This window comes from Mesoplodon bidens (assembly GCF_964165515.1).
Source record: "Mesoplodon bidens genome assembly, chromosome: 7".
Taxonomy (NCBI): Eukaryota; Metazoa; Chordata; class Mammalia; order Artiodactyla; family Ziphiidae; genus Mesoplodon; species Mesoplodon bidens.
Window position 1 is genome coordinate 87,304,852 of NC_138164.1, and position 144,179 is coordinate 87,449,030.

A 144,179-nucleotide genomic window follows, 5' to 3' on the forward strand; every position below is an offset into this window, starting at 1 on the left:
TTGTAATTATGGTTCTGGATGGGAATTAGATTCTACTAGTTATATATGCTTGACTGAAATGTGGAACGTGTTAGTAAGACGGGGGCTATATTTTTCAGTTACAATTCTAGAAGCAAAATTAAAGAGACACGAATCTTGGAAGGCAGTTCTAGCAGCTACGATTGCCATGTGCTTCATGGGTGATGAGAGTTGATGGTGGCTCTGGATAGCAGCCAGGGCTGTGTGTATTTGCTATCACAGTCCAATAGCTATTCCTGAACTCCTTCTCCTCCAACATTTCTAACAATTTTGTGAACACCCCATTCTCTCCACAAAATCACTTTCTGCAGGAAATACCTAGAGTTCTTTCTTTTCCTTGAATTGCATTTTGATTGATAGACTATGTAATCTTCAGGAGGACATGTACGTTGATTTTCTTATTTCCTAGATAGGAGAAAGAGCAGAACAAAAAGTGAAGTAGATCATTTTAGGGTCTATTCCAGCTTTAAAATGGCTGTGACCTTGGTGGCCATTTCCATTCCCCCAAAACTGACATCAGTTTGATTTTGAGGTTTTATCATTGTGCTACATATTTTGTTTTCCCTGCCAAATCTATTCCTCACCAATTTTCAACCCTGATTCCTGTCCCCAAAAGCTCATGTTTATGGAATGTACAAGCTCCCTGTCGCCTGCCTGCTGGTTCAGCTCAGCAAGATTGATGAGGGAGAGAGAGAGGGCTGGGGTTGGATTATTTGTTCCCTCAGCTCTCTCCCTTCCAGGCAGTCCTCTCCTCAACTACAGGAATTTGCACCGGGTTCTGGTAACATTCGTTCCTCTTGATTATTTAGGCCCAGACATAGCGCATGCTTCCTGTTGTAGCTAAGCCTAGGCTGCTGCACAATTCCTTGCTAATGTCCCTTAACCCTGCCCATACCTTAATAAATAGTCCTTTTATTAAATTCTCCTCTATTGTTCATTTTACTATGCCATCTATATAGTATGGAACCCTAACTAATACAAGTGAGAAAGAAAATAAAAAAGCGAAACAAAACAAAAACAAAGAAAGAAAGTAAAACCATATCAGAGGCCTTCAAACTAAGCCTTGGGAAATTCACACTCTTTAGTCTGTCTGTACTACCCTCCTTCTATCCACATAGACATCTATCTGATTCCAGACTCATACTCATTACATGCTGTCATGCATTAATCTTCTTAGATTATCCCTGTGTTATGTCAAGTCCTATTCAAACTTCAGTGGCTCCCTATTGCATCAGAGTCATCTAAATCTCTTGGTGTTCCAGGTCATCTATTTTTCCCTGAAATATATTCTTATCCTTATGTTTTATGCCATTATTTTACCGGAGAACTTGCTGTGATTTTGCACCCTTGAGCCTAGATCATTCTTTTTCCTTCCTTATAATGACCACCTTGCCTTGCTTTTCAAAATTCAATTCGATTCTTAAAGAAGCTCAAGTTCTATCACTTTCTTGTGTGCTACTATGAGCAGTGTAATCTCGTTCTCAACTAGCTTCAGTATAGTTGGAACGAGAGTGTATAGCACATTTGCATTATTGTATCACATTATAATTTGCCAATTTATTCTATTCAATAGTAATCAAAATTATAGTTAATATTTATTGAATGCTTACCACATATTGAACATTTCCCTTCATCACATTTAAATTTCACAATAAATCCATGAAGTAGTTACTAAAATCCTGGTTCTATCTCATGCTAGCTGTGTCATACATCCTGGTTAATTAATCAGTCTGTACCTCAGTGTCCCCATTTTAAAATAAAAATAATTCTAATCATATAGGCTGTTGTGAGGATAAAATAAATTAATAAATAAAAAACATTTAGAAGAGAACTTAGCACATTGTAAGTACTCTATAAATTTTAGATCTTAGTAGTAGTAGTATCCCATTTTACAGAGGAGAAACTTGAGGTTTTAAAACATTCATTTACCACAGATCACTGAGCTACAAACTGTAGAGCTAGACTTTGACCCTCATGGAGTGGTTTGAGTAGAGCCTGTACTCTTAGCTCCCTTGCAGTCTAGCTACTATTTTATTTCCGCTTTGAGCACAGAGAATTTTTTGTTGTTGTTCTTATTTAAAGGGCCACACACAGTAAAATCTTTTAAGAACTAATTATCATAGAAAAGCTGATATCTACTGAAAAACTTGTGTTTTTTCATCATGTTGGGGAATAATATTATCCTCTCTGTTTCACTGTTTCCCTTAGATGTGCCAAAAAGGTCATGGTAAATTTAATGTTCGAAAGCAATAGTTACATTTGCTGAGATATTGGTAAAATGATTCCCTTTCTTTCAATATAATTTGGCTAATATATTTCTATTTTATTAAGGAAACAGTATACTTGTATTCACTGCAAAATAAATTTAAAAGCAGGTAAAGTAAAATTTATAAATAAATAATGGATCCACCTTTATTCCACCAGGTTGCCTAAACAGTGTATCTTATGTAGTGCACATAAAACCCTTACTGTTTGATTAAGTCAAACTAATATTTAGGTTTCTTGATATAATACAAATAACATACAAATGAGCAAAATGCAGTTAATTAAAATTCAACTGCACTTTCTTGGATTTTCAAATGGGAAAAGTCTCAAGAAGTTAAATGAACTTCCCGTAAGAATGTGGAGTTTCAATTCACATTTTATCTAGTATCTCTCTTCAAATTTTCCTGCCAAAACTATTGTATTATACTACAATTATCCAGAGGTGCTATTTTACAGTTGGACTATTATTTCGGAAGCTCTGCTTCCGATGTCTAATAAGGTTTCCACACATAGCTCCCACACCCCGGAGCTACCTTCAAAGGTCATTTCTTCATCCCATTCTTTGCCGGCATAATTGCACCTGCTAGGTGAACTACAAAAGAAGTCCCAGGCGCACAGGGTGAGTCAGTCACTGTCATCGAAGCTGCTTTCCTATTTATGCTCATCCCAAGCATTATGGGCTGGGAAGGTTCTGGGACCATTTGTAGCTTCTCTTTTTGATAACTAGAATTTTCCATACATTGGTTCTCAATTCCCAATTTCCCAAAATAGGAAGTCAAAACAGGCTTGATATCAGAGGAGAGTTTCCAATGAGCTCAAAGGAGAAAGAGAGAGAGGGACCCCTGATGTTTCCAAAACATCACAGTTTTAAGAGGGAAATATGTCATGTTCCTAAAATGGTTTAAAAGAGCTTGCAACTGATGGGCACATCTTTTGCTGGCATTTCCCTGTCATGTTTACCTTTCTTGTAGTCTCCCAGGGGCTCTTTCAGTTGAAATTCACATTTCCGTATTGCCGGTTGCAGTATCATAGCAAAGTCAAGTATTTCTCTGTGAACAAATAGATGTGCTTATTTTTTTCCAGTTATCTCTGCACTTGGAGGAAAAAAAATGAGTATTTTAAAAATCCAGTTCCACCATTGAAATATGACTTGATGATGTGGCCTCCTGAAGAGAGTGTCCCTTCTCCTATAAATGAAGAATGATGTGAAAGACATAATCCTATAGCCAATGACACCACCTGTTTTCAGTCAACAATTGCATTTCTAAATATACAAACTGTTTGTGAAGCCTTGACAAAAGTGAAGGTAAAGAAGACTGTTCATGAAATAGTTTCCTGTTGTTGTTTAAATCTTGAAAATATCTGGGAGTGAGTTATTCAAATACAAAGTAATGTCTAGCATAGCATAAAATACTGTGGTAATTCAGGTGCTTTATTTTCCTATCATTCAACATAGTGCTTCCAATATTTTTAAAAATTCCTCTGGAGAAAGGTTTCGGGTAAAAGACCATACGAAAGACTAAAGTACTAACGTACTAAGGTATTATGCTAAGCTCCTCAGTAGACCTGCCCATCATTCCCCTGAAATACATATTCCTGTTCTCATTCCACAAGTGAAAAATAGACTCTGTGGCATTGGCTGCATAAAATCACATAGCTAAATGAAAAAAATCAGTATGTACTAAACCTCAGGTAAATCTGATTCTAAACCTTGAGGTTTTTCATCTATACCAGAACTGCCTAACCCAAAACATGGTATCACTAAAATATTATATATCATTATAACAATTATTATAATAATCTAGTAGAGTATTATATAGAATTGTAACAACTTGATATGATAATTACAATGTCAATATAGTGACCCTGAGTAGGGTTATGAGTAGTGGGAGAAGAGTATGAGAGTGAAGTCTAATTGGTAGGAGACCAGCTCAGGGCCCTCTGAGGATGACTGCATAAGTAGTAGAGGATGACAGATACTTCAACAGGTAGCAACAAATTTCAAGGGTGAGGCAAGAAATATAGAGTTGCCTACTAGGAAAGTTGATTCAGGACAGAAAGTAGCATGAGGTCTTTCAGAAACTAGTCTGCATAGGCAATACCATTTTTAGGTACTTTCCAAAAGCTGATGGTATGGTGAATTTCTTGTTTAAAGGTCCCACATCAGGATAAATGAGTTATAGGTCAGATGACCATAGTCATGGGTTAGATGATCACAGACCAACTTTTGAACTGCAATACTTTGGCTCCTTGATAGAGTCCTTACAGTGGAACTCCATTCATACTCCATTGGCTACTTTTTCTGCTTGTTCAGTTTTGTTTCCAAGCCCAACAAAGGATCATTAGGTGATTTTTACTTTTCTCTTGTCACCCACATTTTAAAAATACAAACAGTGAAAAAAAAAAGGGTTATTATTTATTTAAATCTAAGTACAAATAAGGACATATGGAGATGCAATTTGGGCAGAGATTCATTACTCATAATCCATTACTTTTTTTCTCAATTCATACTTTGCTTCAAAAGCTCTCTCCTAATTTAAACTCCTCTATGAAGAACCATGACTGTTCTCACCTGGTATATTTTAACAGCCATATAACTGGTATTCCTACTTAGAGTCTCTACCCCATTCAAGCCGTTCTCTACTCTGGCTTAACTATGATCTTTCTAAACCGGAAATATAACATCAATCCTATGCTTAAAAACCACCCAATGGACATTACACTATTATGGAATAAAATTCAAGTCTTTTAGTATTGCAGGCAAAGTCTTTCATAACCTGGACCTCTATTTTCTCTCCAAATCCTGTCTCTTTATATTTTAGCAATACCAAAATATATGTGACTCTATGAAAATAGCATTTTGTTTTATCCATTGCAGGAATTTAGACTTATTATTACATTGGTTTCTATTGACTTTCTTTTCTTCTGTCCAACATATGAACCACTTTAGGATCAATCGTTCTTTTTTGGTGCCCCCTTTGTAGCTTCTGCATACTTATTATTGCATTTATTAAATCAACTATAATCATTTGCTGCCCTTTGGCCTCATACTTTAGACTGGTGGGTTCTTTAGAGTCAATTCCACATCTTACTTATCTTTGTTTCCCCAGAGCTATTCTTGAAACATGGAAGAAATGCAATTAAGTTGGTTATATTGCTCTGAATTTAATTGTGTCCCTAGTAAAGTCTTTCCACAGGATTCTAGCCCACTTTCCAGATCATCAGGGTCATTGGGACACACATAGGGAAGTCAGGAAACTTCTTTGGGTTAGTGAATCTTTGCCTTGACTGGTGGGAAGGGAGGGTCTTTTTAGAAGGATGATGCCTTTCTGTTAAGCTCAAAGATCTCCAAATAGAGCCTATTTATAACTTGGGCCATACGATGTCTTGCATAATGTGCTGATTTGCATAGATAGAGTCAAGGAAATATATTTCAGAGCAATTTCTTTTTTAGTACCCTTAGTGTACTTGCTATCTATGTCAATAATGGCTAATACATGACGCAAATGTCACCACTCACCTCCTGCAGAAAAGAGCACCAACTGAATCTATTGGATAATTCTTTAAAAGGGAAATGATACCTCCACTGTGCAATTATGTAATATATTTTAGATAAAAGATAAGCAGAATTGTCTGGATTAATAATCATAACTTATACTAATGTTAATTACAGTATAACTCCTAGTAAAGTTGGGGATTTTTCCACACTCAGAAAATCAGGATAACATCAAAAATTAAAGATAGATGCCAGAGTATCATGTTCACTACTGATAAAGGCTGAGTTTGAGTATGTGGCTTTACTCTGATAGCAAGTAGGCTTGTTAATACTCAACCCAAGAATCAGACACCTCTGTACCCAGTCCCAGTTAGCACTGTATTGGGGTAGGCATGTCCAATTTTCCCAGGTAGAATTCACAGCACGAAGTAGAGTACTCATGTTCTTTGTGAACATTCATTCCAAAGACTAAGGGCAGAGCTAACCTGACCAGACCAATTTATTCCCCCCCACATTTATGAGTAACTTCAACTTCTCAGTGGAGGAGATAACAAAGTAGTAAAAAGAGGCAAAGACTAGATTTAAAGAAAATGATTCCTCATAAGGTTGCAGTTTGGGGAAAGGGAATTACCTTCTATCAGTAGTTCCTAAAAATGGCAGTGTTTTAAAATGTATAAAGAACTTGCTCATATGTAATCTTACGTGAAAGTGATATATTCTCATGTTCAGGCAGGCCAAATATCTTTATATGTATTGTCTAAATAAGAAAACTGAGGAATATTTATAAACAGCCTCATGATTGATAAGTGCCAAAACAAAACCCCATTTTATCTTATTCTTAGTCCAAAGTGCTTTCATTATGATATATAGTATATGTCTTGGTTTTTATCCTCAAATTTATCTCACCTCTTTTAAAGAATTCTTTTTTACTTGTGTCTATATTTCTTAAATGCCTACAGAAATGCTGGGGGCAGAGTAGTTGTTCGATCAAGATTCATTCAGTGATGCCAGTAGTTTCTGAAGGAAGCAAGTTTAATGTAGAAGTTGGCTTTGTAGTAACGTTGTTGGTCTCTCTCAACATGCATTTTTACTTCTTATAGCCCTTGAACAATTTCAGGCAACAGTTAGGTGCTCAAGAAGTTGTGTTGTCTTTTTTAATGCATTGAATGAACTCTTAAGGTAATTACCTGTAAGTTCCTTTAGTTTACCAAAACAGTGACTTAAGATTATGATAGATCTAAGAGTATGTCACTTTCTTTCAGTTTCATAATTAATCCAGCTAAAAAATTGGAGGGTTAGTTAAGTGGACTCTAGGTTTTTCTAAATTTTTGAAATTATTTTTGCAGAGAATCATTGCTCAAAATTGCAAACATGCAAGAGCTGGCTTGTTTTTATTTTCATCACAAGTTAATTTCAAGTCTCAGTGCACAAACTTCTTGTTTAGCAAGTAATTCACTTTTATTCCTTTTTGGGTTCAAGAACTCTTCAAAAGTCCCAAGTATTTATTTGCTCCCAAGGCATTGAAGATATTTCTCTATCCATTACTTATTAGTTCCTACTGGTTAAAAAGAGGACCTACATCATCCAGCCCACTTTGTCTCTCCAAGTCCAAGTCCTGAAGCTTTGCAATCACTGTATTCATCACCTTCCTCATTTTCATCGTCATCAGCCATTGATGTCACCTTCACTTGTCTCTATCGTTACTTAATCACCTCATCAGTAGCATTATAATCACAATCATCCTTGCTGTATCACCAGTATCATCCGTCAGCAGCACCTCATCATTGTTCACATTGCTATGCAATTGGTATTAATTTTAGCACTAGCACCACACTAATATCACATCATCATTGTTGCCATCACCTGCTTTATAGTCCCTGCCATGAGCACCATCCCAGTAACCATCTTTATAATTAGCAATGGCAGAAGCATCAAGTCTTTTATCTAAATGTGATGCTTAGATCTCATATATCAAAGACAATTGTTTCATATATTTTCTATTTTTCCCACCATAATAATGATTAAAACCTTCACATTAAGATTAACATTTTAAAATAACAAAGGTGAGATATTTAATCCATTTTTTCAAGATTTTTAGCTCATGTTAGTTGGTGTGTTTACCCACAGGCTTTATAAGAGGACCTCTAATGCTGTAGGAATGATCTCCTTTGGAAAGTCACCTTATGCTATGGGATCAGTAAATCCATAAGCAGATACCTAATATGCAATCCCGTTCTGCCTAACCCTTTGCTAGTTTGGAAAAACTAAAATTATTAACATAAAATCAATCCTCTTGCCCTAAAAGAACTGACATGAGTTCCTCAAACAAAAACAAATAGACAAAATTCTGCCACTATTTATAGAAGAACAGTTATGTTCCAGAAACTGCACAAATGGTTGTATGGGATATGGGATGAGTACAGTTGTTGCATGGGATATTATACGTGCAATTTGAGAGTCATACACTGTCCTGTACTGTTATGCTTGTACTACCTTCTTTGATAGGCTTTGATCTCCTGAAGGGAGATCTCTGTGTCTCTAAAGCACTTAGCACAGAAGTTCTCTGATAGTAACAACTCATTGTTTTTTGTTGAATGAATGCTGCTGGGATGAATTATTTAACAAAACCAACAAGAGGGCTTCTACAACCTAACTTATGACCCCTGAGAGTTATAACAACTTACATAATAGATATTTAACTTTAGCTATTGGGGAGATTATAAAATTAATTTTAAATCTTGTCCGTAGATTTTAAGGTATGATGTCTATTGTGAAGCACTCTAAGCTGAGGAAAAAATATTCAGGGCAAAGTGCATTGATTATCAATTAATGAAATGTTTCCTTGAAATGAAAATTGAAGTGCCACCTTATCTGAAATTCCTGGAAACAGCAGTCCACAGGAGACTCTCTAGATCCCCAAATATCAATCCCACACCCACCCTTTTTTGAATATGACCTAATCTTCTTCTTTCCTGATATAGTTGAGGAAACCAGGAACAAAGAGCTCTGCTCCAACTCAGGAAACTTGATTTTGGAAAAACCTTGGAAGAATCCACAACCTCTTTCACCTTTCATGGTCCTTCATTATTCCAGAAACTATGGGACTTCCGTTCCATTTTCCCTTCTTTCATTTCATGCTTTTCACTCATACTTAAACAGAATGACTTCCTTGAAAAGAGATTTTGAAAATCTCCACACCACTGCTAAACTCTTAAAAGTTAATCTATAGATTCAGAGATTTCCAAGTTATTGGTCTTTCTTCTTTCTTCACCTTTATTCCAGTTTCTTTGTATCTGTACTCCAACTTCTGTTACTATCATTTTAGTCTGTTAGGTCGATATCCCAGGTTGGAATATATTGTGTTGTAAGAAATGATGGTAGCACTGAGATACAAGGGAAGGACATAGTTTGAAAAATATTTACTGCAGAAAGCATATATGTTTAAATGCTTCGGCTATATGTTATGAACAAAAACAACAAAATTTGAATAAAAGAATGAAGAACTTGGGCTTCCCTGGTGGCGCAGTGGTTTAGAGTCTGCCTGCCGATGCAAGGGACATGGGTTCATGCCCCGGTCCGGGAAGATCCCACATGGCGTGGAGTGGCTGGGCCTGTGAGCCATGGCCGCTGGGCCTGTGCGTCCGGAGCCTGTGCTCCACAACGGGAGAGGCCACAACAGTGAGAGGCCCACGTACAGCAAAAAAAAAAAAAAAGAAAAAAAAATAGAATGAAGAACTGGACAATATGATATGTTTAAAGGACCTAGATTAAGCACAGGAGATAATAAAATAGGAGACTTATGGAAAGGAAATATAAAGAAGCTAAAACTTCACTAACAGGATTAAAATGAGCATTAGAAATGGGAGGTCCAGAATCAATCAAGGAAAATAAATGATGCAAATGGCAAGCTTCTGATACTCCCATAAAATAAAAGAGAAAAATACTAAATAAACAAATAGTAAGAAAATGGCACTGATACAATAAAGAGGTGTAGTAATGGAGTAACAGGGAGCAGAACCTCAGTAGATGAAAAATATGTGTTTCAAAAGGAGAATATGGATGTTCCTGGTGGTCCAGTGGTAAAGAATCCCCTGGTGGCGCAGTGGTTGAGAGTCTGCCTGCCGATTCAGGGGACACGGGTTCGTGCCCCACTCCGGGAAGATCCCGCATGCCGTGGAGCTGCTGGGCCCGTGAGCCATGGCCACTGAGCCTGCGCGTCCGGAGCCTGTGCTCCACAATGGGAGAGGCCACAACAGTGAGAGGCCCGCGTACTGCAAAAAAAAAAAAAAAAAAAAAAAAAAAAAAGAATCACCTTGCAATGCAGGGGACGTGGGTTTGATCCCTAGTCAGGAAACTAATCTCGTGTACTACAACTATTGAGCTTGTGAGCCTCAAGGTGAAAGCCCGTGGGCCACAGCTACAGAGCCCATGCCCCTGGAGCCCGTGCGTTACAACTAGAGAGAAACCTGACCACCGCAATGAAGAGACGGTGTGCCACAACAAAAAGATCCTACATGCCGCAACAAAGATCCCATGTGCCACAACAAAGACCCGACGCAGCCAAATAAGTAAATAAATAAAATAAATAAGGAAAATAAATAAATAAAATAAATAAATATTTTTTTAAAAAACCTGGATTGTATTATTTTTAAAAAAGAGGAGAATATATGATATTCACAAAATTTTAGAAAATGAGAATTAGAGTAAAGTAGAATGAAACTTCTGAGCTGAAAAGGACTGTCTCTAAATCACAGGTACCCTTTTGAGAGATTAATGTAAAATAAGCAACATGGTTATAGACTGAATGTCTGTGCCCCTTCCCCCCAGTTAGTATGTTAAAATCCTAACCCCCAATGTTATTTAGGAGATGAGGTTTTGGGAAGGTAATTAGGTCATGAGGACAGAGCCCTCACGAGTGGGATTGGTGCCCCGATAAAAGAGATGCCAGAGAGCTCCCTTGTCCCTTCCACCATGTGAGGACACAGCAAGAAGTTGGCTATCTGTGAACCAGGAAGCCGGCCCTCACCAGACACTAAAGATCTGCTGGCATCTTGATCTTGGACTTCCCAGCCTCTAGAACTGTGAGAAATAAAATTGTATTGTTTATTAGTCACCCAGTCTTATATAGTATTCTGTTGCAACAGCCCAAACTGACTAAGACAAACACCTAGGAATAGCCTAAAGAAGATTATTTTGAAGATTAAGAATAAAAAAAATCACCTGCAATCACTCAGACCAGGGAATGGAGTGAGAATGGGGAGGATTATACACTGTGGAAGAAAAACTAAGTTTGCTAAAGAGCAAAGCCTTTGTCTCCATAAATTTAAACTCCAGAAGACAATGGAACAACCCTGAGTGAGTTTTTATACCTAACTAAGCTTTACTTCATTTGGGAAAAAAAATTTTTTTAAATACAAGGAATAAAAAAGATGAAAAACATATTCTTCCTTGAAAACAACTCAAGGCAAGTTCAAGGCAAAACAGAAATAGCAACAAAATACTACCACAACATCCAAAACAAAAAAAGGAATGGAGATTTGTGGTATAAATTGATGTCTGAGTACTAAATCTAAAAATCATGAATGAATTATAAATTATCATTTTAAATATGACCCAACATAACTACTTGGTTTCATTTATTCTGCAAACATTAAGTACCCACTATTCTGGTAGCTAGGACCCTGCCCTTAAGGAATTTATCTCATAGCTTGGAGGTGTATTGAACAAACTGTAAAACAAATATGAAAAAAATCAAGGTATGATAAGCCTGTAACAGAGAAACATGTGAAGAATGACTCGATATACTTTAGTTTGGGCTGGCAGTGAAGGCCATCTTTAAAGGTGACTTTAAGCTGAGGCATAAATGTCAAAAACTTCTTTCAATGAATGGAACTGTTGCTGCAAGGACCCAAGATAGGAATGAATATATGTCTGAAGAATCAGAAGAAAGCAAGTGTGGCTGAAACATAGTAACCAAAGCAGAGCATAACCAGGGGATCATACTTATATACTCATTTCCCAAGATAGTCCCATTTTGTACATGTTGTCTTAATTTTAATAGCACCCTTGTTTATATTCAGTAGTGACCTACTTTAGACAATATATGATATTGATACCCTGAAAAGGGTATGCAATGGAATCTGAAAGGTATACAAGCTCATAAATAAAATTGTTGACTCCCTCCTTACTTTTTCCCGAGGTTTAATTTCATTACAGCAATAGATCAAAGAGGAATGGAATTGTAACAGAGATGCTCAAAAAATTTAGCTTATTTATAGTACCTATGACTAAGGTCAGTGGGAGTGCTGTTAAAGCCCCAGTTAACCTATAAATTACATTATTTTCCTCTTTATCTTTTTTTTTTTCTGGTGCAGAACCTCTATCAACTTTTCTTATACCTTCCTCTAAAGTATAGATAAATAGGCCATGTTTTGATCCACCTTGAATTTGTATGTGGCTTTTCTACTTATTGCAGAAATATCATTATTCAGGCACTCCATCACCAAGGCAACGAGATGTGGAGCATGAGCAGTTCAACCTTTGCAGATAACCGAGATTTAATTGGTCAGTCTCCACTCTGTGGTGAGAAGAATGTAAACATTCTGCAATTCGTTATTATATTTTAGCTCTTTTACAGTATGTTGCAGAAGAGTACATTTCCCCATGAATCTACTTTTTAGTTTTTTCTAACAACTCATGTTGATGTGTTTTTCCTGTCCAAAACAGTAATGTTCCTTTCTGATCGATACCGTGTACCTAACAGAAATGCTGTCAGTATATGTAAACCTGGGTAAGGGATTTGGATTTCATTCTGAGTCTTGTAGGAAGATGATGGCAAGTTGAAAACACAGAAATGATGTGACCTGATGATGAGTCTGTCTTCAGTCAGAGTCATCATCAGAGGGAACAATTACAGGGTTGTAGCAATATTCCATTTGAAAGATAACTGTGGTTTTGAGTAGGATGGGGCATTAGAGTTGGATAGAAATGGATGAATTCTAGATATACTTTGAACATATAGGAAACAAGACTTGCTAATGCATTGGTTGTGGGAAGAAAGGTCATGTAAAGTAAAAACCAAGGATATATCCTTCATTTTGCCTAGCTATTTGGGTGGAAAGTGTAACCACTTATTTATATGGGGAGGAAAAAATGATGAAAAAAGGGTGCTAGGTATCTCAAGAGTACAATTTTGGACCCATGTTTAGGATGCCCATAAAATAACCAATAGAGTTAAAAGATACACCAGCATGACATAAAAAGACAGGTAAAAAGTTTTGGGGTCAGCAATGTCAAGACTTTATTACAAAACCCTCAAACTGACTGGAATTACATATGGAAAGAATGCAGCTGGAGATGAGAGGGGATCCCAGGACTGAGCCATGGGGTATTCCAGTGTTTAGAGGGTTTAGTAAAATAGATGAGCTAGCAAAATCTCCAAGGCCACAACAAGTAGTTGAGAGATACACACATGACTATAGACACTACAGAGAAATAGAGGCATAAACCTTGTTCTCCTGACTACAGTGTTTGGTTTAAGAGAGAGAGAAGAAATAGTCATGACCCTAGCAAGATTATTAAAAGATTTTTTTAAAGATATTTTTCTTACTGGAATTTTCAGAAAAGATTATTCTCTCTAGTCTATAAAGCTGTGAGGATATAAACCCAGATTTCCAGAAATAATCAAGGTTCCAGCTTCATGGAGTAAGCTGGAAATAAAACTATTTATATTTATGTTAATTATTCATTTAACTAATCATTGTATACCACTCAACAACACCTAGAAAATTACAATTTTATTTCCTGTCTGTCTTTACTAAAATAGAAGCCTCTGGGGACAAAGACTTTGATTTGCTCCTGTATTTCTAGCACCTAGAATGGTGCCTGGCACACAGTGGATGCTCAATAAGTATTGTGAACAAATGTGATATTCATATACTGTCCAGAATAAAGAAAGTTCTCCAAAAATATTTTTAATTAAATGAACCAACCTACCATTAAGATTCCTTATGCATTACCATCTGTATGACCAGAGAGCATTTCTTCTGTCCAAAATACTCTCCCTATTAGTTTTCCATCTCTGTTTGAATTTCCCTTTCCAAATCCAAGATTAAATTCACATCTGCATCCCAGAGGATATCATCTGTTATTTAGCAATTAGCATAAATTGCCTTTTTGTCTCATCTAAACATAAACTTTCCAAGGATAAGTACAATAGACATATTCAATGGTCTGCCTTATCCAAATATCTTCTAAAAAACCTATCCCCTCCATAGTACGGAGAAGGATCAAGCACACATATCATATATGGGCATACTCGCAACTAAGGCCTTGCTCTCTGGAGAAGAGACACCTAGACCAAAGTCCTTCAGTCTATTTTTTGTCCAGCAACCATCAGATTTTCTCTGAAGAGAGAATTTAAACTGAGAGACTGTGATGCATTCTCCTCTGACCTAACATTTATGTGAAGCCAAGGCTGGAATCAGTACCATTATAAGGCAAAGTTACGTGCCATCCAGTGTTATAGGAGAACAAAGACTATAGTCTAAGTGCATAGAGAGAGACTGAGGCTATATAGAGAGCTGTTTATTTTATTCTGAGTAATTTTCCTGTTCTTGGAAGGCTGATTTATACATTTTTCTGCCCTTGGGTTATATAGGATTCTTCTGTATTCCGTTCAATGTATCCCCCACCCTTTGTTTGAACTGAAACCATAGAAACTAAATTCTCTACTAAATTATTTCCTTCTAATCTGTCCAGGAGGTTTGCACATAGTAAGTAGGGGTTCAATAAATCTGTGGCAGTGTGTCTATCTTCTTTGGTCTACATTTCACCCTCCCGAATAATTAGTTCAGTGTTAGCTCACAAATTTCATTATTATCTGTTTGTTTCTAACTGCATTCACTTCACACAACCAACAGAAGTAATCCCTATCCATGTTTGAGTCACCAGATTGATGATGTTCAGCTTCAACCTGTTGTTTCAGTGGTTGATGATGAAGCATGAATACTAGATTCTACAAGAGCAGATTAAAAATATTTATTTAAAATGTCAATGGAAAAAGACACTTTGAAATGTTCTCTTCATACAATATGCATCTCCAGATTCCTGCAGTGATGGTGCCGCCTTTACTTACACACAAAAGGATTATTTTTAGTCAAGTTGTTTTCCGCAACTTGGGTAAAATATTGCCATCAATATTCACTAGATTTATTTGCCCAATGAAGGTTGTTTTTTTTTTTTTTTTTTTTTATGTTCTTCATCAAAACATCTCTTGTCCTTGCTGGACTGATGGTCGAGGATCAGAAAGCAATATTCCAGCTGTTCTTAAAATCAGCATTTCTTAGCAAGGTTAAGCAGTGCTTTTTCAAACTCCCCGTGCTATATGCGTCATCTCCTGGTGAGTCAAACCTGTTATGTTAGTGCATCGCACAGAGAAAGGCCAGCAAACTTTAAAACTCTGAAAAAGCAGCTTCTCTTCTTGGTCTACCTAAGTTGGCTTGAGATGTGTTTATCTGGACTCCACCTGCAGCTTTAAACTCAATAAGCCTTTTCTTTAAACAGCTGATGCCACTTTCCTTTTATCTACGGGCTCCTGAACTGCCACTACTTCCCTAACTGAGAAGATTAAAGGAATGAGGGTTTAGAATCAAATCTTTTTTTTTGGAAGAAATCTGTTTGGGTGGGTTCCCCTCTTTAAGGGTTTGCCTTTGACAGAAAGCCCTGAACAGCTGGACAATGACCTTTTTCCACCCTCACACCTGAGCCCAGACTCTGCCTCTCAGCATTTCTGATGACCACGATTCTAAACCTTAGATATGCTCTCCACTGCACTGGGCTAGCACAAGTCCGAGTGTGATCGTTTATGGAATGCAAATAAATAGAGAGTATTCCAAGGCTGAATAACTGGGGAAATGCTGAGCTAAACAACATTGATGGTTTTCTCACTGCAGAAATTCTTTGTCTTTAAAATGTTAAAGTACATTCTGCATTTTCAGGAGTGAGATAATGAATGCCTGTTTCCCAGGTTTATTTGACCATAAAACTCTTTATTTGGTGTGAAATATCTTGGGAGGCTTCTCTTTAGTGCAGTTCCCTGCCTTGATGTCTTGGACTCCTGACCATGGATTGGTATGGAAATTTGGGTACCTATTTAAGTCTTTAGCATCTTTAGTGTTCCAAGTCCCAAGACCCTCACATCTCCATTCATCTCACACTCATCCTTTATTTAGGTTCAATCATCCAGTCCCACTGACTCTCACCTACATATCATAATTTATGTATTGTTGCTTACATTCTCTCAACCTAATCCTTCTGCATTCAAAATTATTGTATCCCTTTTCTTTCTGATGAAATTTAATTTCTCTTTCAAGGGACAACTCTAATGTTATTGCTTCTGTCCTGGACTCAGGGGATGACAGATTAGAAGAGATCTCAGTAATTATTTTGGTTCAAATATCTTTTAGATGAGAAATATTTAGTAGGGGTACTCTGACTCTAGGTCACAAAGGAAGTGTGTGCTAGAACTAGCATCCTAACTGGACCACATAAAGGGTAAGGCTTCTATGAGCTGTCCAGACTAGGTATGGAATTGTACAGCAGGGAAGAAAGAGGCAGAGTTTGGGCTTTGTCCCCCAAGAATGAAATGGAATCACATGTTAAGTTCAGCTGAACAACAAATATAAAAAACAGAGTTGAATAAGAAAAGCAGCAATGCCCGTGGTCAAATCATAGATTGAACAAGTAGAATTCGTGGCATGAGAAGAAGATAAGTTTTAGGTTTTTAGATTAAATCATTCAATCAAGCAAGAGTTGTTCATTGAAGACCCAGCAGTACAGCATTCCTCACCATACCACACTCTCTTCCTAGTAGGGAATTGCTAGAGCTTTAGGGGAAAATTCATCAGTTCTCAGAGAGATAAATCAGGATATAAGATGACAGCCTTTCTTCAGCAACAGCAGGGACTGCAGTGTGAATTTTGCTTTGCTAGTTATGGGGATAAACTTCCCTGAGTCATCCTTGTCCTATCATCTGGTCCCTTGTGAACAGAATTAAAAAAATAATCTGCAAGTTTCTTTGTTAGTTGTAGTTGAGATCTGCCTTCTCGCCAACAATGACAATATACCACACATTTCAAATAACTGCTTTCTACTCACTCCACAGCCATTTTGACAGAGATGCTGGACTTGTAATACTGAAGACCTATTATTTCATTATGTCTTTGAAATATTTAATAAACTCCACAGTTTTTGAGGTCAACATCCCTTTGGTATGCTTTGCACATTAGGCCACTTGTCTGTCTTCCTCATTCTTGTATTTAGGTGCTATTACACATTTCCACTTCAGATCTCACTGATGCTTAAAAATCAACACTTCCAAAGGAGAACTTCTCTTTTCCCATAAACAGGCTTTTCTTCCTATATTTCTATTTTAGGAAATAGTATGGCTATCACCAATAATCCAACATCTGGCTTTCATCCTAAATTTAGCCTTTTAAAAAAAATCTCCAACTCTAATTAATTAGCATTTCAGATGTATTGCTTCCTTATCTTAAACCTTTCTTGAATCCTTGGCTCCTTTCTTGAATCCATTGCCTCCTTTCTATACCCATGACCGTTATCCAAGCCTTCATTGTTCTATCCTAAAATACTGTCATGTCCTCTTGAATGATCTCCTTGTTTCAAGCATTTGTTCCCCACTGCTGCTAGGAATAATCTATCAAAAATGCAATAGCACTATGCCACTTCCATTCTTAGTGTCATATAATAGCTTCCTATCAGCTATGTGGCAAAAGATGTCAAGGATCTTACGATTGCCATCTCTTATTCTTGAATCATCTCTTCCTATACATCATATCAATTTACTAATTATATAGGACCACTTGAAAAGCCCCAATTTTCCATGCCCTTCCACCACATCGATTTTGACTCTTTTTTTCTCCTACCTGGAATAAGTTTTCCCCTTTTTTACTCATATTTAAGATTCACTTTATACTTTTGTTCTAATAAATTTCCCTCGGACCACACAGAATAGATTATGTGCCCTTCCTCTAGACCCTACAGCATGTATCTTTTGCTTTATTAATAACTGCCCTGTAGTCAGCCGTTTATGTTTGTTCTGAGAGTTCAGTCAGTCTCCAAAACCACCCTCAAGTTCAATGATTTTCTAAAAGGATTCACAGAACTCAGGAAGGTCATTATACTCAGAGTGATGGTTTATTGCAACAAAAGGATACAGATTAAAATAAGCAATGGGAAAAAGCACATGGCACATTGTACAGAAGAGTTCCAGGCGTGAGCTTCCAGTTTTCCTTTCCCAGTGGAGTCATGTAGACAGCACTTACTTCTCCCAGCACAGAATATTGCCAGAGAAGATTATCCAAACCTTGAAGTCCAGGGTTTTTATTGGAGGTCAGCCACGTAGACACAGGTAACCACCTGCATGGCTGACTTTTGTCTCTCTCGCCTTCAAAGGTGGAGCTGATACCTATAAATCACAGTGTTAACATAGGCTATCTGTCACAGCCAAAGGTCTCCATGTAAACAAACAGACTCTTATTGGGCAGAATATTACGAGGGCCTAGAAGTTAACTCCCAGGAGCCAGGGACAGACTCCCACACCTTTCTTCAGGTAAGGTTGATCTTTACTGCACATCTTTCCACTAAAGTACAATCCCCATAGGAGTAAGGACTATGTCACGTTCATCTCTGAATCCTCATTGTCTACGCATGTTCACCCCAGAGTAAAAGCACCGTATATAACTGCAGAATGAATGAATGAGTCAATTAATTTTAAAATGAATGAAACCTTGAACAACTCTTCAAATCTTTCCACAATTTACTCATCACCACCTTCTAAGACTTAAACTGAACTTACTGAAACTAAATAGGTCCCTTTACTCTTATCTCAATAGTCATCCAATTTCTGTCTTTTTCTTCTCTCTCTTTACATAAATGAAGTATACACTGTTAACAGAGGAAGGGAAACACAATAGTCAAAGGAAGAGACCTAGTTTGCTACCTTCTCCCATGTATCCCAGGTGGACCAACTCCCTTGGGACAGCTGTGTGATGGAACTCTGTAATGGAAGATGGAGAAGAACACCTTCCCTAGAGGTGAGCAGTGAGGTCTCAGGAAAGGAAACATTTCTGCATCTTCCTTGTGTAGGGCTCTCCAAGTAGTGGGCTCAGGAGAGCATTGCCTATCTCATACTGAAACGGAGCATGGCTGTATGGTTCTTCCCCACTGTGTCCTCAGCCTGCCTTCTGTCTGTGGAAAAACTTTAGCCAAATTATAAGTGTAATCAGAGAAGTGAGAAAGTGCAGAAACAAAGGAAAACAGTCCAACAAGACTAAATAATAGTTTAGTCATTAAGTATAGTCAAGGACCTTTAGTTCCTCCTTAAGGGTCATAGGTAGTATTCTGAGCCATATCATTTGAGCTGTCATAGATACTGAAACCCACGCCAGGCAGAAGAAGTTAACTACATGATGACCAGACTGTAGCCATGACATAAGCTGCCACCATTCCGAGAGCTGGCCTCAAAGAAATGGGAACAAACCGACCCTGGACCTGATGATTAGCTGTACTTAAAGCAATCAAGATGACGCTGGTTAGACCACTGCATGACCAATTTCAATCTGACTGTGATGTTTCTTCATGTAGCCCCCTCGCTTCACCTATGAAAGCTCCTGCCCACTGATTGTCAGTGGGGGGGAACTGGCCTCTGGACAGGGATCTGTACTCCATTCCCACCCCCACCCGCCCCCCGGTTGCCGGCCTCAGAAAGAAAGCAAACTTTCCTTTCCACCAAACTTGCCTCTTTATTGGCTTTTGAGTGGCGAGCAGCTGGACACCCACTTTCGGTAACAGTACTATTCCTGGGTCTCTAAGAAGGCTGTGTTGTTTCCAAATGTTTACTCCATAGATATCTCACTCTATCATATATATCACCATTAGGAAATGTATTTCTCTGAGTTAATATGCTTTTTTTAAAAATTGCCCTTCTTGTTGTTATACATAATGCTACTCTCAGTGTGCCGTATAGTTACTCCTCCGGTGATCTTTTTTTTTTCTTTTTTTCACATCTTTATGGGCGTATAATTGCTTTACATCAGGTGATCTTTTAAAAATGCAAATCAGTTTACATCAGTACTCTACTTATACCCTACAGTGGATTTCTGTGTCATTTAGAATATAATCAATATTCTTGCTATGGAATACAAGACCATAAATCCTAGTCTCTGACCATCTCTCAATCTCACCTACTCGTTCTACTATTTTATTTCTTAGTAGCAACTTATCAACTCTCTAGAATTATCTCATTCATTTATTTGTCTATATTCTACTTTCCTTTGACTAGAATGAAAGCCCCATGAGGTCAGGAACCTTAATGACCTTGCTCATTGATTCAGCCCCAGTACTTAGAATAGTGGTGGATACATGATATTTATTATCTGTCAACTGTCAATCATTCATATAGAATCATTAATAGGTTTTATCAGGAGGTGAGAGAACAACTCACTGAATGGCAACTTCTGTAGGAGGGGTCATACTCACTGCCATGGGTAAAGCTAAGCATGATGGAACTTTGAGTACCCAGTTTGTACACTACTACACCAGACTCCTGTAACCAGGGGAACCTGCAAAAGAATATGAGGGGAGGAAATATAACGACAAACTAATGCTACTTTCACCTTTCCAGCTACCTCTCACTTCAGTGCCCTTCCAGCCATCCTTGGCCACCACTCCTGATGCTTCTAATATCCAGGAATAGAAGAAAATCACATGAAGAATCTTATTCTCTCTCCAATGTTAATGTCTCATTGGTACTCAAAAATATTTAGTTTTTAGGACTTCCCTGGTGGTGCAGTGTTTGAGAGTCCACCTGCCGATGCAGGGGACAAGGGTTAGTGCCCCGGTCCATGAAGATCCCACATGCCACGGAGCGGCTGGGCCCGTGAGCCATGGCCACTGGGCCTGTGCATCCGGAGCCTGTGCTCCGCAATGGGAGAGGCCACAACAGTGAGAGGCCCGCATACCACAAAAAAAAAAAAAAAGAAATATTTAGTTTTTAAACACCTTTAGTAACTGCATATTACCTACAAGATAAAGCAAGGCACCTGCAACACTTAATAATATGATTCTAAACTATTATTCCTGGCTCAAATGTTGTCACTATTCCCAGTGATCTTATTTACCCAAGGGTTCTTTCAACTACTAAATGGTACTGGTAGCAATTAGGGCATAGAATCAAGTTTCTACCTCTCAAGGAGGAAGAAACAGATAGAATGACAAAGAAGGCCATTCCTCCACCTCACTGTGATGGGAAAAGGAACAGAATGGACAGTCAGTAGAAATCTACCTCATACTCAAGACATCCTTTTTAACAAATGAGGAGAGTGAGATTTTAGCTAGAAAAAAATTAGAGGAAATAATAATTCTAGTTAAGTGACAAAGCTGAGTTCTGAATCTGTGTCTACTAGTCCCCAAGGCCCATACTCTTTCAGGTACAGCAGGATGCCACTTCAAGTGTGAATCCGAATGGAAGAAAGTGCATTAGGAGGAATTTTGTGGCTCTGCTAATTAATATTGATATTTAGCAGATCTGTCTTCAGGCCCAGAATATGCATATATAGGACTATGGTAGCTGGGACGCTAGAAAACCTTGTGCTATGTGTTTTACTTATTCTTCATTCAAAGAAGCAGAGCAGAAAGAGGCACCTGACCTTGCACACTGAGAAGGAAACATGCTTGGTTGGTTTCCTGTTTCCAACCTGTAAGGAAAGGGTTGGGAGAGAGCCCGTGGCTCTGGATAGAGAAGCAGCTGTCTCTCTGGGGGAGACAAGCTCTAGTTCAGCCAGGCAGGCAGGCAAGTGGCCCAGAGCTGAACAAGAGAATCATCCTCCTCCAACTTGCTGTTATGGGGCCCTCAAGGGGTTAAGGATGGCAGGTTTTTTGGTTACTATGTGCAGCCAGAGAACAAGCAAGCAGGTCGTTGCTGACAATTCCAGGAACATCCCCCTTTCATAGGTGAAGAGTGGACTCTACCACAATGCACTCACTGACGTGCAGCTGATCCCCAGAGTCCAGGCTCTTTCTGTGTGTGATCAATGTAATATTCCACTGCTAAATTTAGGGACCCTGTCTCCTATGACAATGGCACCTCACCATGACTAATTAACAATAAAACTGTGGATGGTGTGACAGGTTTAATTATTTAGTCTCCAAGGTTTTGATTAAATTAAAACTCTTTACCACAGGACGAAAAATTAATAATACTCAAGTTAAGATTATAAACAATGAGGTCAATACCACAAATCACAAGAGGAAAGGGTCTCATGACCCAGCTTCTCTGTGTGTATATGAGATTAGTCATCTGTGTGTGTGTGTGTGTGTGTGTGTCTGTAAAACCCTGAAGATGTCTGTGTACATATATAATGGTAGACATTAGTGTGAGTATGCAAATAATGTGAGAGATGTATATGCACATGAATTTCTAAAACTGTAAGACCACGTAGAGATATATGTGTACATGACTATTTACATGCATATATGTTTATATATGTGTGAACAACTCTGAAGATTTCTATGTGCATATCCAGCATTGAAGAAGTATGCAAGTATGTGTGTACCACACTGGAGATGCATGCATCTATATAACTCTGGAAATGTAGCTCTGTGGGTACAAAACTGTATTTTATGTATGTCACAGTTGAGATGCACGTGGGTGCATGCAAGTCTGTGTGTGCATGTGTCCACTTTTGAAGAAGGACTATGCTGATCCTGGGGATGTTTTTATATATTTTTTGTGGACATAAAAACTTGGTATAGAAGTATGCAAATAGTGTGTGTATATATGTTACATGCAATTTTTATATATTATGTATATATTTGATATATCATAATATACAATGTTTTATATATATATACAATGAAAATAGATTATATAATATATATTACAATATAGGTGTGAATATACCACCAGGTATACAGGAATATGCATAAAACATTGTAAGTCCTATACGTTAACCTTGCAAGATCTTTCCCATGTGAATTTATATTCAACATTAGAAGTGTGTGGTATATATGATACTGAAGATATGTGTGACCATGTTCATTATACTAGAGATACATGTATAAACATTTACTACACAGGAAGTGTGCAGAACACTAAAAATACATTGTGTTTGCATATAATATTTTTCAATTGTGTGATATATACATAACAAAATTTACCATTTTAATCATTTTAAGTTCAGTGTCATTAAGTACATTGACATTGTTGTGCAACCATCACTATCATCCATCTCCAGAGCTTTTTCCTCTTGCAAAACTGAAACACTCTATCATAAAACAATAACTCCCCATTCCCTTCTGCTCTCAGTCCCTGGAGTCAACCATGCTACTTTCTGTCTCTATGACACTCTCAGTACCTCATATGGGTAGAAACATACAATATTCTCCTTTTCTGACTATCTCATGACACTGAGTTCACCCATGTTGTAGCATATGTCACAATTTCCTTCCTTTTTAAAGCTGAATAATGTTCTATTGTATGTATATACCACATTTTGTCCATTTATTTGTCAATGGACAGTTGGGTTTCTTTGACCTTTTGATTATTGGGAGTATGAATGTACAAATATCTATTCATGCCCCTTATTTCAATTCTTTTGGGTACTTATGCAGAAATGGAGTTGCTGGGTCAAACAGTAATTCTATTTTTAATTTTTTGAGGAACTGCCGTACTATTTTCCATAGTGGCTGTACCATTTTGTTTATAAGCTTTTTATGTATGTGTTATCACTGTATAAGAAATACATACAACTAACTATGCATTTATATTTTTATTAATGCTCCTAGTTAATGTTGTCACCTTATGCAGAGTTCCAAAACTAGAACTTGTTAAAATTATCATCTATGCAAGTGGTTTTCAAACATTTTCTAAAGGAGATTTTTCTCAAACAATGTAATATTTACCAAGCTAGTAAAGATATAAAAATAAAACATTTCTTTAGGGCTTTGGAGATCAAAGTCTCATTATTTTAGCCTCCTATTTTCTCTCCAGTTACTGTCAGTATTAGTCAGGGTTCTCCAGAGAAATAGAACTCCATAGAATAGATAGAGTTCTGAATAGAACTGCAGGCTTGGAAGTCCCACAGTCTGCCCTCTTCAAGCTGGAGAAACCAAGAAAAGCTGGTGGTGTAATTTAGTCCGTGTCCAAAGGCTAAGAATTGGGTGGCTGATGGTGTAAGTCCTGGTCTGAGACCAAAAGCTCAAGAATCAGGAGCTCCAGTGTCCCAGGAGCTCCTGGGAGAAAATGAATGTTCCAGCTCAAGCAGAGTGAATTCTCCCTTCCTCTGCCTTTCTGTTCTATTCAGGCTGTCAACAAATTGGATTCGATGATGTTCACCCACATTGGTGAGGGTGATCTTCTTTGCTTAGTCTACTGATTCAAATGCTAATCTCTTCCAGAGACACCCTCACAAACACATCCAGAAATAATGTTTTTCCAGCTATCTGGGCATCCCTTAGCCCAGTCAAGTTGACACACAAAATTAATAATTATTAATAATAATGGTTATCTCCATGGAACACTAAATAATTTGCAAATTACTTCTCTACAACATCCTCTGCACATCCAGTCAGTCACCAAAGCCTGTGATTTTACCTTAGAACAAATACCCGAACCCAACAATTCTTCTTCATCTCTACTCACCCTGCCTGTCTTTCATCTGGACCATTGTGATAGATATAATTATTTTCCTTCCATCCAAATTTTTCCCCTCTGAGGCCCACTACCAATAGCTTTCTTTTAAAAATGAAGTCCACCATGTCACATCACTCTTTCTTTAAAGCTCTAGTTGATTTTACACTTTTGATGGGATTATGGTCAAACTTCAAGTCTTGGTACAACGACTCTTCATATCTATTTTTTACCTTATTCTCTAGATTCATTCACTGCCACTCTTTCATATCACAGAATCATCTCATCAACCCTTATGATTTAAAATGCCATGGAAAGGCTGAAAGCCCTACAAATTCATTTCTCAAGCCAAGAACTCTCTCTGAATTCTAGTATCTTACATCCAACTGTTTGCTCAGGATCTTAACTTGGGTCTCTAGTAGATACTGAAAACCTCTATAGTCCAAAACAAAACTCTTGATCATCTTCTATTCCAAACTGGTTTCTCCTAAAGTACTCCCAACTTAGAGAATGGTAATTCCATCTTTCCAATTGCTTAGGCCCAACTTTTTGACTCATCCTTGAGTTATCCTCCTTCCCTTCTAAAATGTTCTCCATAGAGCTTTTCACCATCTGATGTCCTCAGCATTTTTAAGAATTATTTTTCTCCTCTAGTTAGAATATAGGCTCCAAAGGAACAGGCCATTTTTTTCCTATTTTGTTCACTATCATACCTTCAGTGACTAGAATTGTGCCTGAGACACAGCAGTTGCTCAATAAATATTAGTTCAATAAATGAATGACTGTTTTAACCTGAGCTCTAGCCACATAAGTTTCCATTATTATCCAAACACACTAGATACTTTTCTAATTAGTTATTTGCACACAAGTTGTTTCTTCTGCTTGCTGAGCCATCCCTACCACCTCGGGCTCTAAGGCCTTGGGCTGTTACATGCTTTTGAAATCTTCAGCTGCCTCAGGCAGTTGTGGATTAGCTGTTGTATTCCAATAGCTTTTTGTTTATTAACATTCTGACATGAGAAGTATCTATTAGAATAGTGTAACGTTGTCTCAAAATTATTTATTTCCATGTCTATCTTCCTTACTATAATAAAATGTTCTTAGAGGTCAGAACTGGGTCTTATTTATTTTTGAATATACAGCATAGAGCATAGAATGTCAATACATATTTCTCAAATGCAGGAATCAATAATTCAACAGTTCCTATCTGTATATCAATCTGTGACTTTCCAGGAATGCTGACTGAGAACAAAAGTCAAAAACAACAAGAAGTGCAAGAAAGAATACAGACGACATTTCTTCCCAAGAGTGGAAAGTGTTTGTTTTGTGAATTTTATTTACATAAAGTGATAGGAAATGGAGATTAAAGTAAAAACCAACTACTGGAATTTGAAAAAGCAAGTCAGGGTCAGATTTGGGTCCTACTTTTTCTTTCCCACAAAGATTCTGACTGGTTGGACCAAGACAGGAGAAATGGCTATTAGAAGATGCTTATGTAGCTCTACTAGTGAGATCTGGGTCATAGGTGGAAGCAATTTTCCTAATGTAACACAAACTTTTCTCTTTTGTCTTGGAAATGTGACAATAAGTTTTTATGAGACTTATTCAGTGACTCTGATCATGCTCAAAAATCTTACCCAGGCAGACCTAACATAGATGTGATTGATCTTAGAAATGGCCCCTTTTAATAGACTGCAGGTGTGAGTGTGAAAGTGCATGTTGGGGTTTTTCTAAGTCTCTGCCATTCACAAGATAAATAAAGGAAGCAGGTTGAGGCTGAAAACTCCAGAGCTACCTCTGGTAGTAGGAGACATTTCTACTACCTCTGGTAGTAGAAAACATCTCCACTTCATTGGAGATGGTGTAGTACCCAAATAACCATATTACATATTTACCCAGGGTAGACTCTGAGGAAGAATTTCCTGTTGATCCCTCTGTGTGTTCTGAGACAAAACTTTAGTTCTGGGAATAATTTAAAGTTTAAATAATTTAAAGTTCTCTAATGATTGGGGGATGTGGGCGATATGTTAATGATATATCTTTGCCTTTATCAGGGGTTGATATGTGACATATGAAGAATATTTATGTAAAATGTACAATCACCAGGAAAGTTTTTAAAAACTCATGTGATACCTTCCTTTCATAACCTATGATGAGTCAGATACAGTTTCATAATGGACATTAGGTAATAACATATTTTGCTTTTCTTTTTACTTTAAGTGCTTGGAAGCTTAGAGATAAATTTTATGTTCAGTCATTTTTTTCAATCAACATAAGGCAGTGGTTAATATTATTTTCTTTTTCATTCTCCTTGATGTTTTTAAGATAACTTCATAAAAGTATGATTTGTATACAATAATGTTCACTAATTTCATGTATATAAAACAATAAATTTGAACAAGTATTTACAGACATACAACCATAGTCAAGATATAGAATACTTCTATAACTCCAAAGAGTTCCCTCACTGTACCCCTGCAGTCAATTATTTTCCTAGACCCAACTCCTAGCTACCCCTGATCTGCTTTCTGTCCTTAGTGGTTTGGCATTTCTAAAACGATATTATAGATGCAATCATACAATATGTTACCTTTTATACCTGGCTTCACTTAGCATGACCATTTTGAGATTTTTACATTTTGGTTTGTGTTTTGGTTGTTAATAAATTTTTAATGCTGAGTAGTATTCCACTGTGTGTATATATCACAATCTGTTTACCCTATCACCATTTGAATTATATTTAGGTTGTTTTGGCAGTTATAAATAAGATTCTACAAACATTTGAGTACATATCTTCATGTGGACAAATATTTTCACTTCCCTTGGGTAAATGCCAAAGAGTGGAATTGCTAGGTCATGTAGTGGATATTTGTTTAATTGTATGGGAAAGAAACTGTTATATTGTTTTTCCCAAAGTGACTCTAACACTTTGTAGGCCACCAGCAATATGTGAAAGTTTCAGCTGCTCCAAATCTTTTGTCAGTGCTTGGTTTTGTCAGTTTTTCTAATTTTAAAAAATTTGAGTCATTCTAGTGAGTGTGTAGTGATATCTCATGTTTTCATTTAAAAAAATGAATTTTTGTAATGATTAACACTGTTAAGCTTTTTTTCATCATTTACACATCCTCTTTGGTGAAATGTCTGTTAGAATCTTTTGCCCATTTTTTAAATTGGGTGTTTATTTTCTTATCACTGAATTTAGAGAATTCTTTACATATTTTGGATATAGTACCTTTGTCAAATATTTGCTTTGCAAAGATTTATCCCCATTATAACCATTTATCTTATAACCTTGTTAAACCCACTTATTAGTTCTAGAAGCATTTTTGTAGTTTCCTTAGTTTATTCTAGGTAGGTGATCATCACCTCTGCAAATAAAAATATGTTTATTCCTTGTTTCTAATCTTATATCTCTATTTCTTGATTTATTGCATTAGTTAGGACCTCCAAAACAAGCTTTGGTTGTTGTTGTTGTTTTAATTTTGCCATATATGTGATCTTATAGAAAATTATTCCACTTATCCCTTTATGGCATTAGGTATAGATTTTTCTTAGATGACTTTTACCAATTTGAGAATATTCCCTATTATTCCTAGTTTGAAGTGTTTTTTATTATGGTTATTATGAATAGGTGTTGCATTTTATCAAATGCTTTTTCTGCATTTTTTGAAATTACCGTATAGTTTTTCTCCTTTATTTTGTCAATATAGTGTTGTATTGCTTGAGTCAGTTTGTTAAGTATTTCTGTGTCTGTGTTCATGACAGATATCATTCCGTAGATTTACTTTCCTGTAATGTCTTTGTGTAGTTTATGTATCAGGGAAATGCTGGCTTTATAAGTTAAGTGGAAATTTTATCTTCTATTTTCTGGAACAATTTGTATAGAATTAGATTTATTTCTTTCTTAAAATTTTGGGAGAAGTCACCAATGAAACCATCTGCACTTGGAGGTTTCTTGATATGAAAGTTTTTAACTATAAATTCATTATTTAATATGTATAGAGCTATTTTGATTCTCTTTCTTCTTCAGTGAGATTTGATAGTTTGTATCTTTCAAAAATTTGTCTATTTCATATATATTTACAGAAAGGTGCTGATTATAATTCCTAACATTGTACTTTTAACAACTGTAGGATCTGTTGTAAAGCTCTCTTTCATTCCTGGTATTAATAAATTATTTATTTGTTTGTTTATTTATTTATATTTTCTTATTTTTTCACCACTATGGCTAAAAATTTATCTGTTTCAAAGAACCCGCTCTTTTTTCATTGATTTTCTCTGTTTTGTTTTTGTTTTCAAAACTAAAACCAGTCTCAATTACTCCATTATCTCTAGAAGTTGAAGTCCTATGTATTATATTTTGATAATTCTGTATTTAACAGCCTTACTATAATTGTAAATTGTTTTTCAGAAGTTGGTGAAGTTTATGTTTTCAATTAAACTAATACTGAAGGGATACTAAAAATAAATCAGGAAAGCAAAATATTGAGCTTTTAGATGGAGTAGATCTGCTAATGACTCTTAAAGGAAGAGATATAGAAGCCCAACTATATTTATACTTCTTTGACTATGAATTTTCTTCTCCTGTCCTGGATTTCTATTAATTTAATGAGAATTCTATTGACTGCAGAACACTGTCATGGATAGTCATGAAGACCTGACCACTGTGCTAGAGTTCTTTACAGTCAAGCAAGAAGATGAAATTTAAGGAAAATATCAACAATGTGAGGTGGAATGGGATGTGTCATAGAATATATGGATAAAATATTACAGCATTTTATTTTACTATATTTGAAAGCACTTTTCATGACTCATGGCTAGAATCAGTCTGAGAATCAAGACAAAGCTAAATATTTCCATTAGAAGTTCTAACATTTATTTCCTATAATAGATGAAAAACTATGGAGAGTCCAGAAATACTCCTAATTGTTTACTTACAAAAAGCAGAGGCTGAGCACAGGATGGAGCAAAGTATTAGAGTGAGGTAGGGAAAGTCAATGTAACTTATAAATTGTCTTGATAATGGCTACTCCATTTTGGACGTCTCAGAGAATGTGATGTAACAAATAATTATCTAATAAAAACTAGACAGAATACAATTATAAAAATATCTTTAGGTCCTTATTTGAAAGTAACTTCATAGTACCAAATTTGGTCGATAAACTATTTTCTGACTACCAAATTATAAAATATTTCAAAGATATCATGAACATAAAAATTATTGCCCATCATTTAATTGTTTCCATATTTCAGGGGAATTGTGAGTAGAAATTAATATTTCTGAGAAGAAAGAGCACTTGCTAAGACAGAAAAAATCTGACAATTAGATTACCAAAAAAAAGTTTAAATAGAAAAGTAGATCTGTCCTACAGTGTCATATTATTATCATATTATAAGTGGCAATATCATGTGGCTCTTAGAAATTGCTTGAGAGTGGTTTTACCAATTCAGAACAAGTTCTGTGACGTTGAGAATCTAACAATAGCTCTAAAAAAGAGACAAATTGGAAAACTTAAACAATTAAAATAATTTTCAAATTTTCTTTGTTTGGGAAAATGATCAAAATGTAATTTTTTAAGTTAACAAAACAAATGTAAAGTATGATGGAAACTTCTTTGAAAAGAAAAATATATTGTAAAGTAGATTTAAAATACTCTAAAATATTACCAATTCTTATTGCTGAGATGGTAAGATAATAGATGGTTATAATTTTTTCATTTAACTTTTCTGGATATTTAGGATTTTCTAAAATTAAAAAAAAAACTATGATGAAATTAGAATTTTAAAAATCCAGAATTAAAGATTAGCAACAAATATGATTTAGCAGATCATCATGTTTTAGAAAAAGAATTTCCAACAAATTCTAAATTTGGGGAGGATTGCAGAATTGTAAATTTTACTTGCTAGGTTATTATTCTGGGATAAAGAGTTCACTTCTGAGTTTGTAAATTTTCCCTCATATGTTTTGTTTATTTTCAAAATTCTGCCCCTAAAATTTAGGCAAGCTGCCCCTAGAAGATACTTAAGATTCAAAAAGTGAGCTCTCCTCTCAAAACTGAATTTTATGATTTATGATTTCTCATACATTTAATAATAAGAAAGTTAAGCATTTACTAAAGCAGTTAAATGTAAACAATTGGTCAGTAATTTCTAAATTGAAAGGTAATGCTTTAAAACTTTTTTTTAAATGAAGAGGTATTTTTCTATTTTCTCCACTCATAAATCACATTTCTTTTTCATGTATTCTAATGCTAATTTTACATACTGACCTGGATCAGAAAGTCCACCTAAATTCACTGAATTTACGGTCTCTTTTCAAATCATTATGGAATATATGCAGCATTGTGAGTGTCAGACTGGTTGGTACAATGGAAAATGTTGATCATCTAATCCCTTCTGTCTTCCTAAAAGAAGCCTAATTTTGTTCTAGGGGTGGTCCCATTTAATTTTTGAATGTAACAATCCTTTCTCCTAGTTCAGAAAATGCCCCAGCTGTCATCAACCAGAACCTAGATTTTGCTGAGATTTTGTGGAAACATTCTTTTTTTTTATTTTTATTTTTATTTTTTTAATTAGTTTCTGCTTTATAACAAAGTGAATCAGTCATACATATACATCTGTTCCCACATCCCTTCCCTCATGCATCTCCCTCCCTCCCACCCTCCCCATCCCACCCCTCCAGTAGGTCACAAAGTACCGATCTGATCTCCCTGAGCCCTGTGGCTACTTCCCACTATCTATCTACCTTACGTTTGGTAGTGTATATATGTCCATGCCTCTCTTTCGCTTTGTCACAGCCCACCCTTCCCCTCAAGTCCATTCTCAGGTAGGTCTGTGTCTTTACTCCCGTTTTACCCCTAGGTTCTTCATGACATTTTTTTTTAATTCCATATATATGTGTTAGCATACGGTATTTGTCTTTCTCTTTGAGTTACTTCACTCTGTAGGACAAACTCTAGGTCTATCCACCTCATTACAAATAGCTCAGTTTCATTTCTTTTTATGGCTGAGTAATATTCCATTGTATATATGGGCCACATCTTCTTTATCCATTCATCCGATGATGGACACTTAGGTTGTTTCCAGCTCTGGGCTATTGTGAATAGAGCTGCAATGAACATTTTGGTACATGTCTCTTTTTGAATTATGGTTTTCTCAGGGTATATGCCTAGTAGTGGGATTGCTGGGTCATAGGGTAGTTCTATTTTTAGTTTTTTAAGGAACCTCCATACTGTTCTCCATAGTGGCTGTACCAATTCACATTCCCACCAGCAGTGCAAGAGTGTTCCCTTTTCTCCACACCCTCTCCAGCATTTATTGTTTCTAGATTTCTTGATGATGGCCATTCTGACTGGTGTGAGATGATATCTCATTGTAGTTTTGATTTGCATTTCTCTAATGATTAATGATGTTGAACATTCTTTCATGTGTTTGTTGGCAGTCTGTATATCTTCTTTGGAGAAATGCCTATTTAAGTCTTCTGCCCATTTTTGGATTGGGTTGTTTGTTTTTTTGCTATTGAGCTGCATGAGCTGTTTATAAATTTTGGAGATTAATCCTTTGTCAGTTGCTTCATTTGCAAATATTTTCTCCCATTCTGAGGGTTGTCTTTTGGTCTTGTTTATGGTTTCCTTTGCTGTGCAAAAGCTTTGAAGTTTCATTAGGTCCCATGTGTTTATTTTTGTTTTTATTTCCATTTCTCTAGGAGGTGGGTCCAAAAGGATCTTGCTGTGATGTATGTCATAGAGTGTTCTGCCTATGTTTTCCTCTAAGAGTTTGATAGTTTCGGGGCTTACATTTAGGTCTTTAATCCATTTTGAGCTTATTTTTGTGTATGGTGTTAAGGAGTGATCTAATCTCATACTTTTACGTGTCCCTATCCAGTTTTCCCAGCACCACTTATTGAAGAGGCTGTCCTTTCTCCACTGTACATTCCTGCCTCCTTTATCAAAGATAAGTTGGTGATATGTGCGTGGGTTTATCTCTGGGCTTTCTATCCTGATCCACTGATCTATCTTTCTGTTTTTATGCCAGTACCACACTGTCTTGATTACTGTAGCTTTGTAGTATAGTCTGAAGTCAGGGAGCCTGATTCCTCCAGCTCCGTTTTTCGTTCTCAAGATTGCTTTGGCTATTCGGGGTCTTTTGTTTTTCCAAACAAATTTTGAAATTTTTTGTTCTAGTTCTGTGAAAAATGCCAGTGGTAGTTTGATAGGGATTGCATTGAATCTGTAGATTGCTTTGGGTAGTAGAGTCATTTTCACAATATTGATTCTTCCAATCCAGGAGCATGGTATATCTCTCCATCTATTTATATCATCTTTAATTTCTTTCATCAGTGTCTTATAATTTTCTGCATACAGGTCTTTTGTCTCCTTAGGTAGGTTTATTCCTAGATATTTTATTCTTTTTGTTGCAATAGTAAATGGGAGTGTTTTCTTGATTTCATTTTCAGATTTTTCATCATTAGTGTACAGGAATGCCAGAGATTTCTGTGCATTAATTTTGTATCCTGCTACTTTACCAAATTCATTGATTAGCTCTAGTAGTTTTCTGGTAGCATCTTTAAGATTCTCTATGTAGAGTATCATGTCATCTGCAAACAGTGACAGCTTTACTTCTTCTTTTCCATTTTGGATTCCTTTTATTTCCTTTACTTCTCTGATTGCTGTGGCTAAAACTTCCAAAACTAAGTTGAATAAGAGTGGTGAGAGTGGGCAGCCTTGTCTTGTTCCTGATCTTAGTGGAAATGGTTTCAGTTTTTCACCATTGAGGACAATGTTCGCTGTGGGTTTGTCATGTATGGCCTTTATTATGTTGAGGAAAGTTCCCTCTATGCCTACTTCCTGCAGAGTTTTTATCACAAATGGGTGTTGAATTTTGTCGAAAGCTTTGTCTGCATCGATTGAGATGATCATATGGTTTTTCTCCTTCAATTTGTTAATATGGTGTATCACATTGATTGATTTGCGTATATTGAAGAATCCTTGCATTCCTGGAATAAACCCCACTTGATCATGGTGTATGATCCTTTTAATGTGCTGTTGGATTCTGTTTGCTAGTATTTTGTTGAGGATTTTTGCATCTATGTTCATCAGTAATATTGGCCTGTAGTTTTCTTTCTTTGTGACATCCTTGCCTCGTTTTGGTATCAAGGTGATGGTGGCCTCGTAGAATGAGTTTGGGAGTGTTCCTTCCTCTGAAATTGTTTGGAAGAGTTTGAGAAGGATGGATGTTAGGTCTTCTCTAAATGTTTGATAGAATTTGCCTGTGAAGCCATCTGCTCCTGGGTTTTGTTTGTTGGAACATTTTTAATCACAGTTTCAATTTCAGTGCTTGTGATTGGTCTATTCATATTTTCTATTTCTTCCTGATTCAGTCTTGGCAGGTTGTGCATTTCTAAGAATTTGTCCATTTCTTCCAGGTTGTCCATTTTATTGGCATAGAGTTGCTTGTAGTAATCTCTCATGATCTTTTGTATTTCTGCAGTGTCAGTTGTTACTTCTCCTTTTTCATTTCTAAATCTATTGATTTGAGTCTTCTCCCTTTTTTCCTTGATGAGTCTGGCTAATGGTTTGTCAATTTTGTTTATCTTCTCAAAGAACCAGCTTTTAGTATTATTGATCTTTGCTATCATTTCCTTCATTTCTTTTTCATTTATTTCTGATCTGATCTTTATGATTTCTTTCCTTCTGCTAACTTTGGGGGTTTTTTGTTCTTCATTCTCTAATTGCTTTAGGTGCAGGGTCAGGTTGTTTACTCGAGATGTTTCCTGTTTCTTAAGGTGGGATTGTATTGCTATAAACTTCCCCCTTAGAACTGCTTTTGCTGCGTCCCATAGGTTTTGGGTCGTCGTGTCTCCATTGTGACATCTTTCTAGGTATTTTTTAATTTCCTCTTTGATTTCTTCAGTGATCACTTCGTTATTGAGTAGTGTATTGTTTAGCCTCCATGTGTTTGTATTTTTTACAGCTCTTTTCCTGTAATTGATGTCTAGTCTCATAGCATTGTGGTCGGAAAAGATACTTGATACAATTTCAATTTTCTTAAATTTACCAAGGCTTGATTTGTGACCAAAGATATGATCTATCCTGGAGAATGTTCCATGAGCACTTGAGAAAAATGTGTATTCTGTTGTTTTTGGATGGAATGTCCTATAAATATCAATTAAGTCCATCTTGTTTAATGTATCATTTAAAGCTTGTGTTTCCTTATTTATTTTCATTTTGGATGGTCTGTCCATTGGTGAAAGTGGGGTGTTAAAGTCCCCTACTGTGAGTGTGTTACTGTCGATTTCCCCTTTTATGTCTGTTAGTATTTGCCTTATGTATTGAGGTGCTCCTGTGTTGGGTGCATAAATATTTACAATTGTTATATCTTCTTCTTGGATCGATCCCTTTATCATTATGTAGTGTCCTTCTTTGTCTCTTCTAATAGTCTTTATTTTAAAGTCTATTTTGTCTGATATAAGAATTGCTACTCCAGCTTTCTTTTGGTTTCCATTTGCATGGAATATCTTTTTCCATCCCCTTACTTTCAATCTGAATGTGTCTCTAGGTCTGAAGTGGGTCTCTTGTAGACAGCATATATATGGGTCTTGTTTTTGTATCCATTCAGCCTATCTGTGTCTTTTGGTGGGAGCATTTAGTCCATTTACATTTAAGGTAATTATTGATATGTATGTTCCTATTCCCATTTCCTTAATTGCTTTGGGTTCGTTATTGTAGGTATATTCCTTCTGTTGTGTTTCTTGCCTAGAGAAGTTCCTTTAGCATTTGTTGTAAAGCTGTTTTGGTGGTGCTGAACTCTCTCAGCTTTTGCTCGACTGTAAAGGTTTTAATTTCTCCATCAAATCTGAATGAGATCCTTGCTGGGTAGAGTAATCTTGGTTGCAGGTTTCTCTCCTTCATCACTTTAATTAAGTCCTGCCACTCCCTTCTGGCTTGTAGAGTTTCTGCTGAGAGATCAGCTGATAACCTGATGGGGATTCTCTTGTGTGTTATTTGTTGTTTTTCCCTTGCTGCTTTTAATATGATTTCTTTGTGTTTAATTTTTGACAGTTTGATTAATATGTGTCTTGGTGTATTTCTCCTTGGATTTATTCTGTATGGGACTCTCTGTGCCTCCTGGACTTGATTAACTATTTCCTTTCCCATATTAGGGAAGTTTTCAACTATAATCTCTTCAAATATTTTCTCAGTCCCTTTTTCTCTTCTTCTTCTGGAACTCCTATAATTCGAATGTTGGTGCGTTTAGTGTTGTCTCAGAGGTCTCTGAGACTGTCCTCTGTTCTTTTCATTCTTTTTTCTTTATTTTGCTCTGCATCAGTTATTTCCACTATTTTATCTTCCACCTCACTTATCCGTTCTTCTGCCTCAGTTATTCTGCTATTGATCCCATCTAGAGTATTTTTCATTTCATTTATTGTGTTTTTAATCGATGCTTGATTCATCTTTAGTTCTTCTAGGTCCTTGTTAACTGTTTCTTGCATTTTGTCTATTCTATTTCCAAGGTTTTGGATCTTGGAAATAGAATCTTGGGTCATCTTTACTATCACTATTCTGAATTCTTTTTCAGGTAGACTGCCTATTACCTCTTCATTTGTTAGGTCTGGTAGGTTTTTATCTTGCTCCTTCACCTGCTGTGTGTCTTTCTGTCTTCTCATTTTGCTTATGTTACTGTGTTTGGGGTCTCCTTTTTGCAGGCTTCAGATTCGTAGTTCCCGTTGTTTTTGGTGTCTGTCCCCAGTGGCTAAGGTTGTTTCAGTAGGTTGTGTAGGCTTCCTGGTGGGGGGTACTAGTGCCTGTGTTCTGGTGGTTGAGGCTCGATCTTGTCTTTCTGGTGGACAGGTCCACGTCTGGTGGTGTGTTTTGGGGTGCCTGTGGCCTTATTATATTTTTAGGCAGCCTCTCTGCTAATGGGTGGGGTTGTGTTCCTGCCTTGCTTGTTGCTTGGCATAGGGTGACCAGCACTGTAGCTTGCTGGTCGTTGACTGAAGCTGGGTGCTGGTGTTGAGATGGGGATCTCTGGGAGATTTTCGCCGCTTGATATTATGTGGAGCTGGGAGGTCTCTTGTGGACCCGTGTCCTGAAGTTGGCTCTCCCACTTCAGAGGCACAGCACTGACTCCTGGCTGCAGCACCAAGAGCCTTTCATCTACCCGGCTCAGAATAATAGGGAGAAAAAGTAGAAAGAAAGAATTAGTAGAAGAAAGAAAGAGAGAGAGAAAGAAAGGAAGAAGGAAAGAAAGGAAGGAAGGAAGGAAGAAAGAAAGAAAGAAAGAAAGGAGGGAGGGAGGAAGGACGGAAAGAAAGAAAGGAGGGAGGGAGGAAAGAAAGAAAGAAAGAAAGGAGGGAGGGAGGGAGGAAGGAAAGAAAGAGTGAAAGGAAGAAGTGAGGGAGGGATGGATGAAGGAAAGAAAGAGAGAAAGAAGGAAAGAAGGGGCGGAGGGAGAGAGGGAGTAAGGGAAGGTAGGAAAAAAAGAAAGAGCAGGTAAAGTAAAATAGAATAAATTATAAAATATAGTGGCATTATTACAATTAAAAATTAATTATTGAAAAAAAAAACGGACAGATAGAACCCTGGGACATATGGTGGAAGCAAAGCTACACAGAGAAAATCTCACACAGAAGCATACATATACACATTCACAAAAAGAGAGCAGGGGGAAAAATCGAAAATCTTGCTCTCAAAGTCCACCTCCTCAATTTGGGATAATTCGTTGTAAAAAGAGGAAAAGGGGGAAAAGTCTGAAATCTTGCTCTCAAAGTCCACCTCCTTAATTTGGGATGATTCGCTGTCCATTCATGCACTCCACAGACGCAGGGCACATCAAGTGGACCGTGGAGCTTTAATCCGCTGCCTCCGAGGCTGCACAGAGAGATTTCCCTGTCTCCTCTCTGCTCTCACAGCTCCCGGGTCTCAGCCTTGGACCTGGCCCCACCTCTGCGCGTAGGTCGCCGGAGGGCGTCCGTTCTTCGCTCAGACAGGACGGGTTTAAAGGAGCCGCTGATTCGGGGGCTCTGATTCACTCAGGCAGAGGGGAGGGAGGGGCGCGCAGTGTGGGGCGGGCCTGCGGCGGTAGAGGCCGGCGTGACGTTGCACCAGCCCGAGGCGCTCCGTGCGCTTTCCCGGGAAAGCCGTCCCTGGGTCCCGGGACCCCGGCAGTGGCGGGGCGCACAGGCTCCCCGGAAGGCGGGGTGGACAGTGACCTGCGCTCGCACACAGGCCTTGTGGCGGCGGCAGCAGCAGCCCCAGCGTCCCACGCCCGTCTCCGGGGTCCGCGCCTTTAGCCGCAGCTCGCGCCCGTCTCTGGTGCTTCTTTAAGCAGCTCTCTTAATGCCCTCTCATCGCGCACCAGGAAACAAAAGGGAAGAAAAAGTCTCTTGTCTCTTCGGCAGCTCCAGACTTTTTCCCCAGACTCCCTCCGGGCTAGCCGTGGTGCACGTTATAACCCCTTCAGGCTCTCTTCCTGCCGCCAGCCCCAGTCCTCTCCCTGCAGCTCCGACTGAAACCCGATACCCGAGCCTCAGCTCCCAGCCCCGCCCGCCCCGGCAGCCGAGCAGACAAGTCTCTCGGGCTGGTGTGTGCCTGAGGGCACCGATCCTCTGTGCCGGAATCTCTCCGCTTTGCCCTCCACACCCCTGTTGCTGTGCTCTCCTCCGCTACTCCGAAGCTTTCCCCCTCCGCTACCTGCAGTCTCCGCCCGCGATGGGGCTTCTAGTGTGTGGAAACCTTTCCTCCTTCACGGCTCCCTCCCACTGGTGCAGGTCCCGTCCCTATCCTTTTGTCTCCGTTTATTCTTTTTTCTTTTGTCCTACCGAGGTATGTGGGGAGTTTCTTGCCTTTTGGGGGGTCCGAGGTCTTCTGTCAGCGTTCAGTAGGTGTTCTGTAGGAGTTGTTCCACGTGTAGATGAATTTCTGATGTATCTGTGGGGAGGAAGGTGATCTCCGCGTCTTACTCTTCCGCCATCTTCCTCCGGCCCCCCTGTGGAAACATTCTTAAGGACACAAGAAGAGAGAGCCGTTCTTCTGCTTATTGTGAGGAGTGGATGTGAATTGCAAAGTCACCTCTCCCCTTCTGAGGATGAAGTCATCACACTGAGGAGAGCTGAGCCAAGGAATTCAAAGGCAATAGAGCCAGAGCCTCTTGATTTAGTCTCTTGTAACATCAGATCTACTTTTCAACTTTCCGTTAGTTAGTCAAAACAGTTCCAATTTTTTGAGCCAATTTGATTTGGATTTTCTGTCACTTGGTAGCCAAAAGCCTCCTGATGGAGTAGACAGTCATATCCTCAGGGCATTCTCTTTATAGGGCTGGCACCTGGATCTCCTCAGGGCCAATCATGTCCACTGGTTTTCTTTCTCAGAGGTTATTCTCTAAAGTTTACCTTTTTCCAATCACCATGTCTCTGAGCCAGATTGATAAAACGGATGTCCAAAGGGAGTTTTGAAAATAAACTTTTCTTCTAGTCATATAAATTTGCCAATTGAACAACATTTACTGATACGTGTGTATATGTGCCTGTGTGATATACATATATATGTATATAGTTTATGTGTAAATGTGTGTTTGTGCATATAAGTATATATGGGTATGAATATATATAGTTTCACCATGTTTCCAAATGAAATTTTGGAAGACCAAATTGGCATTTTTCAAGGTTTTTCTCGGGGAGATTGGGCTGCATGGACCCTGGATGTAAGGTATTTTCTTTTCTTTTTTTTAATGGAAAGAGTTTATGAAGTAAAATAAACTCAAGTTAATCCCAACTATGTCATTCCCAAACTATGTGCCAAGGGCAAGTTATTTCATCTTTCTATTTTTAGAAATATCCTTTTTCTTAGTGGTAATAGTACCTACCTCACATGGTTGTTTACATGTTTAAATGAGATAACATTAACTTTCCCATCTTAGATCTCAGCACAGGCAATCAACTAAATGTTTATTCCCTTCTTTTTTTGTTCACAAGAAAAGCCCATGTGAATCTCATCATCTAGTTATTCTTCTACCTACCTGCATCTGCAAAGTATAAAGATATTTACATTTTTCCATTTTATTTTCAAGAAACTGAACTCACCAAATACTTTGTTTTTTGAGAACATTTTGCGTATTTATGTACAAGTCCTAAAGTTTCCATGACCTTGCAGTTTGCTATTAAAATTTTGTGTAGTCTTTTGTCCTAGCTAAAGATATATGAACACATTTTACACAGAGCCCAAAGCTGACCAGACCTTCCTTATGTGTAAAAGACAGATCTTTCCCTTGGAACTAATTTTCCACTAAGATATATTACAGAATATGTTATATCTTTCCTGGCCAGCAAGAAAACCACATTCAATATCAAATATGTGAGTTGATACAGTCAGAATTTTCAATAATCAATAATCTTGGGTTTCTAGACTAGTAAGGATATGGAACCATTTTCAATTTCTAAAAATCTACTTATATTACTATTACCAAATTAACAAAAACAGCAACAACAGCCAATATTTTAGTATCTATTATGTGTCAAGTGTTTTGCTCTTTTGTGTGCATTTTCTCAATCTTCAGAATATTTTTTCACATAGGTACTATTAGATATGACTGTTTCACAGAAGACAAAAATGAAGCTTAGTGAGGTTAAGAAATATTACCAAGTTTACCGGGTGGAATAAGGAAGAAGAAATTTAAGGTATTATGTCTAAAAATATGTCTAAATCTAAACTTAGTGTTGCTAATTTGGATAAACTATACCCTTCAAAAAATAGATTGGGTTTATACTTTGGTTTTAAGACATGATCAAATTATTAGTCCAGTTTGAAATGCACAAAATTTATGCTGAGGAAATTTCAAATATATGCCTATTTAATGTATAAGAATACGTGACTTTTCTCTTAGTCATGGACATTTGCTCACTTGAACAGCCTTTACAGACACTTCTCTACAACAGCAAGTATTTATTTCTCAATGAATTCATGTTTCCTAATGAAACTTCCCAGTGAAGAAGTAAGAACAAATTGACACATATCAAATTGCAATTGACTTACTTTATTAATTGCATAGGCATTTAGCTAAGATTTTCCAAAAGTTAATCCATATTTTATCTAAAAGAATTCATCACTGAACATTCAGTTTTGAGCTGTCTTCAAGCTTGACTTATACAAACTTGTGTAATATAACCACTTAGCAAGAGATAGTGTAGAAGGCTCAAATACTAGAATAATTATTGCATTATATTTCTATGATAGAGCTTTTAATCTTAGTATATTACAATCAAGGAATATCTCTACATCCATAATCAGCTGTTACCCAATCTTTTAAAGAGACAATTAAACTTTCAGTTAAAAAGGAAAGACTTATATTCTGGTTTGGTGTCACCAATGCTGTTTTTCTTAATTGAAAACTATTTGCCAAAAATCTGCACATAAACCAGTAAAAATCAATTTGAGTGCTTTTCAATGCATCTATTTTAGTCAGAGAATTAGTATCAGACTTGATTATAGAATTAAATTTGTGTAACCCATGCAAAATCTATCTTTACCAGCCAATTTTTTAGGAAGGATTACTATGAATTCCTAAAAAAAACCTGGACTATCTTTTTCACCCTTTTTCTGATATTATCTAATGTTTTGCTACTGGCTTCATAATGTAATAATCAAATTGGATTATGATACAGTCGAATAAATTTCATCTGGCATGTTTGAAGAATATCTGTGTTAAGCCAAGATATAACTCTCACCAATAAATGTCTTCAACTAACCATTTTGTCCTGAATAACACACACAAAAAACAAATGTTCTCAGGAATTCTCCATCCTCAGATTCTGCATGGATCCTATGATAACACTCAGCCTTGTGTCCTTCTTCTCTGATAGCTTTAGCGTGGCATATGGACTCATATTAAATAAATGTATAGAGATTGATCAAAAGCCATACAATCTTAATGCTAGATGGTCTTGAGAATTTCAATCCTACTCTTAAATTCTACACTTAAGAAAATGAGACTTCCGAAATGTTAACTGGTCATGCTTTATTCTTAAGGCCACACAAATAAATAGTGACAGAGAATGGATTCTGACATTATGGGTCAGTAATTTATAAGTTTATTAGATAGCTTTCCAATGAAACAGCTAGATGAAGGCAAGGTTTTGAGACAAGAGTACATACATTTTGATACAGGAAGTAAATCTTTATTGCATAAATGAATTACAAAATACCATGAGAGGAATGTAGCCATCCCATGGTAAATAAACAAAGGAAATTTCATTGGAAATAATTACCCCAACAACATGTTATCCACCTCTATAATCCCATGACTGACTATGCTTCCCATTGACTGATCTCAACCAGAAGCCGGGGGACAAATGAGTCCACTGAAGCAGTCCATAAAGGTCAATCTGCTAGGGCAGCCCTTCCTGGGGCATAGAGCATGGTGAGGAAGTATGGAGTATAGAAATGAAAGATCAAAATGGAATAGGTCAACATAATACCACACTGGATCCTCTGTGGTTGTAGAATTGTCTAATTCTCTTACACAAACGTATTTCTATCCTTTGATTTTTCACCTTGGATTTAATACCTAATGCAGTACAGTTATGTTTCTACATGCCAGTTTCTTTCCTATTAAAAAATAAATAAACTTAAAGATACAGGTTTATGTAGAGTAGACCTGATAGAATTCTAAGGATTCTATTAGAATCTGTTTGGGCAGTGTAGAAAAGGAAAACATTGCAGTGTAGAAAAGGAAAGCATGAAGATGTACTAGCTCTCTTTTCCCCTCCTTCCAATGGAGAGTATGGGAATCTACCTTACACAAAAGATTGCTAAATAAAGAGTAGATTTCTGATGTTCTTACCATTGGTTTGGAAAGGAGGTGAGCTAATGGTTAATATTTGGCGTATATTCTGAACCATTGTGTCAAAGCTGGAATGAGTGGGATGAAAACAGCATCTGTTGCTGCTGATTTGTCCTCCCCCAGAGGCTGGGCAGCATTTGAACTTGTGACTAAGAGGCAACAGGTTTATCACACATGATAAATTCCCCAATCTCTCTGTTAGTCTTTAGGAAAATTCCCAGCAAAAATAACAGAAAGAACCATGAGTGAACTATATGCACAGTTTGTGAAATACAGGCTCTCAGGTAGAAATGAGCTCCCACATAAATGATTAATAATGGGTTGAAAGTCATCAGGGAAATAACAAGATATGTGAGTCTTGAGTTCATTTATGAACCCAGAAAAAAGGAAATAATACATTTCTATTTTAAAGTATTAACTCTTGCAATGCACTGAAATAGAATATGCTTTTCTGTGTGTAACTGAAGACTCTGTGAGGCCAAGATGTTAGGAAAGATAGAAGTCAACTTGCTCACATGCAAACCACTATAGATTTTGGCTTGAGTACACCCTCTTTCCTACGAAGTCTTAACTTACACAAAATTGGAAAATCAGCCAGGCTTGCCCTAGGCATCCTTTCTGGTTCCTTTCACCCATTTTCTCCACTTTTTAGAGCCCCTCAACTAAAATATTCATTATCCTCATGATGTTTGCCCTCTCTACTTGAGTGTTACTTTACTCAAGACCAACATGCTTTGAGCTAAATCAGTCCCTCTTCTTTGTGGTCCATTAACTTATACCCTGCCAATCATTAAAAATGGCTCAACTATCTCTTAGGATATTTACATTGGACAAAAGTCTTCTAAAGCCTAAAATCATAAGGAATATATTTCTAAAGGTGTCATTCTAAGTAGCCAGGAAGGAATTTACCATTGTATGACCTATATTATGTACATATCAGACAACTATGCCTTTCCACAATAGTACTTTGGATATTTCCTTTGCTAATCTTGCCTTAAATCACAGGGTCCATCAACAAGGATATTATATATTCTTGACTTTTGAGATTTTCTTTTTTATGCTGAACTTTCGCCAGCAAATTTTGATATGTGTATCATACTCACCCATCTTTACTATTAACTAGAATTTCTTCTCAAAAATTATGTGAGATAGTTCGGTCCCTCTCATAGCTGTGAATTATTAAGCTGGTACTATAGAGACAGCAGACCCTCTCAACCTTTCAGAATCTGCACACACACAAAAAAAAAAGCCATCAAATCTAAGCCATATATTGAAATCCAATGATGATGAAACCTATCACAATCTCCTCACATTGCTGAAGATTAGGAAATCAAGAGTGAAATGTGAGGGACAAACTTTTAAAGTCAAAATACCTAGACTAATTGCCACTGTAGCCAGCCCAAACAGCGAATAGCAAGGGATATCCTAAAAGTTTTTTAGGTGTTTATCAATTTGTTTGTTTACTTATTAATTAAAAATATATATTGAACTCTGCTAGATATTTAGATACACAAAGGCAACCAGCAAATTTCTCTGAAGGAACTTATAGTGTAGACTCATAATTTTAGATTTGCATTCAAACCCAAACTATCACTTAAGATTATGAGCATTTGGGCAAAAAAATGGCTTCTCTGAAATGGGTATTTTATAGCTTCACAGAAGATCAAATTAGGTAATATATATAAATCAGTGTTTTCTGGCACATGTTAAGCTTTGTGAATAAGAATTATCTGGTGGTAATGAGTAGAGAATCTGGAGTCAGATCACGAGGGTCTGAATCTACCTCTTGACCGTAGATAAGATAATTATCCTCTCACAAAAATTAGCTTAAAATAGATTAAAAACTTAAATATAAGACCTTAAACTGTAAAACTTCTAGAAGAAAACGTAGAGGAAAATCTCCTTGATATTGTCTTGGCAGTGGTTTTTTTTGGATATGACACCAAAAGCTCAAGCATCAGAAGAAAAAATAAGTGGAACTACATCAAACTGAGAAGCTTCTGCACAGAAAAAGAAAGAACAAAATGAAAAGCCAAACTACAGAATGGCAGAAAATATTTACACACCATATATCCAATAAAACATTACTAGCCAATTATATAAGGAACTTGTACAATTCAATAGCAAAAAAAAAACATACCCCACAAATAATCCAATTAAAAATGGGAAAGAGACCTGAATAGACTTTTATTTTCCAAAGATCACATACAAATGGCAAACAGGTACATGAAAATGTACTCAACACCACTAATCATTAGGGAAATGCAAATAAAAACCACAATGAGAGCAAGCTAAGTGTCCATCAACAAATGAATGGATAAAGAAGATGTGATATATATATATATATATATATATATATATATATATATATATATATGCAATGCAATACTAGTCAGCCATAAAAAAGAATGAAATTGTGACACTTGCAACATAATGGACTTGGAGATTGTTATGTTAAGTGAAATGTCAGTTAGAGAAAGACAAATGCCATCTGATATCCCTTACATGTGGAATCTAAAAAATACAACAAACTAGTGAATAATGCCATTTTCATTATTGTTATTTAATATGATCTTGACATAAATGACTATAATACAACACAGATAATGGTGGGCTCTATTAGATATTTAAAGATACATTACTATAGGATCTAGTAAAAATAGAATGTTTTATGCTGAGAGATGAGGAGAGATCTCAAGGAAGTAGAATAGAATTGAGACAGGCCAAGTTGAGAGGTAAAAATAAGATTTATGGGCAGATGAAAGAATATGAGCAAAAGTATGCATAAACTATGGGTAGTTACAACATTGGCATATGGGAAGGCATAGTGAATGTGTAGTCTTAGGAATTTAAGGCAGATCATGAAGGAACTTGAATAGCAAGTCATCAATTATAAACTTTATTAAGTCAGCAATGGGGAGTCTCTCAGGGTCTGTGGGAAGATAGATCTTGTAGAATTGATTGTAGAAGGAGGAAACAGGAAATAGAAACAACAGCTGGGAGATTTCTGCATAACTCAAGCTAAATGTACAGGAGAACTTCACGAGGATAGAAACAATGGGAGACGTAATGAATGTATATGTCAAAATTAAGTAAACAAAATAGTTCCAATAGTGTTGGATTGGATTTTTTTAATGGATACTGCAAAATCAAAAATGCCTTTCCTTTCCTTTCTTCCTTTCTCCACTAACACTTCACCTTTTTATGAAAGATATACATCTTTTACCTAAGGCATTGGCAAACCCAGATGCCTCTATGAAACAGCCAGGTAACCTAGAAAAATAATGAGTGCTTGCCAGAATGAGACTGTGAAGAACTTGGGGTTTCATGGCCTGTCTTAAGTGGTAGTCATGGCATTCTTGGCAATTATTGCTATGCAGAAATGTAGCCCATAAGGACCAAGTGTTCTCATTTTTTCAAGAGAAGTAGAAAATGTGGATCTTTAAAATGTGAAAACTACCAACGTTCATATGTTGGCAACTACTTTGAAAATTTTAAAAACCCTCTGTAGGCCAAACAGAACATGTCTGTAGGCCAAATGTGGCATGTGGGTCACCAGTTTGTGAAATCTGTCTAACTGTTATCTGGCAAGGTAATGGAGCATTCTGGTTAGTCAACATTCTGACTGAGTTGCCACATATGTTATATAAGGCTTCACAACCTTCCAAGAATATGAGTACATCAGCTATACTAAACACTCTTTAACATTACTGAAAATTTCCCTCTTGACTCAAACATATATTCAAGCAACATATATGTATTATTTAGCTATATTTCATACACAACGATAGTTATTTGAGGATATAGAAATGTGAATGACCTGTTCTCAAGGAATTCACAATTGATAAAGGTAGAAACAGAAGCCACAGGGAGTATCAACACAAATCAATTTGACAACTTGGAATCCTTCAGTATTTCAAGAACATCAATGATCAACAAATAGAAAACATGGAGAATGGAAGGTACTGGCATATTTCAAGTGATAGATATTCTAAAAGTCCTGTTTTAGAACTTCAACTTTGAATACTGATAATTTCTCAGTAACACTGCATCAAACTCTCAAGCCAGATTCTGTACTAGGTCCTGTCTTTTTTCAAAATACTTTTTCTTAAGACATTTATTTTAAAAATTATGGACAGGCAGAAACTAACACACCATTGTAAAGCAATTATACTCCAATAAAGGTGTTAAAAAAAATTATGGACAGGATCTGCCTTTAAAATACTAAAAAATTCCATTCTAAGATTTCTGGGCTTGTAAATTAAGTTCCATGGGTGGGAAATAGGAAGTAAGAAGAGGAATGAGTCTGGGGAATACTCTATTCCTTTTCAATTCACAACAATGACTTCTCTTCTAAAACTGTTCTTCCTTGCTACCCTCAAGAGCATGGTACACAGTATGTCCCTCTTCTCTGGTTAGCACTGTTCAGCAATTTGAGAAACTATTAAAGAAGTAACTATAAAAATGAGTACAATATTATTCTGCCTCTCTTCCCTAACACAGGATTTCCCTGGCTACATACCCATTTTTTGTGGGGGTCAAATTAGTTTTTAAATTCATTTCCTCCTTGGATATCACAAGTGGGAGAAGAGGAGAGCATGCATTTTCACATGCAATTTTGGATAAATATTTAGGGTAAAAATATTTTCTTTCTTTCTCTTTTAATGTAAAATCAATGAATCTCACCCACCCTCCCAAATTCTCATCATTTGGTATTACTAAAAGACTATTCCAAAAGTTCAAGTTGAAATAAATCACTATTTTATTCTTATAGTTGATATATCCTAAGAGATGAGCAGGACCATTACAAAGAAAACCACAAATCAAGAAAATAGAATTAAAAATGTAAAGTTCTTGGCTCAATTGTATATAAAATAACTATTTTTCCTTTGTAGTAGTAAGTATAACATCATGTACTACAAGTTGTGTAGAAAACAGGAACTGAATGATGCAAGATTAATTACTATGCTATTGTCATCTCTAGCTAATAACAACATAGAGATCATCCCTGCTGGTAAAGTCTCTCTGGACATATTTGTTTGCCTTTGGCATAAATTAGGGAAGCATACAAGTAGAAAGAAGATAACACAAAATAAAGTTTGTGTGTTGGGAGGAACAGAATTTGTTATTACTTTGTCACTGCAGGCAACAGGGTGTGAAACCAGTAAGAAATCAAGCCAGTTCTTGACGTCAGTTATTTCTAATTTGGAGCAATTGAGTGCATCTTTGACTTATGTGCAAAGGCTGATCATTGATTAAGCTACAGGGGTGTTTCCTATGGTGTTCCTTTGGCCTTATTACTGTAAATCGCAGTGCATTGTCAGGTTACTTTTTGTTTTGTGTTTTTGTTTTGTTGTTTTCTTTCTCCAGAAGACCTTGAATTAAAATCTTCCTGAAGTTGGTTACAACCAAATTTAATAATTTCCAGAGTATTAGCCACGTATTTTCCCTTGATTTTGACCTTCAAATTTGGGAAAGCAAATGTAACATTTTGGAGGCTTCATAGGTACAGAGAAACATTTTAATCTCATGTTTTCAAATTTGGACAAACGGTACCGAGAACAATCATTTTGACACGCAAAATAAATACTTCAACTATTGCATATTCATAATAGACTGTTTCAATTTAAATGAAATATTGCTTCAAAGAAAACACAACTGATATAGATATTTGCTCAGAGTACAGGGAAGTTAAAGGGGATTTTTTTTTTTTTTTTTTTTTTTTTTTTGCGGTACGCGGGCCTCTCACTGTTGTGGCCTCTCCCGTTGCGGAGCACAGGCTCCGGACGCGCAGGCTCAGCGGCCATGGCTCACGGGCCCAGCCGCTCCACGGCATGTGGGATTTTCCTGGACCGGGACACGAACCCGTGTCCCCTGCATCGGCAGGCGGACTCTCAACCACTGCGCCACCAGGGAAGCCCTAAAGGAGATTTTAATATTTGATAAAAATTAACAGCCATTATGAAACCTAAAAAAAATTGACCAACATCTTGGAGTTGCCAGGAAGAAAAATTGAAAGAATCTGGGTCTCCAGTAACTTTACAGAGCTGTTGAATTACCCAGCTCCACCACTACAGCCTCTAATTGTGTTTGTTGTTTGAGTCTCCCATGTCCTAAAGATTTCATTTTCTACTTCTAGAATTTTTCAAGATATTTTCTAAATATGTACAGGTTCTTTCCTAAGATGGGTTTGGATATCATTTGTTAAGATACAACTAAAAATAATCATCTCTTCTAAAATGAAAATTTACTAAACTTTTACTGTGTGCCAGGTAGTACACTAAACATTTCTCACAAATGATCTTGTGTATAGTCCTAGATTTATGCATTATAATCATTCTCATTTGAAAATGTGGAATGGTATTTCCCTTGGAAGAAGAGATTTTAGACTCAGTAAATTTTAAGGAACTTGCCCACATTCAAAGTCTCTGACTCAGTACTGAATTACTTCTTTATGGGAAAAAAAAATGATTTCTCTTAGATTAGTGGTTTTTAATGTTGAAGATATACAAGATTTTTCCACTGTAAATGTTTTCATCTGAATTGGAGTGGATCATTCCACTCTCCATGGGTTACCATCTTCCCAAGAATTGTGTCTGTATTCTGCATTCCAGCTAAGGTTTCAAATTAAAATAACCTGAATCCCTATTTCACTTCCTCTGCAAAGTCTAGTGCCCTCTCTAAGATTTCTCATGGTATTGCCTGTCTTTCAATTACTGATTCCACTAGATTCTTTCACTTCTTGAGTTATCTCTTACTTCTTTTTGGTGAATGCCAACTCAGAAGTAGAAATTGGACCCTTTATGGTATTTGTGCAAATCTCTGACAAAAGGCATGTGGTGCATAGAAGATTTTGCTGAGGTTTTGGAATAATTGAAATGGTTTTCCTTAAGCTATCAAGAAAAAGTAAAATTAAATATTGGGATATTTTTAATGAAAGTTCTTCCATCAATCTCCCACCAGAAATTTCTTAGGGACCATCTGGCTTTGCAGGATCATCCACCTGTTTTATGGTTGGTTTCTGCTGTACTCTCTCCCATCCCTTCTCCTCCTTTACCTTCTTCTCTCTGAATTTTATGTGTATTTATTAGACAGAGTACTTTAAGTATACTATTTAAAGTACTTTATAAAACTGTGGTCCTAGAACATCAATTCCACATTCAAGCTCACTTAGTCAGACACTCTTCCTGCCAAAGATGCTTCCCTCCCCCAGAGGTAATCTGTGCCAATTAATAAAATAATTAATCTTTAAAAATCTGCTATATGTACCTGGAAATTTCTCTCTAATGTTTATGGGAGGAGTGGTGTGCAGAATTAAAAGAGAGAGTAATATTTGCTCTCCTCTTTGGGCAAATAACTAAACCAATATGGATAGTAAAATGTTAAAATACATAACATAACCTGAAAATAAATGTGTCTGGGTTATTAATTCCTTAACTTTTACACACCTAGATGACGATTGCCATTATCTTTTCAACTCCTCAGTGACCAGAGCCACTATCCATTGCATTATAAATATTTTTGGATTTATTTAAAGATAAAGATGAAAATATTTTGGCTATTTATTATCAGATAAAAATTATATTAAGCCTCTGATTTATCATAAGTACAAAGCCAGACTATTTACAGTCACTTTTTAAAATTTTTTATTTTATATTGGAGCATAGTTGATTAACACTCTTGAGTTAGCATCAGGTGTACAGCAAAGTGACTCAGTTATACATATACATGTATCTATTCTTTTTCAAGTTCTTTTCCCATTTAGGTTATTACAAAATATTGAGCAGAGTTCCCTGTGCTATACAGTAGGTCCTTGTTGGTTATCTATTTTATTTTATTTTTTAAGATTTTTTTGATGTGGACTATTTTTTTAAAGTCTTTATTGAATTTGTTACAATATTGCTTCCGTTTTATGTTTTGGTTTTTTGGCCACGAGGCATATGGGATCTTAGCTCCCTGACCAGGGATTGAACCTGCTCCCCATGCATTAGAAGGCAAAGTCTTAACCACTGGACCACTAGGGAAGTCCTCTGGTTATCTATTTTAAATATAGCAGTGTGTATATGCCAATCCCAAATGGTTACCAGGGGGTAATGAAGGAAGGATAGATTGGGAGTTTGGGATTTACATTCACTTTTATTCTTTATAATAAAACCGAGATATAGGAACTATTACCACCAGTCAACCAGTAAGGAAACCAAAGCTCTGGCTGGTCAAGAAAGTTACTTGAATTTCAGAACTCTTAAGTGATGAAGCCAGGATTTTCCACGAGATCTATTATATGACTTTAAGTGCATGTAATTCCATTTGGTGATTCTGAGCACAGCCATCCTTATGCCATCTCATTTCCAATGAGTCTTAATAAGAGAAAAGAGATAGATAGGAAGTAAAGACATCTTGCCGAGGGTCTGTTCTTTAACATAAATGGAGTGGGTTAATAAGAATGAATTATTTCCAGTATTGAGAAAGGATGTAAAAATGACTTTACATCTCACAAGGTTAGAGGAAAACAGAAAAACAATGAACAAAGGGGAGGTGGAGTGTCAAATGCTGGGACAGATTGTATACCTTCTCCCCAACCTCAAACGAGAAAAGAAAAGTGGAGGGAGGGAGAAAAAAGAAAGAGACAGAGATACAAAACCATTTACACATGGGGCATTTTAGTTGATGCCTCTGGCATAGTTGATGCCTACCCGCCAAAAAATATACATTGCAAATGTTCCATCATCTGCTTTACGCCTCTCCTATTGGCCAGAGTAGACAACTCGCTCCTTGCAGGCTGTCTCACGTTTCTAATGGTGCAATATTTCAGTGTTTGGTTGCAATTGTCTAAAACAAATCTCATGATTTCTTCTGTCTCTGAGTGAACTGGGCTTGTTAAGATGCTCAGGAAATATAATGTAAACATATAAAAGCTTCCCCCCATATTTTCATTTCCTTATATGTGAGGCATTTTGAATTCTTTCATGTCCTCTTGCTGGTTTATATGTGGTTTTACTTACTTATCTGCTTTATTTAGTTGTGTGGGGCTTTTTGTTATTGTTGTTTTTACAAGTCTCAAAAAGAAAAAAATTACAATTATTCTGGTATTATAGAGTAAATAAAAAGCTAACAAAAAATGATTTTAAACAAAACTGAACACACGCTGCTGAGTCAATAGGATGCAAAATCATCTGGTGACAATGTGAAAAGTTTAGTCAATTGATAGCCCTTTCGTTTTAGATTTGTTTTGTCTTATCTCTGGATTCACCAAATCTCTAAGTTGGCCACATTGGCACAGTATAAACACAGCTATAGATTGATTTTCATCTTGTAGAGTACTTAACAATATATAGAGTAACTAGAACACACTTTAAATAACATCTAGAGATGGGAGGTAGGAAGGAATTGATACTTATTGAACCCGTACCTTGTATCGGGTGTTATTTCAGAAGTTATGAGTATGCATTATTACTTTTTTTTTTGGCTTGGCTGGTACAGTGATGTATTTTTTTTAATTGGAGTATAGTTGCTTTACAATGTTGTGTTAGTTTCTGATGTACAGCAAAGTGAATCAGTTATAGATGTACATATATCCACCCTTTTTTGGATTTCCTTCCCATTTAGGTCACCACAGAACACTGAGTAGAGTTCCTTGTGCTAAACAGTAGGTTCTCATTAGTTATCTATTTTATAAATAGTAGTGTATATATGTCAATCCCAATCTTCCAATCCACCCCCCACCTTGGTAACCATTAGTTTGTTCTCTACATCTGTGACTCTATTTCTGCTTTGCCAATAAGTTCATCTGTACGATTTTTTCTATTTTCCACATATAAGTGATATTATACAATATTTGTTTTTCTCTTTCTACAAGATACCCACTTCCAACCTAGGGACACATACAGACTGAAAGTGAATATACATTATTTGTTTGTGTGTTTCACAACAATCAATGAGAGAAAGCAAGTTAATTTAAGCATTTGTGCTTACTACTGTATAAAACACTCCCAATACCTTATCTAATGTAATATCTTAAATTACAATATGAAGTAGGTGTTATCCACAATAAAACATTAAGAGAACATAAAGAAGTTGACCTACAGTCGGAGTTAATTAAATGTGAAGCTGGATTTGAAATTTCACCTCTCGAATTTCAACACCTATGCATTTTCCACTATGCCAATACAATGCTGTAAGATCATGTTCCTGAGCCTTCACAGAACAGAATTTAGAAAACATCTATATTTCAATTATTTATTAAGGATCTTTTCAATACATAGTAGGTGAGCAAGGTACACATACTCCTCAATAGACGAAATAAGAAAAAACTATTGAATGACAATATTGCAGCGCACCCCTTATTCTGGCATAATTTCGAAGGATTTACTCAGATCTGAAATTCTTAAATTAATAATTTGAGACGTAGTGGAACAAGATTTCTAAGAGAGAGGGGTGGAATTAACATTGATCAAGTGCCTGATAAGTGTGATATGGTATTGTTTACTTAACTCTTTTTTTTATGAGTGAGGAACATGGGAAGTGCTAAGCATTCTACATTTATTACATCCTTTGATATTTACAATGACCTTGTATGGTTATGACACATGACTGACCTCATTTTACAATGGAAAAAAGAAGTTGGTCAGTAGTGAAACCGGAAATCAAACCCAGGTCCTTTGTCCTTAGACATCCTGCTGGAAGATACATACAGCGAGTAGCCATACCAAGCAAGTTCTACTTAGGGTAACTCCATGGTTGCTTCCTAAACCAGCAAATGAACAGAGGATTTTCATCACTTTAAAGATTCATTACTCAGGATTGCCCTTCATCCATTTAATTGTCATTCCTCAGCTAGTGCTAGTATTTGGCCAGCCTTCCACAGTCTCTCAGCCTCTTTGTGTTTATGGACAGGTCAACCAGCAGAATAATTTTCATCTGGCAAGCACCAATTACACTTGTTTCTCCGGATCATTAAGCACATTGGCGTTTACATTTACAACCATTTTCTGCCTTGTTGGTTTTCATCTACTTCATTCACAAATTAATAAGAACATAAAGAAGACTCAGTTAACACCTCTTTGAACACCACCACTAGCCTTCTTAGTGGCAGAGAGTGAAGCTTCAATGTGAAAAGAGAAAACCTGGAAACAAGCTGAACTCAAACTGGAATTGAGATTCATTCAGCTTTTGGACTTAGAAACTATGCCAAGAAGAATGAGTCACAGATTTGTAAATTCAACTTTGCTTTGGATGTTGTCAATATTCCCCATCAAAAGCCCTCTAACCAGGGTTTCTCAGCGTCAGCACTATTGACATTTAGGGCTGGAGAATTCTTTGTTGTGGGGACTGCCCTGTGCATTGTAGGCTGTTTAGCAGCATCCTTGTCCTCTGTCCACTAGATGTCAGTAGCATTCCTCATCCTCTCCCCACCTTTTGTTGTGACAGTTGTCAAAAGTGTCTTCAGATATTGGCAAATGTCTTCCTAAGGCAAATGTCTCAACTTCCCACCCCAGTTGAGACCCACTGGTCTATCCTCATCAAGATTTACTTCTCTGTCCTATTCTCCTAGACCTCTGGAACCAGCACAAGTCTTAGAGATAGCATTCTCTCGTTTCACAGATAACGAAACTAAAGACTGAAAAAAAGAAGTGAGACACATACATGGGCAATATTTGATGAATATATACTGTGTGCCAGAATCTTTTCCATATGCTACAGGGATTCTCATGGGAGAACCCTCACTATTCTTATTTTATAAATGAAGAACTGAGGACCAGATCTTGCCCAAAAACTCCAGACTAAGTTGTCTTGCTAAGACTCATGTGTGAGAAACCCAACTTTTAATCCAGTACAGATAACCTACAATATTTTTTAAGTCACCATAAAGACTTGCAAAATTGTATGACTATTTACTATCTGAAATGAAAATCAGCTCTAATGGATTCACATGGTCACAATAGAAAAAATATTTCAGTTGCCCTCAAGTTCAGGCAAGAGGATATTGAGTCCTCTGCAGTCATAACACAGTTGTTGCTTTCCCATCTCCTGATATATTTTTTTAACATGTTTGCATTATTGCTATCATCTTCCCCACATTTTCCATTAAGATGTAACTCTTCGTGCATCCCAAGTTTTTCCCTCTGCCAGGCCTGGGGACACCACCAATTAGTTCCAATTTATATAATACCTTTCATATCTTTAATATCATTTCATTGTTTGTTTACTTAAACATTCCTTAATTCCTGAAATATCCTTGAAGGGTAGGGGGAAAAAGTACCTGGTACTCTGTGGTATTGTAACATTGTATAGATGTGTGAGTTCATTAAATGTCAAATAACTTGATAATTGACTTTGTAAATGCTACATTTTATGTTGAAATCCTAGTGTTTAAGAGTGGTTTAGTATTATTTGGGGAACTTATTTAGGGTTTTTGGATGGGTCTAACAGCATCCAGTATCCTCATGTTTTTAGAGTCACTCAACAACCTCTTTCTCCTGCAAATTTGCTCAACCTATACTCTGACCTTGAACTTAATGCCAATGAAAATACATGTGGAAGTTTTAAATCATGGATCAAAATTCTTTGATTGTCTTCCCATCAAGATTGAGGTGTATGTCCTTTCCCCTTGAATCTGGGTGGGCTTGTGACTGTTTTAACTGATAGATTTGGCAGAAGTGATGCCATATGACTTATGAGGCTAAGTCATAGGCTGTGCAGCTTCTGCCTTGGTCTCTTGGAATGCTAATTTCTGGATGTTCCCTCTCAAGATGTTCCATCTAAGAACCCACTGTCTATGTCTTGAGAATCCCAAGCCACATGAAGAGGTCTTGTGTACTTGCTCTGGTCAACAGATTACCCAGCTGAGGATTACAGCATTGGATAATCCTATCACATAAGGCATGTACATATTGAGTGCAGAAGCCAACTTGGACATAGATCTTCCATGATATTTCAATCCATAGCCATGTTAGTCACACCTAGCCCTTAGACTTTAAAACTGCTGTCCTAGACACTGTGGAGCAGAAACAAAACATCCCTACTCTGATGAGTCTGAATTCTGGACCACAGAGTCTGTGGGTATAATAATTTATTTATTTTATGCCACCAAGTTTTTGAGTGGTTTGTTATCAGCAATTGATAACTGGGACATTGCGTTTATCCTGGTCCGTTCCCTCTAGGTCCTACTCTATAACAGTTAATGGAAAATATCTGGGATCATCAGAAATGTCTCATCAGTTTTAACCTAGTTAAATATGAAAAACCTTTTGTAGGAAAGGGCCTACTCACTAAAGATTTCAGGCTGACCACTTAGAAAATTACTTGGTCATAGGAGAGTTCATGTCAGGCCATTTTTCAAAATAGACATACTCACTCCCTATAGAAACTTCCAAGGAGGTAGGAGGAAATGTGAAGTTGAGATATGAATAAAAGACAAATGAGAATATAAATATAGGGATATAAATAAAAGACAAATGAGAATATAAATATAGAGAAATATTTTGAAGTTAACAAGGAAACTAAAAACTTTCTAATGCAAGTGTTTACCTGAACAGGTGAAACTGACTTTTGCAATGTGTGTAATGGGTTTGAATTATATTTTTCAAATTATGCTCTACAAAATAATTCATCCCATTAAATAGACATATATTATGTATACATTTCTATATACTGTGATAGTTAACTGTTTATCTAGATGTTGCTGTGAAGGTATCGGTTGATTTGATTAAGACCCACAATCAGTTTATTGTAAGTAAAGAAGATTACGCTCAATAATGTGGGAGAGTCTCATCTAGTTAGTTGAAAGGTCTTAAGAGCAAAAACTATTTTCCCGAATTAGAAGGAATTCTGCATCAAGACTATAACATAGAAATTCTGCCTGAGTTTCCTGCCTGCCATCCTGCCCTGCAGATTTTGGACTTGCCAGCTCCCACAACTGAGTGAGCTAATTTCTAAAAATCTCTCTCTTTCTCTCTCTCTCTCCACACACACACACACACACACACATACACACACATACCCTATTGGTTCTATTTCTCTGGAGAACCCTGACTGATACACACACTTAAATATATACATGCATATTTATACACATATATACATAGGCATGTACATACATATATAAGCACTGAAATTAAATGTTTGAAAAACATTGGGATAAGCCAATATTTACAACAGAAGAATGCCTGCAAAAGTTACCATATTTCATTGTGTTTATAGTGTTTCTCAAACTGAATGTACCATAGAACGCTTTGGTTGCAAAGCATTCTATGAAACATGTTATATGGCAAACATTTTGAGAAATTTTGGGTTAGCAACTTGAGACAAGCAGGGAAAGTTTGAAGCAGCTACTATAGGACAGTGAATGAGGTGAGGCAAATGCTTTTTGGAAGGCACTGATATTTCAAGTATTTTGTGCAGCACAAATATTGTGCAATAGTTTATGATGTTCTCCATGAATGAAGTAGATAGTGGAATTTAAACACCTCTTGGTATGAGCAAAAGGTACAGTAGAAAATCAAGAGGATATGTAACCCTAACAATGTTACTTATGAAACTGTTGAACTGTGGGAAAATTTCCTATCTACCCGAGCTATTTACCTAAGCCAGAAAGCTGGCAATCATTACTGGTCGTCTCCTTCATCACCTTACATCAGAAGGATGCAAAAGCAAATCATTATACTTTCTAATTTCTCTTAAAGCTGTATCCTTTCCTCAATCCATATTACCTTAAATGGGTCCCATCATTTCTATGCTATATTTATCTATTTAATAGCCTTATAGGTTTTCCTCAGTTCGGTCATCAAAGGATCCTCCTTGCTGTAACTAGAATGATCTTCCTAGAACATAAATATGATCTTACTACTCTGAGACTTTAAACCAATCATTACCTTCATAAGACCTAAACTCAGAAAAATCATGGTTTGCTGGTAGCTACATCATGTCACCCATCCTGATCCTCCTTCAGTCACCTCCCTCACCACATCCCATAGCAATCGTAAATCAAACGTACAAAATGAGATACAGTTTCCTAACTCATTTGTTCCCATCATACTTCATGTCGTACATATGATTTCCCCATTGCTTGGGATGCTAACCACTAATCCTTCGAGAAGCAAAGCAGGAGCCATGTCTTAAAAGCATGCTCACAGTTACATGAGTGAAAAGAAATTAGATCTAGGAAATCAGAAACCTGTTCAGTCACTTCTTTTAGAGGACAGGGGACTTAGAAATGTATTTCCAATATTGAAAAACATACATAAATATATGTAATACTTGGGGAGCACCTGTAATATTCAGTTAATTAGGGTCAAGTTCTAATAATTGACGCCATAGCTTCATTTTCTCCTTTATTGTTTTTTGTTTGTTTGTTTGTTTGTTTTGCAGTACACGGGCCTCTCACTGTTGTGGCCTCTCCCACTGCGGAGCACAGGCTCCGGATGCGCAGGCTCAGCGGCCATGGCTCACGGGTCCAGCTGCTCCGTGGTATGTGGGAACCCGTGTCCCCTACATTGGCAGGCAGACTCTCAACCACTGCGCCACCAGGGAAGCCCTGTCCTTTATTGTTTTAACATTACATTTTAAAATGTATGTTGATATATTGTGAAGCTAGATGACGAAGTGTACAATTACTGCAATTAAAATAATTACATGTGTACTTACGATGAAAAAAGTGACAAATGTGTTATACTAACAAATAATTATGTCTTAAAAAGCTAAAGCTATAAGCCATTTTTCTAGTTAACTAGTTCTTTTTCAAAAAATAACATTTTCTTAAATTCTTTATTTACACATTTTAAACTATAGATACACCTAAAGAAAAAAAAATTTTAATTTTGTCTATACATGTATTATTGAAAATAGCCATTATTAACATTTTGTTTGGGTTTATATCATTCTGTTACATTCTTTATGCAAATGAAATATTTTGAATTAACAAAATTGGATTAAACAGTAATATTCTGTCATGAACTGTTTTTCTTAAATAAGGTATACTGTGTTTATCTCTCTACATCATCACATATTTTTCATGGAATAATTTTCAAAGACCTCATAATGTTACATGATATGGAACTGCCATAATTTAAATAATCAATTTCCTTTGACTGGATATTGAGTTTGTTTTCATTGTTTCATTATTATAAGATTAAACTACTGTAGGATACTTATAGGCATACCTTTGTACACCGAAAGGCCCCTTTCCCATTTAAGCTTGATTCCTGGGGGAGAATTGCTGACTCAAGGGATATGCAAGTTCAAATACAATGCTACTATATTGCCACATTTTTCTTCAGAAATGCTGTAACAATTTTCATTCGCATTAACAAGGCATGAGACTGACCATACACCATTGCCAGATTTAGCTGGTTAACTGTTTCTGAAATGATTTTTAAGTTTTCTTCTAACCTTTTATTGGTAGCAACTTTCCCTAAGTCCTTGTCTTTGAAATCCTGGTTTTCTTTTCTTTAAATAAAGGACACTTTGATATGGAAAATTTGATTAGTAAGAAACACAGCTCACCTCTTCATAAGCATAGAAGACAGGAGCAATGAGGGGAGGAGGGGGCTTTTGAAAGTTTTCTAGGAAGACAACAGCCACAAAAAGATGCTAAACTCGGGCTTCCCTGGTGGCGCAGTGGTTGAGAGTCCGCCTGCCGATGCAAGGGACAAGGTTCGTGCCCCTGTCTGCGAAGATCCCACATGCCGCGGAGCGGCTGGGCCCGTGAGCCACGGCCGCTGAGCCTGCGTGTCCGGATCCTGTGCTCCGCAACGGCAAAGGCCACAACAGTGAGAGGCCCGCTGAGTGATTTTACAATGTCCATGACTGTTATTTTTTCACCAGTTAAAGAGCATGGCAAAATCAGGGACGTGTGTGTTTGTTAATTCTGGCTAGCATAAACCACCTCTGTTAGATGAGAATTAGGTTCACAATCAGATACTAAAGAAAATGCTGTGGTAAGATGTTACAACAGAAAATTAGAAAATTCTACACTACATTCAGGTTGAACTAATAATCAAGTGGATGAAGCACTTAAAAAAAGAAGGAAAAAAGATACATTGAATTATCTGATTATAAAAAAAATAGTCATAAAAATAATGATACATCCACATAAGCTTATAAGCAAGACCTATTTAGCTAAGCAAGCTGACCTTGACATTCAGCTGATACTGGGGGAGGGGGGAAACAACAGCAACAAAGCCTGACCATAATGCACAGAGGCTTGTAAAACATGACTGTGCATGTGTCTGTTTTTACACTGATACACTCTCACTTTACACATTCTTAATATACACATCTTAATTCTACCTGTTACCCTTACATTTACATTTTGGTTTTCTCTAGGTCACTGCAAAAAAGCCCTTTAATCCAATATAATTACGACATTCAGATCTTATCACTGTCTTCATTTTCCTCCCAAGGAAATATGATTGTTTCATTTCAACAAAACCTTCTGTGTGAAATGAAGAGAAAACTGCTGAATTCTCAATACCAAGGAAATAAATATTACATAGGAGATTTTCCTTTCCCCTGGGAGTTGCCCGGAGCCAAGGAGAGCATCTACCCTGTCCGATCAGCTCAGAGCAGTGCTTGTCAGTGGAGCGAAAGTGAGACATTTAATTATTTCAACAGGAGATGGTAGCGGCAATGGGTAAAAAGGAAATATTATTATTAGCTGAGAAGGCAGCATACCTCCTCCAGCAAAAACTGGTCACCCTAATAAAAATATAAATAAATGAATCAGGTAAGAAGCACCAGCAGGACTGAAAAGGTGCAGACATGTGACTCTCCATCATCTGTTTAGAGAAGGATAGTCTTTTCTAGTAAAGTGAGTGGTCAGGGTAAAGGGGCCGGGATAAGTGGGAAGAGAAATCCAGTCAAGACAAAGCCTTAGGTTCTTAAACAGGAGATCTGTGCCGTGTGTGCTTGAGTCCTAACAAGTTCTTCCATTGTGGAAGCTGTGCTGGAGAGAGACAGAGAAAGATGGTTTGCTCTAGATTTGTATTAAAGAAACCCACCCTGGTTGCACATTAATTAGCAGCTGGTATTTTCCAGGGCTAGGTAAAAGTGTAACTGTTTACCCCTTTCTTTTTTTTTTTTTAACATCTTTGTTGTAGTATAATTACTTTACAGTATTGTGTTAGTTTCTCCTGTATAACAAAGTGAATCAGCTATATGTATACATATCCCCACCCTCTTGCGTATCCCTCCCACCCTCCCTTTCCCACCCCTCTAGGTGGTCAAAAAGCACAGAGCTGATCTCCCCGTGCAAGGCAACTGCTTCCCACTAGCTTTCTATTTTACATTTGGTAGTGTATATATGTCCATGCTACTCTCTCACTTCGTCCCAGGTTACCCTTCACCCTCCCCGTGTCCTCAAGTCCATTTTCTACGTCTGTCTTTATTCCTGTCCTGCCCCTAGGTTCGTCAGAACCATTTTTTTCTTTTCTTTTTTTCCTTTAGATTCCACATATATGTGTTATCATACAGTATTTGTTTTTCTCTTTCTGACTTACTTCACTCTGTATGACAGACTCTAGGTCCATCCACCTCACTACAAATAATTCAATTTCATTTATTTTTATGGCTGAGTAATATTCCATTGTATAAATGTGCCACATCTTTTTTTTAACATCTTTATTGGAGTATAATTGCTTTACAATGGTCTGTTAGTTTCTGCTTTATAACAAAGTGAATCAGTTATACACATACATATGTCATAGAGTGTTCTGCATGTGTTTTCCTCTAAGGGTTTTATAGTGTCTGGTCTTACATTGAGGTCCTTAACCCATTTTAATTTTATTTTTGTGTATGGTGTTTGGAAGTGTTCTAATTTCATTCTTTTACATGTAGCTGTCCAGTTTTCCCAGCACCATTTATTGAAGAGGCTGTCTTTTCTCCATTGTATATTCTTGCCTCCTTTATCAAAGATAAGGTGACCATATATGCATGGGTTTACCTCCGGGCTTTCTGTCCTCTTCCATTGCTCTATATTTCTGTTTTTGTGCCAGTACCAACTCTCTTGATTACTGTAGCTTTGTAGTATAGTCTGAAGTCAGGGAGCCTGATTCCTCCAGCTCCGTTTTTCTTTCTCAAGATTGCTTTGGCTATTCATGGTCTTTTGTGTTTCCATAAAAGTTGTGTAACTTTTTGTTCTAGCTCTGTGAAAAATGTCATTGGTACTTTGATAGGGATTGAAATGAATCTGAAGATTGCTTTGGGTAGTATAATCATTTTCACAGTGTTGATTCTTCCTGTCCAAGAACATGGCACATCTCTCCATCTGTTTGTCTCATCTTGAATTTCTTTCATCAGTGTCTTATAGTTTTCTGCATACAGATCTTTTGTCTCCTTAGGTAGGGTTATTCCTGGTATTTAATCTTTTTGTTGCAATGGTAAATGAGAGTGTTTCCTTAAATTCTCTTTCAGATATTTCATCATTAGTGTATAGGATTTCTGTGCATTAACTTTGTATCCTGCTACTTTACCGAATTCATTGAATAAGAGTGGTGAGAGTGGGCAACCTTGTCTTGTTCCTGATCTTAGTTGAAATGGTTTCAGTTTTTTACCATTGAGAATGATGTTGGCTGTGGGTTTGTCATATATGGGCTTTATTATGTTGAGGAAAGTTCCTTCTATGCCTACTTTCTGGAGAGTTTCTATCATAAATAGATGTTGAATTTTGTCGAAAGCTTTTTCTGCATCTATTGAGATTATCATATGGTTTTTGTCCTTCAGTTTGTTAATATAGTGTATCACATCAATTGATTTGCATATATTGAAGAATCCTTGCATTCCTGGGATACACGCCACTTGATCATGGTGTATGAACCTTTTAATGTGCTTTTGGATTCTGTTTGCTAGTATTTTGTTGAGGATTTTTACATCTATGTTCATCAGTGATATTGGTCTGTAGTTTTCTTTTTTATGTGTGACATCTTTGTCTGGTTTTTCTTTACTAAGAATTTGTCCATTTCTTCCAGGTTGTCCATTTTATTGGCATACAGTTACTTGTAGTAATCTCTCATGATCCTTTGTATTTCTGCAGTGTCAGTTGTTACTTCTCCTTTTTCATTTCTAATTCTGTCGATTTGAGTCATCTCCCTTTTTTCTTGATGAGTCTGGCTAATGGTTTATCAATTTTATTTATCTTCTCAATGAACCAGCTTTTAGTTTTATTGATCTTTGCTATCGTTTCCTTCATTTCTTTTTCATTTATTTCTGATCTGATCTTTATGATTTCTTTCCTTCTGCTAACTTTAGAATTTTTTGTTCTTCTTTCTCTAATTGCTTTAGTTGTAAGGTTAGGTTGTTTATTTGAGATATTTCTTGTTTTTTGAAGTAGGATTGTATTGCTATAAACGTCCCTCTCAGAACCGCTTTTGTGGCATCCCATAGATTTTGGGCCGTCGTGTTTTCATTGTCATTTGTTTCTAGGTATTTTTCTCTTTCCTCTTTGATTTCTTCAGTGATCTCTTGGTTATTTAGTAGCATATTGTTTAGCGTCCATGTGTTTGTATTTTTTACAGTTTTTTTTTCTGTAATTGATATCTAGTCTCATAGTGTTGTGGTCAGAAAATATACTTGATATGAATTCAATTTTATTAAATTTACCAAGGCTTGATTTGTGACCCAATATATGATCTATCCTGGAGAATGTTCCATGAGCACTTGAGAAGACAGTGTATTCTGTTGTTTTGGATGGAATGTCCTATAAATATCAATTAAGTCTATCTTGTTTAATGTGTCATTTAAAACTTGTGTTTCCTTATTTATTTTCATTTTGGTTGATCTGTCCATTGGTGAAAGTGGGGTGTTAAAGTGCCCTACTATGATTATGTTACTGTTGATTTCACCTTTTATGGCTGTTAACATTTGCCTTATGTATTGAGGTGCTCCTATGTTGGGTGCATAAATATTTACAATTGTTATATCTTCTTCTTGGATCGATCCGTTGATCATTATGTAGTGTCCTTCTTTGTCTCTTGTAATAGTCTTTATTTTAAAGTCTATTTTGTCTGATATGAGAATTGCTACTCCAACTTTCTTTTGATTTCCATTTGCATGGAATGTCTTTTTCCATCCCTTCACTTTCAGTCTGTATGTGTCTCTAGGTCTGATGTGGGTCTCCTGTAGACACCATATATAGGGGTCTTATTTTTGTATCCATTCAGCCAGTCTGTGTCTTTTAGTCGGAGCATTTAATGCATTTACATTTAGGGTAATTATCAATATGTATGTTCCTATTTCCATTTTCTTAATTGTTTTGAGTTGGTTTTTGTAGGTCGTTTCCTTACTTGTGTTACCTGCCTAGAGAAGTTCCTTTAGCATTTGTTGTAAAGGTGATTTGGTGGTGCTGAATTCTCTTAACTTTTGCTTCTCTGCAAAAGTTTAATTTCTCAATCGAATCTGAATTTGATCCTTGCTGGGTAGTGTAATCTTGGTTGTAGGTTTTTCCCTTTCATCACTTTAAATATGTCCTGTCACTCCCTTCCGGCTTGCAGAGTTTCTGCTGAAAGATCAACTGTTAACCTTATGGGGATTCCCTTGTATATTTTTTGTTGCTTTTCCCTTGCTGCTTTTAATATTTTTTCTTTGTATTTCTTTTTTGATAGTTTGATTAATATGTGTCTTGGTGTGTTTCTGCTTGGATTTATCCTGTATGGGACTCTCTCTGCTTCTTGGACTTGATTGACTATTTCTTTTCCCATGTTAGGGAAGTTTTCAACTATAATCTCTTCTAATATTTTCTCAGACCCTTTCTTTTTCTCTTCTTCTTCTGGGACCCCTATGATTCAAAGGTTGGTGCATTTAATGTTGTCCTAGTAGTCTCTGAGACTGTCCTCAATTCTTTTCATCCTTTTTTCTTTATTCTGCTCTGCAGTAGTTATTTCCACTATTTTTCTTCCAGGTCAGTTTTCCATTCTTCTGCATCAGGTATTCTGCTATTGATTCCTTTAGAGAATTTTTAATTTCATTTCTTGTGTTGTTCATCATTGTTTGTTTGCTCTTTAGTTTTACTATGTCTTGTGAAACATTTCTTGTTTTTCTCCATTCTATTTCCAAGATTTTGGATCATCTTTACTATCATTACTCTGAATTCTTTTTCAGGTAGACTGCCTATTTCCTCTCCATTTGTTTGGTCTGGTGGGTTTTCACCTTGCCCCTTCATCTGCTGCATATTTCTCTGTCTTCCCAGTTTGTTTAACTTACTGTGTTTGCAGTCTCATTTTTGAAGGCTGCAGGTTCATAGTTCCTGTTGTTTTTGGTGTCTGCCCCAGTGGGTACGGTTGGTTCAATGGGCTGTGTAGGATTCCTGGTGGAGGGGACTGGTGCCTGTGTTCTGGTGGGTGGGGCTGGATCTTGTCTTTCTGGTGGGCATGACTGTGTCCGGTGGTATGTTTTGGGGTGTCTGTGAGCTTAGTATGATTGTAGCCAGCCTCTCTGCTAATGGGTTATGTTGTGTTCCTGTCTTGCTAGTTGTTTGGCATGGGGCGTCCAGTAACTGAGCTTGCTGGCCGTTGGGTAGAACTGGGTCTTAGCGTTGAGACGGAGATCTCTGGGAGAGCTCTTGTCGATTGATATTATGTTGGGCCAGGAAGTCTGGTGGTCCAGTGTCCTGAACTCAGCTCTCCCACCTCAGAGACTCAGACCTGACACCACGCCGGAGCACCAAGACCCTGTCAGCCACATGGCTCAGAAGAAAAGGGAGAAAAAGTGAAAGAAAAAAAAATTAATGAATAAATAAATTGAATTAAATAATTAAAATTTAAAAATTTAAAAATTATTATAATAAAAAAATTAAAAAGTTTATAATAAAAGAAGATAGTATCAAAACCAATAAACAAATCCACCAGTGATAACAAGAGCTAAAATCTATACTAATATAAACATAAAAATCAGAAACAAGTCAGTCACTGACAGCCAACCCCAAGTCTACAGTTGCTCCCGAAGTCCACTGCCTCAATTTTGGGTTGATTTGTTGTCTATTTAGTTATTTCACAGATGCAGGGTACCTCAAGTTGCTTGTGGGGATTTAATCCGCTGCTCCTGAGACTGCACGGAGAAATTTCCCTTTCTCTTCTTTGTTTGCACAGCTCCTGGAGTTCAGCTTTGGTTTTGACCCCACCTCTGCGTGTAGATTTCCCTCAGGCATCTGTTCCCGCCCAGACAGGAGAGGCTTAAAGCAGCAGCTGATTAGGGGGCTCTGGCTCACTCATGCCATGCGGAGGGAGGGGTGCGGATGCGGGGCGAGCCTGCGGCGGCAGAGGCTGCCATAACTTTACAACAGCCTGAGGTGTGCCGTGTGTTCTCCTGGGAAATTTGTCCCTGGATCACGGGACCCTGGCAGTGGTGGGCTGCACAGGCTCCCAGGAGGGGCAGTGTGGATAGTAACCCGTGCTTGCACACAGGCTTCTTGGTGGCCTCAGCAGGAGCATTAGTGTCTCATGCCCGTCTCTGAAGCTCATTTAGGCCGTGCTCTGCCTTCTGTGGGCATACAGGGAATGAATCCCCTCCTCGCACACCCAGAAACAATGGTCTCTTCCCTCTTAGACAGGTCCAGACTTTTTCTCGGACTCCCTCCCGGCTAGTTGTGGCGCACTAGCCCCTTCAGGCTGTGTTCACACAGCCAAACCCAGTCTTCTCCTTGGGATCTGACCTCCGAAGCTCGAGGCTTAGCTCCCAGCCCCGCCCGCCCCAGCGGGTGAGCAGACAAGCCTCTCCGGCTGGTGAGTGCTGCTCGGCACCGATCCTCTGTGCGGGAATCTCTCTGCTTTGCCCTCCGCACCCCTGTTGCTGCGCTCTCCTCCGTGGCTCCGAAGCTTCCACCCTCCGCCACCCGCAGTCTCCGCCCGCGAAGGGGCTTCTAGTGTGTGGAAACCTTTCCTCCTTCACGTTCCCTCCCAGAGGGGCAGGTCCCATCCCTATTCTTTTGTTTCTGTTTTTTCTTTTTCTTTTGCCCTACCCAGGTATGTAGGGAGTTTCTTGCCTTTTGGGAGGTCTGAGGTCTTCTGCCAGCATTCAGTAGGTGTTCTGTAGGAGTTGTTACTCATGTAGATGTATTTCTGTTGTATTTGTGGGTAGGAAGGTGATCTCTACGTCTTACTCCTCCACCATCTTAAAGGTCTCCTGCTTCTTTTTTTTTTTTTTTTTTTTTTTTTTTTTTTTGCTGTACGCGGGCCTCTCACCGCTGTGGCCTCTCCCGTTGCGGAGCGAGCACAGGCTCTGGACACGCAGGCCCAGCGGCCATGGCCCACGGGCCCAGCCGCTCCGCGAGATGTGGGATCCCCCTGGCCCGGGGCACGAACCCGTGTCCCCTGCATCGGCAGGCGGACTCCCAACCACTGCGCCACCAGGGAAGCCCTCCTAACTGTTTCTTAATCGGTCCAATCTGCTTTAAGTCAGTTTTGCCTTAAAGTCACATGTACTGTGTCCAGATCATCTCAACATCAGAGTGCTCTCTCAGAGCTGCCTCCTTGAAGTAGTTCCCACTGTGGAAACTGGGCAAAATGCACATCCCAAAGATGAAGGAGGAGGTGAGGAACCTCTGACTGCAGAATCTAGCTTCCTCCCTTTCTTTTTTATTTTGTAACCCTTTAAAGTACACCAGCCAGCATCCTAGCAATTGCCAAATCTGTATATATGTAAGTGTGTGTGTGGTTTACCTGCATGTGAATACCCTGACAGTGACATCATACTTAACCATTACTATCCTCCATGAGCTATATTTACAGAGAAAATTAAGCAGAAACCTGATTTGTATAAATAATCTATTTTTCTTTTCTTTCAGTGCAGGGGTTTTTGAGAGTTGCCATTGATCACACACTTGTAGCTTTATTCCTCAGATTGTAATGCTGAAACCACGCTGTCCTTAACGCTTGCACTGTCTTATTCAGAAAGAGCATTTTAATTAAAGGGCCACTGGTGGCAATGGTGGAGTGGGGCCTGGGGAGGAGAGTGGATTTTAGAATGTCCCATAGCCACAAACACATCATGCTATTTAAGTTGTATCTTTAACCATTGCAGTTTGCAATCATCAAAATGAAAAAGAAGCCAGAAGAGGGGAAAATGAGATCTTCTAAAACAGAGTGAAGGGATTGATTTTTACATCAGTCACTTGAATGAGTGATTCTCTCCAGAAGGTGCAGGGAGGAGGCTCCTCTCTAAATGCTAGGGGTGTCTATGGATTTGAATAATGGATTAGGAAGTGCACACACATCACGATTTTCAGATTTCTCCTGTTGAATCAGGACAGCTTGTCCAAAGCACCAGGAAGAAAGCTGTTCTTTACCTTGGAAACACTGTGACAGGGGACCCAAATAATGACATTGCAATAGGGAGGAAGTCCCCAAAGACCCGTGTGTATGAGGCTGAGCTAGAATGATCAGAGGCAGTTAGCTATAGGTGGATGGGTCTCTGAGCTCTTTACTGATTGTCATTTTCTTTCCATTATGGCGGGCATGTGTGGGGAAAAGGGACTGAAAATTCCGAATGCTTTAGGGAGAACAGGTTGTCGAGTGTGGGGAGGGCATAGAGATCCTAAATATTTTCTGACTAGAGTGTCTGATGGTACTGTCCTTTGAGACCCCCATGCTGACAGCCTATTACTTATTTCCAGAGTGAATTATAACTTTTGTAAACGTCCAAAGTTTATATGACATCTGAATTGAAGCCTAAGAATCACTTGTAAAAAAATGATGCTGTTCAGACTAAAGAATTGGAAATTGTGTTAAAATCCACCCCTATATCTTAGGAAAGGATTATATATTAAAAAGCATGCTACAGGAGCTAATGTAAACAATTCAGACCTTCAACACTTTCTCTGAAGGGAAATTTTTTTTTAACCTTGAGAGATTAGGGGGAAAGCTGTAAGAAAGGGTCGGCTGCTTGGAAAGAAGAGGGTACACCTTTGAGTGGAAAGGGGAGTATAACGAGTCATTTTTCTGGTCAGTGAACACCAACAAACAGTTGCAGGGATGGAGGCAACCATCTTCCATCTCTTTCAGAACAAAAAACTGAGCAAACAGCCACATGTGAGGCTATGTAAACAGGACACTTCTGATCCCAGGATTTAACAAAGACAGTGCCAGAAAAATGAGTCACTCAAGCATCACCACAAAAGCCAAGGCTGAGGTTGGGGCTGAGTCATTTGAGAATCAGATCTAAATTCACATCCCTGCCTCCTTGTCCAGCTCCCCTGTAGGCACAGGTGAAATGGACTCCCAGCTGCATCTCCTGTGAACATTGGCTGTGTGGATAAATAAGCCAGAAAATCTAGGGTTTTTGAAAAGAGTTTTCTTAACTGTAGTTTTTCTCACTGAATTAGCCAAGTCAGCCTCTCCGCCCTCCTTTTCTTTCTCCAGAGCTATCCAGACTGGTGTTTAGATTGGGGAGAAACTAAACCCAAAACGATGGTTAACACACTCTGAGGAGTCCTCAATAATTAATGCATAGAATTATCCACATGCCCATCTGGCCAAATCACTACTATTGGGTAAATAACAATTTGTGTACAGAGAACATCTTTCCTCTGCCTCCTAAAGCAAGTCCTTGGTTTCCGGAAGAGCTCTCTGACTGCCATGTTTAATGCTGGCATAGTGGGCCAACAGGCCTAAAACAAGTCACTGCCTAAGACATAATCACTGCTCTCAGAGAAATAATCATCTTTTCAGTAAGATAAATTATGTAAACATATAACTTTCAAAGATAACGCAACAATAAAATAAAAGAATTTTGAGAGGATCAGGGTAAGTATATAGACAAAGTTATAGGAATCTCAACAATAAGTTTTTAAAATTATGTATCTATATTGTTGGTCAAAGAGTACAAACATCCAGTTACAAGATGAATAAGTTTTGGGGACCTAGTGTACAGCATAGTGATTGTAATTTTCACCTTTGTCTCAATTTTACTAAGTTAAGGAAACCTGCTTTTTTATCACTGGCCTCAAGTTCATCCTTCTTTTTTTATTTTATATTTTTAATTTAAGGGAAAGACATAAATAAAGCATTGAAATAGTTGTAAGCACTGTTGACAAAGATGATGGCACTGATCAAAGTATTTTGTTGGCCAGAAAAAAAACACCTGCCTCTAAGGTATCAAATGTTCACTTGGGAGTTGAACTGTGGAAATCCCAAATCCTAGGGCAGAAAGAAGCTTCAGGTTGTCAAATAATGTACATGTGAAAAAGGAGGAATTGTAAAGAGCCAGTTCTAAGCATGCCAGTGTTACTTATCATAAAATGGGGTCCATGCATTTTTAACAATCTGGAAATGTGGAGAATACTCTTTTCTCTTTTAAAGTACAATAATTTTGTATTAATTTACTCATATACATAAGGCGTTCTGTTGAGAATATAATCATAAACACACAAAAAAAAACCTTTAAGTCCTCCTTTAAACCAAAGTTTGAAAAACATATTTATGTTATGTTTGACATATGACATTTGATGCATATATCATCAACAGAATTATTATATTTTTGTAGATTTGGTGTGACATTTAAATTCTAATATCTTGGTAGCCTATAGGGGACATATCTCTCCTAGAGCAATAAAATTATAGGAGCAAGTTCCCTTGAGATGGTTGAGTTGGAATAAGTAGAATTTCTTACAGTCTATAGAAATGAATCTAAAGAAATACATATCTTTAGTTTTGTTATGGATAAAATGAACTAGCATTCACAATATGAAAAATGATCAAATTTATCAGCTGGAATGCATTTTCATTTATATTCTGAAGAATATTTACTATCAATAATGATTACTTAAGGTCAGGAATACCTATCTATTTACCTCTCTACCTCTTTATCATATTTCCAGAGGGGTATAGTTTTAGATGTATGTGTGTATATATATATATATATATATATATATATATATATATATATATATGCATACACATCTATACATACATATTTATCAGCTATGAATTTTAGTTCACAATCAGAAGATACAAGAGATTATCATGCTTCTTTTTTCTCTAAATCAGATTTAATTGCCTCAGAGTTTTCACCAGTGAAACACAGGAATTTCAATTTGAGTAATTTGGGGGCTCTCTATCTACCTACAGGGATTGAAATATGGAGAAGGCTGCAGTCTTCCATGGAGGTTGTCATTGTTAAAATTGCTCCTATGGCCACATGATGCTGTTCTCAATGGCCAGTCCTAGCCATCTGGCTTGTTAAAACTACTGCTCTACGCTGGCTCTGATATGACCCTTAAAGAAACGCCCCTATCCATTTGATGTCCCACAGCTGTTCCCTTATCTGGGGTCTCAGACATGCCACCAGTCTCAGCCACCCTATCATCTGTCTCCCCCCAATCTAGGGAGGAGTTAAAATTTTCTTGATACGATGGAAGCTTCCACCTCCCCTATTCAAAGTGCGTCCTTCTATCTGTCACCCCTAATCTTCCCCCTCCTTAGCCTTTTGAAACATAACAACATTCTTGTTATTAACTTCCTCTGTTATATATGGAACTTTCATGGTGTATAATTTGAAGGTTTATTTCTCACTCACCTATTCTGAAAAATGTTGGAAGCTGTTTACTCCATTCAACAATGTCATGCTAGTTATGAATATGCATTAGGTCACCGTGCATCTGAACAGGCTTAAAGGTCTGACGTCCAAATTTTATTTTAAACTATGTTTAAGCAGGCAAATAATTTGACTCCAACCATTTGCCTTTCGTCTTTCCCTTCCCTCAACTCCCTGGACAAAGAAACCAGGAGCTAGACAAGCTGACCTGATATGTTATTAAAATGACTGCCTCTGCCATTGAGTTGTCCAGATAATTAATTAAAAAATCAAACTGCATGGTGTCAGGTAGACATATCCTTTTTCAAAGATCGTTTGATCCTGGATAGTGGGCATCTCAAAAACTTACGGTAGAAAAAAAGAACCCTAGTTGTTAAAATAGCCTTGTATAGTCGCTATAAACAGAATTGTCTAACACGCAAACTGTACAGTGAGTACAGTGTTTAAATCCACAAAGAAGCTTTAAATAGAGTATTTCGGTAATGCAACATCTTGTGTTTTCATATTTCCCATCATATTCAAAAATATTCTTCAACATAAAGAAAAAGTACAATATATTTGCATAGAAGGAATTGAATTGAAAACACCAGAGACTATAAAGAAACTGGAATAATAAAATACAGTACTTTCTGTATATTCTAAAACTGAGTATTTATACTTATAACATTATATACAGAATTACTATCAAATTCATGATTTAAAAAAAATAAAGTAGCAATGAGCAATGTTTTGTTTAAATCTGGAGTCACAAGGATTAAGCTATGATTATATTCTTGAAGACATGTAGATGTCAAAGTGATGCATAGCCTTATAGATTATTCTTTCCAGAGAGGAAAAAAATCTAAGCAAAGTAATATAAAGTAAAATAAATCTCATAATCACTGAAAAATTAAGGCCTTGTTTATACATCTAAATATAAGGAAATCTACTCAGTTTTTACAAAAATATCCTGCTTTCTTTAGAACTACTTATCACATGAAAATGATTAGGCATTTTTATTTTTATAATAAAGCTTGCAATTCATCCATGTTACACTTCCTTGAAGAAAAGGAGAGAGAAAAGTGGTTTGTGGGTTGCTTCAGGCAGCATATTCCTTATTCACTCAATAAATATGTATTGTGTTAGTTACTAAGCATATAGCTGAGAATAAGACAGACACAGTCTAAGCCCTCATACAGTCAAACCCCAGCCATTATTAAATTAATAATGATTATGCTTCAAATTGCATATAGACACAGTTTTTTGATTTTGAATTAACCAATTGTTTTTCCTAGATATGCCTACTAGGAATATACGAGTACAGAAACATTTTATTTCTAGTAGCAGACCTGGCTTCACCACACATTACATGCACCCTGTTGTCTCTATGGTTTCATTTTTTCCAAGAAAGCTAGAAGGTCCTTTCAAAGATAACTATATAATTCAAATGAGAAAATTTAACAATTGAAAAGGAATATTTTACAGTTAATGATGGGCCTTGGTTTATTTATGATCTACTCCTAGATGTTGGTACAGAAGAGTAATTCTCTTCTTACACACTCCAATAATATTATTTTGGAAAAATCATCAATTTGAAATTTTTTGAAGATAGAATAGAATTGGAAGTTGTTACAGTAAACTATTACGGCATAACAAACAAAGCCAAACTTAATTGAATAAAACAAAAATTATTTTATTATGTTCATATATTCTGTGGGTCAGGAATTTGGAAAAGGCACAGCATAGATGGCTTATTATCTGCTCAACAATTTCTGAGATCTCGGCTGAGAAGACTCAAAAACTTGAAGTAACTCGAAGGCTAGGACTGGAATCATCTGAGATCTCACTTAATCACAGGTTTAGACATTGATGCCAGCTATGGCTGGACCTCACTGAGGGCTGTCACCCAGATCACTTACATATGGCCTTTCTATGTCATCTTTCTTTCTCGTCACAGCCTGGTGCCTAGGGACTAAAAGTGAGCTTCCAGGAAGAAACCGTATCACCCTATATGACTAGTCATGTAGTGTCACTCTCACCATAGACATAGACCTACACAGATTCAAAGGGCCAGAGATGCCATACCTTAATAGGAGAAACATCAGTATCACCATGTAAGAGAAGGAGCTATCTTTTTATGGCCATATTGGAAAACTCTGTCCACCACAGAGGCAACTAAAAATTTAAAACTTGTATTTCTCATCACGTGTTTTGTTTATGAGCATTATGGCATGCTGGATTCTTTTGCAAGACTGAAGGACTTTAATAATAATAATAACAATAATAATAAACATTTACTGTATATTAATATAATGATATATAAATATAACAAAATAAAAACAGTAATAACTTTTTTGTATCATGACTGAAAATTTCTCTAAACATGTAAATTTTATGACTCGCTAGTGTATCATAAACCAATTTAGTAGATGATAGAAATTTAAGGTCTAATGTTTTTAAATAATTGAAATATATGTTAGAATAAAATGGGAAGTATGAGAATGCATTACACATAATCAGATAAGTATTGCTTCAAGAAACTTTTATTTTAATTGTGTGTGTGTGTGTGCATGTGTGTGTACCTGGCTGTGAATTAAACGTGTGTCTCTCCAATTTTTAGTCAAAAAAGTTTGAAAGCCATTTCCCGAAGCTATAGTAAGGAACTTCTAGAAAATATTGCAAATTGTGAACAAGAAAAACTAAACAAGATACTTAATTACGTAAGATTGTTGCTTATAAACTGGTTAAATTAGGTTATTTGTCAGTGAAAATTATTTTACTCTTAAAATAGGGTAAGATCCTTGCTTATGCATAGACAACTGAATGTGTCCATTGTTTGTTCAGGATGGCTTAAGTTTAAATGATAAAACCAAATTTCTGCATACAAAGCCAGAATCTTTGTATTCTTTGTATAAGGAAAAGGGCTGGGGGAAGGATAAAAGCAGATCTTTGAAAGTAACTAAAAGTCATTAAAAAAACAAGGTTCAAAAGACGGAGAACATAGCTCCTGTTTTATTTTTCTGAAAAGCCATTCCTACCAGATCTCCCATTTTCTGAAATAGTATAGAACATGCTCTATATGAGCATTTATAAATGAGTATCTTATGGTAAATTTTGGCACCTTGGGCCATAAATGAACCCTGTCCAGAGAGTTAAAGGTGAGGAATGTTGGTGAATGCTACATATAGTTGATAATGTTCCCAATGGACTTTTCCACATGAGAAAAAGTTTTAAAAGTGTGGCCTGAGTATCCTAGGTTGAAATGTTCCAGTTAAGTAGCTGTCCTACAATTAGAAGAGATGTCCAATAAACTGGAAATGCATGACTTTGAAAGATTGGAGAGTTGGTCTTTCCAAATATGAGATCAATTCTGCACTAGATCTAACTGACACAGTGATATCTGTAAAAGGTAAATATGAATTAGCTAATGAGGATGATCCTCATCATGCCTTTATGTTTATCAGATATATACTGACTGCCTATGACATGCCAGTCACCATGCCAGACCTAGGGATTGCAATAATAAGCACAACAGGAAAGTTCCTTGCTCTCATGAAGTTTGCACTGAAAGTTCAATTGTAGAGAATGACTGTGAGAAGTGATTCACCTATAGTATTTCACATGTTTTTTTTTTCTTTATCTCTTTGTGCAAATAAATTTTCCTATCCCCATATATTTTCTATCAAGGCAGTCACCAAAAGTTACCACGAGGGACACTGCAGATATATTATAACAAGTTAAGAAGTTTTAAAAGTACCTTTTTGCTTCATTTTCATGTTAAAAAGTATGAAATAGTTTAAGTGAAATCAATCATTCTCAACAAAATAATGGCTAACCCTATGGACCAGAAATCTTAGCCAAAGCAGTTTTCCATAGTCTTTGACTCTAAGTCACTATTATAAAACCACAAACATTAAAAGTCTCTAGGCCTTATTTTCTTCACTAAGGTCAAGTATCTTTTATTACCATTTAAAATAGTTGGCCTTGTTTTGTTTTGTTTTCTCTTTGAAAGAGGAAGTGTGGGGAAATGATCAAGTCTCTCTTAGCCATGTTTAAGCTGATTATATAATTTGTCTCAGGGGTATTCTTTGATAGAATTTGGTTAAAGAGAAAGTAGTCCTTTTCCTTATTAAGAATGAATTGCTTTTAGAGTTTGTGTCCAAAATGTGTGTGTGTGTGTGGGGGGGGGTATGGGTGCACACATAGCATGTATGTGAGCAGGTAGGGGGGCGGGGCAGGAGGGGAGAGGAGAGAGATAAATTCATTTATTCTTCTTGTGCTTTAATTTTGAATCTGATCTTGGTAATATTACCATTCTTTCGGAGAAAAAAAAAAGACAATTAGTACCAATCCTTAAATACTTATGACTGAAAGTCATGTTCAGTTAATGAATAGTTCACTCTCACTGAGCTCAAACATATCGATAGGATGGTTAATGAACAGGGTGATCTCACTTCCCAGTTTGCCTAGAAGAACTCCAATTTACACATCAGTATTCCCAGAGTAATTATCAATTGTGTTTCTTTTAGCTCTCAAAACTCTCCTCATTTGGGCAATAAATTCTGTGGTTGCCTTACTAGAGAGGGGCTGTAAAAAAAATAAGTTCTATTTGATTTTAGCTTTTGTATAAGATAGAAGAAATTGCTGATGATCCACAGAATAATCGTTGGTACCTGAATCTTAATCTGGAAAAGTATTTCCTAAGTAGAAAACCTAGATTGAAGCCTCAACCTGCATGATAACGAGGTACGTTTATTTTGGTGAAAGCCAGTAACTTTGAGAGGAGAATCATTTGAAGCCATACTTTGGGGACTGTTAGTGCCATGTGGATCAATCTGATAATACAGTTCATATACCATGCCTACCCCCAGACAAAGTAAAACAAAACCAAAAGTGGCACTGCTGAATCGGAAAATCTTGCCAGTCACATTATGGGGCAGAATGATGAGATGGTGATGGTCGAGGTTTCAGGACCGGGATTTAGTCCTTACATCGCCCCTGACCGGAAGTGGGGGTGGGTAACCTTGGAAAATTACTCATCCCTTTGGGCTTCAAATTCATCATCTATTAACTGAAGAGGTTGGAGTCCATCTGGAGTTTTAAAACTTTAGCGTTTGTGGGTTTGTGTGCGTGGGGAGGGGGGGCCGTAGGGAGAGATGTCAGTCAGAATATCCAGAAGCTGTTTCTTTTCATTGTATCTCAGGGGTAAAAAAAAAATAAGAAAAAAAAATGTAGATACAAGTGAACTACTTAGGTTGAAAGGGAAACAGAGGGCCCTGAGGCTCTGTCAATTGGACATCCTCTTACCTCCTGTAGTAACTTGTGAAAGCTCTGAGGAACATGTTTGTTTTTTTAAAAAAATGCTAGAAAAGATCATGGCTAAGGTGCTTTCTTCATCAAAAATTCATAAGCATGGAGATTTCTTTCCATGTTGGCACCTCTAATGTCTCTTGCTGTGTTATTCAGGTATCATAGAGACCTCAATAGCTACTCATAATTTCAAAACAGTGGTGAGAAATTAGCAACTCTACAGTGATTAGTAATAATGAGGCATTGTGTTTATCTAGCACTGGAAGCAATTTCTTATATGGAATCTCTTTTTTGCAACCCAGAGCAACCATGGATGGTTGACAGAGAAAAAATGATTATTTCTGCTTTACTAACATGGAAAATGAACCTCAAAAATATTAAGAAGTATGTGCAAAGACAGACAACTTTTAAGAGATGAATGTAATTCATATTGCTTCTCTATCAAACGTGCCCCATTTCACATTCAAAATGATAAAAGAATGAATGTGATTATTTTATTTATGGACCTTAAAGATGGGGACTTAAATATCTTATTGTTTAGAAACAGGATGAGCTTCCTAAACCACAAAATTGGTGGCAAAGAAGAAAATTCACTAAGACGATTTTACGAAAGATAAAGTAACAAGTAACAGTAGTAATGGCAAGTGGTTACTCACTGTGTTTGTTGCATCTTCAAAGTTCCTGCCTCTATGGAAATAGAATTCAGCAAAGGAACTGCTGTCATACTCCTTTGATAGGCAGGTGAATATGGAAGAAAACAGAGGCAGAATTATTGCTAAAGTGGAAAAAACAATGCATTTGAGGTCAGAAAGCCTAGGTATGTTTTGAACAAAGTAGCCTTATACTTTGGAGGAAATATTTCTCCATTTATTTAAGTCTTAATTTCCTTATCCAAACCCAGAGAGTGTTGGACTTAATTATTTTTAATTGCCTTTTAGCACAAATATTTTCTCATTTTAGAGTCCCCTTTAAGTTGATATGACCATTGATATAACTTGGGAGATCCAGGAGGAAAGCCAAGAAGTTTCACCCATACTATAAACTCACCTATTTGGGGTGGGGCGGGGTAAGAAAGAATCCATTTCCTTGCTAGTAATGTCAGTTATCTCCATGGCAAGATTGAGATGCATGTTTTATCTGTCAGGAAATCCTGCCCACCCTTCATTATACTTATGCCTGTCAGGACTCTTGGAGGCAAATGACAGAAAGCCCAACTCAAACCAAAGTAATGAATAAAGGAAACCTATTGGCTTAAACAAGCAAAAATGCCAAAGGTAGATAAGACTTGAGGTGGAAACTCAAAAGGTGTCATAAGAACATAGTCTCCAGTTTTTACTCTGCTTGCATTTCTTTGCAGGTTCCACAAGGTGTTTACATGGCTACCAAAATCTTCAGGCATGAGTCATGCCACATCCAGATTCTCCAGAATCTTTCCAGTATCTCCAATACAGTTCCCCGGATTCACCTAGATTGGAGCATTTTGGCTTTATCTGCTCATCCTTTTAATCAACCATTCTCACCTATGGGATGAAGCACCCTAACTGGCTAGGCTGACTAAGGAAGCAAATATTAATTCCCATGGACTTGACTGTTACTTACCTAGCATGTGTCAGTTTCTCAAACTGACTTAAAATCACCACAGCCACCTGCATGACACTCTCCATAAATAAAGCACTTTTCTGCTTTATTTTTCTCCATAGCACCTATCACCACCTGATGTACTTATTTTTACATTCTTATCTGTTTATTTTCTACTCCGCTTCAAATAGAACGTAAGCTGCATGAGAGGAGGGATTTTTTTTTATCCCCTTACTTAGAAAAGAGCATGACATTTAAAATGGGCTTATTAATGAATATCCCTGTAAGAAACATATGTTATTACTCACCTCATGTAGATAAGGAAAGGAAACTAAGGCACAGAAATGTAAAAGTGTCCAAAACCATATCTCTATTAAGTAGCTGAGCTGGAATTCACACCATGAAGTCTGTCTTAAGAGATCACACACTTAGTCATTATACCAGTTGACAGGAGACCTTTTTTTATGTTATAACCACCATTTGGTAGCATTCTGAAATTATCAGTTACTTATGGACTGTTGACCTCATGTTTCCACACTAAAATGAGGTCCTAACATGGAGGGTTATATCGTTTTGATAAAAGAACAATCCAACTTCCCTGAAAATTTGTTCAAGTACTAACTCCATTTGCACATCCAAGTTCGAAGTGAATATTTAAGCCAAATCAGTATCATTAACTTTCACTTGATTGAGCTCAAACACCCCTAGGTAACTTTCTCAAACTTCTACCATTCATAGATGACACAGCTGGGTACAAATTAGTCTCTAAAAATACTTTCACACAGCCCGCTTGTTTTCTAGTCACTGTCTGCTTATGTGATGCTCATTCCATCTGTCAATAGATGTGAGTCACACATTTGACCTTTCAGCTTCACTTGCGCACATAAATTTCTTCCAATTTCCTGTGAAACAAACACTTTTAACTCTTTAGGGTATTTTAATTTGTACACAGGTCATGCAGGGATGATTCAAACAACAAAATAAGCCCTCCACTTTGTGACAAATTTACCTTGAGCCCTTTTTTGCAGGAATAGATTTTTCTTTTACTGTTTGACTAATAAATGTAGGTCTCTGTATAGAGACAGATATATGTATATAACTGTATTTGTATACATTTCTATATACTTGTAACCAAAGGTTCCAGTGGCTTTCCATGATGTAGGATAACTAAACGCAAAACAGTTTTAAAGGAGGCACGTGTCCCCACTCACAAATTCCTGCTAACCCTCCCTTGGTCTATGTAGTCTTTTCTCTCATAATTCATGCTAAAGAAGACTTGAACATTCAATGAGAAAGCAAATTTTTTCCCTCTCAAATGTTTACCTGTGATCATGACTGTTTTATCAAATCTGTCTAATCTTCCTTTTATTCTGACAACATACAATAAATAATCTAAGTTAGAAAGATATGTTGGCAGAAACACATCTCAATTTTGAGAAATTTTATTTGACTGAGTTTAAATGAAAACTAGTTCCATGATGTAACAAAACCCACAAAACTCTCCCCAAACCCTTTTGTGATAAACAACACAAAATAACCGAATAACAAAAAGATGGAATTGATAACAGTAGCAAAAAAACAAAAACAAAAAAACAAAAAAAGTGTTCTTATCTAAAAAGCTATTCTTACCCTGGACAAAAGAATAACAGGGGCTTCCCTAGTGGTGCAGTGGTTAAGAATCCACCTGCCAATGCAGGGGTACATGGGTTCGAGCCCTGGTCCGGGAAGATCCCCCATGCCACGGAGCAACTAAGCCTGTGAGCCACAACTACTGAGCCTGCATGCCACAACTACTGAGCCCACACACCTAGAGCCCGTGCTCCACAAGACAAGCCTGTGCTCTCACCACAATGAGAAGCCCACGCACCGCAACCAGAGAAAGCCTGCGCGCAGCAATGAAGACACAACGCAGCCGAAAATAAATAAATACATTTATTTTTTAAAAAAAGAGGAATAACAAAACCTTTTTCTTCTGTTTCCTCCTTAGTTACCAATCCCAGAGTGGCTGTAGCCATAGCGGGCTGTAGAAGGGAGCCTGCAAAGCTCCAAGAAAATGGAAAGGAGATATTCATTCTAGTTTTGTGCCAAAATTTTAAAGATCATCCCTCCGTGTCCATTTCTGTTTTACTTTGTGTCTTCCCTTCCCTGTTCCTTGACAAATCTATTATCCTCAATAAAATTTTCCAACTGTACTTCCTATATTGTGGACACAAGTCTAGGACCATAGTTACTCAGAAGAAGGTCTATGATTATTAGTAATATAATCAAAACACCTCACCTGAGACACAAGGAGGTGATGAGACTTCCCCTGGTCACACACTCTGGATGTAGAAGCCAGAGATCCTGATTTACTGACCAAGTGCTCATTGGGTCCTGCCACACTGTTCCTCCCACATCTCCGTTTATGCTGGTAGAAGTGGGTGCTCTGACTCATCCTAGCAAAGAAGATAAACCACAGTTTATTCTTAGTATAATTCCCAAATCCTGGTGTGATCACCCTTGAAAGTTTTTTTGTGTTACTTTTATGGTTAAGCCTGAAACGTAGGAGAAGGACAAAGTGGTCAGGAACCTAGGAGCAGCAGATAGCAACTGGGCACAACAACTTCTCAAGGGCTTCTGGAAACATATGGGAGCAAGTGGGAAATGGAGGAGATTTTAGTGTGGATGAAAACACAGCATCCATGGAGAATTGGAGACACACCTCATCCCAGCTTCGCTGACCCGGAAGTAAGAGGAAACAGAGCTCCATATGGCATAATGGAAATAACTGTCTTTGAAACAAGGTGGATCTGGAATCCAGTCTAACCTCTGTGACAGAATGGTCTTGCACAAATGGTTCAATTTCCTCAACTATGAAATGGAAAGAATGGGGGACAAGTTGGTCATAATAACTATCTTGAATTATTACAAGGATTAAATGACATGGGACACTGTCTGTCTTATTCACCGCTGTATCCACAATTTCTTGGTGTCATCAAGGAATTCTCCCCCAATTCCCTGGGTTTGGCGTATAGTGGGAGCTCTCTTTAGGTTAGTTGTTTCTCTCTGCTCTCTCTAAACTTCCTTTTTGTCCAAAAGTAATGGGTCTTCTTCCAATTTTATTCAGATTCATCATCTTGGGAAAATGTGACTAGTGAGAAGACTAATCAGTTTATTATTATGTCATGCCTAAGGAATAGAAAATTCTAAATGAAGGGCAAATCTGGAGCACAAACAGTAATGGAGATGTCCAGGAAGTAAGAAGAGACATGTAATGTATGACAAGGCAAGAAGTCACAGGGTCTGTTGTTGCAAAGGCCACCTCATTAAAGAAATAGCCATAATATATCCCCAGAGAGCTTTGGCAATACCAAGTTCAGGAAAGCTTGTATTTCACTTAAAGACTAATGAAACTCATTACTAAGAGAACAAGACTAAAGTCCCAAACTAAAAAGAAAATATTCTACATATAAAATGCGTGCAGGGCTTCCCTGGTGGCACAGTGGTTGAGAGTCCGCCTGCCGATGCAGGGGACACGGGTTTGTGCCCCAGTCCGGGAAGATCCCACATGCCATGGAGCGGCTGGGCCCGTGAGCCATGGCCGCTGAGCCTGCACATCCGGAGCCTGTGCTCCGCAACGGGAGAGGCCACAACAGTGAGAGGCCCGCAAACAGCAAAAAAAAAAAAAAAAAAAAAAAAAAGCGTGCAAGTAGTTTGTAGTAGAAGAAGGGCCAAAATGATCTCAAATCTGATTTCAAATCTATCTAGAAGGGATAACCATTAAGATGATCAGCCTCTTTCCCCAGGCCCCCAAAAATAATCCAAGGAGACTTAACCAGAAAATGAAGAAAACAAAATGTTGGTTGAAAATAAAACTTACTGGCAAATCTAAAAAAAAAAAAAAAAACAAACAAAAAGTGATTCTGAAGAACCTAGGGGCAGGACAGAAATAAAGACACAGGTGTAGAGAATGGGCTTGAGGACACCGGGAGGGGGAAGGGTAAGCTGGGACGAAGAGAGATAGTGGCATGGACATATATACACTACCAAATGTAAAATAGATAGCTAGTGGGAAGCAGCTGCATAGCACAGGGAGATCAGCTTGGTGTTTTGTGACCACCTAGAGGGGTGGTATAGGGAGGGTGGGAGGGAGACGCAAGAGGGAGGGGATATGGGGATATATGTATATGTATAGCTGATTCACTTTGTTATACAGCAGAAACTAACACACCATTGTAAAGCAATTATACTCCAATAATGATATTAAAAAATTAATAAAATAAAATTAAAATAAAATAAATAATAAAATACAAAACTTCCTGGCAGGAAAGTCTATCAAAATCATGATTCTTTCTAAGAAGGTGATTCAGCCACCCTCCCAGGAGGCATATGAACCCAGGTTGCACAGAGGAACAGAGCGTATATCATGGTGAATACTCTGCTCCCCCAGTTCCCTGGGCATACACAGGCTGTACCAACGAAGTCTTTCCATCTTGATTTTCTGTGGTTTCAACACAAATTGTTTGGGGGGGGGGGTTCCTGACCCCTACTGGAGCTCGTGAAGTTACAAATAGGTGACTAAATCAGTGGAAAAGAGAAAAGTAAGGAGGCTCCCTAATTACAGTACCGTGTAAATATTAGAGATGCTGCAGTGGGCCCAGGGTACTTGGATGCCGACTTCTGATTCAAAAAGCAAATTTGTTCTGCAGGTATCTGTGTTTATGGCTCTCAGCCTACTGTCCAGTTGTTGATGTTTTGAACAAATAACTTTCCGAACTTTAGTTGGTGACATCTGAGTCACATTGCAAGATGATTCTCCATCGGCAGTGAGTCAAAGTGAGGTGGCAAACAACAGAACCATTTTTGCAGCCACTTTCCTTTGGCCAGAGCTATAATGTGACACGAGACATGCTTCAGGTTGTCCCTGCATATTTCTTTTCCTCTCAATTGATATTCTTGGGAGTCTATTTACACCCTGTTTGGAACAAACTGGGATGTATATAAATAATGAAAAATCATCCTATTCTAGTAAGGAAAACCAAGACTGCAAATTATGAATAAGAGTAGGTCAGAAGAAAGTCAGAAAGAGAAAAACAAATATCGCATATATGTGGAATCTAGAAAAATGGTACAGATGAACTGGTTTGCAAGGCAGAAATAGAGACACAGATGTAGAGAACAAATGTATGGACACCAAGGGGGAAAGTGGGGGGTGGAGAGGGTGGGATGAATTGGGAGATTGGGATTGACATATATACACTAATATGTATAAAATAGATAAGTAATAAGAACCTGCTGTATAAAATAGTACATAAATAAAATTTTTTAAAAAACTTGCAAAGAGAAAGGAAGGATTTCTGAAATGAAATCCTCCTAACCAAATTAATTCTAATTTTCTCACTTTATTTAAATGCAGATGAGCAATAAAAAATGAAAAGTAGTTATTGATACAAAAAAAAAAAAAGGTCAGAGAAGTCGATAACCTCATGCCAGTTATGTGGGATTCTGATCCAGAAATTCTCTCCAAAAATTGAGATTCAGTAAACCTGAACTAAATCGAATTGGCACACTGAGGATGGCAAATGGGAGGCTGGATGAACAATTGGAAATGTAGGGTTCAGACTATATTTCCACTCTTCATTTTAGCCAGCATGTGCATTTCAGCAAGATTGCTCCAAAATTAATTAAGATATAGCATTACCTTCTATAAAACAAGGGCAGAACTCACAAATGAAAAGAATCTCAATTAGAAAGGTAGTGGCATAGTTGAAATGGCTGGCCTTGTTGCAAGTTGGGCACTGGAATCCTAAAATAAGAATGTCTAGTGTCTGTAAAGGTCTTTACAGGCAGAGTGTGTTCACATGCAATCCTCTCCTGTTTTTACGTAAAGAAGAAACTTACTGCCAGGGATCTTTAAAAAAGTAACCAGCCCACCCAGACATGAGAGTTTGGACCTAGAGATGGTCACAGAAGACAGTTTACCCAAAAGACCAATATCCTCCCTCTCATGTTAGTGACAGTCCACATGCAGGAGACTGGTTTTCCTTTGGCATCATTTTGTAGCCAACTTTTCTGCCATTGGTGTTGTTTTAATCCCATTTTGTCATTCCAGATGACAGGTATTTCAGACCCCTGGTAAGTATAATCTCAGAAAAGAATGCAGTACAAATACTTTGGGGGCCAACGACTCGTGTCCATCACTGTCAGTTTATATGACTGCTCTGAACTGTTGAATCCTTGCTCCCCTCAGTAACGACTCAGACTTGGTTGTCAGACAGATGTAATACGTAAATCAACGTTAGCCACTTAATTGTGGGAAATGTACTGACCTCCTCTAAAGCAGGCATCATAATAACTACTGTTAAGGGTTATTTTGAAGATTAAATGAGTGCTAATGCACCAACAGGCGTATCATTGACGATAAATGTTTTCCTTTGACTCACTCCTCACTTTCCCCTCCCCAGATGTACATTTCCCAAATTAACATAAATGAGGTCTTCCCAGAATATGCAGCCTTACTCCAGTAGCCAATGACTTACTGTAAATTGGGGCCCCATTCTCAATTTACTTAGAAGCAAAACCCAACCAATATATATATTGCTTTATCACAACAATCTTGCCCTAGAATGCACAATATTTATTTTATCATTTTATTGTGAAATTATATCACATACTGAGAAGTGCAAAAGCAAAAAAAAAAAAAAGTACAGAGTAATATTTATAATGCAAACAATTTTGTAATTAATACCTGAGTCAAGAAATAGAATACTGCTATCAACCCAGGTGTTCTTGTGAGGGTACAACTTTTCTTAGACAGTCACATGCATATGTAGGAAGAAATTGTGGATATAGCGAGAAAGACATAGATTGTAAGATCACACAAACCTGGGATTAATTGTGTCTCCCTCACTTATAAACTGTGGGATTTTGGCCAAGTCACTTAATATTTTTGACACTCAGCACCCACATCTGTAAAGTGGGAATGATAAAACCTGCATTTCAGCATAGCTGTGAGGTTGGTATATGTACGCAAACACGTATATGTATATGTGCATGGATGGTGTATAGAGTTATTCAATGAACAGAACTTTACCAATAGTTATTTGTATATTTCAAAGGCATCATGATATATATTGGCTTCAATTCATGACAACTTCACTCATTTCAGTAATTTAAATTATGAACATTTGCCTTTGTTAAAAAGTTGTCTTTATGGTGTTTATAAGTTTGAAGAATAATGATTTCTTAAGTAAATGGATATTTTACATCAGAATATAGATTTATTTTTAAAACATTTAGGCATTGTTTGCATGCTCTGCAAATTGAAAATATTTGTTAAAATATACCCAGCAAAATTTCCAATTAGATTGTACATTGTTATTTACTAAAATATTAAAGAAGTGATATTTTATTAAAATGTTCTAAATTCAGACTAACTAGTTGACCAAAATAGCCATCCTCAATTAATCTGACTCAACAGTATTATGATAAATTATTCTACATTTCTATCAATAGCCTCTTGTAGCAAGTTTTTTAAATATCATGATTAAATTGAATGGATTATCACATTATCTCTGTATAGAATAAACCTCATATCAGAATATTTTAACATTCCAGTCTTGAGAAAACCTATACATAAATTAAGACAACAAAAGAGGTGGTCCCAACTTCTTTAGAATTCTCAGGAACTACATCATTTTTCCTTAAATTTCTTTTGCAACTGTGTTCGTAAGAACAAAGAACAAAGTTTATATGCCTTTTTATTTCTGATGGCAAGACTAGGAAAGAGCTAATGGGGAATATATTTAGATGATTAACATCAATGCTTTATGTTTAGTTTTGATTTTTGCCCTCCACCTGAGAATACATGTATGGAAAATTGTATTTTCCCACAACAGTGATTATGTGTTCTCGTTCTGTCTTGGATTTGAGTCTCATCTCTGAAACTCAATTTGATATTGAGTGGTTGCTTAATATCTTTTAGCTTTGGTTTCCTCACCCTTAAAAATGAGATAACAACACTAGCTATACCTACATCATAGATTTATATTGAGGGTCAACTGAAAATTTATGTAAAATATACTTCAAAAAAACCAAGTTGATATACTAATGGAAATTATTATTTTCTCATCATGCCAGAGTTTAGTTAATCCAATTTTTATGAGTTGTGATGTTCCTGAGATGGATTATTTTACAGATCCTACTTCACTGTTTACCTTCTTTTGGGTACGTCTTCAGAATATAAAAGAAAAAGTTATGTTTATGGCTACATATTTTGTGGATTAATAGTTCTAAGAAGAATATCAACTTTATCTTTCTGTTAGTTCTATCAAGTACAATCTCAACACTTAGGAATGCTCTAGTTATGAGTCAAAACATTCAGAATTCACTTTTACATTAACCTAGATAAGACTCATTACTTTGACTAAGTCTTGCAGCTAAGATTATTATTTAAATCATCTGACTACAGACTAAGTGTGGATACAGCATTAAGCACAGTAAGCACATGAAAGTTCATCAAAGAAGTTGCTGTAATATGGTTTCTTCTTCCTGAAAGGTTCTTACCCCTTTTTTCCAATTGAAATTTGACACATACATGTACTTCAAAGTCCAGCTCAGTTGTTACATTTTCTATAATGATAATTCCCCAAACAGAATCAATTTATGGATACTCTTCATTCCCAAAACACTGCCTCTCTTTGACATTTCTGCTGTCTTTCTCACCTATTGGATCCCAGCATCCTTGAGGTCAGGAACCTAGTCTCACTCGTTCTTGTATCCTTCAGGTTATCATAGCGCTTTTATCCTTTCTCACTGTGGTGTGCATGCTTGCTTCCTCTAATTATCAGGTAGCACCTTCTTCCTATTTTTCACTTGGGCATATGACTGCCCACAATAACAACTATATTTCCCGGCCTAGGTGTGGCCCTGTGACAAAGTCCATCCAGGTAGTGATTTAACAACAGAGATGACATGAGAAAACTCTGGACTGTGCCTCTTAAAGGGAAAATTTTTACTTTTCTCTAACTTCTCTTCCTATGAGTCATCTTGAAACATGAAGATGAGGGCAACATTCTAGAGACCATGGAGCAACATGATATGAGGAGACTGTACCCTCCGCACCATGGAGCCACCATCCTAATTCTGGTATGCTTATACTCAGACTCTTGGACGAGAAAATCAAACTTCCACCATGTTTAAACTTCTATTGCTTTGAGTCTCTGTGATGGCAGTCAAACTTATACCCTAACAAATGTACTTCTACACTGGGGATGCAAATAATTATGTTTGGACCAATCATGTTTTATATAATATAAATTGGAGCAGTAGGTTAATTTTTATAGCCACATTAAAGATCCTGTGAGCAGTATTTACTGCTATTTGTTCTTGTAGCTTACAAGTCATCTAAGTTTTGAGGTAAAAATATATTTGGTTTATTTATTTATATCATTGACAATTTTTGTGATGTTTAACAGCAGATCTTTTTCTTCTAGAATAGGGTTCCAAAAGGAGATGGCAGAAAAAGTATCTTTCACTCTCTGCTAGAGTCATGGTTGTGGATCTAAATCTAGAGTATATTAGAGATTGTTTTGTTCATCTTCTGTGTGTTCACATAGGCTGTTTCCATTTTCTGGAAAGCTTTTATAATTGGGATTCCTTTATGAGCTGTCTATCCTTTTGATCTCAGCCTAACTATTGTTTCTTTTGGGAAAGCCCTTCCTAACCTTAAAGAATTGTTAAACATTAAAATAATATGGTATCACATTTTATAGCACATATTATTATTACTGTGATTATATAACCCTTTTTGGAAGTTTTAATTTCTCGCCCGATCTCCTCACCAGACTAAGTTCCATGAGGGCAGGGACAGTGTCTGTAAAATTTAAATGGTATATCCTAAGGGCCTGGAATATTCTGTGTATTCAATAATTATTTGTTAAGAAAGAGAGAAAGAGAGAGAGAAAGAAGGCGAGAGAAAGAGAAGGAGGGTGGGAAGGAAGGGAGAGAAAGAGGAAAGCTACCAAGCCATGAAAAGGAGGAGAACTAGAAGCCACTTGGGAATCTGATTATTTGAAATACCCATGTAATAGAGGAAAATGTGTTTCTAGAGAGGAGTGGTTTGAATCATTAAGATTAACTTCCTCAATTCTCCTCTTCATTTCGTGTGGGTACTTACAGTAGGAAAGGAATGAAACTATCCTCAATATCTTCTTTCAGTTTTCTTCCAAATCTACATAGACCAAAGCTTGAAAAGTTTGCATATTTGCAAATCAGCAGTTAACCTCCAAAAAAAATTCTCTATAGCATCTCGGGATTAATGCCCAGCGTCCTCCATTTTCTCTTATTTCTTGAATAAGAACTGGCCGAGAAAGATCTGATCAGGCCCACCTCTGGTGTTGCCAGCCTGACTGAATTTCCTGGTCCTCTAGGTGGTGTTGGAAATGTCACTGCAAGGAGCACTGCCAAGTTAGGAAATGACTGCTCGCGGCTCCACATGCAGATCGGGACAGGTGTCTTCATCTGGCTGCTGGCAGTTTCTCTACCATGAGAAGTTTCTGTGAAAAAAAAAAAAAAGATTGATAAAGTTTCTTTTGAAATAGGGATTTTAAATGTCCAACACATTTCAAATCAAAAGTATATGAGAATTGTTCTTCATTTTCATTGATACACTTTCCTCACTTGGCGTCCAGGATACCACATTCTGCTGGTTTTCTTCCCATCTCACTGGTCACTTCCTGTTGGTCCCTTTTGCTCATTAGAATGTCTCATACCTCATTCCTAAGGTCATTTCTCTTTCTTATCTGTACATCCTTGGAGCTTTCATTCACATTCACAGTTCTGAACATCATCTATGCTGATGTGTCCCAATTTTGTATCCCTGGCTGTACTCCAGACCCATGTACCCAACTACGAACCTGACAGTTTCATCGGGCTGTTTACAGTTATCACAAATTCACCACATTAAAAACAGAATGTCTATCCCACCTCCAAACTTGAGTAATCTCAGTTGATTAAAAATCAAGCTTCAAGTTGTGAGGGAAAAAAAAAAGTGACATGAGGATATCAGCCATGATGCCTCTCTTTCACATTTCACTGCTGGTCCAGCAAGACAAACTGTGTACTCTACCTTCAAAGTATCCCCTCACTTTGGACATTTCCCAATACTCCCACTATCACCAATCTGGCCTGGACCCATGTCATCTCTTCCCTGCATTAATGAAACAATCTCCCATGTGGTCTCCCTGATTTTACAAATTCTTTGGTCTCTACCATGAAATCTTCAAATAGCAATCAGAGTGATCCTTTTAAAATGTAAGGAGGATAATGTCACCTTTCTCTCCAAATACTGTACTGACTCTCCATTCCACACAAAGTTACAGACAATGTTCCCTTCTCCAAGGCTTTGTGTGGTCTTCCCCCACGACCTGCCTTCGTTTCCTTTCTGCCTGTTGTTCACTCTGCCTCAGCCACACTGGCCTGGTTACTGCTCTTCAGATGCACCAGGCACACCCTCATACTTGAACCTTTACACTCTTTTCCCCAGTATCCACATGGCTAATTCTCTTACCACCTTTGGACCTTACTCAAATATCACTTCCTCACTGACTTTTATCTTGCACCATCTCACTAATACCTGAAACCTCCATTATTTTATTTATCCTGTGCTACTTTTTCTTTAACCATAGTAATTTCACCTTCCAACCTTTTATTTAATTTACATATTTATTATGTGTATTATGTATTGTGAATCACTCCCACAAGAATATAAGCTCCATTAATGTAGGGAATTTTCTATTGTTTTATTTAATAATAACTAAAAGGGCAGATTCACTCTCAATATAAATATTTTAAAAATGAATAATTTTTCTATGTACCAAAATAACCAAATTTTAAAAAACAAAGTGACAGACAGAAAAGGATCTTATTTGCAATATCAAAAAAATGGAATAAAATTCCTAGGAACACATCTAATATAAAAAGTTCAAGGTTTACATTAAGATATCTATCAAACAGAATATCTTAAATAGAGTATCATACCAAGTATAGGAATAGGAAAACGTATTATTATAGATAGAAAATATCCCCAGAGTAATTGATGATTTTAATGCGTTGACCCAAAATGTAAAAAGGACTTCCATAGAATTTGACAATTTACTTCAAGTTCAAATAGAAGAAAAACAAGTAAGTATATTCAATACACTTTTACCAAAGGATAAAAGAGAGAGAGAGAGAGAGATAATATTATTATTGCAGGAATAGACCAGATCCATGACATTTCAATCTCTTGGGAAAAGATCGACTCTTAAATAAATCATGTGCAGATAATTGTCTATTTATTAAGAAAATAATAAAGTAAGACTGTAACTCAGACATACACCAAGTTCAATTTCTGATGGATCAAAGAGCTAAAACTGAACTACATAAATATTCTGAAAAATGCAGGAGACTATCTTATAATTTTACAGTAAATAAGGGCTTCCTTAAGAAAAATATAAAACCTAGAAAGTGGAAGAAATAAATTACCTCCTTTGCCATCATAAAAATGAACACAAACAATTTTAAAAAATAGGTTAGTAAAGGCATCATTAACATTCTCGGTAAACATCCAGGATTCATAAAGAGCTCCTTCAAATCAGGAGAAACAAAAAAAAACAAGCCTCCCAGAGGGCAAAATATATGAAATTATAGTTTTTAGAAAAAAAAAAGACAAATAAATATAAAAACATTTAATCTCACTGATAATCAAGGAAATTTGAACTGCAAGAGAGAAATCATTATTTTACACTTCTAACATTAAAAAGTTTAAAAAGATGGCAAGCTGGAGTATCAACAAAGATGTAGGGAAATAGAAATATATCATACACCCCAGGATAATAGGTGAAGACTTTTTGAAACTATTTATTTAATGACTCCCCTGCCACTGTCTTTTGAATATTGCCTATAAACCCAGAAGGCTCAAAAGCTCCTGTTTCTGTTTTGTTTTTATTTCTTTGTAAATGAGTGGGGGAAGAAATTCAGAGGGCATATTTATAAAAAGTGCTCTCCTCTTTCTGAGACAGATCCCATTCCCTCTCCTTGGTTCCAATTACACTTATCAACTCAACCAACTTTTATTGACTACTTACTGCCTCCCAATTATAAATGATATAGCAAAAAAACGTAAATATAATATTTTTTAAAACAGTGAATCAGAGCCCTGTTAGTTTTCTGGACTGCACAATCTGTTGGATGAGGAAGACCATCTTACATGTATCTCTTATTTCAGATAGATTGTTAAGTGCTCTGATAAAGGCACACACCAAGTGCCATGGGACCATGGGGTGGAAAAGATTAATCATTACAATTTATCACATTTTTAAAATCAATTTATCAGGATCCCTGCTTTGCAATCAAAGGAAATTTGCCAGGGCACTTAGAACAAAAGAATCTGTATATAATTTTCTTTCACTAACCCTGTCTTCCAGGCTCTTCCACCCAGTGGGCTACACAATCAGCATGATTTGTTTTCTTTTCTTTTTTCGTACTTGCTAGTCAAAGTATGACTCAGAATAGGAGACCAACTTTGGTTACTGTATTGATGCCTTATATGGCTTTACTCTTGCCATTTGTAATCTCAGAAATACCATACAATAAAGGTCATTCATTCTACCAGCATGACAAATAGTTTGGAGGAAAAAAAATAATTGCACACGGGAAATTTGTGAAGTCATTGTATTCTAAAATTGTGAAGGATCTCTACCAGTCATCTCCTTGGGAGATATTGTTTTGTTGATTATTTCTAGTTTCCTATTTGTTACAAATTATGTAATTTATCCAAATTTTACAGCAAAGCACTTAGAAAGTAAACTGAGTACAGGAAACTAACCTTTGTCACCAAATTACAAATGAAATTTCTCAATTTGTATTCACTTATTCTTTTAACTAATATTTGTTGAGTACCTACTAAGCTCACAGCACTCTTCTAGATGCTAGGAAAGAGAAATGAGCAAAATTTACTAAGTCCTTGAACTCATAAAACTTGTTGAAATCAACAACAAACAAACATAAACTGAGCACAATTTCAGATAACAATAGGTGTTCAAAGGTGCAAGAGAGGGACAGATTTAGGCAATGGCAAGTGATCAGAGGAAAGGCTATTCTGAGATAAACTGGTGAAGGAGGAGTGACATTTGAGCAAAGTTCATAAAAAGTGAGAGCAGGGCTTTGTGAAGATATGGGGAAATGCCATTCCAGGGAGAGAGACTCACAAGTGCAAAGATCCAGAGGAGGAACTAGGGGCGTTCCAAGAATGCTTGGAAGAAGGATGACCAATTGTTCCAGTGTGCCAAGGACTGAGAGGATTCCTGGGATGTTCATGGAAAAATGGGACTAAATTAGTCATCCTACTTGGAAAGCCGCTCTGACCAGAGTGGATGAAGAGCAGACCAAGTAGTGGGAAGTGAGTTTAGTGAGGTAGGCAGGTACTGGGTAATGTGGAACCATTAGACTCTGGTAGAGAGACTGCAGTTTTTGGTGTGACAGAAGCCTTTGGAGGTTTAGAATCAGGAGAACCCTGTGATCTGAATGATTTTTTGTATTGAAATGAGTAGGCGTACCCTTTATTGAGAAGGCTTACTGTTTTCTCTCAAGTCAGAGAAACATAGAGGATTTGGGGCTGCCTTCCCATCAATACAAGCAATTCTGAAGGTCAGAATCAGAAAATTCTGGGTAGAAGATTCATCTGCCTTTAACAGTATTTCTAAGGATATGTTTAGAAATAATTTTTGTAAGGGCCTCAGGACTTCTCTGTTAAGAATCTGGAGCAAACAGCCTTTTCATAGAGGAAAATGTTGAAATAAATTACAGTGGCTTTGTTGTAATAGGTAAAAGATGCCAGACTCTGGCCATGACTTATATTAGTCACGTCTCAGCCATTCTGCACTGAAGGCACCAGTGTGATCACTGATATCATTTGGACCCAGGAGCTCTTTATTCAGCAGAAATACTGAAGGTTTCTCTCACTACACTTTCTGTGTTAATGTCTCTTTTTTATAGTGTATTTTCTGGAAAGTCTCAAAGCAATTTCTCTAAGCTATGAGAATGTCCTTATCTTCTGGCCTAAATGGAGACATACACCCCTTCATGCCTAGAAATGACTGCCTCTAAATTGACTGTGTGTTCAGTCCAAATTATAGCAGCAAAATACCTAAAATCCAAGTCTCTTCAGTACACTGCCTCTCCCAACTCTGCTTCATTGTGTCTGAGGCGTAGACGCTGTGAAAGAATGAAAAACAAATTAAAATGATTTCAAAAAGGGAGAAGGAGCTAAGGCGATTACAAGCCAAGGAAATAAAAGGTGCAAGAGGAAAGAAATATTAAGTGAAGGCGAGGAAAGGATTCTGTTCCGCAAGGATGCAGCTAAGGCTCCCTCCCTCTTTTGGAGATCACAAAGGGCCTGGACATTTCTGAGTCTTTCTCCAACTGAAGGGCTTCTCAAAAAAAAAGGAGGAGGTGATGCAGAAGGTAAAGATAGTAAAAGAAAGAAAGAAGTTAAAAGCACAGTGTTTTCCTAATGTCCCTTGAGCTCAAGTCTTCCATGAACCACTGCCCGTTTATGATCACAGTGTAAACTTATTTCTTCTCAGGAATGAATACTGGAAGAAAAACAAGAAAATTAAAATACATTAATAATAATTTTAAAACAGTTTATCAGAGTGGAAGAATTATTGGTTAATCCTTTTTATTTTAATTTTTTCTATTAAAAATTTATTAATTTTATTAATATGCTTTATTAATATGCTTTAAATTGAAGGGAAATCGACATACAGAGGGATACATGTAGATGGAACCAAATTTATTGTTGAATGTATATACTTTAAATTTGGTTCAATTGGGCTTCCCTGGTGGCATAGTGGTTGAGAGTCTGCCTGCTGATGCAGGGGACACGGGTTCGTGCCCCAGTCCGGGAAGATCCCACATGCCACAGAGCGGCTGGGCCCGTGAGCCATGGCCACTGAGCCTGCGTGTCCGGAGCCTGTGCTCCGCAACGGGAGAGGCCACAACAGTGAGAGGCCAGCGTACCACACACACAAAAAAAAAATTTGGTTCAATTAAGTGGATTTGTAATTAATGAGTTTTAAGATAGGTATATATGATATAAAGTATACATAACACAAGGTATATATAACACAAGATTATATATGTATAACCTCACTGAGTTTACAAATAGACTTCCAACTTTTCTATATCGTGCATTAAAAAAAACTAAAATTTGGAATGTTATATGAAATACGTCTTCTTTAAGAAAAATATCTCATTTCACTGCTCTTACACCTGAGTTAGAGCAGACAGACTATTTGGACATTATAACCCTAGGGTACTTATCATCAAAGTCATACACAAAGAATAACCCATATATAACTGTGGTTTCCAAGGTAGGCAGATAAGAATAAATATAGAAAAACTGAAAATATATAATTAAGTATACAATCTTAAGACAAGAGTTTACACTGGAAGCAAGGTTGTAGGACAGTCATTAAGTGAACGTCTCAGAATCAGATATGTTATGTCTTGGGTACAAGGAACAGAAATCTGAAGAGAAGATGGGACCAAGTCAAGGACTGTCATGATGGGAGGCATTCCCAGAGGACTATTCTGTTTTAATTTGCAAATTTAGTGATATTCAGCCAGGCATGGGTTCAGCACCAAAGAGAAGCAAACAAGGGAGATGTGCTGGGCCTTAAGAAGCTCTTTTAGAGGAGAATTAATCAATTATCATTTCTTGAGAAACTTCTATGTGCCACATAGTGAGCACTTTACAATGTATTACCTCATTTTATTCTGATAGAAACAATCAGGGGCATGTCAGCAAATTTAAATGACTATTGTGAGAGAGATCATTAGTGCTCACTCACATCCAGCTCCCATCTCCTTCCTGGTGCCCAGGAAGACTACAGTCCCCAGGTGCCTTGCAGTCAGAAGAGCCATATGACCAATTCTAGCCAATGAAATGTGAGTGGAAATGAAAAGAGCCACTTTCTGGACAAGGTAGTATGAGCTTGTATGACACCGCCACACCCTCTTTTTCTCTTCTGAATGAATTCGGAGGCCACAGATGAAGATGGGAGAGACACAGGATGGAAACAACCTGCATCCCTGAGTCATTGTTTGGAAGAGCTATCTGACTTTCAAGGGCTGCCTAATCCACATTAGACTTAGTATGAATAAGAAATAAATCTTTCTTGCTCTCAATAACTGAGGCTTCAGGATTTACTTACTTCTACAGAAAAGTAGAGCCTGTCCTTACTGATATATAGAATATACAGTGGGCAAAGGGTTGAGGTAGATATTGTAATCTATACTTGCCTGACTCCAAAGACCAAGCTCTTTCCACTCTATCATACTGCCTCTAATAAGCAATGTAAACCACTGCTGATGGTGGTGAATAAGACTGTATATTCTATAAACTCAGAATAAAGTAGATCTCATCTTTAACTCAGAGTCCTGATTGTAAGGAGGTGGGCTTTGACTTGGATCTTGAAATAAATGGTGAAGGAGGTAGGGAACTATCAATAAAAACAAAGGGAAGCTGTGTGAAACCAGGCCTTTGAGGTGGGCATGAGAATGGTCCATCTGAGGAGGAGATAGATACATTAGGAAACCACAGAATAAGATTAGAGTGGAAGAGGAGAGATTTTCTTGAGAATGTCAATGTCAACCTGAGGAACTTTGATTTAAGACAGGAAAATGATGGAGAAAGCACTGGACTGAGAGTCAAGTTTTTCATGCTGCTATCAGTAGCTTCATCTCTGATGACCATGAGCACCTTCTTTTCTTATATGTGAGGTATATCCTGAATAATCTCTAAGATCCTTTCCAGTTCTCTGTTTCTTCACATCTACATCTCGAAGTTCCTTTGTGCGGATTCATTAGTTGTTCTATTTAGGGGAAATTAGAACCAATGACATTTGATAACCATCAGCTTTCTAATGAAGTGGCTAATAATCATTGAGAGTTAGAAATGTTCCCTTATTAGACCAGAATATATAAATATTATTACACTGATTTTGCCACAAGGTGTAATGTCAGAGGAATGATTCTTCTACTGTGGGGATAGATATCGACACATCTACAGGCTAAATTAAATAACTATTTTTTTCCATTATAAGTAGGAGCTGTTGTCATTGTCTTTTATTGGGCAAATTTCCAATAACTTGACCACAGAGTCTTCTATCTTTTAGTCCTTATTCCGTCTCTCTCCATAGTATTTCCCTCTTCAGAAACCCCTCAGTTCAGAGGCAGTGGAAAAGGTAGCATATATGACTGCATGTGAGCATAGGCAAACATTGACTGTCCTATAAATGCTAGCAATCTGTTGAACACTAAAGATTATATAAATCTTAGCAGCTTTACTGATGCTTCATACACAAGCAGCTGTTGTTTCTTGGTTGCCTGATTAAATATGCTGCAAAATTTCTCCCAAGAAAATCTCACCAAAGTTGATTCCAGCAAATCCTTCTTAACATCTCTGCTAGCAACTTCAGTTTCTAAGCAATTCAAAGAAAAGACCCAATCAATAGCAATTCTTTGAAGGGGGCTGCTCTTTTTCCTTTCAAGACAAGGCATTTATAACACCAGACTAAGTGTCCTAGTCTTGGCTCTGCCATTAACCAACAGTTGCTCAACATTTCTGAGATGAAGTTTTGACTATTTCAAAGAGAAACAATATATGACTATTTCAGAAAGACATTATGTGGATTGAAATGTTTTTTTGACAATATGTCTCTCTCTATATATATCTGTATCTGTTTCTATATCACATATATATATATATATATATATACACACATACATATCTGTGTGTGTGTGTACATATATATCAATAAGTGGAAAAATTATGGGCTATGTATTTAGCGACAACGTCAGAAATAGATCTCTAGCCAAGCCTAAAGCTATCAAAATTAACATTACATTCATGAAATATATGAAATTAACCATCTGTAAAACATTCACTTGGGAAATAAATTTAAAAATCTACCTAAAATATGTTTTGAAAACTGTTGTTCACAAAAGTTGGGCTCTGCCTCAGCCTATGCAAGAGTTTTTGGAGCTTCCCAGTTGCCCAGTCTTTAATCTACCCTCACATCTCAACTGAGAGGTCACTTCCTCCAAGATTTGCCTAACATTCCTCAATCTGGATCTTATGCCTTTTATCTATGTTCCTATGATCCCCAATAGTTACCAATAGTTACCATCATCATGTTTGTTTGATTTTCCATTAAATTTTAAGAAATGAACTATTCTGTCTTGCTCATTGTACCCTATGTATTGTATCCTATGTATCAAGCATTGCACAGTGCTTGATACATCGTATGTTCTCAATTTGAAAAATAAATTGTTGAATGACATTGAAAATTTACATGTAAAATGTATTATAATCTTAGAAAATGTACACATAAATTATGATGTCACATTATAATGACAGACTTTTAGTGAATGAACCACAGTTTCTCTCCTGCCACAAGACTTTTATATATTTGATTCCCTAAGCCCAGAATTCTTTCCCCAGTGAATTCATGAGTGGCTACTACTTCCCATTCTAACATCTGGTAATGTAGCACCTCCTCATACAACCTTCCTTGGCCACTCACAAATCCAAATCCTCCTGTTTCATGCTACTGTATGTCTACTAACCTCTCTCACAGCACTTAAAACCTTCATGCTTTTATATATCATTGTATATATTTTCTTAATGTATTTTCCCAATGATGGCAGGGGCCCTGAATGGTCTTGCTAATCACTCTATCCTCAGGGTCTAGAAGAATGTCTGGCTTACCAAAAGAATTCAATAGTTATTTGCTAAGTTAATGACTAGTGACTAACTTTTTATAAATAAAATAAGAGATTCAAAGAATAAGAAATTGCCAACAATGCTTGAATATTGTTCATGGAAAGGATATATTTCATTTATAGATAACGACTACCTATTTAGAAATGTAAAAGGAAATCCACTAGACTTTTAATATTGGTGGGAATGATCCATTAAGAGTACATTTTTTTGTTATTGTTTTCTCTAGTTTCCTGGTCACTCAGAGACCTTCTGATTTGGAATTTGGTTTCCTTGATTAACATACACAGGAAGCAAGAATATCTTGTGCAGATATCCAGAGCTGAGTCATCTGCCAGAAACATTCTTGACTATATATTAATCGATTTATAACTCAGTTCCTTGAGTTTGGTTACTGTGAAATGATAACCATGAAGTTGGCTGTATTTATTGGCATATCCACTCATTCACACATTCATTCATTCTTCCTGGTATTTCTTGAATGCCTACTAGGTGCCAGCACTATGCCAAGTATTACTTTGATGTGCTAACAGTGTGTAAAGGTTTAGCATCCGGCCTGGGTTGATACAGAATTGGGGACTCAGTGTTTGTCTTCTTGCTGTACTGTTTCCTTGGAAACTACAGAGTTAAGATAAATGTGGAATATTGAGTCTGCCTCATCTGTTGTGTGGAACTACATCTGGATTAGAGCAGCTGGAATTGGGCACACAGGCCTCGGGCCTATGTAAATAGAGATATAAAAAATTGCTAGAAAATTAAGGAGTTTCTCTGAGTCAAGATATAAAAAATTGCTAGAAAATTAAGGAGTTTCTCTGAGTCAAAATGACCCACACACTTATTGACTCTTAAGGGAGACAGCTATGCTCACTCTCTGTGGGTGTGGGGACTAAAGAATCTGTGAACTTAGAGAGCTGCAGGCTTCCCTTGAGATGAAGATGGCATAGCTGCTGAACCTCTTTTCATCTAAAATGAAATAAACTAGGATTAGATTGAAGCTGATTTGTGTCTCATTAGACTGATTGCCTTTCCAAGCATGTAACAATGCATTGGTGGTACAAAATCTAGGACCCATCCTCCAAAGCCAGAACTACACCTTCACCCGAAGCAACTCCCTGTAAGATCTCACTTCACATCTTGCTGGCCTTTCCCTTTTGCTCTGTCCACTCAATGACATCTGATGATCTTAGTCGCTTATGGTGATCAGTATCACAGTAGGAGAGAGACCCACATTCATATCTCAGCCACACTACTTCCTGGCACTGTGGGCTTGACAAGTGATTTAATTTCTTACATCAGTTTTTTCTTCCTTCTGAAAAATGAGTCCACACTGGTGGAACAGTAGAGCAAACTTGTAAAAATGCAATCTTTGCAGTCAAATTGCATAAATTGAACTATCATCAATAAATAAATGGTTGTGTGTCCATAGCCAAGTAACCAAACCTCTCTGTGCCTTGGATTTCTTAACTACAAAATGGAGAGAACAATTGCACATATATTATAGAATTACTCTGAGGATTTAAAAAGTTAGTGTGTGTGTGTGTATATATATATATATATATATATATATAATTTAGTACAATGCCCAGCACATAGCAATCCCTCAATACATGCCAACTATTATCTATAATTATAATTATATTCAAATTACAACTTTATGCTTTTCTTCCAGTATTTCTACTTCATCAAAAGCAATGGAATAATAGGTCATCAGCCTGGTAAAATTAAATAGTAAGAGAAGGGCTACAAATGCTTAATATGCATGAGAGAAAACAAAACACAAAACACAACTAATCTAGAGTGGTTACTTTTCTTCTCTTAGATTGGAGAAACAATGAAATTATGGTCAAATCAAATAGCATAATTCACACTCACCAAATTAATTGAAGAAGAGCAAAAAAACCAGGGCACATACAAAGTCACCATGGTGATCCAAAATGTATCATCCCAATTGGCTCAATCTATTTAATATTTATTCCTGCTTGTTTCACCAAGGATTTATACAAATGGATAATGCTCTTCCTTTCTCTGGGGGTCTCAGTTTTCTATAAAATGAGTGGGTCAGATGACATGACATCTATGGCCATCTATGTAGTTCTAAGTTCCTATTACCCACTCAAGCTAAGGAAAATTAAACTTAGACCTCTCTAGTGTGTAGTCCTGCTGGACAAAAATTTATATATATATATATTTTTTTTTCTTAGCCAAAAAAAGAAAAAAACTGTGTAACTTAACTTCCCCTTTAATTAATCATCCTGGGTTTTTTTTAAAAAAAGGTTTGTCTTTCTTATATTCCTGATCTGCTTACTTTAAGTTTTGTGAAGAATTTCCATGTGCCTATGTGGAAACTAAATATCGACCCTCTCTCCCAGAATCTAGAGTCATGTTTGTCTCCCACACAGTCCAATTCTGAAATGTTTTCATGACATTTTCATTGGTTCAATAAATTACTCTGTAATATATATTTGCCTGTCCTTTCTTTTCCCCAAGGAGAAATAGATAAATAAGTAAATATAAATGAATCTGGTCTCAGCTGTGGAGACTGTCCCATTCGCCTCCCACTCCCCTCACCCACCTCACCTGGCAGCTGTTCATAGCACTCATTTCAATTAAAGCAGAAATCACTTTTCATCAGGGATGCTGGTTGGCTTTGTCTGATCTATCTTGTGGCAAAGTTTTCTCAAGTTCCACAGATGTACTGTAGATGATTCAAACTCCTTTGTCATTTGTTATGTTCATACAAGAGTTTAACATGAGTGGGCTGGTTTAGAAATAATTGCCTTTCTACAGCTGGGAAGAAGTCCTTCAGCTACAGCTCTCTGGGGCTGGAGGATGCTATAGGAATGTTCTTTGCCAACCCAGTCAGTGCGTGACTGCTCACAGACATCTAAAACCACAGGCTGGGAACGCTCATGTACAATAGGGCTCTGTACAGAAATTCATGGTCATCACAGCCTGTTGGGGATGGATTCAGAGTTGGGAAACTTATGTGATGCCAAGTGTGTATTGCCAAACCTTCATGGAAATCAGAAGTTATAATGTTGCATTATACTCTGGGCTTTGGAATTTGAATGACCTCAGTTGAAGTGTGTCCTTTACAAGTTATGTACTTAATGTCTTTGAAACCCAGCCTTCACATCTGAAAAAAAGGGAAAAAATTGAATGTACTTGATTGGATTTTTATGAAAATTAACCAAGCTAATTCATAAAAGTGCTTAATACTGTGTTTGGTACCTCATATTGGCACAATTAATACTTCTTACCATTCTTGTTATTAAGTCTACAACATGGGTGTGATTCCTACTGACTCACTCAATTTCATGTGGTGAAACACATCCCAAAGATCTAGGCTACAACTTCCAAACATATGCTTTTGAGTATACAACAAATGTGCCAACAGTGTCAAAAATAAGAACATGTTCCTCCCTACTTCTACAGAGACATCTGAGATTGGATATTAATTTCTGAGAATGGTTTATGGCATCATTTTAATATGCTTTATAGTCATGCAAAGGACAATGCATGGCATTACATCTGTGTAAAAATGGATGGAGATGACATTTTAAAAAAATGGCTCCAGATATGATGGGAAAAACTCTTCAAGTGTAATTAGTCAGGTAACACTCTTCAAATGACAGCATAATCTGGTGGCGGGGGGTGGGGGGGCGGGTAACTGTTCTCTTTCAACCATACTGCTAGAGATGCTTCTGATCAAAAGCTACCTAGAAAGAGGTTCAAGAAAATTTGTTAATCATCATAGAGGGAAATAGCAAACGTTTGATAAGCTATCAGAGCTACCAGAATATATAGTTTTAGGTATAATAAAACAACTAATATATAGTGTATATGAAGAGATCTAGTGCATTGTGCTTTTATGATTTTCAAGGTGTTGATAAACTTGGACATCTATGAAAATGTCAAAGCCTATGTGGGACATCTCCAGCATGCATTGGCTGAAGAAGGCTAGTAGATCCCATCCTCCAAGTGTGAATTTATACATGGATAGAAGTAGAACAATGATATAGAATCAGGGACCCATACATTTCAGTCTTAAACATTGTTTTACTAAGGCACAGAATGATCTGTTGTGTACCTTTATATTCAAGATGCTGAACTTGGTAGTTTATATATGTTCATTTCATTTGATGGTAATCTTAGCTCTGACATGTTTTTATCCCCATGTTAAGGATGAAAGAAAGTGATGCTCAGAAAAGGGAAACAACTTGCCCATGATGTCATAGTTAAAATGCCAGAGCTGTATTTTAAATTCATTAATACAAACCTGATCTCCTCTTTCCTAAACTAAAAGAAGGGTAGGAGTTGAGTAATGTGATCCAAAGGATACTAATATCCTACCATGCAGAGTTCCCCCTGGAAGTAGGAACCTCTTTCAACATCATAACAATTGCAGAATATGAGCAGTCTTTTTTCAATCATACCTTTATTTAATGAGTGCCTACTACTGGTCTAGCATTGTTCTAGGCCTAAAGAATACAGAAAGAAAAACAGAAAGGGCAGTTGGTGTGGGGGACAAAATGATCTCTTTTTTATGTGTGTGTGGGGAAGGAAAGTTCAACATTTATTGCAGGCACCAAGCAAGGAGTCCAGGGGAGTTAGTGCTCAGAAAGCCTGAACTCCCTGATGGGCTTCAGCAAAGCATTTTTAAAGGCCAAGTGAGGGAGGGAGCATCCCAATGTATGTGATCAGCTAGTGCACAATTCTCTGATTGGTTGATGCTGAGGTAACAGGGCAATGTCATAGAGGTTAACATTATCAGTCCTTAGGCACCAGTAGGTCTGGGGGCTATGTGCTCATGGTCATCAAGTAGTTAATTTCTTCCATTTAGTGGTGGTTCTAGCATCTGTAAAACAACTCAGTAAATGTGCATCAAATACTATTATCTGGGTACTTCAGAGAGGAACTACAGCAGAGGACATGGGGGAGGGGTCTGTCCCTGAAAGGCCCCTTAGGCCTCAGCTTCAGGATCATGAAATAAGATGTGTCTTGTCAGCTGTATGGTGAGTACCTGGAAAACAGTAAATGCTCAGTAAGCCATGTGGCTCTTGTTATTGGTACAAGAGTTATGTTGCAGTCAAACTTCATTGTTACAGTTCGTGGAGAGGGAACTAACCAGGGTGACTCTATAAGGAGAAGCACCATTGCCTTGATGGGTAAGATTCCTGGGGGCAGCAGCTTGAACCTGAAGCCACCCCTTTTGCTAATTAACATCACAGACACCCTGCTGAGAAACCTCCTTCTGTAAAACCTTCGCTGTAATAAGAGTGGAACACGCCTCTACTGCCTGCAGGATCTGAACCTCGTGGGTCATTTGGGTGCAGAGAAGCAGCCTTGATTTACAAGACGATGCAGAGCTTCAGATAGGGGTTTTGGGACACAACCCCCCTTACTTTTTCTTATCTTTGAACATCCCAGGTCTTCTCAGGCCAGGCCTCATGTTAGTTCTCTATTTTTATTTTTTAACATCTTTATTGGAGTGTAATTGTTTTACATTGTTGTGTTAGTTGCTGCTGTATAACAAAGTGATTCAGCTATACGTATATATATATATCTATATCCCCTCCCTCTTGCGTGTCCCTTCCACCCTCCCTAAACCCCCCAAGGTGGTCACAAGGCACCAAGCTGATCTCCCTGTGCTATGCGGCTGCTTCCCACTAGCTATCTATTTTACATTTGGTAGTGTATATATGTCCATGCCACTCTCTCACGTCATCTCAGCTTACCCATCCTCCACCCCATGTCCTCAAATCCATTCTCTACATCTGCATGTTTATTCCTGTCCTGCCCCTAGTCTCTTCAGGACCTTTTTTTTTTTTTTTTAGATTCCATATATATGTTTTAGCATACAGTATTTGTTTTTCTCTTTCTGACTTACTTCACTCTGTATGACAGACTCTAGGTCCATCCTCCTCACTACAAATAACTCAACTTTGTTTCTTTTTATGGCTGAGCAATATTCCATTGTACATATGTGCCACTTCTTCTTTATCCATTCATCTGATGATGGACACTTAGGTTGCTTCCATGTCTTGGATATTGTAAATAGTGCTGCAATGAACATTGTGGTACATGACTCTTTTTGAATTATGGTTTTCTCAGGGTATATGCTCTGTAGTGGGAATTCTGGGTCATATGGTAGTTCTATTTTTAGTTTTTTAAGGAAGCTCTATACTGTTCTCCATAGTGGTTGTATCAATTTACATTCCCAGCAACATACAAGAGGGTTCCCTTTTCTCCACACCCTCTCCAGCATTTATTGTTTGTAGATTTTTTGATGATGGCCATTCTGACCGGTGTGAAGTGATACCTCATTGTAGTTTTGATTTGCATTTATCTAATGATTAATGATATTGAGCATCCTTTCATGTGTTTGTTGGAAATCTGTATATCTTCTTTGGAGAAATGTCTATTTAAGTTTTCTGCCATTTTTGGATTGGGTTGTTTGATTTTTTGATATTAAGTTGCATGAGCTGCTTGTATATTTTGGAGATCAGTCCTTTGTCAGCTGCTTCGTTTGCAAATATTTTCTCCCATTCTGAGGGTTGTCTTTTCGTCTTCTTTATGGTTTCTTTTGTTGTGAAAAAGCTTTTAAGTTTCATTAGGTCCCATTAGTTTACATTTGTTTTTATTTCCATTTCTCTAGAAGGTGGGTCAAAAGATCTTGCTGTGATTTACGTCATAGAGTGTTCTGCCTATGTTTTCCTTTAAGAGTTTTATAATGTCTGGCCTTATATTTAGGTCTTCAATCCATTTTGAGTTTATTTTTGTGTATGGTGTTTGGAAGTGTTCTAATTTCATTCTTTTACATATAGCTGTCCAGTTTTCCCAGCACCACTTATTGAAGAGGCTGTCTTTTTTCCATTGTATATTATTGCCTCCTTTATCAAAGATAAGCTGACCATATGTACATGGCTTTATCTCTGGACTTTCTATCCTGTTCCATTGATCTATATTTCTGTTTTTTGTGCCAGTACCAACTCTCTTGATTACTGTAGCTTTGTAGTATAGTCTGAAGGCAGGGAGCCTGATTCCTCCTGCTCCATTTTTCTTTCTCAAGATTGCTTTGGGTATTTGGGGCTTTTTGTGTTTCCATAAAAATTGTGAAATTTTTTGTTCTAGTTCTGTGAAAAATGCCATTGGCAGTTTGATAGGGATTGTGTTGAATCTGTAGATAGTTTTGAGTAGTATAGTCATTTTCACAATGTTGATTCTTCAAATCCAAGACCATGATATATCTGTACATATGTTTGTATCACGTTTAATTTCTTTCATCAGTGTCTTACAGTTTTCTGCATACAGGTCTCTTATCTCCTTAGGTAGGTTTATTTCTAGGTATTTTATTCTTTTTGTTGCAATGGTAAATAGGAGTGTTTCCTTAATCTCTCCTTCAGATTTTTCATCATTACTGCATAGGAATGCAAGAGATTTCCGTGCATTAATTTTGTATCCTGCTACTTTACCAAATTCATTGATTAGCACTAGTAGTTTTCTGGTAGCATCTTTAGGATTTTCTATGTATTGTATCATGTCATCTGCAAAGAGTGACAGTTTTACTTCTTCTTTTCCAATTTGGATTCCTTTTATTTCTTTTTCTTCTCTGATTGCTGTGGCTAAAACTTCCAAAACTATGTTGAATAATAGTGGCGTGAGTGAGCAACCTTGTCTTGTTCCTGATCTTAGTGGAAATGGTTTCAATTTTTCACCATTGAGAATGATGTTGGCTGTGGGTTTGTCATATATGACTTTTATTATGTTGAGGTAAGTTCCCTGTATGCCTACTTTCGGGACGTTTTTTATCATAAATGGGTGTTGAACTTTGTTGAAAGCTTTTTCTGCATCTATTGAGATGATCATATCGTGTTTCTCCCTCAGTTTGTTAATATGGTGTATCACATTGATTGATTTGAGTAATTTGAAGAATCCTTGAATTCCTGGGATAAACCCCACTTGATCATGGTGTATGATCCTTTTAATGTGTTGTTGGATTCTGTTTGCCAGTATTTTGTTGAGGATTTTGGCATCTATATTCCTCTGTGATATTGGCCTATAATTTTCCTTTTTTGTAACATCTTTGGTTTTGGTATCAGGGTGATGGTGGCCTCATGGAATGAGCTTGTGAATATTCTTCTGTCTGCTATATTTTGGAAGAGTTTGAGAAGGATAGGTGTTAGCACTTCTCAAAATATTTCATAAAATTCACCTATGAAGCCATCTGGTCCTGGGCTTTTGTTTGTTGGAAGATTTTTAATCACAGTTTCAATTTCAGTGCTTGTGATTGTTCTGTTTAAATTTTCTATTTCTTCCTGGTTCTGTCTTGGAAGGTTGTGGTTTTCTAAGAATTTGTCCGTTTCTTCCAGGCTGTCCATTTTATTGGCATATAGTTGCTTGTTGTAATCTCTCATGATCCTTTGTATTTCTGCAGTGACAGTTGTTACTTCTTTTTCATTTCTAATTCTGTTGATTTGAGTCTTGATGTTTTTTTCTTGATGAGTCTGGCTAATGGTTTATCAATTTTATCTTCTCAACAAACCAGCTTTTAGTTTTATTCATCTTTGCTATCATTTCCTTCATTTCTTCTTCATTTATTTCTGATCTGATCTTTATGATTACTTTCCTTCTGCTAACTTTAGGGGGTGTTTTTGTTCTTCTTTCTCTAATTGCTTTAGGTGTAAAGTTTGGTTCTTTATTTGAGATTTTTCATTTTTCCTGTGGTAGGATTGCATTGCTGTAAACTTCCCTCTTAGAACTGCTTTTGCTGCATCCCATAGGTTTTGAGCCATCATGTTTTCATTGCCGTTTGTTTCTAGGAATTTTTTGATTTCCTCTTTGATTTCTTCAGTGATCTCTTGGTTATTTGGTAGTGTATTGTTTAGCCTCCATGTGTTTGTATTTTTTACAGTATTTTTCTTGTAATTGATACCTAGTCTCATACCATTGTGGTCAGAAAAGATACTTGATATGATTTCAAATTTCTTAAATTTACCAAAGCTTGATTTGTGACCCAAGATATGATCTATCCTGGAGAATGTTCCATGAGCACTTGACAAGAAAGTTTATTCTGTTTTTTCTTAATGGAATGTCCTATAAATATCAATGAAATCCATCTTGATTAATGTGTCATTTAAAGCTTGTGTTTCCTTATTTATTTTCTTTTCAGCTGAGCTGTCCATTGGTGAAAGTGGGGTGTTAAAGTCCCCTACTATTATTATGTTACTGTAGATTTCCCCTTTTATGGCTGTTAGCTTTTGTCTTATGTATTGAGGTGCTCCTATGTTGGGTGCATAATTATTTACAATTGTTATATCTTCTTCTGGATTGATCCCTTGATCAATATGTAGTGTCCTTGTCTCTTGTAATAGTCTTTATTTTAAAGTCTATTTTGTCTGATATGAGAATTGCTACCCAGCTTTCTTTTGATTGCCATTTGCGTGGGATATCTTTTTCCATCCCCTCACTTTCAGTCTGTATGTGTCCCTAGGAGTAAAGTGGCTCTCTTGTAGACAGCATATATACGGGTCTTGTTTTTGTATGTGTTCAGCCAGTCTATGTCTTTTAGTTGGAGCATTTAATCCATTTACATTTACGGTAATTATCGATATGTATGTTCCTATTAACATTTCCTTAATTGTTTTGGGTTTGTTTTTGTAGGTCTTTTTCTTCTCTTGTGTTTCCTGCCTAGAAAAGTTCCTCTAGCATTTGTTGTAAAGCTGGTTTGGTGGTGCTGAATTCTCTTAGCTTTTGCTTGTCTGTAAAGTTTGTAATTTCTCTGTCGAATCTGAATCAGATCCTTGCTGGGTAGAGTAATCTTGGTTGTAGGGTTTTCCCTTTCATCACTTTAAATATGTCCTGCCACTCCCTTCTAGCTTGCAGAGTTTCTGCTAAAAGATCAACTTTTAACCTTATGGGGATTCCCTTGTGTTTTATTTGTTGCCTTTCCCTTGCTGCTTTTAATACTTTTTCTTTGTATTTAATTTTGGATAGTTTGATTAATATGTGTCTTTGCATGTTTCTCCTTGGATTTATCCTGTACGGGACTCTCTGAGCTTCCTGGACTTGACTGACTATTTCCTTTCCCATATTAGGGAAGTTTTCAACTATGAACTCTTGAAATATTTTCTCAAACCCTTTTTTTTTCTTCTCTTCTTCTGGGACCCCTATAATTCAAATTTTGGTGTGTTTAATGTTGTCCCTGAGGTTTTTGAGACTGTCCTCAATTGTTTTCATTCTTTTTTCTTTATTCTGCTCTGCAGTAGTTATTTCCACTATTTTATCTTCCAGGTCATTTATCCATTCTTCTGCCTCAATTATTCTGCTATTGATTCCTTCGAGAGAATTTTTTATTTCATTTATTGTGTTGCTCATCATTGTTTGTTTGCTCTTTAGGTCTTCTAAACCCTTGTTAAATGATTTTTTATTTTCTCCATTCTATTTCCAAGACTTTGAATCATCTTTACTATCATTACTCTGAATTCTTTTTCAGGTAGACTGCCTATTTCTTCCTCATTTGTTTGGTCTGGTGGGTTTTTACCTTGCTCCTTCATCTGCTGCATATTTCTCTCTCTTCCCATTTTACTTAACTTACTGTGTTTGGGGTCTCCTTTTCGCAGGCTGCAGGTTCATAGTTTCCATTGTTTTTGTGTCTGCCCCCAGTGGGTAAGGTTGGTTCAGTGGGTTGTGTAGACTTCCTAGAGGAGGGGCCTGTGCCTGTGTTCTGGCAGATGAGGCTGGATCTTGTCTTTCCAGTGGGCAGGGCTGCGTCCGGTGGTGTGTTTTGGGGTGTCTGTGAACCTAATATGATTTTAAACAGCCTCTCTGCTAATGAGTTGTGTTGTGTTCCTGTCTTGCTAGTTGTTTGGTATGGGGTGTCCAGCACTGGAGCTTCTTTTTTGTTCAGTGGAGCTGTGTATTAGCTTTGAGATGGAGATCTCTGGGAGAAATCTCACTGATTGATATTACGTGGGTGCAGGAGGTCTCTGGTGGCCCAATGTCCTGAACTCAGCTCTCCCACCTCAGAGGTCAGGCCTGACACCCAGCCAGAGCACCAAGACCCTGTCAGGCACATGGCTCAGAAACAAAGGGAGAAAAAAAGAAAGAAAAATAAATAAAGTGAAATAAAGTTATTAAAATAAAAAAATTTTAAATATTATTAAAATAAATAAATTAAAATGTAATACATAAAAGAGAGCAACCAAACCAATAAACAAATCCACCACTGATAACAATTACTAAAATCTAAACTCAGATAACCATATAAATCAGAAACTAGTCAGTCACATACAGAATACTCCAAGTCTACAGTTGATCCCAGAGTCCACCACCTCTATTTTTGGATGATCGTTTTCTATTCAGGTATTCCAGAGATGCAGCATACATCAAGTTGATTGTGAATATTTAACCTGCTGCTCCTGAGGCTGCTGGGAGAACTTTCCCTTTCTCTTCTATGTTCACACAACTCCTGGGGTTCAGCTTTGGATTTGGCCCCACCACTGCATGTAGGTCACCCTCTGGCATCTGTTCTTTGCCCAGACAGGATGGGGTTAAAGGAGCGGCTGATTTGGGGGCTCTGGCTCACTCAGGCTGGGAGGAGGGAGGGGTACGGAATGCCGGGCAAGCCTGTGGAGGCAGAGGCCAGCATGACATTGCAATAGCCTAAGGCATGCTGTGTGTTCTCCCAGGGAAGTTGTCCCTGGATCACGGGACCGTGGCAGTGGCTGGCTGCACAGGCTCCCGGGAGGGGAGGTGTGGATAGTGACCTGTGCTTGCACACAAGATTCTTGGTGGCTGCAGCAGCAGCCTTAGTGTTTCATGCCCTTCTCTGGTGTCCGTGCTGATAGCTGTGGCTCGTGCCCATCTCTGGAGCTCGTTTAAGTGGTGCTCTGAATCCCCTCCCATCGTGCACCCCGAAACAATGGTCTCTTGCCTCTTAGGTAGTTCCATACTTTTTCCCGGACTCCCTTCCAGCTTGCTGTGGTGCACTAGCCCCCTTCTGGCTGTGTTTACACAGCCAACCCCAGTTCTCTCCCTGGGATATGACTTCCAAAACCCAAGCCTCAGCTCCCAGGCCCCACCTGCCCTGGTGGGTAAACAGACAAGCCTCTAAGGCTGGTGAGTGCTGGTCGGCAGTGGCAGTGATCCTCTGTGTGGAAATCTCTCCGCTTTGCCCCCTATACCCCTGTTGCTGTACTCTCCTCTGTGGCTCTGAAGCTTCCCCCCCGCCCACACCCTGTGTCCTCCAGTGAAGGGGCTTCCTAGTGTGTGGAAACTTTTCCTCCTTCACAACTCCCTCCCAGAGGTGCAGGTCCCGTCCCTATTCTTTTGTCTGTTTTTTTCTTTTTTCTTTTGCCTTACCCAGGTATGTGGGGATTTTCTTGCCTTTTGGGAAGTCTGAGGTCTTCTTCCAGCATTCAGTAGGTGTTCTGTAGGAGTTGTTGCTCATGTAGATGTATTTTTGATGTATCTGTGGGGAGGATGGTGATCTCCACGTCTTACTCCTCCACCATCTTGAAGGTCCTCCCCAAACGATCTTTCTTTAAGAAGCTTAAAATCAACAAATCCATGTAAAGAGCAGCTTCAGAACTCTGTCATTTCAAACCAGTATTTGATCCAACAATAAATCTGGCTTATGCTCCATTTGGAAGTACATCTTCCAAAGCATACACTGGTAAATGCACAACCTGACCAATCCTCCCCAAAGCATAACTGGATGTTATTATGTTGGAAATATTATATCAGGGGTTTACAGAATGGGAGTGACAGTAATACCTTTCATGTAATCTTGCTATTGAATAAAAGGGTTGGTTTTTTGAAAAAGTCATTAAATCATAAATTACCACATTTATAACTGCCGATTTAGTTTGCTGATTAAATCATTTGAATAATAAACTACAATTCATCCATTATGAAAAAAGAAACCCACCTAACAGAACTGAGAACTCTAAGATAAAAAAAAAAAAAATCACTACAACATGGGAAACAACTGTCAGAATAAGCCTGAGTATGTAGACTTAATTACTGACTCTTGTAAAGTATGTGTATAAATAGTGTGACTTTGTAAATAAATGCTGATATCTGACAGCTATTTAGTAAAATAAAATTTTGTTGCAAAGCCTTAAATTTTATTTTATTATGTGCTATAAATATCAAATGAGTCCTGAGAACCACATGAAAATTTGTCATTTGATGATGAAATTGCTTCTGCCCTTACTAGATGGATATGAGCTGCTTGCTGTTGTTGTTGTTATTGGTGTTACCCCCCCACATGGCAGGGTTCTAGGTTTCTTTGTCTAGAGCACAACACTGATCTCTTTGTTAAGACCATATTACTCCATGTATATTTACTTCCAGGGACTCCTTATTGACAAGGCAACTAAGTCTGGGTTTTTTCTCCAGGTAGGCATTCCAGACCTTCTAAGATTTCATTAAACTCCCCATTCCAACATGATCTTCCACTCTTCCCTTCAAATGTGGCCTCTGATTTGATATCTTGCTATTTGCTTATGCTACTCTCTTCACATGGGATTCTCTTCAAAACCTGCTCATCCTGAAAGGCAGTGACAGCACCAATTGATAGTTCCAATAAGCACAGTTAGACATAACACCCATTGGTTCCCATAAGTGAGCCCAAATAAACACACTTTCTAAATTGAAATAAACTGCAAATTCTGGTGCAGGTTGGGAGACTGATAACACTCTACACATTATGAGGTTTACTTGCATTGACTACTCAACAGCAAATAAGCAAAAGGGAACACAAGACCAAGGATACGAGCAAGGAGATGAGCTTCTTTAATGCCCTTCCTGTTCTCCAGAGATGTACACTGAAATTTAGGTCATTGATTATCCCATTAGAATATCAAGTCTACTTGATCAGAGTAGCTCAGAGCCACAAACTCATGATGTTTGCCGTATGTGCCTGGAGAACAGATAATATCAGGAGTCAAGGGTGCACTTATTAGCATATATGGATTTTTTACTACACCAGATTTACATGCTCTTGCATTCTATTTCTAACTGCACCACTGGGCCTATCACTAGTTGGGCAGTGGCCCACTATGTAAATTAAATAGCAAGTACTTGCTCTGCAAACATAACCCCAGGACAACTCACCTAGGTGGGGTAACTTCTCAGCTAATCCTTCAACTGAGCACTACTTCTAAACTACTTCTAAGCAGTTTCAAGATAATGTTTCAAGGGACTTCCCTGGTGGTCCAGTGTTAACACTCTGTCCTACCAATGCAAGGGGCATGGGTTTGATCCCTGGTTGGGGAACTAAGATCCCACATGCCGTGCAGCACAGCCAGAAAACAAACAAAGATAATGGTTCAAGGTCAAGCTGAAATACCAACAATGTGGGTCATCCTCCAGATATATTCATGTTCTTTCTGCAACCAAGAGGAACCTTTCCCTCCAAACCGTCAAGAACTCCTTGGGTTGTTCTCTTGGGTTCTCATCTTCTATTTTCCATGAAAATCATTGGAGTGTGTGTTTCATTTTCTTTACCAGACTGGAAGCTCCTTGAGAACAAGGATTCAGGTTAGATTCACTTTTATGGTTTCCCATTTGCTTAGCGTAACATTCTTTGAATGCATGAGTGGATGAAAAAATTCAGTCACATCCAGTATCATGGACATGAGTGTATCATGGACATGAGTGTATCATGGCAAGAGGCTTTATTGTGCCATTTATTAAAAGAACAAAGTAGGTGAGTAAAGTGTTGATTTATTTTGCTGCTTGGACAGGAGAATTCATTCTTTTTTTTTAGATGTCTGTGTCCCTGCTCATGTCTGGGTACTGACTCTTAGTCCACACCAGTATCATGAAGAGAGAAGCCAATGGGAAAGCCACAAATGCCATCAGATACCCAAATGATAGAGATACTTATGGAGTAAATGCACTTGCTTGGCCCACTGTTAGAAGAATCATCTAGAAAGAAGCATTTCTGCATCTTAAAAAAAAGTGAAATAGGGCAAACTGGACTTTGCACCATTCTCAAATAAAACAACCTAAGAAATACAAGCATCTTCCAAAAGGGAAGATAAAAGAGTAAGGGATGAAAGAAAATAATTGTTTCATCTATTTGTTTATGAGACTTATGCATACACTGAATAGAAAGGAAAGGAATTAGCATCTAAAACAAATAACTGGGTTCTGGACACTGAGGGCAATTGTTTATAGTGTGAGATCCTTCTAACAACCCATGAGGTCTCGATTTCACTAGTGAGGACATTAGGAGATAGAGTGTAACTCACCCAGGATCATGTAGCTTCATGTGGCAGAGCTAAGATCCAAATGTGAATCTCTCTGACTCTAAAAGCATGCACTGTCTGGTCTCTCTTGGCTGAACAAGTATAATGCTATTTTGTAATAATTACTAGAGAATAGCATATTACAGAATGACTATTTAAGGAGAAAAGTGAAACTGTTCTGAGAAACTAAAAATAGATTGAGGTTGGGGAGAGGTTCCAGTGCCAGAGAGATTAATTAAAAGTAGATATTTAATAAAGTTTTCTTTGAAACACAGAATGGCAGCTGAAATCAAATCCATGAGAAGGGTAAAGTGTACAGGCTCTCACTGTGTGAAGGACAGAGCTATTTCTGAAATCAAAACAGTAACATGAAGAGATTACAGTTTGACCTACTTCCTGGCATAAGAACTTGGTATTTCCAGATTGCTTCAGAACACCAATAACCTTACCGCAGCTTGAAAATATTATTTAGGATCAACAGATCTGCAGGCGATGTTGAGAATGGATGCTGAGGCACTTGAAACAGATTTATCTATTACTTAAATTAAAAATGTTATTAATGTCTTATATGCAGAGACGGCCTGGAGGCCAGATGGATGCACAATCCCGTATTCTAAAGCTCACAAAGCCATTTTATTTGGGTTTTGAACTTGCAGTTTTCACATTTAAAAAAAAATTACTAAAGCCACATATAAGTCCCATTCTCTGTTATTAAAAATGACTTTTAAAGACTTCTCAAAAACTTCTAGCAGAGAACACAGATTTATTTCTAGGATGATTTGTGAAGGCAAGTAAGTGGCATGAATGGTTATTTCCCCCAGACATTTATATTCTCCTTCCGTACTAACTATGGGAAGTTAAAATGGTTTTAGCTATTAGGGATTGAATCCTGTTTCTAGAGGCTGCAGGTCACTATTTTCTAAGAAAAATAAATTGCTTTAGGAATGAACACATAAATTTTTTGATCTACAAAATGACAAACCATTCCAATGAAAAGTGAAAATGCAATTTATTGTTCAGTATTTGGAAATATATAGATATTTGTAAAATATGGCTTCTTGAAATAATATTATATTTGGTTTTGTGTATATGAGTCATGGAGAGATTTGTCTGAAGTTATCACTTTTATCTGAGTTAATGATAGCTCCCCCCCACCCTTATTTTTTTTTTGGTGGTACGCAGGCCTCTCACTGTTGTGGCCTCTCCCGTTGCGGAGCACAGGCTCCGGACGCGCAGGCTCAGTGGCCATGTCTCACGGGCCCAGCCGCTCTGCAGCATGTGGGATCTTCCCAGACCCGGGCACGAACCCCTGTCCTCTGCATCAGCAGGCGGACTCTCAACCACTGTGCCACCAGGGAAGCCCAGCTCCCTCTTTTGAAGAGACAGTGAGTGCTGAACAGCTTGGGCTTTTTGGTGAGGTAGATCTAGGCTTAAATCCCCGTTTCACCATTTAATAGTGTTTCTACTACAAGTAGTTTATTTTAACTCTTCTGATATTTAATTTCCTAGTTTGTAAAATGAGAAATGTAAATAAAATAATGCATACAAAGTGTTTATATAATACTTGAAATATAGTAATTACTCAGTAAATGTTAGCCATTATTATATTAGGTTAAACCACATGAAATTGTCATTTTGTACGACAAATGTTCAAACATTGGCAGCTTTATATGATTTCATATAGTTCAATCTAGCATTATAAATTCCAAAAGTACTAAAAGGGAGGAGTAGAAGGTGAAGGCCTACCTTGCCCAACTGGATCAAAGGCAAGGAACTTTCCAAAAAGCAAGGAGGTGTCCAACAGCACCTATAAATGTATAGCATCACCCCTAAGCTCAGAAATAGTGTTGACCTACTGTATAGCACAGGGAACTCTGCTCAATGTTATGTGGCAGGCTGGATGGGAAGGTTGTCTGGGGGAGAATGGATACATGTATATGTATGACTGAGTTGCTTTGCTGTGCACGTGAAACTATCACAACGTAGTTAGTTGGCTATACTCCAATATAAAATAAAAAGGTAAAAAAAATGGTATTGAGTTTTTAGAAGAGGAAATGCCAAACTGCACATTCAAGAATGAAATGGAGAGTTCTTTGACAAAATCTAAATATTGAAGATGGTGGGGGAGTAATTATCCACAGGTATATATATATGTTGTGGCCTCTCCTGTTGTAGAACACAGGCTCTGGATGCGCAGGCTCAGTGGCCATGGCTCACAGGCCCAGCCGCTCCGTGGCATGTGGGAATCTTCCTGGACCAGGGCACGAACCCGTGTCCACTGCATTGGCAGGTGGACTCTCAACCACTGTGCCACCAGGTATATATTTGTTTTATTGATGATTTTTTTTAAAGTCTTAATAGGTCAAAATGAATAAAAGGAAAACAATAAATTCAGGATACTTTCTTCATTGAGTAAATTTTCTATGAATTTGATTCAGGGTAAGCAGTTCAGTGACAACAAAGGAAGGAGAGGATTCCTTCTCCCTGTTCATATTCTTTTCCCAAAATTTTTTTCAAAGCTCTCTTGGAATATGTTTCTTTCAAATGTTTAACACCCAGAAGGAAAAGTAGTGAAAGTACTTCTAAATTTTTTATAAATTGTAAACAGTACTCATCCTGGCTTTTCACATGTTTTGAAGCCATTTTAGTGGTCAGATTTTACGGTGGTACTACTGGGAAAATACCAAGGATATCCAGAAAACAGAAGAAATGTGTATTTAAATTGACCTTGATAAGGACCAAGGGTCCCCTAAAACCTTGGAATAGTCCATAATTCCCATCACCTCTGCCTATGATCCCCAATTCTATTCTTGTCACATTTATGTTCATTCTATCCTTCAAGTAGAAATGCATGTCAATTCACAAAAATGGATGTGTCCTTGAGATTGTTGATTATAATAAAACATTCTGCCAATTGAATGCATTTTTCTACATTTGTATCCAAAATATAAGGTTTTCCAAGAACCATACAATGTTAAATAGACACACTGTACCAGTCTTACATTCACACAAAAAAAGAATAGATATGCATCAGAGATAAAGGAAACTGAAGTATCAATAGAACAACCATAAAGAATTGTCCATGGAATAGGCTCCAGGACTCAGAACTGTTTTTCCAATATTCATAAATTCATTCATTCCTTCCCTTCTTCATCTAAGGTATACTGAAATTCTTGTAACTCGGCATACAATTGTGAACAAAAACATTAAATAGTTGCGCTTTCATAAAGTTTCCTGTCTGGAGGTGGAATAGGTGACAACACTCAGTTAAATAAATAAGTGCTTCAAACTGGGATCAAGTGTTATGCAGGAAACAAACAATGTGCTACAAAAGAGAACCTTTCTTGTATGACTATGAATTCCTTCCCTAAGGCAGTAGCATTTGAGGTGAAAAATGAAGGGTGAAAGAGTTAAGTTGGAAAAGTTGAAGAGTGAGTGGAGTTTCAGGAAGAAGGGAAAGAATATCCAAAGGCCCTGAGGCTGGAAAGAAAATGGTTTATACTAGAATCTGAAAGGCCAGTGTGGCTGGAACACTGACAATGAAGGGAATAGGGCTCTCAGATGCGGTTGGAGAGGGGAGCAGTGTACAGACCAAGGACCATGAAGGCCATACTAAGGCATTTTATTTGTTTATTTTTATTTTATTATTTATTTATTTATTTATTTTCTGATAGGCAAGATGGCTTAAATCAAGAGGTGAAAAAAATCAGATTATTCCTTGAAAACAAAGGGAATCTAGGTCAGAGACCAGTACTGTCATTCCTTCAAGAGATTGGTGGTGACAAAGAACCCAAAATCTACTGGAGCCAAGGACTCAGAGAAAAGATTTTCTTTTCAGTCAGTTCTTTTGTCTCTACAGGTAGGAACACTGTGGAGAGTAAATGGGGAAGAAGGGGGTGCATTTTCCAGCCCCAAGCCTACGGACTGACTTTGCACGGTATTTTGACTTCTGCTTACCAAGTTCATTGTACCAATGGAGTATCAAGGGGCCAGAAAAAAATTTTAATATTTTTTTCTCAGCAAGTCTTAGTGGATTTTTTGTTGTTGTTGTTGTTTTTTAACATCTTTATTGGAGTATAACTGCTCTACAATGGTGTGTTAGTTTCTGCTTTATAACAAAGTGAATCAGTTATACATATACATATGTTCCCATATCTCTTCCCTCTTGTGTCTCCCTCCCTCCCACCCTCCCTATCCCACCCTTCTAGGTGGTCACAAACCACCGAGCTGATCTCCCTGTTCTATGTGGCTACTTCCCACTATCTATCTATTTTACGTTTGGTAGTGTATATATGTCCATGCCACTCTCTGACCTTGTCACAGCTTACCCTTCCCCCTCCCCATATCCTCAAGTCCATTCTCTAGTAGGTCTGTGTCTTTATTCCCGTCTTACCCCTAGGTTCTTCATGACCTTTTTTTTTTTTTCTTAGAATCCATATATATGTGTTAGCATACGGTATTTGTTTTTCTCTTTCTGACTTACTTCACTCTGTATGACAGACTCTAGGAAAAGACCTACAATTATATTCTGTGCTTAGTGTTTTTTAAAAGTCAGAAATCCCCCTTTACTTCATAAACTCAACTATCAGAATTTAGTATGTGGAGTTGCCTTATGATAAAAGATGCCTTCTAGAGCTTCCCTGGTGTTGCAGTGGTTGAGAGTCTGCCTGCCAGTGCAGGGGACACGGGTTCATGCCCCGGTCTGGGAAGATCCCACATGCCGTGGAGTGGCTGGGCCCGTGAGCCATGGCTGCTGAGGCTGCACGTCCGGAGCCTGTGCTCCACAACGGGAGAGGCCACAACAGTGAGAGGCCCGCTTAACGCAAAAAAAAAAAAAAAAAAAAAAAAAGATGCCTTCTAGATTTTTGTTTGTAGGGAACAAGGACCTGTTCAGGTATCTTTGTCAATTAACGTGAAGAAAAATTTAAAAGGCAGGAGAGGGAACGATTGAAAAGACTCAGAGAATCACATATAGAATTTGATGGAAGCAAATATAAACAGTGCTCATATAAACTGGGAATGTTTCAGACAGCTACATTGTATATCCTTCTGAGTCTACATTTTCTCTCCTATGTGATATTTTCTCCATACATGTTCCATTCTGCTCTGCAGACTGGTTTTCTCTGCGTATTCATAGCATCATTGTCCCCATGGCTTCAAATGACTTATGGTTTTGGCTTGCCTGTGAATCTCCTACTCTGACACAGACTTCTCAATCCTTGAGTTCTCTTCCTTCTGAACTCAGGTCTTTCTCTCTTGATTCAAATTCTTTTTTAAGCATCTAGATAGGTAACTTCAGTTCTTGGGTGCTTTTTTCTTGGTTCCAATGCCCACCCCAGGAACAATCACACTAGGAGGGTTTGGTAAACATGACTGCACATATTTGAGTGTCTTATCATGTTGGATCAATTTAAAAGAGAAAACTGAGCCTAGAAGAAACTGAGTTCATATCACAGATTAAAAAGAAAATGATAACAACTACAATGAGTTTAAAAACTCAGAAAAAAAAAACTTGAATTTCCACTCTAATCAACACCTCTAGAAAGAATATAAAAGGTCAACTCAGGTAAAGATAATGCTTAACAATTTATCTTTAAGCCTCTCCTGATTAAGCAAGTCTTTACGGACTGGGAATCATTGACCTGTTTTTGTGTTATTACATTCCCTAATAACAACCACCGAAGTTATGAAATGGTATAATATTTAAGGACAGAATGTTACTCTACACACTCAGGATACACATATCATCTGCCTGAAGCTGAGTTTTAAAATTTGGAATGTGGAGAAAACAAGAGCTTTCCTGGTCTGAAACATTTACTTATTTTTCCCCCCTTAGAGACACCATCACTGGGCTACTCTTGGAAGATGGAGGAGAGAAAATGAGACATCACTTTCGGTTGAGTGGGAGTCAATAGTGGAGGAAGATAGCTGGGGATGGCTCACAAAGTACACTCTAATTTTCACATCTCTGGCCTTTCAAGCACAGGATAGATGCTCTGGAGCCATCTAGTGGTGTACCATCACTGAACTAAAACACTAAGAAGAGCTGGGTTTAGACTTGAGGAAAAGTCCGTATGCATCTCCAGTGGAATCCATCTCTCGGAACAATCTCACATAGAGGTATCATCATTCCAGGAAGGCAACTTCTGCTGTAGATGTCCTGGTTCTAGGAAGATAGTGGACACCTTTTCATTCTACCTCATTCCCTTTTACTACAGCTTCCTCCAGCACTGTTCCAAGGTGTGCATCATCTAGTAACCTAGATGGGGTAGAATTTATAAACAACAGTTATTTTTTAAAAAATGAGCCCATAAAATACGGGACTGCCTCTAACCAGTAGACATTAGAATCTGTCGGTTACTTTATTATTGACTCCTACAAAACTCTGCCTATTTTCAAGTAAACACTTTTGAGCTGAGGTTGGGCTGTCAAGGAGTTATTCAATGGCTCTAAGTTGTAAGGATAGTGCTTCATTTTGACTACTATTTATGGGGCTTGAGGAATAGAAGGACTGGAAGCATTTTCCTGTCCCTGAAAGGGGAAAACAATCCTCTCTATAAAGATTTGGACTGGATGGCACTGATTTGAAATACTTGGAAGATGTTTTCCTTAGAAACTGCACTAATAGCTCCTTCCTATTCATTTTACCTCATTTCTTTTACTTGGTAAACTAAATTAGGCTCTGTGGAAATTGGTATCAAACTTGAGCATGCATCCAAATCAATTGGTCACAAACTTGAGCATGCATCCGAATCAGTTGGTATCAAACTTGAGCATGCATCCAAATCAATTGGTATCAAACTTGAGCATGCATCTGAATCAGTTGGTATCAAACTTGAACATGCATCTGAATCAATTGGTCTCGAAGTTGAACATGCATCCGAATCAGTTGAAGACCTATTAAAATGCTGATTTCTAAAATTTCTGTATCAGGCAGGTCTGGGTAGGGTTCAATAATTTGCATTTATAACAAGTTCCCAAGAGATACTGATACTGTTGACTGAGGGGCTGCACTTTGTGAACTGCTGATGTGGGAAATCAAGGCACAGAGGTTTACCCTTTACTGTTTCACTGACTTAAAGACAAGACTCAACCATTCTCTCAGAGCTCCCCAATGTGCAACAGGTTTTTATTGTCAGTAATTCTATTTTTCTTAAAGACCCGATTTCTTAAATGAGTTGCTATTACTGAGGCCAAGCTTGTACTACTCACTACATGACAGGCGAATGAGAGATGAGTTGTTGGGGCAAGGTATAGTGATTTTATTTGGAAAACCAGCAGTCCAAGAAGATGGTAGACTAATGTGCCAAAGAACCATCTTCCCTGAATTAAAATTCAGGTATCTTTTATACTAAAAGGGGAGGAGATAAAGTCCTCGTTCCACCTAGACTCTGGAGGGGATGTGTTAATTTCTTCCTTCTTGCAGCCATTTGTAGGTGGGACTGGTTAGGATGTTTCCTATGAGCTAAACAAAGGCATTTTAGCTTAAAGTTCATTACCTGGGAGGCAGAGTTCCCAGAGATGGGCCATTATCTATAATTTAAGCTTATGGGTTACATCCCTTTAGTGATTAACTTAGAATACAAAGTTCTTCCCTATTAACAATCCTTCAAAGAATCCCAATTAAAAAACAGATAAAAATAAAGCTACTCTGAATAAAATGAAGCTTGAGGAACCACAGCTTACGTGTTCTTCCTCACTCTCCACAAACTTCCACAGCAGATACTGGAACCACCTCGGCTGAACCCCTAAGCCACCATAGAGCAGTTTGAAAACCAAAGTTAATAGAATTGACTGCTGTCCCTTTAACTCCCCCTTGAGGGTTACCAGCTACACGGCTTTTAGAAAGTTTTGTTCGTCATCCAGACTTCTCTCTCTAGTTGTTCCATCCCAGACTCAAATACTATTTCCTAAAAAAATACCCCTTTACACCTCACCACTATTTCCCACTGAGTGGGAGCAAGGGAGAATTGTAAATAGAAGAGTGTGCATTTTTCTTGTAAGGATAACACTCACTTACAAATTTTGTTTCACAGTACTAGTCCATGAGATATTGGGAATAGTATAAAATATCAATACTTCTTCTGCACAGCTCAGTTCTTTAGCAACTTCAGGAGTAGTGCACCAAGATCACCATTGCCCTGGATTCTCCCACTGCCACCAGATCACCACTATGCTTCCCAGTAACCCCTTCCACAACTATGAAGCAGATCACTCCAATTGACATGTAATATATAACTTATCCTAAACAATTACAAATATTTATTTAGGAACACTTTTAAAATTGTACCTTTTAACTCAAGATTTCTTTCCTTCAACAGCCCAATGTTGGTTTATTAAAAAGCAGAGAGAGGAAACAGGTTAAGAATTATAATTGACTTGCAGATGTTCTAAGTCACAGCCTTTATCGGAAGCTACCTGTGGGAATATGCAACCATGTGAATATTTATCTAAGGTAGATATTTCCTTCTTTTTCTTTCCAAATGAGTTCTTGAATCTAAACAATTACTAAAAAGCAGAAAGGTGGAATGTTTTGTATCTCTGAGTGCTGGAATTGCTTTGGGATATAAATTTAGAATTAATTAATTTCAGGCTATAGGAATTGTATTACTTCCTGTGAGAGCGGAACCCAAGATGAAGAGTTCCATGATGTTACTGTTGGAGATATGACACACTTTGACTACCAAGGGCAAAGAGACCAAACTTCCCCACTGAGAAGTAAGTACCTGTTCACTTACTGGCTTATCATTTTCTTGTTTTCACGCACAATTGTGAATTTCATTGAGCATATTTCAGATAGTCAGTATTCTTGCTCCAGGAATTTACATTACAGTCCCTATACCTGTTGTCAATGATCTGTTACTTAATCTGAACTATAGAAAGACCCTAATCTAAAATCATTAATATTCACAATATCCACTCCCTTTGTTGGGGAATCTAAGGCTCTCTTGGAGAGGCCAAAGGCAAAATTAACTAATGTGTAGTGTAAATCCAGAAATTAAGAATAAGTGGAGTGATCCGGAGGTAAAAACGAACACTTCTTACAAAAGTGAGTCCTGCAGATATCACAAAGGGTATACACTAGAGAATCTGAATTTCTGTGTGGATTTAAGGGTGAATATAGGGTTAACAATGGGAGATAAAAGCTAAAAAGTCAAATTTTGAACAAATGCAGGGATGAGGAATTAGAGTAAGAGTAATATGAGTGGTCAAGTTCATATTATACAAAACATAATAATAAATGCTTGATGACTTTCTTTCATGGGTTTTTTGTTGCTAGGCCTTTGTATTAAAGTTCACATATATCATAGCAATTCCCAAATGTTTTGTCCACTCTTTTCTACTCCTTAGATTAGACACACCTCAGGTGCCTCAAGAGAGGTATAACAACAGAAAAAAGTCATCCAGATTAAGTGTCCAAAGGGGTAATAATGGAATATAAAAAATTATTCATCTTATTGTTTTCTCCTCCAACTCCTTAGAAGTTGGAGTCAACTAACATGTTACCCATGTTGCCTATTTATTTAGTTTCAAATTAGTTCACTCCTTGGATATGGAGCTCACAAAACCTCAGAGCAAACCCTACAAAGAGATTCTTCAAAAGACATTCCTCAGGGGCTTTTTACATAGAGTGCTTAGAGACTCTATCCATGGCAGCATGTGGGAGCTGTGTTGCTAAGAAATGAAGATAAATTGCCCAACTTCATATCACAAGGTGAAAATGGAACAAAAGCATCTCCCAAGATTTACTGCTTTAGCTCTAGCCACTCTTTCTCATAATCAGGACCCACCGTATATGTTACTTTCTCTGTATTTGCTACTTTTACACTTGGGGAATGAAAATAAAAGGTACTTCTGCCCCGGAAGCGACTGCTCGATTTTCTATGAAAAAAAAATTAAAGTATTTTATAATACACTTAGGAAATTTGGATAGTGGTCCAAATAAATTCTCCAAACTGACAGACCTCTGATTTTTCAAGGGTTGTTACAAAGACTATGCCCTTAAGCCAAACAAGCATTATCTTTGGGGAGATTTTATTTGTGTGATCAATTCATATCTGGACAGGTCTTCTGCTGGTTGGCATAGCAACTAACTGAAGTTCATTGAACTTTTAGATGTGTTTGCTAACAGTCTAAAGCTGATTTCCACCCATAGGGACTAGGAAAGGCTTTCTTTGTTAAACCTCTCCAGTTGCATTCAAAAATACATCATTTTCCTCAAGCCTGCAAACACACACGTTTGCGATTTGGAAAGTAATATTAGGAAAATTGCATCTATCATATAATATCAAAATAATTTTCCTCTATTTCCTGAAAGAAAGGCAAAAGTTTAAGTTAAACATGACCCTATTTTATCTTCGTTTCTACATCTTCCCATGTTAATCTTAGAAGATTCCAATAATTTTTTTTTAGGATTTTGCTAAAGAAGTTTGTGTAGTAATTTTGCAGAGTGTTGGCATTTACTTTGGCCTTGATAAAGTTTTAGACTCAAAAATGTTAGGTCTTCACTTCTTAGTGAGGTGAAGATCTCCAGGAATTTATTTTCACACTCTGTTCATTAAGCAAAGAATTAAACAGTGTGTATTTAGAGAAAAAAGCCTGTCCTAAACCCATGCTAAGCACCGTGGAAGATAAAGAAGGGCAAGATATGGCACTGGCTTTTCAATAATGCCTAATACTATTTTTAAAAAAGGACTAAAGGAAAGGGAATATTAGCAAAGGAGATGTCTCCACTGCAGGGAACAGTACAAAAAAAGACTTTTAAAGGACAAATTTCTAGGTATATCTTACCTTTTCCTTGGTTAATTCTCAATTTTGAAAGCATTGTTACTATGAGAATTAAAGAAACTTAAGGTATAGGGCAGTTTTCTCCAAGCGAATATAATGCCTGACCTTATGTGTACCTTAGAACGTCTTACTGTTTAAAGACATGAAAAGAAAAGACAGCTTTTTAAAAATTACCCCCTCATGTAGAGTAGAATGAGCGCTATTTTAATTATTTGTTCCTTGTTTTGTATTCAAATTCTGGAAGCAGCACCCAATACTTCCCAAATCAAAAAGACTTCATTTGCCTCACTTCATTTTCCTGGAGCATAGGAAAGATGTCTCAAACGTGGTTTTGTAGTCATTTCTCCACACTGGATCTGTTAGAGACCACGCTGCTCTGATTAAATAATTACCATCTGACTGACCACGAAGACTATTTCCTCATAGGCTGGACCTTAGCCCATCTACTGCCAATGAGGCTATTACACTTCAATGACTTTATTGATTAATAGTGATTAGGTCAGGTTGCTGACAATGTGTAACTGACCACTGCTATTTATAAACAACTACTCAGCAGCCCCAAACTAAGGCTTAGTTGCATGTGGTTTTGTGGGCAGCTGGACTCTTGTCTCCTGTGTCTGGGGGGCTTTTATAATGAAGCTGGGGTATTGTATAGCTCTTCATTCATAAATGTCCTTTGTGAACTGAAGGGGCTGCCGTTGTTTGACTCGGAAAAAAGGAAAGTGAGAAACCTCTAGAGCTGGGGTTACAAGAGGCTATGGGCATATGGAGAAAAGGAGAGTTGAGTGCCAATTCTGAACAAAACCCCACTGTGGGATTTTGAAGAGCTGTGTAGAGTGAGGTTTAACATTGACCTATACTGCCATCCTGTGGACACAAGGAGAAATTCTTATCCTAGTGATTGGGCACCAGGAACTGCAGGGAACTTCATGACAAACAGGAGGCCAAAGGCTGGTTTCAAACAGTATAGTTTTTTTTTTTTTGAAAAATGGGCAAGAGACTGTAATAGACATTCCCCCAGAGAAACTACACCCCAGTACACTTTTAATTAAAAATATCTTGGAGTCCACATTACTGCTTCAAATGACAGGCTTTGGGGCATTTCCTAGAGTATAAAACATAGTAATCCTTTGAGACTATTAATGAATGATCTCTAAAGGCCTGAGGCCTACACAAAGGAAAGGCTGAGGCTGTGAACTTGGGCTTCTTCACCGCATCTCACAAACCAAGTAAAAAGAGTAAGTTCATGAACAAAACCCTCTAAAGGTCAGACTAGAGAAAAGAAGAAAAGGCAAGAGACATAAATGAGTATGAGTGGAAGGGAAATGGTAGAAGAAAGCATTAGATTTGAAACCGAGTAACTCTGAATTTCAGCCCTGACAATCATTTCGTGAATGTTTGGAGGCTCTAGCAGGGGACCGCAGCTGTTCATAAACCCCTGATGGAAGAAAGGTCCTTCTCTACGGGGGAGGTCGTCCTCTTAGACTGAGCGCGCAGCTTCAGGGGGGATGAACGCACGTGGAGTGGTGAAGTGGGGAGTGGATGCTCGCCTAGCCAGCCAGATCAGCCAAATTAACGCTGATGATCAATGGGGTGACAAGTCAGATTGCCCGCTCATGCCATGTGAACTATGATGGTATGTTCTTCTTCTTATGGTGATGGCACAAGGGCAAGAAGAAAAGCCCTTGCTCATGACACATCTGCTGAAAACCAATTGGCTAAACAAGTCACATGGGCAAACCCAAAGGCCAGAGGTGGAAGAGTGTGCTGCCCAGAAGGGCAAGAGGGTGAATATATGATATTACTACAGAGAACTAGAGGATTGAGATCGATAATTCCTTCTATCACAATACATCACCCATCATTTGTATACAGTGTAGCTTCCCCCCTGTATCTTGATGTCCCAAATCTCCACGTCTTCCTTGGTCATTAGTTACAGAAGTAGAGAAAGTATTTGAGCATAAAGCAAAATCTCAGGGGAACAATAGGAGTGCTTTTAATATATTCCCCAGTACAAATTCGGAGGAAAAGAGGACTCAGACAAAATCTTGCATCTTTTTGCAAAAACATTTCATTATGTACATGTCTTACATTTTTCAATTTTCCTCAAAGGTTTGCCCTTATTGAGAAATATTCCTATGACAAATTAAATGAATTGGAGATGACAGGCTGGAGCAAGGAGTTTGAAAGTGTTTGCCACGTACAGGGGAAATAAGCAACTATCAAAAGGTGAGCAAGAGATGGATAAGAATGGGTACTTGTTCCACCCCCCTTTTTTATCCCCTCACCTCCTACTCACACCCCAACTAACAAACCTGCGTCATTTGAGCCAAAAGAAGAATTCATCTCTGAATATAGATCTGAGTTAAAAATCATTCTGCGATGGTCCTACTGTGGCTTTTGAGAACAATGCCATCTCTTAAAATAACTGTGTTTTCAATCATGACCTTCAGCATGTCTGAAAGTTTGTGATGATGAATAGTGAAGGGTGAATAGCGTGCTACAAAATGCAGCCCCTTAATTGCTCACAGGGAAGTCACATAGGCTTTTCAATCTTTCTGTTTATGCCAATGTTTGGAAAAGATCACTGAGTCTGGATCTATGTGGAACTACCAGGCTGAATCAGAGATGAAAATTTCCATTTGAGCAGTTACTCAGCCTTTCATGAAGCAGTTTGGAGAGGCGGGGGCAGGTCATACAGTGCGTTACAATGGTGTGCCCAGACTTGTGCGTCGGATGCGTGTGCACTTAAACTGTGTCATTACCATTTAAAAGCTGTGTGGCCTTGAGCAAGTTCACAATTCTTTTGCATTTCAGTAACTATATTTGCACGACAGGAATTATCATCGCCCATGAGGTTGCTGTGAGGATTGAGCACGCTAATATCTGTAAAATATGGCACATGGTAAGTACACAGGAGAAGACAGCTGTTATAACTGTTATCATGCTTTATGGAACTTGTTTACAGCAAAGGATAAGGCAGGAACCCAGTCTGCTCCTACAGGGGTAGAAACTGAAGACAGGGCAGCAAACCTGAGGTGAGGATGGGGCAGGGGTGAGGGTGTGGGCCACAAGTAGGGACCGCATCTGGAGGAAATGGAGACCAGCAACAGTAAAACAATACCAAAAGAACCCTTTCCCCTTAAGCTACTTCTCCAAGGCTGAACATTGAAAGTTTGCTCTTACAGCATCATATTCATGTTGGTGACCATATTGATGACCCCAAATTTAGTGATTATGGCAGTGGAAAATATGCTTTTCAGCCACTGGAATGAAAGAGGGAAAGGTGTGATGATTAATTTTATGTGTCTACTTGACTGGGCCACGGGATGCTCAGACACCTGATTAAACATTATTCTGGGTGTGTTTGTGAGGGTATTTCTGGATGAGATTCACATTTGAATGGGTAGAGTTAAGCAGATTGCCCTCCCCAGTGTGGATGGGCCTCATCCAAGTCACTGAAGTCTTGGATAGAAGAAAAAAGGCTAAGGGAGAATTTGCTCTCTTTTCCTGTCTTCAAGCTTGTACACTGGTCTTCTCCTGCCTTTGGACTGGGACTCAGACTGGAACTTATACCATTGGCTCTCTAGCTGCTCCTGCCTTTGGGCTTGGACTGGAGCTGCAACATCAGCCCTCCTGGGTTGTTGCAGATGTTGAGAGACCGCTCAGCCTCCATAACTGGATGAGCCAATTCTATAATAAATCCCTTCCTATATATCTCATTGGTTCTGTTTCTCTGGAGAACCTAACATCATACAGAGGGGTTTGTACTTCTAGACATAAATCCTAATACAGTGCTCAAAGCCATCTGGACTTAAGGTGTGAGGCAAATTATACTGGGAATTCCCCTCTAACATCTGTGTTCTGAGGAAAGCAAATAATAATCAACATCACAGATACCTCTGATGGCAAAAAGGAGCTAGCTGTCAGGAAGTACAATTAGAAAAATCTTTGGAGGCCATTACTGATAACCAGAAACTTGTTTTCCCTGCAAGTGGATTGAGCCTGGCAATGGGGAATCACAGAGCAATGCTGGGAAGATTCTAGGAGGCAACAGAGCAAATCACACAAGTCCCAACTGAGTGGGAAGTGGGAGTGAAGAGAAGAATCCTCACCTTGGAAAGGAGTGGGATTGGCAACACCAGGCTTTAGTCTCATCAGAACATCTTTAGAGCTAAGGGTTAAAATTAGGCTTCAATTTAACCTTGGGGTACAAAGTGATGTCTTGTTCCCAGGAGTCAGATGAAAGGTCCTCTACAGCAGTCCACCCTAGCTGCACCCTCTAGCCACACCTTACTACTAGCCCTTCCCTGGTCACTAGGACTAGAACACAGGGCACAGGAGGGCTAGAAGGCAATAGGACCAGATGTGAGACACCTGGGTTGCTAATTAGAGTCCTACTGAAGTATCCAGATGGAGGACAGCTCTGACTCAGGCTCCACACCACCTTAGAAACAAGAGATCGTCAAGAGACTTTCATAATGACCAGATGCTCACCAGCTGGGCTCTGAGCATCTTCCTGAAACCTCTTCTTCCACACTTGTGGAAGAGAAGACATCCCTATCTTTATATATCCTTGCCCAGGTCTTCCCATTCATGAAACATCCCCTGGTGAAACCCTGTAAGGCAGGAATCCAATACCCCTCTACCACTGACAAACTAAATCCTACAATACTGGTGCAATGCCCTCTGCTCACAATATAATTTCAAACTGTCCTTTAATCTCTGACTGGTGACCTTGTTATTCACTTTCTCAATTTTAATTTGACTATATCTCACACTTCAGACTTGATGCTCAATACTGTTTTCTTAGAACCATCCTTGGATACTTTCCTTGAATTTGGTGAAGTAAAATAATAACTACACAGGGGTCTAATGATTGAAATGGACTTGGAAATTAACTTTCCCCATCTCTGCCAGAACTCTTGATGGTCAGATGGATTTATTGATCAGACACATGCACAGAAGCTTTCCTTCACTCTACTCATGGTTTAAAATATGTCTGCTAAACAAACACTTTACCACATTCTGAACAGGAGCACATCAATCTATATCCAAGGAAGAATAAGATGGTAAGTTTCCCAGATATGAAACTTATAATTTCAAAAAAATTTTTAAGAGTTAGCATGGGATGCCAAGTTGTCTGGCAGGAATTCTTTGGAAAATTAAAGCATGGGATTTGAGCTCTCAAGATAAAGGGCCATGGGTACCTCAATAGCCTGTCTTCCCTTGTAATCTTTTCTCCAGCTCTGCTATCCTATGAACATGGGTGATCACTGTGCTTGTGGAAGTGAATTTGAATTTGGGAGAGGAGACATGAGAATTTCTTGAGTTTGAAGAGGTTTAAACTCATTATAAATGCCTCTCTTTTGGAATTAGATTTGAATGGGAAACCTTTTCAGATTTTCATGTTATAAGGGCAATAAAATATTTTAAAAGTCAAAGCTAAGTGGTTTCTCTCTCTTATTGAATTTGTTCTGAATTTCCAGTAGGAAACTAGGCAACTATTCTTTACCATTTCTAAACTGTAGAAGGTTAGAGGTTACCAAAGCAATTTGTAGACTCTTTCTAGCCCTTTCCTTTCATCCTACTGTGTCACTCCATTCCCCAACTAATTGAAATGAATCAATTTGAATGAAGACATCAAATACATGCAAATGGACTCTATGACTGAAAGCAAGAGATCTCAGTTCATCACAGCTGCCCTCTATCAGGCAATAGCTAGGCAGCCTGCTTGAACGTGGCAAGAAAGGTCAGGCCTGATTTCCTCAGGCTTTTGTCACTAGAGGAGTCTTTGAATTGCTACCTCGAAAGACAAGGACACCATGGAAGCAGAAACAAATCTTAGAGACCTTGCAAGTGTAGCCTGACTTTACTGTGTCATAGGATCAGGCATCCTTTCCTCCTCTCTGAGTCGGGCACCAGAAAGCCTATTAGGTACCTTCTTCTCTTGATACACCCATTTTGTTCTGAGGCTAAATGCATTATGTAGGAAATGATAAAAGATATTGAGAGCAAAACATTATTAAATGACTTACTGCAAGACACTTGTTCTGTGTGTTTAAAGGCTGAGCTCAAATTATGCTTGTGTGTTTATAAAAATCCTTTATTATTTGAAGAAATGCTCTAAAATGTAAACAGAAGCTGACATTGGGTTGTGGGATTATGGATGACATATCCCTGGAATTTTCTCTTTTTTGTTTTTATTACTTTTTTTATTAAGTGTATGCTTTTCTTATAACCTAACGATGGTATAAAATTAAAATCCTATTCATTTTTATGAGCACTTTAATATCTTTCTATATGTGTGTGTGTGTGCATGCGCATATGAATGTTAATGTTGTTGCATCTCTGCATTCCTATATTACAACTGCCTCTTTTCCTGTATTAGACTTTCCTCTTCTTAGCCCCTCAAAATTATGTTTAAGCTATAATCAATGAAAAAGAAGATCCCAATCCATTGTGGTTTGCTTTTCTCATACCCAACAACCATTTTAATTTATTCTGACTAAATAAATTTAGTAGATCAACAATAAGGCATCATTACACAACATAGCATTCGAGAGACAATATACCTTTTAAATGATACACTGCATAGTATACCTGCTTCCCAAGAGACCCACAGTAAGGCAGGAAAATCCAGAAGATTCAGCTTTACTAAACACCAAACACTTGTGATGAATCATCAATGACCCCAAGATTGTTCACCATTCCCCAAGAGGTCAAGAGCATGGGTCCTGAGAATGATGTCTAGATGTTGCTTGCAAGCAACAAGAGATAGATTAACTGAAGATTTAACAGCTTCTCATGAACTAGTGTGTATGCTCCAGGTTTGATGTAATCTAGATGTTACCGTTCAGAGGTGGATGACATTATCCTCATTTTGTGAGTGCAAACACTAAAGATCAAAGATTAAAATGACTTATCTTACATATCCAAGAAGTGACAGATTTAGGATTTAAGGCCAGGTCCTATGACTCCAAACTTCTGTTCCATGACTTTACAGAAAAAGGGTAAGGAGTATATATCTATGGGTAAATTTGGGAAAAATTGACATCTACATGAAACTGAATTTTCCAGTTTATGAATACAGTGTATCTCTCCATTTACTGTTTTCAATAAAGTTGTCTACCTTTTTCCCATTAAAAAATATGCTCACATTTTTTTCCCTAAATCCAATCTCTTCTCCGGGTTGGGCTATAAAACATGGGCAGGCTAAAGAAAAAGTCTCAAACAGAGTAACTAAATCTCAGAGATTGTAAGTAATTTCTGAACTTTTAGAATCACCTAATTTAAAATAAATTCTCTAGAATTTGTCCCAATTTTTGAGCAATGTGAGGAGGATATTAGTGCTGGCAGGGCTAACTCTATGATAGACTGAATAGGCAACCATTCAATATCAAAATGATTTAAAGGAATGCTTTGCTTCAAAACATCTGTAATTAGAGTGTACCAGGATTTAAAATCAGACAAAGGATTTGAAATCTAACCCTGACCAGATAAGCAAAATTGAACAAGTCACTTCACCTCTCTGGACACAGGAATAAATGACTAAGGTATATGCTTAGCAAGGGCTCAGCGGGAGGTAATTAAAGAACTGGGCTTGGAGCCCAGGTCCATTGATTCCTAGCCAACCTAGCCATGTTAACCAAGAAATAACCCACAGTAGACCCCAAGTAATTGACTGACACTTTCTAATTTGCCTGCCTGCAACCTGGAGACTGGACTTTTTTTCCAGGTTTGATGATCACAGAACTTTTGGCTTCAAATGGAAAACACTGAGAGACCAGGAAAGTCCCCTTACAGCGCCCACCCCCATCACCATTCCCTCGCAGCATAGAACACAGCCCAGAAAGAGGCTGCTGCTTCTGTTTCTTCTTTTTGGATAACCCACCAAGTGTCAAACACCATGGCATTTGCACATTATCTGACATATTCTCATGTCATCCTACAAATTTATGTCATGATTGCTGTTATTCTCAATATAAAATTGGAGAAACTGAGGCATGGGGAGGTGAAATAACTGAGCATCATACTGCAAAAGAGTGATTAAAACATGACTAAAGGTCCATGTTGTTTCTCCACCCTGTGCTTCCCCCCATGAAACACTGGGGAATGTGTTCATTAGATGTGAAAGGTTTTTGTGTGTTTGTTTGTTTGTTGCAGTACACGGGCCTCTCACTGTTGTGGCCTCTACTATTGTGGAGTACAGGCTCTGGACACGAAGGATCAGTGGCCATGGCTCACGGGCCCAGCCACTCCTCGGCATGTGGGATCTTCCCGGACCGGGGCACGAACCCATGTCCCCTGCATCGGCAGGCGGACACTCAACCACTGTGCCACCAGGGAAGCCCGAAATGTTTTTATTAACTTACACAATTTCTAATCCACCCTGCATGTGTCCTTAGATTCCCAAAGAAGGGGGCGTGGAGGGGCCATTCTACACCGTGGTCTGCACTGTTCTTGTCTTTGTCCTCTACCCTGGGTAGAGGGAAAGCAGGTTCCTTTCCTATCACCTGGGAGGCCCAGGTGATAAAAGAGGCAAAACTAGGTGAGAAGCAGCTCTGCTGTCTGGGGTCCACGTGCCCCGTGGGGGCCCAAGGTGCATGCTTGGCCACCCCTTCTCTAAGTCTTGTTCATTTCCGACCCTGGGCTGACCAGAACTCTCTGGGTTAAGGGATGCGGCTGCGGTTTTCAATTTCTCATCCTGTACAGTGATATGCAATTTGTTCTGGTTCGGCTGCCTCACAAATGAAAACCTTCCACCAAACAGCATTAGGAAGAAAAAGCAAGTCAATCCTGCAGAGGGCAAGGACAGCAGAAATCTTGTGTCTATGACAAATAGGTTTATGTGATTTCCTGAAAACCTGAGAAAAAAAAAAGACACCAGGCTTCCTGGGTGAGCAAATAGTGGTCTGCTAGTTGGCAGCACGCTCTACGCCTGGCTTCCTGCCTGCTGTTTGGAGGACTTGCCCCTCTCTAAAGAAAGGGGGAAAAGGAAAGTCCTGGCCAAAGGGTCATGGAGGGAAATGAGTACTTCTTGAGGGTGTCCAGTGTGCCAGACCCTGATATAGACATTTTAAAATACATTAAGTCATTTAATTTCTACAACTGATTTAGATAGATATCCCTGGTTTAAAGTCGCTCATATTAATAGTGAATATTGAGGATTTACTCTGTGCCAACCACTGTACTAGATATTCATTAGCTTATGTGACTCCCTTAATACCCCAGCAAAATGGGTACTATTATTAACCCTCTTTTACAGATGAGGGAACAGAGGTTTAAAGAGGGTAGGTGACTTTAACATCACAGAATTATGAAGCCAGGACATGGATTTGAATCTGGGAGGGTAATATCAGAGTCTTTGAAGGAGAACTGAATTCACTCCATGTGTATAAGAAAGACTATAGAAAATCTTCAAATGTAAAAAGTGACAGAGTTGGAACTAAAGCCTGTGTTTCTAATAATATTTTTTCTGAGTGTAAAATGAATATTTCTTTTTCATGAAGAAATTTAATGTATAGGACCTTGACCAAAAGAATGCAATTATCCTCTATAATCACACAATCCAGAGATAAGTACTATTAACTTTCTCTGCTGCTTCTCTCTGTGTGTATGTGCATGCATATTTCTCATAGTCCCAATCATGTCTATATAGTTTTAAAATAGCATTAATTTCACTTCATACTCAAGAATTTTCCCAGGCCATTAAATTATGTCAAAAACACAATATTCCATGAAATGTATGACATAATTAATTATACACATATTTTAGAATCTGGATTGGTTCCAGTTTTTCACTACTCTAAAGTTTTGCTGTAATGCACAGACTTGGCTACAAATCTGAGCATACATCTCTACTTCTTTCTGTAGGCAAGTTTCCTGTAAACAAAATTGCTGGATCAGAGGATCTGACCACACTGAAGTCAATACCTACTACCAAATTTATTTCCAGAAAGATTGTGTCAGTTTTCTTTGGCTCTAGCACTATATGAAAATTTCAGATTCGTTTACTCCTTTGCTTTTGAGCCTGTTCTCCTGCCTTTTATGGATTATTTCACCCACTATTAGATCCCTTCTTTCCAGAATTGTCAGCCTCTCCATCACCCGAGGCTCCTTTGCTCTGCTTTAAAATAGGCACCACATTTCTCCTTATCCTGACCCAAAAGCAAGAATCTCTTTTTTTTTTTTAACCGAAGTATGCTTGATCTGAAATATTGTGTTAGTTTCAGGTGTACAGCAAAGTAATTCAGTTATATATATATATATATATTTTCAGATTATTTCCCATTATAGGTTATTATAAGATATTGAATGCTGTTCCTTGTGTTATACAGTAAATCCTTGTTGCTTATTTATTTTATATATAGTACTGCATATCTGTTAATCCTATAACCCTAATTTATCCCCTCCCCCCTTTCCCCTTTGGTAGCCATAAGTTTGTTTTCTATGTCTATGAGTCTGTTTCTGTTTTGTATATAGATTCACTTGTATTATTTTTTAGTTTCCATATGCAAGTGATATCATATATTATTTGTCTTTCTCTGTCTGACTTACTTCACTTAGTATGACATTCTCTAAGTCCATCCACGTTGCTGCAAATGGCAATATTTCAAGAAGAATCCCTTATTTGATCCTCTTCTCTTTAAGCTGCACCCTATTTCACTGCCAGTTTATGACCACTTTTCTGAAGCACATGTGGTAGGTATCCTTTGACATACTACCATCTAGCCCCACCCTGTCAGTTCCCTCCATTTAGGGTTCTATGCTCTTATTCTAATGGCATGGTCCTCATAAAGGTAGCTGATGATCTCTCACTTTTCATGGTCTCCATCATTACCCACTTCTCTGTCAAAGTTAGCATCATCAAGCTTCGTCACCAGATTTCACTCAGTTTAGTCCCTATGACACTTGCACTTCCCTGTTTTTATCTTTGACTGACTCTCCCCTCTTTCACTAGAACCTATTCCTTCTCCATGGAAATCCTCAAATTGCTATCAGATTCCACCTTTTCTATGCCTAGCTGAATACACAGGTTCACTGTTTTGATGTAAACACAAACTTAAAATATCACAATTTTTGAATCTTTCAAATACACATAAAATTTATCCAAGTAGATAGACTAGAGGAAGAGAGAATATTCAAGGCAGAGTACTACAGCAAAGATATAGGGAGGATGTGAATACTACTCTCAAGAAAGTCTAAAGTCACACTTCTCCCAGCACATCAGGGCCTTCAACAGGCATTTCTCAAAATGAAAGTGGGAGGGTACAAGGAAAGATATTCAAATGTCAAACTAATATAGAGAACATGGCATTCTATGCCCCAAGTTTACTATATAAATTTTCAGAGTAGAGGCTCAGAGAAATCCTACAATATAAAGACCCGTTGAATCTAGTCTTTCTCATATTTATTTGACTATTAGACCTTTTGTGTATGGGGAATTCTGGACTGAGAGGATGAGGTTCCCAGTGATGAGTTTAGGTAAAGCCAGACAGTGACAGTTCTTAGCTACCCAGGAGGGGTGGAGGGGCATTTTAGACGTTGAGTTCAGCTTTGGAGACTGACTAGAGGTGACGGGATTCTCAAGTTGACAGGATTTCTCCACTGAGAAAAGTCTCATCATGGTGCTGGGAGTGGAGAGAAAACTACTCAAAAAAGAGGATGGAAAGAGCAAAACTCTGTAATTGATTAATACAGAGGGTGAAGCAGAGAAAGAAGTCAAATGGCATTTATTTATTCATTCACTTGTTTATACATACAGATCTCTAATTATCAATATAATAAGTCAGCTAAATCTTCTAGAGCCCTACTCTCAAATAACTCTTTGGTAGTATAAGAGAATGCTGAGAAGAATACCATATCTATCTATCCACAGAGATGGAAGGACATCTTTAAAATAAGAAAAGTGAATACACAAAAAATACATTAAATGCATACACAAATAATAACTATTTATTATACAGAAATAGATAAATAATCATAAAATATATAAGATATATACTCAATGCATAAACAATTAGTCATAAAAATACAAACATAATATATTTTATGTGCATAAAACACACATAAAATAATTCTAAATTAAATGTATACATAAAATATTCAAGAAATACATAAATAATACTAAATATATACTTAATACATAAATACATACAATAAATTAACTATGCATAAAATGCATACATAAAATACTTTTATATTAGATGTATATATGTAAATAAAATGTTCAACTTCTATAAGGGAAGCTCTATCGTGTGTATGTGTATTAGATGTGCATATGTACAATGAAATAATTAAATTCTATAAGGAAATAAGACAAATCCAGTGATGTAGAGGATAACTGATATTATCACAGCTCCTAGAACTCATGACCTGATACTGATGCAGCATTCAAAATTCTGCTTTCAAATCACTCAGCCTATTATGCACTATTTCTTTGCACTGTTCCTTTTTTATTTCTATAATAATGATAACAACCAACTCATCAACACCTGGCGAGCAGAGCGTTCTACCTCCAGAGAAAATCTATTGTGAAAGATAACCAGTTTCTCTGAGCTGAATTGACACTAAAAAAGTAAAAAAGAACACAGCAAAAAAAAAAAAAAGAAAAAAATAGACAATATGGTATTCAAAGGGAGAAAACACATTCTTTGCTGCAATTTTAGAAAATGGGATATAACAACCTCTTTTGGCTTTGTGTCTGTACACGCCTCAATGTTTTTATAGAAAAGGGTCATATAATTTCTACTCTCAGAAGTGAGCTGACATGGCCAGCAATTTTTAGTGGCCTCTGAAGAGGAGGTAAGGCTGATATGAATTACAGCTTTGAAGATATCTGTATACTCACCAGCATTACTTATTGAAATAAAAGCCAGAATGTTATCTTGGAATCGGAATGAGCCAGAAATAGACAAAATAGTTGATCTCACAATATTTTGCTGCTCCTGGATAAATAACAAATGAAATTGTCAAGCATGTACTTAGCTTCCTGGTTGAAGCCCCATGCTAAGGGTGGGAAGACAGTGATACTAGAACACTTGTGCTGGGAATAAAGACACAGATGTAGAGGATGGACTTAAGGACACGGGGAGGGGGTAGGGTAAGCTGGGATGAAGTGAGAGAGTGGCATGGACGTATACACACTACCAAATATAAAATAGGTAGCTAGTGGGAAGCAGCCGCATAGCACAGGGAGATCAGCTCCATGCTTTGTGTCCACCTAAAGGGGTGGGATAAGGATGGTGGGAGGGAGATGCAAGAGAGAGAAGATATGGGAATATATGTATACATATAGCTGATTCACTTTATTATATAGCAGAAACTAACACAACATTGTAAAGCAATTATACTCCAGTTAAGATGTTAAAAAAAAAAAAAAAAGAACACTTGTGCTGGAGTCAAATGGTTATGTGTTATGGAATGAAATGGTTTTTCCATCACTGACTAGCTGTGTGATCTTAGGCAAGTTATTTCACCTCTCTGAACCATAATTTCCATGTTAGAAAAATTAGGACAATAATCATAAAGCATCTTATATGATTGTTAAGAAGTTTTTAAAAAGTGAAAATCAGTGTCTGTCATAGTGAAGGGACTCAATAGCTTTTAGTTATCTCACCTCACCCAACACCCTTATCTTACTATACAGTCAAATTGGACCCAAGTTCTTTGGAAACAGGAGTGTGGTCCTTATTCACAAAGAGGTTGTGATCTAGCTGAAAAAAGAAATTAAAAGAAAAACAGGCTAAGAAATTTTTCATAAGACCCATTCAAGAAAAATTATGCACCCTTTCTCAATGAGTTTCACTGAGTCATGTAAGCAGCAAGTGTTCCAGGACTGAAGTCACCCTTGATAAACATTGATCTGGATGTTAAAGAAAGGACTGGTAAGGTTCAGCTAGGGGTGGAGTGTCAAGAGAGCCCACCAGGTGGGCAGAGAGTTTCAGTAGACATGAAGCCAGAGAAACATACTTCAGAGTATTAAATGAATAAAATTGATGTTTGACTATATTTCATGTTCCACAACTGAAACAGAATCTTTTCCATCTCAGGCCTGATGAAAAGGGGAGTTCAGTAATAAAAAAGAAGAGAAACATCTCAATTGAAAACTAGATGAAAGATATAGCTAAAAAAATAACCAAAGTGCAAATGACTAATATATATTTTTAATGTTCAATCTTAATAGAAAACAAATACAAACTGAAAAGTGAAAAATCCCGTTTAACCTTTCAATTCTTGGATATGGCAGGAAAAAAGAAGGAGGAAGAGGAAGAAGAGGAGGAGGAGAAAAAGTAGCTAGTTGGTGCAAGTATGGGATAATAGCTACTCACATACATTACTGGTTAGCATGAATTGGCACAATCTTTCTGGAAGTCAATTTGATATTATTTATTATAAATGTTTGAATTTTCCAAATAATTTAGTCCAACCATTCCTAAGAAATTCATCTTAAAAACAGTCATGGATACACACAAATATGTAGCTAAAAGTAAGTTTATGACAGTCCTCAGATACTAGTGACTCATTGTAAACAATTTACATACCTTACTATGAAGGACTGATTAAATAATTCATGCCATATCTGTTTATGGAAATTCTATGAAGTATTTAAACATTATGTTATACATGTATAAGTCATGCCACACTATGGAAGATAAAACACTATTGCAATATAAGCTTTTTAAAGTACATATATAAATATATACAAACAGAGAGCAATTGTTATTTTGACAGCAGTCATTGCTTAGTGATGTTATTTGTAATTTTAGTTTGTACATTTGTGTCTTCTGAATTTTCTGCAATGAACAAATATCCCTTGTTTAATGAGATAGAAAAAAGAAATAAAAAATGAAAAACAGACGCAAATAAGGAAATATTCAGTAGTAATGAGAAGTAGTTCTTGAGGATCTGTGTATGGGATAAAAATATGGAGGAAAGACAGTGGAAGAGAAACTCTAAAAAGGAAGTGGATCAAGTTTGGCTAAATTCAACCCTGGGTGATGTCTAATACGTAGGTTTTTCAATGCTAATTAATGTGCATCTTGAGAACCAGGCTGATATGAACTATGGTATAATAAGTTGTATTATTAGTGGCCATTAAACAAGGTCATCACAAGGGCAGAACTTGCCTAGAAGGAATTTGACTTTTCCAATGTAAATGATCCTGAGAAGAGGTATCACCAGTGGGCATGAAACAGTAATTGACAGTAACCCTGCACATAAACAGAGCATTTCATGGCTATTCAAGACAGATAGCTAATTTTGTGTTATGGGAAAGTCTTGATCTGTAGCTCCTGAGTACCACATCTTACAGCAAGTGTAAGTTACTTTCCTTGTTGAATTTCCCTTCTGTTATCACAGAACCTTCAATACCATCTTATTAAACTACAGCTTTGCTTTAGCTGTGCCATGGGGCATTAAAAGGATCTATGCACAGTATCAAGACAGAGGTGACCTGAGGCAGAGTGAACAGCGTCCACTGGACAAAAAGAAAGATAGATGATGGACTGCCAGATTCTCCATCAGGATGACAAGCAACACCCGGGACAAATTTGTGCATATGAAAGCATCACTGGGATTCTAGAATAGACTTTCTGCACAGTTAAACAGTTGTTTCGCATTCAGTTAATTTAAGATACAAAACGTGAGTTAAAGTCATAGTAGTCTGAATATTCAAGGCCTCCCTACAGTCAATGATACCTGGAAAACTCAGACTCAGCCCCATGTCACATGGTTCAGCCCTTTTCCCAAACACGCATCAACTGACCCTAATTCAAGGGGTAGCATTAGTCCCTGATGCACAATAATAATGAATGGGATTTAAAATAACATTGAAGCTTCACCAGGCCTCACCAAGATGTCAATACAGATAAAATCACACTAACTGTAATCACTGAAATCACGCCAGCGCATTCCTCACCTACACAATGGAGGACCCCAACACCCCAACACCCAAGCCTCCCACAGTCATTTCTAAAAGCCATCAGAAGAGTCACTCATAATTCATTAACCTTTGTACACTGTTTTTACAGTGCCTTGATTCTAACACTTCTGCCAGTATCTGCTCCCCCATGACACTAGGATCATGGATGCATTCATCAAATATTTGTTAGACACCTCCTCTAGGACATTGTCTGTTCAAGCCACGGTATGACAGTGAATAAAACAAGAAAAGTTCTTGTTTTCATGGAGCTCACATGGAAGGAGATAAGTAATAAATCGGTAGGCAAACTGATATTTAATATGCTAAAAGGTGATCAATGCAATGAAGAAAAATAAAGCAAAGAAAGGAAATGCAGTGTGATGGAGGTGAGGGCAGCATTTGAAATAGGAGAGTCAAGAAAGACCTTTCCGTGCTGAGACTTGTTTGCAGTGAGGGAGTAGGTGGATCATCCATAACTGTGGTATGAGTGAGGACACTTGGGGCTTGTGGGCTCTTTCTGTGGTCTCTCTGGTGGTCATGTGCAGACTAGGGAGAGGGTATGTCACGGAGACAATTATTAATATACCCAAAGCTATATACTACTTTCAGCAGCCGCCCCCCCACCAAATATCACTAAAGAGAGGCTACCCATACTGTATTCCATGCCAAAGAGGGAAAAATGCTCCTGTCTCACCCTCTGTATTGAAATTCATTGCTTTAATTCAGAATCTCACAGTCCCCACCCCAGGGAAACACCTTTTCTCTTTAGGGCAAAAACATGAATCAAGAGGTCAGGTTAAGAATCAAGACACCATGCAATCTCGTCTACCCCTTCCCTCCCTTCAGACTCTATAACACCCTTGTACAACCCCAAAGCCCTTCTGCTATGCAAAATGACTTGTACAACTCATGTTTTGCTCAAAACTTTATTTCTAGAATGCAATTCAGTGTTAAGGTACATGGTAAGTGCTCCAAATCAAATTTGAAGAAACAAAGAATCCAACCCGATCAAGGCAGTAGCCATGCCTGGATGTATCTGAATTCCAGTCATGGGTACAGCCTAGGTTCAGATTCCGATTTCTCCATAAATTCTGGAAAAATATGCGGATGAGAGAAAGCTAATAAGAAACTGAAATGCTAACATTTTCATAAAGCATTTCTCAAGTTCTGTTTTAAAGAGCTTGGGCTTCAGAGACAAATAGATCTAGATTGAAATCCTGACTTTTCCTGTGTGTCTGCCCTGAGACAAGTTCATGCACTTATTCATTCATTCATTTCCTAGGCACTTGTTGAGTACCTAGTACCTTTGAGCCTTGTGCAGGCACAAAGTGTGCAACATGAATCAGGCAGCTAAGAACTCTCTTGTCAGGAAACTCATTTTCTACTGGGGAAAACCGAGGAAAGCAGGCATACTACAAAAATTAAGCATAACATTTGCTTTGTTAGAGTATTATAACGATTAAACAGTTAAAATACATAAAAGACCTAGCAGAATATCTGACTCATAATAGGCACTCAATAAGTGTTGTAAACAACACCGGGTTGGGGAGAGAACATTGTCTAATGGAGTGGGTCTCAAACTCTATTAGCACATCAATATACCCTGAAGGGCTTGTTAAACAGACAGTTGTGTCCCAACCCTGGAAATTCAGATTCAGTAAGTCTGAGGTGGTGCTTAAGAATTTGCAAGTCCAGCAGTTGCCAGGTGATGCCAATGCCGTTGGTCTGGGAACCACATTTGAGAAACATTGGCCGATGGGCTCAGATATACTTGCAATCTCATTCCCAAGCCATTCTTGATGATGTCTATGGTTGTGAGCAAATAACTATTTTTCTTAGTTTCTGATTGTACATCACTAAACGGGATAATAACGCATTTCACAGGACTGCTTTGAAGAGGACTCACTAGTATAGTTGGCATAATAGAGGAGCAATAAATGTAAGTTATCTCTGTTTCATTTTAGTCTGTCTTCGTTTTCTGAGCTCTGAAATTATTATTTAAACCTCTCAGAACTATCTAATTTTTATGAAAGTAACTTTATAAGATTATCTTCTCTTCTTGACAGAAAGCACCTCAAGAGAAAGGATATTATTTTCTACATCGCTCACCTAGCAGTGCCTGAATGTGATAAATATCCCCACAGTAAATATCTATTATCTCTATTATAACTGGGTTCTCCTAAAATACTGTATGCCTTCATTATCTTGTTTGCTTCTTTTTTAAAAAACATGGAAGTTCCAATAAGTAAAATGTTGGAATACTTTTTATAGTCATTATCTTGTGATAGCTTATAATGGAGTATAATCTGCAAAAATACTGAATCACTATGCTGTACACTTTAAACTAATACCATATTGTAAGTCAACTATACTTCAATTTTTAAAAGTTGGAATAATTTTGCTGTTTCAATCATAACTCACATGTCATTGGATACTGATTAATCAGAAATGCTCTGTTTCTAGCACTTGAATAGTTGTTCAAAAATCATGAAAACTTTCTAAAATGTGATATTGATCTTTCTTCTTGCCCCGTGGCCAGTGCTCATGGAAATACCGTTCACAATTATTTCTCCACACACTTTTTTGCCGTGTCATCTTGTTTACAACTTCTTTGTGGCCTATTCTATGTCATCCAATACTCAGGACCAACTTCAAAGATGTGTGATCTGTGCAGCCACACAGAACCCCATGCTTGCTCTGTGCTTGATTTAATACTTACTGTCACCATCTTTCCCTTCTTCATAATTTTGGAACAAGGGACCCTGAATTTTATTTTGTACTGGGTTCCACAAATTATGTAGCTGATCCTGCTGGCACTAAAGCTGGGATTCCAGGGACATGAAGATGCTGTATTGACAATCAGAAAATAACTTCCTTTCATTTTCTGACAAACCAATGATAGATTTCTTAATAACTATATAACCTTGGGAAAATCACTTCAGTTTACTGAGACTGAGCAACCTCATCTATAAAACCTCATCTAAACTGGATGCTCTCTTATGTACTTCTAGTTCTAAAATACTATAAATCTGTTAATTTCTAAATACAGAGAACTTTACAACTTAAAAAAAAAGGAACCGCTGCTTTAGGTAAACACACTTTCTAAACCTATTGAATCTATTTAAGAAGAAAAACAGATGGTGAATGTATCTTAAGATGCCACTATTTCTCATATAACTACATACTTTGAATTTCCATGTAATTTCCTGGGGACAGTCAATCTGAAAAGCTTTCCATACCTTAGCCTGAAAAATGACACATCAACGACATGCTGAGCCTTCTAATTACCAGGAATGCAGGGCCCATTAAACTGTGAGCATGCATATGCACACCTAATTATGTTTATGCCTACTTATAAATCAGCAAAGTGAAAGCATATGCATGCTGAAAATTACCCATCATTAACTTTCCTAATTGCACCCAAATAAAGAGGGAAATAATTCACTTTAGAATGTGTTTGCATCCTTTGGGCAAAGCCTACACTCATCTTGTTTAGGTTTTGAAAAATTGTCTTCTTGCTCATAAATGGAAATCAATTCTTCGGATGCCAAAACACAACACAGCTCTTCCCTGGGTGTTGAGCAAGAGAAAATGAAAAGATTCAGATATGAATGTCAGAAGACTAGAGCATGGATCTGGGAAGCAAACAGCATAGACAGGAGATACTAGGCGAGTGAAAACAATTCCATCATTCTGATGAAAAGTGCAACGCAGATGGTGACAGGCCAACCACAGATACAATAGGAAGCAACAATGAAGGACAGATCCTCAGGGAAAAAGAAGCATTACATTTAGATGTCAACAGAAGACTCAATTTCATGACAGTAATTGAGATCAATCGGAGCACTGTCTGCTCTCTGTACTCACAATTTCCCTTGTAGTTTCTCTGAACAATTACTGTTCTATTACTGGCAGGATTAAGATAAGACAGACAGGAGTTGTGCATGCTTAATTGGGCTTCCATATATGGTTTACTGCTGTCCTTAGAGGCAGGAAACAGAAAGGAAGGCAGGGGGAGAACAGGGCTTTTGGTGTTCATAATAATAGGAAACCATGCTGGTACTAATTCAGAGATGCAGAGTCCTGAATAAGCAATCTGACGTTCTGCCTCTTAATCATTCTCTTCTCAGCACTTTGCATGCATTATTTCACTTAGTCCCCACAACAACAGTGAAGAGGCTTCTATTATTGGCCCCATTATACAGATGAAGAAGATGAGGATAAGGAAATCAACTAAGATGACCCAATAACAAATTGGTGGGGTGAAGATTGAAACTCCAATTCTTTCTGACTCCCAAGCCCTTGTTTCAAGCTGTATGCCACCCAACTCAAAGGAGCCCAAATTCCCAGATTTAATCATCTTCATTTTGCCAAAGATTCAGATGGACTTTTATTTTTCTCTTTACTATATTGACAATTAAAGAAAAACAAACAACTGAATGACTCTTTCTAAAATGCTACGTGCATCATATGACTCACTTCTGTTGACATATGCTAAGGCAACGCTTTCCTTTTGAGCCACCATCTTTGAAAACCTTCCTCTATTTTAGTGTTTTCCAAATTATGAATCCACCCTTCCCTAAGGAAGAAGCTAAATCATTCTGCTCTAGATTCTACCAAAAAGATTCACTTGTGCAAGAATTTGATAGAGAACTAAGTAACCCAAGGGATCTTTGCATCTGGAGCATTGAACT

At 37.5% G+C, this 144,179-nt stretch overlaps 1 protein-coding gene across 1 annotated transcript; it reads right to left on the reverse strand.

Moving 5' to 3' along the window:
• Positions 1-17,999: 17,999 nt before the first annotated feature.
• On the reverse strand, positions 18,000-82,379 carry LOC308621140 (uncharacterized protein). Its single transcript, XM_081241342.1, has 4 exons — positions 82,312-82,379; positions 79,984-80,140; positions 76,784-76,855; positions 18,000-18,266 (listed from the first exon to the last, which is right to left on the reverse strand). Exons 2-4 carry the CDS (start codon positions 80,137-80,139, stop codon positions 18,192-18,194), a joined length of 303 nt encoding a protein of 100 aa, XP_081097468.1. The 5' UTR covers position 80,140; positions 82,312-82,379; the 3' UTR covers positions 18,000-18,191.
• Between the last annotated feature and the right edge of the window lie 61,800 nt (positions 82,380-144,179).

Bases quoted from the DNA above. Each gene is read 5' to 3' on its own strand.
- LOC308621140 (XM_081241342.1), bottom strand. From the start codon at position 80,139: ATGAGTCAGAGCACCCACTTCTACCAGCATAAACGGAGATGTGGGAGG. The intron at 76,856-79,983 runs GTGAGGTGTTTT...TGCCTATCAAAG, and splicing joins ATCACCTCCTTGTGTCTCAG to GAGTATGACAGCAGTTCCTT. The intron at 18,267-76,783 runs GTGAGTAACCAC...TGTGATTTATAG, and splicing joins TTGAAGATGCAACAAACACA to GTATCAGCTCCACCTTTGAA.